The 116,633-nt window shown below is 38.8% G+C and overlaps 9 protein-coding genes across 9 annotated transcripts; 4 read left to right on the top strand and 5 right to left on the bottom strand.

Moving 5' to 3' along the window:
- Positions 1 to 4,487: 4,487 nt before the first annotated feature.
- GCK72_003199 (uncharacterized protein) lies at positions 4,488 to 18,319 on the bottom strand (the record flags this gene model as incomplete). Its single annotated transcript, XM_003092834.2, has 9 exons — positions 4,488 to 4,673; positions 5,436 to 5,597; positions 10,534 to 10,858; positions 11,815 to 12,020; positions 12,131 to 12,278; positions 14,028 to 14,113; positions 15,476 to 15,540; positions 15,589 to 15,645; positions 18,166 to 18,319. The coding sequence occupies 9 exons, from the start codon at positions 18,317 to 18,319 to the stop codon at positions 4,488 to 4,490; spliced, it is 1,389 nt and encodes a 462-aa protein (XP_003092882.2).
- Positions 18,320 to 40,091: 21,772 nt separating this feature from the next.
- Positions 40,092 to 41,543, bottom strand: GCK72_003198 (uncharacterized protein; the record flags this gene model as incomplete). The annotated part of the gene is made up of 7 exons (XM_053723878.1): positions 40,092 to 40,346; positions 40,425 to 40,496; positions 40,603 to 40,674; positions 40,782 to 40,853; positions 41,141 to 41,212; positions 41,319 to 41,378; positions 41,427 to 41,543. 7 exons carry the CDS (start codon positions 41,541 to 41,543, stop codon positions 40,092 to 40,094), a joined length of 720 nt encoding a protein of 239 aa, XP_053592523.1.
- A 1,092-nt stretch (positions 41,544 to 42,635) lies between these two features.
- Positions 42,636 to 51,174, bottom strand: GCK72_003197 (uncharacterized protein; the record flags this gene model as incomplete). The annotated part of the gene is made up of 6 exons (XM_053723877.1): positions 42,636 to 42,902; positions 45,540 to 45,834; positions 47,028 to 47,127; positions 47,181 to 47,244; positions 48,323 to 48,454; positions 50,935 to 51,174. The coding sequence occupies 6 exons, from the start codon at positions 51,172 to 51,174 to the stop codon at positions 42,636 to 42,638; spliced, it is 1,098 nt and encodes a 365-aa protein (XP_053592522.1).
- On the top strand, positions 50,918 to 51,202 carry GCK72_003196 (uncharacterized protein; the record flags this gene model as incomplete). Its single annotated transcript, XM_053723876.1, has 1 exon — positions 50,918 to 51,202. One exon carries the CDS (start codon positions 50,918 to 50,920, stop codon positions 51,200 to 51,202), a length of 285 nt encoding a protein of 94 aa, XP_053592521.1.
- A 1,964-nt stretch (positions 51,203 to 53,166) lies between these two features.
- Positions 53,167 to 59,705, top strand: GCK72_003195 (uncharacterized protein; the record flags this gene model as incomplete). The annotated part of the gene is made up of 7 exons (XM_053723875.1): positions 53,167 to 53,214; positions 53,276 to 53,383; positions 55,922 to 56,533; positions 57,234 to 57,495; positions 58,235 to 58,320; positions 58,641 to 59,280; positions 59,608 to 59,705. 7 exons carry the CDS (start codon positions 53,167 to 53,169, stop codon positions 59,703 to 59,705), a joined length of 1,854 nt encoding a protein of 617 aa, XP_053592520.1.
- Positions 59,706 to 70,194: 10,489 nt separating this feature from the next.
- GCK72_003194 (uncharacterized protein) lies at positions 70,195 to 77,413 on the top strand (the record flags this gene model as incomplete). Its single annotated transcript, XM_053723874.1, has 5 exons — positions 70,195 to 70,407; positions 72,198 to 72,564; positions 74,307 to 75,001; positions 76,156 to 76,476; positions 77,258 to 77,413. The coding sequence occupies 5 exons, from the start codon at positions 70,195 to 70,197 to the stop codon at positions 77,411 to 77,413; spliced, it is 1,752 nt and encodes a 583-aa protein (XP_053592519.1).
- A 1,002-nt stretch (positions 77,414 to 78,415) lies between these two features.
- On the top strand, positions 78,416 to 90,284 carry GCK72_003193 (uncharacterized protein; the record flags this gene model as incomplete). The annotated part of the gene is made up of 14 exons (XM_003091538.2): positions 78,416 to 78,517; positions 78,606 to 78,701; positions 79,502 to 79,579; positions 79,623 to 79,684; positions 80,097 to 80,816; positions 82,015 to 82,135; positions 82,321 to 83,758; positions 84,664 to 85,719; positions 86,633 to 86,766; positions 87,334 to 87,577; positions 88,530 to 88,648; positions 88,694 to 89,108; positions 89,782 to 89,852; positions 90,054 to 90,284. 14 exons carry the CDS (start codon positions 78,416 to 78,418, stop codon positions 90,282 to 90,284), a joined length of 4,887 nt encoding a protein of 1,628 aa, XP_003091586.2.
- Positions 90,285 to 94,565: 4,281 nt separating this feature from the next.
- GCK72_003192 (uncharacterized protein) lies at positions 94,566 to 97,287 on the bottom strand (the record flags this gene model as incomplete). The annotated part of the gene is made up of 3 exons (XM_053723873.1): positions 94,566 to 94,753; positions 94,804 to 94,891; positions 97,207 to 97,287. 3 exons carry the CDS (start codon positions 97,285 to 97,287, stop codon positions 94,566 to 94,568), a joined length of 357 nt encoding a protein of 118 aa, XP_053592518.1.
- A 2,654-nt stretch (positions 97,288 to 99,941) lies between these two features.
- Positions 99,942 to 104,244, bottom strand: GCK72_003191 (uncharacterized protein; the record flags this gene model as incomplete). Its single annotated transcript, XM_053723872.1, has 5 exons — positions 99,942 to 100,016; positions 100,068 to 100,137; positions 100,181 to 100,237; positions 101,575 to 101,731; positions 104,178 to 104,244. The coding sequence occupies 5 exons, from the start codon at positions 104,242 to 104,244 to the stop codon at positions 99,942 to 99,944; spliced, it is 426 nt and encodes a 141-aa protein (XP_053592517.1).
- Between the last annotated feature and the right edge of the window lie 12,389 nt (positions 104,245 to 116,633).

Genomic DNA, 116,633 nt, shown 5'->3' with positions numbered 1-116,633 from the left:
TGTTTATTCGCATTTTAAATGATCTCATCAAAACCCACACCCCTACTAAGACCTTACCAAAGCCTAAGCCACCTTCCAACCCTATTCGCCAGTTGCGTCGTGCTCGTTGTCGTCTTTCTAAACTTCTTGCCTCCCCTAGTTCTTCCTTCAATGATTTCCAGTCTCTCAACCTTCGAATCAGGGATTTGACCGAAACTATTCGTCGCAACTACGCCAGAACAGAAAAACGCATTCTCAACTCACCTCACAGTCTTGTAGCCCGTTCCCTCATAACGAAAAGATTAAAAAGTACTTCCGGAATACCATCTCTTTCATATCAAGGACGAATCGTCAATATCGACTCCGAGAAAGCCTCCATCTTCACCACTGCATTCACATCTAATTTTAAAAACCCCTCTGCAGCTCCGAATGTTTCGGATTCTTCCTTCTCACCCATCCTATCAGCATCTCATATTATTGACCTTCATGATTCTGATCTGTTTGCCCCGTGGGTAATTGAGAATTCTTTACGTAAACTTCCGCCTCGATGTGGTTTCTCACCCCATCTTGCTAACTTTCTTCTCATCAAAAATTGCGCCACCTCTCTTTCCCTTCCCCTCTCGATCATCTTCAATGACTCGTTCCGCTCTTCTTCAGTCCCTCACTCTTGGAAGAATGCTGTAGTAACCCCTGTTCTAAAAAAGGGTAATGCTAGTTACCCTATCAACTACCGCCCAATTTCTCTCACTGATCCATTTTCTAGAATTTTCGAGCGCATCATCTGTAACCGCATCAAGCTTGATTTTGCCCATAAACTTTCTGTCCATCAACATGGTTTCCTAGCTAAAAGGTCTTGTGCCTCCTCCTTAGTTCAGGTCATAACCAATTACAAAATCATCTTAAAAACTCATAAATCTCTAGATGTAGTCTTCTTTGATTTCCAGAAAGCTTTTGATCAAGTTCCCCATAGTCTTCTTCTCAAAAAGCTTTCTTCTTTTGGCTTGTCCTCTACCATTGTAGCCTGGTTCTCGGACTTTCTATCCTCTAGATCTTTTTCCGTTAAGGTTAACAGTTTCGTTGATTCCTCTTCCTCTTTTATCTCCTCTGGAGTTCCTCAAGGTTCCGTGTCGGGCCCTTTACTCTTTATCTTGTTCATCAATGATTTGTTACTCAGTCTGAATGATATTCCTTACCTTTTTGTTGCTGCCTATGCTGATGATATTAAAATTTACTCTCATCTTCCTTCCAGTCTTCAAGCCGGCATTGATTTAGTCTCCAACTGGGCCGAATCCAATTTCCTTCCTCTTGCCCATTCCAAAACAGGTTTGCTTCGCTTCGGCTTACTCAACCCTCATCATCAGTTTTTTATTGCTGGTTCTCCCATTCCTGACTCCAACTCCGTTCGTGATCTTGGCCTGCTTGTTGAACCTGATCTCAAGTTCCGGGCTCATATTAATCGTACAGTGGCTCTAGCCCGACTTCGTTCCTCTCAGATCTTAAAATCTTTCAAGTCAAATAATCCAGCTTTCTACTCATTCCTTTTTAAAACTTACGTTCTTCCTATCCTTGAGTATTGTTCTGTTATTTTCTGTTTGTCCCCCACATCTCATCTCTCTAGACTTCTTGAATCCACCCTTAGATTATACTCTAGAATAACGCTCCAGCGCTGTAACATCTCTTTCTCTTCTTACTCGCAACGCTTGGAACTCCTCTCAATGCACTCCATTAGACACCGCAGACTCAAATCCCAATTACTCCTACTTTACAAATTCATTGCTGGCGCATCTCACTTCCCCTTCCTTAATACCATTGTCAGATTGTCTGATTCTCCCAGAAGGCCCATGGCTCTTATCTATCTCTCCCCCCTATCTGATAACTTTTTCTCTTTCACCATTCCGTATTGGAATGCCATAACCTACAATGTAAATACTTTCCTTTCCCCCTCTCAATTTGCTATTCTACTTGATTCCTCTATAACCCGGTTCTAATATTTCTTCCTCCTTTCCTGTTGTTTAAACGAACAGTTTCTTAATTTATTCTCTGTCTCTGCCTCCAATTGCCTACTTCCTTTATTTCCCATTGATCTCATCTCCATAACATTGCTCGCCCCCGTTTTAGTCTTTCAAATTGTCTTTCCCCATGTCATCCTTATTTATTTGTTGATTACATAGATTTTTCCTCTTTTTTACTTGAAACTGTCTCGTGAGGGACATGTTCAAGTCTTCTGTGAATTTTTATAGCCATTTTGTCGTGAAAAAAAATAAATAAATAAAATCTACTACGGACCGGAGCCGCGGGCCGAGCATAAAATATCCATTTTCTGGTAGCAATCCTGAAAAAGTCTCCGTTTTCGACTTCCGCCTTCCGTGTGTCAAATTCAGCTGCTTTTTTCAAGTCCTCTAATACCAAATAAGGCATTTTGTGTGCTCGAAGGTAGTTATACCCTCAACACAACTAATTAACGGTGTCTTATTGCCTTATTACTGTCGAAACAAGTTTCATTACTATTTTTTCTTTTGCACAGCTCTCTTGCCCAATTTTTTGGCTAATTCGAGTCACTGAGAACATCTGAAAATGATTCAAGTTGTCAGTCCCTCATCAATTTTTCCGTCCTTAAAGACCGCCCGTGATGTTCCCCCCAACATTTGTTCCGTTTCACACAAGTTTCGACATTCCTACGTTTTAAAAATAACGATGGGGGACCATGACAGCTGTCCTGGTACTACCCCACACACACCGCTATCACCGACTTATCATTTTTATTGGTTCCCCCTTCTCTTTTCTTCACGACGCCGACTTCTTTTTGACAAAAAAAAAACGATTTATTACGTAAACGAATAGGTGGATAACGAGAAGAGGACAACTGTTGTTCTTAGCAGTGCGGGTCAGAAGATTTCAGAGAAGAGATAACGATGGTTTTTATTGGGAAAAAAGAAAATGTGGAAGACATGAGTGATATATGACTGAATAGCTCAAGACCAGAGCTTAATTTTTGTAGTTGAAACTTTTTCGTTAGCTCCGCCCACTTTTGAGATATGCGCCTTTAAAGATAGCAACCTCACTGGGAGCGAGTCTGGTGGAGTGAAAGGGTGCAGAAAAGCCCGAGAACCCAAATTTTTGAAAAATTTTCAAATTTTAGCATTATTGTAACTCTGAGTGTTATCCAAAACCAAAACAAAACTATTTGGCCACCAGGTGGACTCGAACCCCGGTACCTCTGCTGACGTCGAAAATCCCACTAGGCCATTTCTACGATTTTTGTCAAAAAGTTGGGAAATTGGTTTTTATGGATTTTTATAGGTGTTTGAGTAGATTTTTATAATTTTTACGTTATTAAAGGACATTTTTCACGTCTGGAGCCTCTACAATCAAAAAAAAACAGAGTCAATGCACCATGTCGCAATACGGTGCATCGACCAAATAATTTTGTATAAAAACAGGGGAAATTTAAGTCAAAATACGTATTAGAGTTTTAGACGTCAAATTCTTTAAGAATCTAAATTAAAAATTCTATTTTCCGCAATTTTCGGAGAAAAATTTAAGAATGGTGCATCGACCGGGAAGAATTGGCTCCCATAGACTCGTAGAGCCGAAATTGAAGTTTTTTGGCTGAAATCCAGTACAAATTTATATTGATTGTGTAGATCAAATCTCAATCTTTATTTTTGCAGTTGACAACTTCTTTCTAGCTCCGCCTACTTTTGAGAAATGCGCCTTTAAATAATGAAATACACACATTTATTGACGTCTCCGGGACAGAAAAAGTTCAGAATACTCAGAAAATCGAAATTCGAAATTTAATGAATATAGGGGGTCAATGGTTGGTGATTAAAGATAATTAATAAGTGGTAGGGAACAGTAAGTGAGCAGAGTAATTGGTTTGGACAAGTATCATTATGAGGGCGGGGGAGGGGGTATGCGGCACGGCCGGATTTTTTTAAATTGAAAAAAAACTGATATTCTACGACAAAATGCTAATTGGGGAACCGTTATAATACAAACAGAAGATTGAGCAAGATGGATGGATTTTTTTTAAAGAAAAATGTGAATTTCAGTTGAAAATTGGCCAACTTTGACAGATGATTCTGAAACCGGATAGTGTCACAGCACAAATATTTTTATATGAGTAAATAGAGAATGTCTCTGGCTACATTTTTGTAGTCAAAAGATTTTTGATAGCTGCTCTCGTTTTTGAGATATACGCCTTTAAAGATAGCCGGTATAGAGACGAGGGGGTGGTGAGAGGGCGCGCGGAAACGAGAGCGCGCGCTCCCGCTTCTCTGCGTCTCTCCCCCTCTCTCCCTCTCGCTTCTAAGATACCCAACTTCAATGGCGCGTTCTCAAAAGCCTAAATAGCTATCAAAAATCTGAAAACAACAAAAATATAGTACGAGAAATTTTCTATCCAACCATATAAAAATAAATGTGATCCAACCACAACAGCCTCCAATACAACCTGTCAAAGTTGACCAATTTTCAACTGAAAATTCATTTTTTTCCTTTTTTCCTTATTCCGAACACGAAGTCGGTGACGAAATTGGATGTGACGAAGCCGTTAGTGTAGAATGTTGTTGTTGTGGGGAGTAGTGTGGGAAGACGGATGCTCCAACTGGTCCGTCAGAAGACGTCATTGGGACGGGAGGGAGGATGGGGGTGACTCCGTATGGTGGCATTTCGACGGGCGAGTTGAACATCTGGAAGGAAATGTTTATTAGTGGAGAATTGGGAACAAAAAAGTTGAAAAATATACAAAATTTTCTATTTTAGTCTTAAAAATCGGGTAAAAAAGAAAAATTTTCAAATTTTCCAAAATTACCCAACTATTCGGTTTTTCTGCTGGGGACGTCATACCTTGAAAATCCCACTAGGCCATTTCTACAACTTTTGTCAAAAAGTTGGGAAATTGGTTTTTATGGGTTTTTATGGTTTTTTAAGTGGTTTTCAATAATTTCTACGTTATTAAGAGAGTTTTTCACGTTTAGGAACCTCTAAAATCAACAAAAAAAGACTCGATGCACCATGTTGCTATATGGTGCATTTACTAGAACTTTATTAGCTCATATTTTCCGGGGATAAGGTTTTACATAAAAATTATTAATTATAGAAATGTTGAGCTTAAAACTTTGTACATTTTTGTAGTTGACCACTTTTTGATAGCTCCGCCCACTTTTGAGATATCCGTCTTTGAAGATCGGCGCCTATTGCTCCCAAGAATACGATCTTTAAAGGCACACGCATATCTCAAAAATGGGCGGAGCTATCAAAAAGATGAAAACTGCAAAAATGGAGCCCAAGACTTGCTCTATAAGATGGTATAAGATAGAAAACACGATTTTAGTCTAAAAAAGTTATGACGAGCTCTCAAAACTGCACTTTTTTTGAAACCCCCAAAATCATAAATTTCATAAATTTTAGTCAAATTTTTTCGATTTTTTTTTGCTTTTTCTAATGCTTACCATCGGATTTCCGTACTGACTAGACGATGGCGGTGTACTCGTCCACTGAGCGAAATGTTGTATATCAATCGGTCCCCCCATCAAAGTGTCGATATGCGGTGTCGCCGGCTGCACCATCAAAGGACCGATCCCATTGACTCGTACCCTATTGAGCACTTCTTCCTGAAAATAGATACATTATTTCCTTTTGATCTACTGTGTTAGTTCCAGTTGAATGAGTTCGTAACAAAAACAAACACGAAAGAAACGAGGGGGGACTGGCTGGTAGTAATTAACGAATTACCGCACTACTCGTCCCGCCGCCGTCGCGCAAAAAGGGGGAAAAGGGACGACACTAATTAGATCAAGACGACACTGTAATAATAATGGAAGTGGCGGTGGCGGGTGTCGATTTGTTCATTGACCATGCAAAAACGTGTGTTACGGTAGGGAGGATACGGTAGGGATAATGGGATTAGAAAGTGAGAAGAAGCGTGAGAACGGGTTATTGTAGATAATTGAAAAAATAGATAGGAATACGGTAGTATCCAATTTACCGTAAGGACGACGGATTTCGAGAATAAAAAACTGAAAATTCTGCATTTTTGTGGGCTTTACGATATTTAAAGACGCATATCTCAAAAGTGGGCGGAGTTAGCAAAAAGTGGTCAACAACAAAAATGTACAAAATTTTAAGCGTAACATTTTTGTCCTTAGCAACTTTTATGTAAAATTTTATCCTAGGGAGATATAAGCCAACAAAGTTCGAGTATATGCACCATATGGCAACATGGTGCATCGACTCTTTTTTGTTGATTTTAGAGGCTCCAGCCGTGAGAAATGCCCTAAATAACGTAGAAATCATGAAAATCCACTCAAAAATCCACTCAAAAACCCATAAAACCCAATTTCCCAACATTTTGACAAAAATGGTAGAAATGGCCTAGTGGTGTTTTCGAGGTATAACGTTCCAAGCAGAGCTACCAGGGTTCGAGTCCACCTGATGGTAAATTTTTTTTTGTTTTGTTTTTGGGACATTGCCAGGGATCCAGTAATGCTAAAATTTGTAAATTTTAACAAAAATTTGGATTCTCTAGCTTCTCTGCGAGCTCTCTCTCTCCCTCGTATTGAGGAACCTATCTTTAAAGGCACATAACTCAAAAGTGGGCGGAGTTATCAAAAAGTTGTCAACTACAAAAATGTAGCCCTAAGTTTAATTAGTATTTTCACAAATTTTCAGGATGTCTGATTTTTAAATACCTCAGAAAATAGGATTTGAGTGACGGGCGGTGCCTAGAGAGCGCAATTGGAGGGTATGTCTGTTCAAAGCTCGATATCTCAAAAACTAAAATTGAAACTTTTGAATATTTTTATATTTTTTCAACATGTTTTAATAACTTTTTTCACTAAATTAAAAAATACTTGACTCACAAATACCTGAGAAAATAAGATTTGAGTGACGGGCGGTGCTTAAATTGGGGTTATGGAGGGTATGAATGTCTGAGGGCCGATATCTCAAAAACTAATAAAGAAACTTTTAAATATTTTTATAATTTTGAAATAAGCACGTTTTAATTAGTATAAAAGCCAATTTTCAGCAAATTCAGACATAAAAATCTGAAGAAAATGAGATTTCAAAGACGGGCGGTCCCTAGAGAACGCAATTGGAGGGTACGCCTGTTCAAGGCTCGATATCTCAAAATTAAATTGAGAAAATTTTGAATATTTTTGTATTTTTGGATTAAGCGTATTTTAATTAGTATTAAGACCAATTTTCAGGATATCAGACCTACAAATAGCGGAGAAAATGAGATTTGAAAGACGGGTGGTCCCTTTTTATTGTCATCTGTCAATAACTACCGGCGTCTTAGTAATTTACGGTCCCCGAATTCGAAAAAAAAAACCTAAATCTTTATATATTCTTATCCCCTGACATGAAAATTGACTCCTCAGGTACCGTAGGTACCTATGGTACCAAAAGATGCCACCGGTTGCATAATAATCATAATCCCCTAGTAGGTATTACACGAACAAACATCTCAATTTACTAAAAGATCCCCCTTTCTCAGCAGGGTGTCCTCTCCCCCCTTTTCAAAAACGGGTAAACATTTGGATATAGTTGTTGATGTTATGAGAAAGGGGGAGGAAAATCAAAACAGTTGGTGAAATAGTGGGCAATTTTCGAGTGGATAAGAGCGCGGACCATATGGAGATGCGCGCGTCGTCGTCGTCACCTCTTCAGAATTTGAGAACAGGAAAAGCACTTGAAAACGGATTGTCTTTCAGATATATCGGTGACTGGCACCCGGAAACTGTGAAAAAATGTAGTTTGTAGTTGAAAAAAAAAAGATCTTGTGTAATTTGGTCAGTGTAATTTGTCACTGTAGCATAATTGTCACTGTAAAAAGACGGTCAGTGTAAAATCCACCAACTTTGAGAGCTCGTCATGACATCCTCTTTTATCCGATTTTGTCAAATGTACATTTTTCTTGTAGATCAAAACCAGGGCTACACTTTTGTAATAACAAGTTTTTCGATAGCTCCGCCCACTTTTGAGATATGCGCTTTGAAAGATAGCAATCTCAAATCGAGAGAAAGAGATGCTAGAGAATCCAAATTTTCGTAACATTTTCAACTTTTTAGGATTACTGGAACCCTGTCGGTTTTCCAAAAATAAAACAAAAAAATTAGACCACCTGGCGGACTCGAACCCTGATACCTCTGCTGACGTCGAAAATCCCACTAGGCCATTTATACGATTTTTGTCAAAAAGTTGGAAAATTGGTTTTTATGGGTTTTTGAGAGGATTTCTTGGATTTAAATATTTTTTTTGTTATTTAAGAGCATTTTTCGAGTCTAAAACCTCTACAATCGAAAAAAAGAAGAGTCGATGCACCATGTTGTCATATTGTGCTTTTACTACTTTAAGATCTTTAAAGGCGCATATCTCAAAAGTGGGCGGAGCTATCAAGAAGGTGTCAACTACAAAAATGGAGCCGAAGACTTTTTCTATAAAGTTGTATAAAACACCAAAATTAATCTTTGTTTAAAAAAATTCTGACGTGCTCTCAGAAATGCACTTTCAAAAAAAAACCCTTAAAAGCCCATCAATTTAGGTCAATTTTAGTCGAATTTCTCCAATTTTTTTGGAATTTTTGTTTTAAAATCCCTCGTTCCCTTTCTCCCAGATTCATGATTCTCAGAACTCTTTTTCTACATTTTAATCGCCCCTGTTCCTCTCCAGACGTCAAAGGGGGGCAACCTAATTAGGCTCAATCGAAAAAGAGGCGAGGTAGTAAATCTGTTCTGTTGGTTTATGTCATCATGACATCGGTCAGTGTGTCTTCAGATGACCCCCCGAAAATTGGATAGACCCCCTCCCCCCTCCCTAAGGAACATCTGTTCCCCCCCCCCCTTTCAGGGAGAGGCGCCCCGGGGGTCTTCACCTCAATAAAATCCGGAAGAAGACTCTTCTTCTCTTTTATTTCTAAATTAACACTGATGGATTGTCGGAGACGTGGCCGGTGGCGGGAATTGAGTTAGGAGCTCTCCGAGCCCCAAATCAAAACTAATTACGTCACACATCTCTCGGGGAAGAGAGAGAGAGGCTAATTGGGTTACGGTAGATTTTATTTCATGCCACCACACACAACACAACACAACAATACATTCGAAAATAGGTGAGATAGAGAGGATAGGAGGGAAAGATGGCAGTGAGATAGGTGGCTGAAAATTGGTGGACAAGGTAATTAAGACATGGGAAATTTGATGGTGTAATTAGAATTTTGGTAGAAACATTGTGTGATGAGATATGGCGCCGCGAAGTTGAGGAAGCGGCGCACCCTCCTTTGTCTACAGTCGCACGCCGACAAGGCCTGCGTCGCCGCGCTTAGTCCTAATTTTTTAATTTTTGATATATAGGTAATTGAAGACATTTGAAATCTGGAAATCTAGTTGGTTTTTTGTAAAAATGTGATCCCAAAGAGTTACAGTCATTCAAAGTTGGCGGCGAGTGTAGCCTTAGCATGCCGCACGCTGAGAGGGCCTGCGTCGCCGCGTTTAGTCCAATTTTTCTGATTTTTGGTATATAGGTAATGTAAGGCATGAAAAATTTGAAAATTTATTTTGTTTTACGTAGAAAAGGAATTCCAAGGAGTTATAGTCATTTAAAGTTGAAAGAAACGATGTGTCTTTTTACGGGTGGTCTCAAACTCAAAAAATTTATTCATAAATTTCAGAACTTTTTGCTTAAAAACAGAAATATAGGTATTATAGACTACAAAAAAATCAATTCTAGTATCAGAATTTGAAAAAACTTTCTTTCCGCAGAGTTGCGACTAGGCAAAGTTGGTAGATGGACTGAAATCGGTTTTCATTCACATTTTCTCAATTTCCTGAATCTTACAGTGTTTTTTAATGATTCTTATGACTTTTCCCAAATTTTGGTCCAAACAAATTTTTTGGTCCCTTAAAAACTTGCTGGGCGCTTTCTATTCTACTAGAGCGCGCGGCTGGAGAGGGGGGGGAGGCCCCGCCCCTTGAGGTTTTTGATCTAGGTTAACTTTGAATGGCTATAACTTCGCGGGGTCGCATTTTTACGTAAAACAAATTAAATTTTCCATTTTCTCATGTCTTAAACTATTTATATACCAAAAATCTAAAAATTTGAACTAAACGCGGAGACGCAGGCCTTGTCGGCCTAAAGCGTGCGGCAGTCTATGAGGTAGCTTCCTCTTTCAACTTTGAATGGCTGTAACTTTGCGGGATTGCATTTTTACGTAAAACAAATTAAATTTTGAAATTTCTCACCTCTTAAACTATTTATATACCAAAAATCACGGAATTTTGACAAAACATGGGGACGCATGCCTTGAAAGAGTGCGGCGACCTATGAAGAGGAAAAGAAACCGCTCCTTCAACTTCGCGACGCCATATCTCGGCACCCAACGCCTCTATTAAAATTCTGATTACACCACCAGATTCCTCATGTCTTAAACTGTCTTTCCACCAATTTTCAGAAAAATTTTCAGAGATTCAAATCACAAGGGGGGATGGATTAATAGAGGCCCACAATGGGAGGCTGATCACAATACAACATGGGAAGCGGACTGAAACATACTCGTTCGGAATGGAGTCTCGCATCGGAAATTTGAATTTGCCGCTTCTTATCTTTGCATCGTTTATTCTGAAACCAGACACGAATCACACGGGCGTTGAGTCCGGTCATCTCGACGAGTTTCTCCTTGAGCGACGCGTCGGGTCTCGAGTTGCACGAATAGCAATCTTTCAGTATTTTCAGTTGTTGCTCATTGAGCACTGTCCGTACGCGTGTCGCCTGTTTATCCTTTTTCTTTTTTCCACAACTGCTCGACGAGCCGCCCGAGCCACTGTGGTGGTGGTGGTTGCCGAAGAGTGGCGTTTGGACACCGTCTGATTTGGGCGATCTGTAAGAATACGGTTGGCGGTGTAGATCAAAAAGTGGGAGACCAGATGGAGCTAGCTGCCAACCAGGTGCATTTGCCTACTAGATTAAGATGTTGGTAAATATGGGCGGCACAACTACAGTAGTAGCGTCAAGTGGGTACCAAAACCATACAAAAACACCTGTCCTCACCTCCCCATATTCAAAAAACATTAAAAAAGGAAAATTAAAAAAGTAAAAAAGTTTTGCCACCGAGAGGGCTCGAACCCCGATAGTTTGCGGTGGACAAGAAAAATGGCGAAAATCCCACTAGGCCAAAAGTGCATTTTTTGCATTTATTAAAAAATAATGGAAAAGTTGCATTTTAGATGTTTTGAAAAAGTTTTAAGGGGGTTTTTACATTTTTTGAATGTAAAATCGTGAAAAACCCATTATTTTAGGGAAAATTGATGCACTTTCTAAAGTTTAAATGTGAATTTCTCTTCAGCGTGGCTTTTTCAAAAAAGTCAACTACAAAAAATGATCTACACAAAATTCTGCACATTTTGCCATTTTCAAATCTTTTCGTGCTCTTTTCTATCTTGAGATACGCGCCTTCAAACAAATCTGGGCGAGAGAGCATGCGAATCGAGGAGGGTGTCTCGCTTCTCTCCGTCTCTAACCCCTCAGCTCTACGGTGCCTATCTTTGAAGGCGCGTATCTCAGAGGGGTGGTGAGATAGAAAAAAATTTTCAACTGCAAAAATGTAGCTCTGGGATTGATCTATAAGAATATGTAAAAAATTATATATAAAAATAAAAAGTAAGGGCGTGGCGAGCGGTCAAAAACAAACATTTTTTCACTAAATTTTTGAAATTTTTTTTGAAAAAAAAGATTTTTCTCCAGTTTTTTTTGGTTAAAAGTGTGCATAGCTAGTTACCAACCAGGTGAATACTCTCCAAAAGTGTCAAGCACCCAGCTGTACCCCTCTTGACTCACCCTAAAGGACTCGAAGTGTTATTGTCCAACGACGTCAATGTGGACCTCTCCTCATCCCATTCATCTTCATCGAAATTCGAACTAGAGTTATTGTTATCATTGTTATTATTCGATAGTTTCGAAAAGTCGAGAAGCGCCGAGTCGGGTCGCGAGTCTTCAGGCAGTCCACGGCAGTCCCCACGACAATACAAACTGTTGTTTTTGATCTACAAGAAAAATTGTGTTTGCTGAGGATTACTGTAGTGAAGTGGATTAGGATTAGTGAATGGTTAGCATAATTGTAGATCAAATATTATATAACACCCTAGTACTGTACCTGAAACTCCTCTCCAGTTTGTAGTCGTTTTTCACAGGCGGTACAGGAGAAGCATCTCAAGTGGAATACGTTGTGCGGACCGGCTTTCATGACGAGATCCGTTTTGTCGAATTCACCCTGACATCCGGAGCATCGGGTTGTGAAGAGGCTGGAAAAACATCTTTTAAGCAAAAATTGAAAATTTTAGATTTTGTGATTAAAAATCGATTTCTCTCAACATTGAGTCTGAAAGTACCCTAGTAGCAATATTGGGAATTTTTTTCATCGACGCTGGCGTGCCTTTGGCGTGCCACAGGCTGCCGCCGCACACCACATTTATCACCCCCCTCAGCCACATAGTTTTTTAATACCCGGGTGGCGCAGGTGGGTGCGCGGTGGGCTGCCGCGCCGACGCCCGCCGGTTCGGGTTTTGGTGCGGGCGCGAATTTTTTGCAAAACTTAAAATCGATTTTTTCTCGAAACTGGGTGACTTTTAGCGAATAAAAAGTAGATTTTTGGCATCGGGAGGTCTAAAAGTACCCAGGGGAGTCAATTTTGGAGCGATATTGGAAAGTTTTGAAAAAATACTTTTTAGAACTTTTTTTTTCAAAACAACTATCTCACTTCAATTTTGCGGCATATATGTTTTGAGATGGTCCCAAACTTCCGGAATACACGTATATGTACATATAAGGGGTGCAATTTCCGCTTTCACACCTTTTGCCGCCAGATGGGGCGGCGCGGGGAAAAGAGAGAGAGAAGCGGAAAGATGCGTCAGCAGGACGGGCGGTGCGGTGCTTCTTTTAGTGATTACGTGAGCATCGAGTCGGTTGGCTGCGTGATTTCCGGATGGGGCTACCCTGTTATTAGCCAGAAAGAGCCGGTTCTCATCCTATTAGGTTTAGGAGAGATGGATACTGTACTTATCGGATAGGATGTGTGTTCAGAAGGCCCAAAAGGTGTCTATTTTTATGAAATTCTGAAAATTTGGTCAAAACGTACCCGGATTCCATAAAAGTCGACTTTTTGATTGATACTGGCGTGCCTTCGGCGCGCCACAGGCTGCCGGCGATCATCCCAAGTTATCAACACCCTTCACCGCCACTTATTTTAATACCCGGGTGGCGCAGGCGGGTGCGCGGCCGGCCGCCGCCCACACGCCCGCCGGTTCGGGTTTTGGTGCGGGCGCAAATATTTTTTGGTTTTTTAAGACGATTTTTTTTCGAAACTGTGTGGTTTTAGAGCTTTAAAAGTGGTTATTCGTGTTCAGGATGTCGCGTGAGAGCCAATTTTGCATAAGTTTCAGATATTTTTAATTTTTTTTTCCAAAAACCTCTTATTTTTATGTCAATTTTCAGTTTTTTAGTGAATTTTTTTTGAAAAAAATCTATTTTTCCCCATTTTTCCTATAATCCGGGTCATTTTTAGCGTCTGACTGCAAAAACAAAGACTCAACAAATTTTTTTTTTAATTTTTCAAAAAAAATTTAGGGCACACACAAATACATACTGAAACTCATTTTTCTGCCTAAACAAATATATATATATATATATATATATATATATATATATATATATAGCTTACCCGCCCCCTTGACACCCTCTTTACTAAAGCAACAGTAATCCCCATTCCACGTAATTCACACATATGTACAGTATCCCTCCACCTTCACGCTTCTGCGTCAGCGTCAGAGTAAAAGTTATTGTAATTTATCCCCCCCCCCTTTATGCAAATGCATCCCCCTTTTATAATAATAATGTCCCTTTAAAACTCTCCGTGTGTCTATCTGTGTCAATTGTTCGTGTGTAAGTGAGTCAACACGCCCTATTGTACTCCCCCTCCTTTTTACCAGGTGGCTAGGGAGCCCTGAGTGAGGTAATTGCTCGAAGCTCCACCTGCCCCCCTTTGACCCACATACCTTCTGTAATCATCCCGGCAATAGGTCAGTCCATTTCTGACGAACGTCGTCTGATTCTCGTCAAGTGGGCGGGAGCATTGAACGCACTGGAAATAGGAAATGTTGTGATTTTTAAGGTATTCATGACAGATGGTGTGTCCAGTCCCCCTTTCTTAGTCACGCAATGGTTCCCCCCCCTTGAAAAATCAACACAAAATGCGCGAAACGATGGTAATTTGATACAACGCTTCCGGGTCAACACGTTTGCGTTTCATTTTTTGTTTCGTTTTGACCCCTTACTGGTTGTAGATCAAAAAGTGAGGAGCAAAAAGAAGTACAATGCTCCTAAAGGTATCAAAACCGTGAATTATTCACCAGGAGGCATAAAAGAATATAAAAGCGTAAGGACTTTTATGGAAATCCGGAATATTATAAAAGAGAAGGGCGAAACAATGATGGATGCATCATAGTGTGAAGTCATGCGTAAAATATGTTGCATTTCATTTAGGCGGATGTACTAAGGTTAAGCTTAGAGGACTATGGTACCAAATATGGAAAAAAAATTTTGCGAAAAAATTTTTTTGCGAAAAATTTTTTTTAACCAAAAAATAAAAAAAATGGTTCCTAGACATCAGAACGAAACCGAGACATTTCAAAACTGAAACATTTCGAAATTATGACAAATTAGTTAAAAAATGACTACGGTACCAAATATGGAAAAAATTTTGCAAAAAAAAAATTTTTTTGCGGAAAATTTTTTTAACTTAAAAAATTGGCTCCGAGACGTCATTTCGAAACCGGACTTTTCATAACTACTATGTTTTCAAAAATTCCCGGTTGCCAAGTGTCTCTCGGTTTCAAAACGACTGGTATTTCGAAACTGCGCCAGAATGCGCCAAAACGACACCTTAGACTTCACCATAGGGGGGATGTGCCCGTAGAGTCACGCGGAACCTCATATCTTTTTTCAGTGTGAACCGATAATTCTGATAAATATACCAAATGAAAGGTCTTGAAATTTGCTACAAAACGGTCTAAATGAGATGTTTGTCATAAAATGGATTTCTTGAAAATTTTTGGTCTAAACTTGAAAACCAAAAATTCAAGGAAGCCTAACTACCTAATTGCCAGCCGGGGAGTACCCATAATGTGGTTACAAGCTAAAAAAATATACCAAAATGTAGATCTCGACGAGTTCTACATTTCAGTATATTTTTTAGCTCATAGTTTTGCGTTTCAAGCGAGATATGAAATCTGTGAAAAAATTTGGTCAGTGTAACTTTTGTCAGTGTAACTTTTGTCAGTGTAGCTCCGAAAAAATACACTGACAAAGTTACACTGACAAAGCGGGGCCTAAAAATCCTAATTTTTGGTAAAAAAGTGTCTAAAAAATGGTTAAGTTCATGGTATTTGGGATTTTTAGGCAAAAAAATTTTCGCGCCAAAAAATGTTTTTCCTCAAAAACTCACTTTCAAACAATGCGTGTGGAACTCCAAGTTCGGATTGACTCTCATAAAATATCGATCTGCTATTTCTGAAATTTCCTCATATAAATTTGGACCCCCTTTTCTTGACACCCTACCTAATCGACACCCCGCACAAACTGCCATTGGTTGTTGGTTTTGCTGCTGTTGGCGTTCTGAAAAAAAGAGAGCACCGATTAACTTTTTTCTCTTTTTTGGAAGGGTTTCGTACTCAAATTACCCAAAAGGAATAGGTTGATTTGAAGATTACAGGGTTAAGTTGAGGAGGGGAGGTATATGGGGACGCGGGAGGAGGGAGGGGGTATAATGACCCCCTAAAAAGTGCGGACCCTCATAAAATAGCTCATTTGTGGAGGGTGTCAGGAGCCAACTCCACTTTTTTTGCGGCTCTTTCTTACTCACTTCCTTTTTTCACGCCGTAAATTTTTTTCCGTAAAAAAAATTTTGCGCCCTAATTTTCGCACCCCACCAAAACCCGAATCAGGAACTTTTTGGGAAACGATATATATATTTAATTGGGAAAAAAAGAAGAATTTTTCTGGAAATCTCTGAAACAGGATACAAAATTTTTTTGAAAGGGGATTTTGGAAAAAAAAAATTTTTTTTGAAATTTTTCCAAAATTTTGAAAATCCCGCCAAAATCTCTCCCTGGGTACTCTGAGTCCTCCTTATGCTGAAAATCTAGTTTTCAAGCTCAAAAAATCTCCCAGTTTGATGAAAAATCGAATCCAAAATATCCCAAAAACCTGTGCCCCCCCCCCAAGGTTTTTTTTTGAAAAAATTCAAAATTTTCAAAATCCCGCCATAATTGGCTTCCCGGGTACTCTGAAACCTCCTGATGCCAAAAATCCACTTTTTATCCGCCAAAAACCACCCATTTTCGAGAAAAATCGATTAAAAGTCATCCAAAAATTCAAAAAAAAATTCTTGCCCCGCACTAAAACCCGAACCGGCGGGCGTCGGCGCGGCAGCCTGCCGCGCACCCACCTGCGCCACCCGGGTATTAAAAAACTAGGTGGCAAGGAGTGGTGATAAATTTGGTGTGCGGCGGCTACCTGTGGCACGCCAAAGGCACCCCAGCGTCTATTAAGAAACATGATTTTTCGACTTTATAGTCAACAAATAATACCTAAAAAGGGGGGAAAAGAAAAGTTTACTTAGGAAAAGGGAAACACGGCGATAATTATAGAATAGACACGCGGCGGTGAACTACAGTAAGTCTAATCGGCGACCCAAATAAAGTTGCGAATACGAAAATTTCGAAAAAAAACAGGAATCTTGTTGAAAAATATAAAGAAGCGATAAAATCATGTGATATTTTGCACATTAAATACGGATAAGGCGATTACACAAGCTTCTATCCGGAGCGATGGGGAGAAGAGAGCCGCTGAGAATGAAAATGTTGAAAAAAATTTCTAGAATTTTTTATATTTTTTGAGAAAATCAGAAGAAGAAAAAGAAAACTAAACGATTTTTGTTGTGATTTCGTATCTATCCAATCCATTATAGAAAATTGATTGATTTTTTCAATTTTTTAAAAAATTTCATTTCGGCAGTTTTCATCCAATTCCACCCACCTCTTTCCTCTTTTCTTACAAAAATTTCTCTATTTTCTCCCAGTTTTTTGTTTGTCTAAGAAAATGAATCAGGGGGCCAAATGGTATGATTCAGAAGATAGTGAGAAATAGAGTTTTTGGGGGGGGGAGAGGAGGTTGGCACCGTGCCAAGAGATCGAGAGGGACTTTGGTGGACAAGCGAGTGGTGTAACAGAGTGGTAAACTTGAAACATTTTATACCATCATGTAGATCAAAACTAGGGCTACATTTTTGTAGTTGAAAGTTTCTTGATACCTATTTAGGGTTTTGAGATACAAGCCGTTGAAAAAAGTGAAAAATAGCAAAAACTGAAAAACACTTTTTTTTTTCATTTTTTCCAAAGCTCGTCACACCCTCAAAAATTAATAAAATGTTAAAATTTTTATACGAAAATGTAGCTTAAGACTGTATCTATAACATACAATTTATTATGTCTTGCTAGCTAACTTAGTTTCCGAGATATGCGCCTTTAAAGTCAGCCAATCGCCAATCGCTTTGGGGGCCTACCTACTGGAGAGCCAAACTTTGAGCGGGACTCTACACCGTCCAAAATTGTGCCAACGTAAAAAATGTTATACTACCGTATAGCCCATAACACGCTCTTTATTTTGGTATAAACCACTTGTTCTTACAACAAATTTCTGAAAAGTTACAGCTCTTCAAAAAACTCAACAACAAAAAAATTTTCAATTTTTGTTTTGTTTTTTAAAACCCTCATATCTCCACCGGTTCGACTCATTCCAAAAAGTTGTCAACTACAAAAATTTAGCCCTAGTTTTGATCTACACAGTGGTATAACAATCTTCTAGATTCGACATTTCACAGGTGTTGTGGTGAGCTTTGCAGCGGGGAGGGGTACTGTAGCGCTCCCGGTGATCCTGGATCCACGATCCCCAGACCGGAGTTAATTAATAATTAACTAAGTTCCCTGCCCCATTTCAAACTTCCCTAATTGTAAGCTCCGCCCCTAAAATTTGGGAAAAAAATTCATGCCGCTCCTCTAAGGGTCTAAGGGACTCTAAGGAAATCATCCCTAAAGAAAAATTTCAAAAAAAAATTCCCGCCAAAAAAAGACTTACGTTGTTCAGGTGACGAGTCCAAGCACAGATATTTGGCGTCGACGGGTTCGTCTTTCCAGAATGATCCGTTGGCGGCGGGTAGATCAAGATTATCCGATGGTCCTGGAGACGTAATAGAGAATAGTTCGTAGGCACTTCGCATACATGTCGCCATAGTATAGGTCAAAAAACAAACTATTATTTTTTGATCTACACCAATACGACTGAGCTTTCGGGAGATGGGGATGTGAAGAAAGAATAGAGAAGAAAGTGGGCGGAGTCGCTTGGGGGAAGGGTGGTGAGCGGGAGAGGTAGGCTCCGCCCACTTGCTGGAAGGAAGACGCGCGTAAGAGACGCAGAGAAAGGGGGGGGGGGGACACCGGATGTGAACACTGAAGTGATACTGAGAGTGTGAATTTGGGGGGTTTTCTGGAAAAGTATGGAGGGAGAATTTTTTCTAGTAAAAAAGTTTTTTTTTGAAAAAAAATCTATTATAGGAACAGAGATATGCTCCTTTCAACATGCCTGCGGCGCTAGAACAGTTCGGGGTGCCTGCGGCGCTAGAATCGTCTGGGGCGCCTTCGGTGCAAAAATGCTGGAAAAAATATCAACGTTTGAGATACTGTAACATGATCATAATCTGGCCGAATTTTTTAAAATCTTATCTTTTCTTGTAGATCAAAACTAGAACTCCATTTTTATAGTTGACAACTTTTTGATAGCTCCGCCCACTTTTAAGATGTGCGCCTTTGAAGTTTCTCATGTCATTTTTAACGTCAAAATGTGATTTTTACATCAAAATAACCGCAAAATTCTATTTCTGAAATCAAAAACTATTTAAAACCCAGTTTTCCATGTCGGAAACCACATTTTTAGCAAAAATTGGGACAAGAATGCCAAGGTAGATCACCATGAGAATGGGTACCAGGGTTCGATCCCGCTTGGGGTTAGTTTTTGTGAATTTGATATTTTTCTGTTTTTGGTTTATTTTATCTTGTAGATCAAATCAAGGGCTACATTTTCATAGTTGACAATTTTTTGATGACTTCACCCGTTTTTGAGATACGTGCCTTAAAGTTAACTCCTCTGTGCGTGCGCCCTACCTGTACTTATTTTTAAAAGCGTATATCTCAAAAGTGGGCGGAGCTATCAAACAATTTTAAACTGGAAAAATGTAGCACTGGGTTTGATCCACAAAATAAACATAAATTTGTGTCACATTTCAATCAGCCATTTTTTCAAAACTCATGTCTTTTTTTCTGTTCTTTAAATCATCCATAGATCTTTCTTGCAAAAACGAATTGTCATTTGTCAGACGATTTATTCTCCCCCTGATTACACTTGTCTAATCACATATTTGTCACAAAATTCTTCTCTGAAATTTCAGAATCAGTAGAGAGAATCAGTATGATCACTGAGGGATAAGCTTTATCCAGTCGAAAAGGCAAAAAAATCAGGAAAAATCGCCTTAAACTGCCTTAAATCGGATTCGTTTTGACCCAAATGATGTTTGAATCAAAATAATAACATGTTGAAAATTTGAATATGAAATTTGTGAATTAGTGCTCAACTTTGAGAGACACCAAGAAGCTTGGGAGCGATCAAAATTTTTAAAAATTTTAATATGACTGTATAGATCAAGTCTCGGGCTACATTTTTGCAATTGACTATTTTTTGATAGCTCCGCCCACTTTTGAGATATAAGCGGTCAAAGATAGGCCCCGAGGAGGGCGAGAGAGCGTGCAAAAAGAGGAGGGCGTCTCGTTTCTCTGCGTCTCTCTCTCTCACTTCCCCCCAAAGGCGCTGTCTTTAACTGCTTGTATCTCAAAAACATGAAAAGCTATCAAAAACCGTTCAACTACAAAAATATAGCCCGAATTTCGATCTACAAGAAAAATATAAAATTGAAAAGTTTGGGCTAAAAATGGCTTCAGGGCAGTGGGTCAAAGTTGGGCAATTTTTTTATTTTTTTTTACTGAAATCGCTTGGAAGAGTGGGCGGAAGGTACTGTAGGTATGGGTTTTTTGTTTTTATTAAATTTTTATCAAACTTTTTGCGGGTTTTTGCGGGTTTTTGGGGCTTTTATTCTTATCAAAAACCTTAATCTTGCTAAGAGTGTGTCCTCTTTCTTATCAAATACCTCAATCTTCCTTATCAACAACATCTATACAGTACCCCCATTTTTCTTCCGGTTACACTTTTCTCCTCTATTTTCTTCACATATACACGCGTGTCAATTCATGTAACACCTTCTAAACGGATGCTCTTCAAAAAGAGACACCGGAAGTGGTTCACGTGTGAGTTCTGTGGTGTAGATCAGATGGAAGAGGGTGATAATTAGAGGGGATTGGGGTTTATGAATGAATGAATGAAACGGAAAAAAAGGGATAATCCGGGGGATAAGGAAAAATTTTGAGGAAATTTGGGATTTATGGAAAAATCTCGTGAAAAATTCAGAAAGTTGGTAAAGTTTCAAACAGAATCCATATTTTCGTTAAAATTTGTTAGTAATATTGAAACCTTCAGGGTCTCCAAACGCAAAAACAAAATAACTTGAGCACCAGGTGGACTCGAACCCTGGTACTTCTGTAACACGGCTGAATTGAACTCATACAAATTTTTCTCTATCACGTACCCTTGCGGACGTAAATAAATAATAAAAATAATAATTATTATTATTATTATGTGGATTTCTTTATTTTTACACTATTTAAGAGGATTTTTCATATTTAGAGGCTCTAAAATCAGATTTTCGGGTACAAACTTGAAGTCGATTCACCATGTTGTCATATGGTGCATTTACTCAAACTTTGTAAGCTCATATCTCCATAGGATAAAGTTTTTCATAAAAGTTCTTAACTAAACAAATGTTAAGCTTAAAATCATGTACATTTTTACAGTTGTCATTTTTTGGATAGCTGCACCCACTTTTGAGATATGCGCCTTTAAAGATGTAGTAGGGCGAGCGCACAGAGGAGTAAACTTTAAAGGCGCATATCTCCAAAGTGGGCGGAGCTATCGAAAAGTTGTCTACTACAAAAATATAGCGCTGGTTTTGGTCTACAAAATAAAGTATATTAAAAACAAAAAAAAAACAAAATTTACAAATATTGACCCCAAGCGGGATCGAACCCTGGTACCCATTCTCATAGTGGTGCACCTTTACCAACAACTTCTCGGCCAAAGTAGGTTTTCACTAAAATTGTGGTTTTCGACATGAAAAATTAGGTTTTGAATAGTTTTTAACGTCAGAAATAGAATTTTCCAGTTGTTTTGATGTAAAAATCACATTTTTGCGTTGAAAATAAGTGATTTAGGAGGCTTTTACAAATTTCCAACTTTAAAAGCGCATATCTCAAAAATGAGAGGAGCTATCAAATAGTTGGCAACTACAAAAATGTAGCCCTATTTTTGATCTACAAGAAAAATTAAACTTTTTAAAAATTTGACCAGATTATGATCATGTTACTGTCCCTCAAACTTTGATATTTTTCCAGCATTTTTGCGCCGCAGGCACCGCAAACTGTTATAGATGCGCATTTTAAAAATTTCGTTCTTGATCTAGCTAAAAATATTATTAATTTTCAAGAAAAAAATTTGGCGTTCTAACCCAGATACCCACTCTCCTAACAAGACTATGAACTTTCACATGAACCCCAAATATTCTCTATCTCATTCTCATTATTGTCCATTTTTTCTCTCAGTTACCAAACTCAATGTATATCATACAACTTCTGGTAGCACTCATTGAAATGTCATCGTGTGACAGGTCACCGACCTGTCACACGACCGAAATGAGAAGGTGTCACCTTGGGATGTCTTCACGTTAGGTGTAGGCGCCAGACTGTGAAAATAAGGGCATCAAAATAGGGATGGGAACAAGAAATGGACTATTCAAAGGGGAAAACAAGTAAAAAATGCGAAAAATCTCGAGAAAATGTTGAAGAAAATGCGATTTTAGGCGGTACAAAGGATAGAGAGTTGGTGTTATTTCAAACGCATCAAAGGCAAGCCAGACCCGTGAAAACTGCGAAAAAACGCGTCAAATGTGCCCCAGCCTAGTAAAAATAGAGAATTTGGTCATTTTTACGATCGAAACTTGCTGAAAATACCATTTTTTGACCCGAAAATGAGATTTTCAGACGTTTTTGAGCAGAAAAAACCGGTTTTTCCTCTCAAAAATGATATTTTTACATAAAAATCTTGCCCTAAATCATTTTTCCGGCCTAAATATTGCTGAAAATTTTGAAATTGCACTCTGGAAGTGATAAAATTCAGATGGATCCTTCAAACGCACCAAAGGCACGCCAGACTCGTGAAAACAGCAAATTCGGTCATTTCAAACGCGTCAAAGGTGCGCCAAAGAGCATAAAAATGACCGATTAGAGAGTCTGGTGTACCTTTGGCGCGTTTTCAATAGTTTCAATTTACTCAAAATGACCGTATACTTCAAGATACTGTAACAACTACAGTAATCTTAAGACCAGCAGCTGGCGCGCCTTTGACGCGTTTTAAACTCATTCTACACAACTTCAAAAAAACAACTCTAATTTGGGTAGAATGTTCACTTTTTTCATTATCAAACGGAATTTGGTGGATTTTAAATGAATTTTGGTATGAAATTCTTAAAAATAGCAATTTTTGAAAGACTTGCTGTCAAAAATTCCAGATTTTCAGTCAAAATTCCATTTGTTTTGGCTCAAACACCATTTTCACAGTAGAAATGCGTTTAAATTGCAAAAGTTTCAACCATTTTCAGCTAAAAATCACTGAAAATATGGTCAATTTCGCTCTGGAAGTGATAAAGTTCAAATTTTTTACTTGGGTGTTTAAGACGCGTCAAAGACACGCCAGACCGCGTGAAAATAGCGAATTCGGTGATTTCAAACGCGTCAAAGGTGCGCCAGAATTGAAGAATACTGAAAAATTGGATATTTTAGATGCGTCAAAGGAACGCCAGATCAGCGGAAAAGAGGTTTCAAACGCGTCAAAGGCGCGCCAGAGAGCATAACAGCTGCGATTAGAGAATCTGGCGCACCTTTGACGCGTTTTCAATGGTCTCGATTTTCGAGTATATTTCCAGATACTGTAACTACAGTAATCTCAAGATCAGCAGCTGGCGCGCCTTTGACGCGTTTGCAACATCTATATAGCCCTTCTACGGTAGTTTCTGGCGCGCCTTTGACGCGTTGTTGAGTTTTTTATACAAAAAATCAGATTTCAGAAAGGTTTTTGGCACTAAAAACGCGAAAAAGAAGCAATTTAAACTAGAAAAACCGTATTTTTCACAAAAAACGAGACATTTTTAGTAAGAATACCAGTTTTAGTACATTTTGCGGATTTTTCCACTAAAAATGCAAAAAAAATGTCCAAAAAAAAGGTAGCTAGGTGTGTAGCCTCCTGCCTGGATTAGGCTTAAAATCTGAAAAATCTTAAAACACGGAGAGTTGTACTAGAGCACACTAATCTCCAATGTGGTGTTTACTATCCCCTCCATCAATGTGTTTCTTCTAATCTTTCCGGGTATTCTGATGAGTATTCACGTGAAAAAGGGGGGATAATCTCACAATGAAAAATTGGGGGCGTCTGAGCAAGAAAAAAAATGAGCAAAAATGTTGTATGAAGGATCAAACTACTCGGGGACACATGTTTGAGTTGAAAAATATTCAAAATATTCAAATTTGTTTAACTTTTTGGTAAATTTTTTTTTAATTTGGTCACTGTAACGTGAAAAACCCCAAAAAAAAACATCAAAAACGTGAATTTTAAGCCCGAAAATGCTCCAAATTGGTCCTTTAGGGTGTTTCTCCACGGATTCCTTAAAAATCGAAAATTTTCAAAAATTTCCAAAATACATTCATGATTATACATTCAAAGCGTCTTGTCTTGCTGATTCCAGAAATTTAAAAATTTTCAAGTTTAGACCAAAGCTGACCGAGTTACGGTAGTTTTAAGGAGGTTCTAATTTTTTTTTTGAAAAATTTTGAAAATCGATTTTTTGACTCAAACAAAGCAGAATAAGTTGTACTTGCCGAGAAAACTATTCCCGTCTTGATTTCAAGCTTCCATATTTGCGATTTGTGAAATTTTCCAGCCTAGGTTTCAGCAAAAACTGAAAATTTTTATTTTTTCCAGAAAAAGTCGATTTTTCGACTATATTATCAAATTTCGATTAAAGTCGAATGTTTATGGGATTTCTGACTATTTCAGCCCAAAAACGCTCAAAGTCCCAAAATGTACAGTATTTAGCAACAGAGCGCACTTGCTTCTAAATCCTAAAGTTCCCCAAAAGAGGGAGCCCGTCAGAAGGTTCCCATGACCTTCAAAACCCATTCTCCCATTAGTAGTAGTACAAAGGAGTAATCGACTAGACTAATGGGAGAGGTAATTCAAAAAAAAATGAAACAATAAAAGTGGATTATGGGAGTTTGGGACTATGTGCCAAAATCCAAAAAGTTTCCCGGAAAACTTCTCAAAATGCCAATTTTCAATGGTTAGGAACTTCCAGAATGACTAAAATCTCAATATTAGTTAAGAAAAAAGAAAACAAAAAAGATTTGCCACCAGTGGGAATCGAACCCCCGACCCTCTGAACGCGGGGCAAAACCGTAAACCAGTACACTACAGGTGGCACCGAGGAGAGAGGAGCGCAGGGCGGTGAGGTGCGCGGGGTTTTTCTTGCAAAATTTTAAAAGGCGGGGCTTAAAACTCTTTTCTAAACTGAAAATGTTCATAGAAACCTAAACAAAAATAAGGAATAAGAATAAGAATAAGACAAGAGAATAGAAAATAAATTGCAAAACGGAGGGGGGAATTCAGGAATTCAGAAGATGAAATGAAGCGGAAACATACCTGGTATTGAAAAGAAGTCATTCGCATTGTTGCTCATCAGAAGCATTTTCGGAAGGTGGGCGTGTCTTTACGTGAAGACGTTCACATGTGGAAGAAGATTCTGGAAACATATGGATATATAAGGATTTGGGGGGACGATAGGGGAGTAGGTCAGGAGATTTGAAGGGGGAGGTGCTTAGGGCTTAGTGTTAGCGTAACTTAGTGTCAGAAATAACTGGAAGTGTTTATTTTTAGAAACTTTTTTTTTGGAAAAGTGGGAAATTAAAGATTCTGTTTCATATAAAAACTAAATTTGCTAATTTCGGGTCAAAAGTCTGAAAGTTTTCGAAAAAATTAGACCTTTTTTTTTGAAAATTTATAGACTTATGAAAATCAAGGAAACAGTTCTCAAATTTACGGGATGGAAAATTGGCGGCAAATTCAAAAATTCAAATTTTTTCGAAATTTTTTTTTGAATTTTTTGTCAAATTGTTGACTATCACTCAGAATTAGAAGAAATTCTGAAAAAGCATCAAAGATTTCAAAAAATTCCCGGGCCTTGATGACGACTATGAAAAACTCTATAAATTATGATATTATGATATAATATTATGAATTTAATCATTTTTAAGCACTTTTACCACAAAAATAAGCATACTTGTCAAGGGACGGGCCGGGCTTTTTTTTCAAAACTTCCGGCCCGGCCCGGCCCGGCCAGGGCCCCCAGGCCCGTCTTTTGGAGGGAATTTTTTGTTGGAAAAAATTTGAAAATTTTTCTCAAAAATCCCATATGCCTGAAAAGAGGGACCTGAGGGGCCGGGCCCGGGCCGAAGCTTTTCAGGCCCGGCCCCTCATTTGACAAGTATGAAAATACGGATCTTTCCGCCTTCCGCTTTTTCAAAAACCGCACTTTGCTCAACCCGGTTTGTCATTGTAACTTGGTCACTGTATTTTTGTCACTGTATTTCACTAATGACCATTTTCCGGCTTGAAACTTAACATTATGCGCTGAAAAATATACCAAAATGAAGATCTCAACGAGTCGTATTCGTTAATGTTGCACGGGCAGGGAAAAAGTGCCGAAAAAACACGATAATGATCAAAAAGGTGGATTCAGCGAATTTGGGGTTTCAAAATCAAAATGTCTAGGAAACTATGGTCAGTGTAATCTCGTCAGTGCAAAAACCGGACTAAAAATACCCCAAACGCAAATTTTCAATACGAAAAGCCCCGTGCCGGCGGGGTTTGCAAGTATGAAGAAAATTTTCATTATTATTTTCTATAACGCACGCGAAAAAATGCCAAAAAACGAGAAAATGACCAAAAAATTGGTTCTAGGCCGGCTCGCGACACATTAGCAAATAGCCATCCGGTTCGTAGTAAGTCACTAACATAGAACTCGTCGAGATCTACATTTTGGTATATTTTTCAGCTCATATCAATGAGTTTTAAGCGAGTTACGCGTTGGTCAGTGTCGCCCCAAAAAATACAGTGACAAAGTTACACTGACAAAGTTACACTGACAAACCGGCTTGATTTCCGAAATAGTCTCTTGCTCTAACCTAGCACATCGGAAACTACGGAATTTTCTCGAAAAAAAAATCGATACCAGATCAAAACAAAGTAAACCTCACTTGACATTTTTTCGGTTTCAAAACAACATGTATTTCGAAACTTTCCCAGAATGCGCCAAAACTCGGGTGCCCCCCCCCCAAGCGAGGAAGCGCGCGTAGTCTCACGCGGAGGCTTATAACTTTTTTCAGTGTGAACCGATAATTCTGGTAAATATACCAAATGAAAGGTCTTGAAATTTGCTACAAAACGGTATAAATGAGACTTTTGTCATGAAATGAATTTCTACAGAAAATTTACTCAAAACTTGAAAATCAAAAATTCAAGGAAGACTAACTACCATAGTTGTACGGAATGCCATTTTTCGAAAAACCGGAATCCGGAATACGGAATCCGGAACCGGAATCAAATTTTTCATTTTCCGGAATCCGGAACCGGAATCAAATTTTTCATTTTCCGGAATCCGGAATCCGGAATCCGGAACCGGAATGAAGTTTTTCAAATACCGGAATCCGGAATCCGGAACCGGAATCAAAATTTTAATTTTCCGGAATCCGGAATCCGGAACCGGAATGACGAAAAAACCCGGAATTCCGGAATTTCTCGGAATCCGGAATCCGGAATGATTCGATAAATTTGCAAGGCCAAGTCATTTTTTCGAGTGTTTTTAATGATATATAAAGTTTAAAACTACTTTTAAGGTTCAAAACCGAAAAAGAAGTAATGCAGTTGTCTTTAAAACTCAAAAAAAATTTTAAAATTTAAACCTCAGAATTCCGGAAAAAAATTCAAAAAACCGGAATCCGGAATCCGGAATCGGAATGAAAATTTTCATTTTCCGGAATCCGGAACCGGAACCGGAATGTCAAAAAAAAACCCAGAATTCCGGAATCCGGAATTTCCGGAATCCGGATTCCGGACAACTATGCTAACTACCTAATTGCCAGCCCGCTGCCCCGAATGTGGCTTTTTCAAACATATCAGCAACAATATACCAAAGTGTAGATCTCGACGAGTTCTACATTTCGGTATATTTTTTAGCTCATAGTTTTGCGTTTCAAGCGAGATACGGAATTTGTGGGAAAATTTGGTCAGTGTAACTTTTGTCAGTGTAGCTCCGGAAAAATACACTGACAAACCGGGGTTGATTTTCGAAATATTCTCTTGCTCTAACCTAGCCCATCGGAAACTACGGAATTTTCGATACCAGAAAAAATCGATACAGGATCAAAACAAAGTAAACCCCACGTGACATCAAAAAAAAATTGAATCTGAACAGAACAATGATGGGGGGAAGAATAACAAGGGGGGATGAAAAACGGAAGGATGGGGTGAAAATCGAGACGCCCTGCTCTAGAGGCTCCGCCCCTCCCCCAACAACATCTCCCATTTCATTTGGAATAAGGAGACGCCTTCCACCACTACTGGTCCCTCTCTCTTCAGAACGTATCCGCATTACACATGTATGCACACACGACGACATCTCTGTTGCTCCTGATTCCCCCCGACCACCCTCACTTTTCGGAAATATCATTTTTTTGGGGCAAACATTTCGTTCCTTCATTCGTCATACTTGTTTGATTTCTTCTATTCTCGGGGTGTCAGAGTCACTATTAGAAGGAGGGGATGATCATGGATCAAGAAGCTGTGAGGGGATACTATAAGACCCCGGGGCGAAGAGATAACAAGATTTGGATGGAGATATGACGTTGGGGAGTGTGGACAGAAGAACGTGGTAGATACCAGAGTTGCAAGGAAGTGAAATTTTCTTATCCGGAAGTCGGAAGTCGGAAGTCGGAAGTCGGAAGTCGGAAGCGATTTTCCTTATCCGGAAGTCGGAACTCGGAAGTCGGAAGTGAAAAAACGCCCGGAAGTCGGAAGTTGGAAGTCGGAAGTCGGAAGTCGGAATTAGATTTTTTCTCAAACATTCAAAAACTCCAAGAGAAAAATCATGAAAGTCGCGAAAATCAGTGAAAAGTTAGTTTTTGGCTGAAGAACAGCCTATTTTCTGTCCTTTTAGACCATTTTTCCATGCATTTTTGCGAAATGCACTTTTCGAAAATTCCACAGTTATGGAATGACGGAAGTCGGAATTAAAATTCCTTATCCGGAAGTCGGAAGTCGGAAGTGATTTTTGTTATCCGGAAGTCGGAAGTCGGAAGTAGGAATGGAAAAAATGCCCGGAAGTCGGAAGTCGGAAGACGGAAGTCGGAATTCCATGCAACTCTGGTAGATACCAAAATGATTGGTCAGTGTATATATGGTTACGTCAATAGGATGTGTATGAAAACGTATTTTTCATAGTTGTCAAACTTAAAATCAGCAATTTTACACTCAAGACGCTCAAAAGTCCAAAATGGTCAGTGTAACTTTTGGACATTGTAACTTTGTCACTGTATTTTTTCGCAGCTATACTGACAAAAGTTACAATGACAAAAGTTACACTGACCAATATTTTTCACGGATTTCGTATCTCGCCCGGCGCGGGCAAACAAGTCAAATGTTCAAATTTTTTGAATTTTCTTGCGAAAAACTCAAATTTTCGACATTCAGAATTGGAAGAATTTCTGAAAAATAGTCAAAAATGGTCACATTTTCGATGAAAAATTGAAAAAATTTCGAAAAAAAAGTCTACCGGCCCGGGCCTTGACAACTATGGTGTTTTTGTAGTCCTCGTGGACAAGTGGAAAATGCATTTTTGAAAATTTAAGGTATTTTTATGGGTTTTTGGTCATTTTCCAAGAAAAATCCTCATTTTTTGCGATTTTGTCACAAAAAACCGTAAAGTAAAGCTATTTTTCAAAAACTCCTCGTCGTGTAGTCCACGTGGACAAATGGAACTGTGATTTTCGAAATTTCAGCGAATTCAAGTTACAAAATAGTTAAAAATCCCTATTTTTCGAAAACTTCCATCGTGTAGTCCACGTGGACAAGTAAAAAGGAATTTTTGAGAAGTTTTTGTTGTATTTTAGAGTTAAACAATGTGAAAAAACCGCATTTTCATTGTGATTTTACAGAAAAATCAGAAAAAAAAGGTCGAATTACCCCTATTTGATGAAATCGCTTCGTGTAGTCCTCGTGGACAAGTGAACCGGTGATTGTTTAAAATTTTCTCGTTTATTTATTATTTTTTGGGCTCCGCGACACTTCGCAACTGTTCATTCCGCAACTGCGACATTCCGCAACTACGACGTTTCGCAACCATAGAACTAGCAATAGTTTGACCTAGTTTTGTCAGAAAAAGGTACAGACAACTTTTTCTTCTATTTAGTTGTTTCCAAATATGTTCCCAAACATTTTGGTACACTCAACATTTTTAGCTGACCCAAATATGCAAATTCCCAGTAGTTGCGAAACGTCGTGGTTGCGAAATGTCGTAGTTGCGAAGTGTCGCAGTTGCGAAATGGCTAGTTGCGAAATGTCGCAGTTGCGAAGTGTCGCAGTTGCGAAACGTCGTAGTTGCGAAATGTCGTAGTTGCGAAGTGTCGCAGTTGCGAAATGGCTAGTTGCGAAATGTCGCAGTTGCGAAGTGTCGTAGTTGCGAAACGTCGTAGTTGCGAAATGTCGCAGTTGCGAAGTGTCGCAGTTGCGAAACATACGTGAGTTGCGGAATGTCGTAGTTGCGAATTGTCGCGGAGCCATTTTTTGAGGTTTTAAGATGAAATAACGTGAAAAAAATTAGAAAAATGGATTTTGGGAACTCGGGAATATGTTTAAAAATCAAAAAAAAAAAAAGGAGTTACGCTGACCATTTTGAACGTTTGAGCGTTTCGTGAGGGACTTTTGACTATCTTTTCAGATCTAAGATACATTTTGTTTAACACAAAACAAAAAGTATTCCGAAATTCCCGAAATCCCGGCTTTAAAAAAAGACGTCGTCAAAATATAATCATTATCTGAGCTTGAAATATGTATTAAAATTGAAGACGTCGAAAAATGGAATTGACGTCCAATGGGTGTCACAAATGAAGACGTCAAAAAGCTGAGAATTTGGAGGAGGATTTTATAAACTTAAAAAATCAAAAAATAATCAATTTTTTCATTTCGAAACTTTTGAAGAAAAAAAAAGTCCGTCATGGCCCTCCATAGCATCCCGATTTTTTGACATTTATATTTTTTGGTAGATCAAAACCAGGGCTACATTTTTGTAGTTTACAACTTTTTGATAGCTCCGCCCACTTTTGAGATATGCGCCTTTAAAGAACAAGGTGTAGAGAGCGCAGCACCCTCTGCATCGCTTATCTTTAAAGACGCATACCTCAAAAGTGGGCGGAGCTATCAAAAAGTTGTGAATTACAAAAATATAGAGCTAAATTTGATCTACAAGAATATTTAACATTTAAAACATTTTGGCTTTTACAAAGTGTCGAAATTTGTCAATTTTACAGGTTTTAGCAAAACTGCAAAAAGTCATTTGGAAAATCGTTGAAACCACAATTTTATCGCAAAACATGGTTTTTGCGTCGAAACAACCGGGAAATGAGAGTTTCTCATAATAAAATCTTTTAAAACCCAAGTTTTGTGCTGTAACCCAAATTTTTTGGAAAAAATTGAGGAACGTTTTGAAAAAATGTAAGGTTTACTTAGTTATAAATTTATGCTGGAATTTGCGGGTTCCCACTCGAAAATTATTGGAAAACAATGTTAGATTTGAAATCAGCGTAAAATTTAGCGTACATACCTCATTTTTAAGTGAAACAACGTTTTATAGTGTCACTTTGAAAATTTGCTTAGTTTCGAGAGTTTTCTAAAAATTAGACAACTTTGAACGGGTGTCCTGATCACGGATATGGTGCGAAATTGAATATTTTTGTTTACTTTTGTAGATCAAAACCAGGGCTACATTTTTCCAGTTTAAAATTGTTTGATAGCTCCGCCCACTTTAGAGATATGCGCCTTTAAAGGTAAGCACTTTATGGAGTGCGCTTTTCCTCTCTCATCTTTGAAGGCGCATATCTCAAAAGTGGGCGGAGCTATCAAAAAGTTGTCAACTACAAAAATGTAGCTCTAGTTTTGATCTACAAAACTAATTAAATGTTTTTAAAAAAATTCTCAAACAGTTCGAAAACTAGGTAAGGTGCTGAAGTTAGATCTGATTGGGAGATTAGGTAGTAATGACTCAGCAGACTGGGAACGGGACATCACATTGCAAACATAAATATTTATCATTTCATCTGAAAGTTCTGAAGTCAAGGATGCTGAATATGTATTCAGTTTTTCGGACGAATTTTTAGTTTTTGAGATATTCCCTTTTTTTCCTCTATTTTTTCTGACCGACTTTTTTCAGAAGACCCACTGGATTCTGAAAACTAAGGGTAGCATGACCTATACCATTAGAACGCTGAAACTATAAAGATTTCAACTATATCATTTATTTTTCCAGAAATTTCTTAGTTTTCGAGAAATAGGGATTTTCAGTTAGGTAGATCAAAAAGTGTTTATTTACAAAAAATCAGTTAGTGACCTCCTACTATGAAATCGGCTAAGCCGCGCCTCTTTGGATGTCATTAATAAGCTTCTATTTTATTTTCTCGAATTCTGTTGATTTTGAGTAAACTTAGGGGCCGACTACGCACGCATTTTCTTTAGAAGGATTACCGATAAGAAGTCATGTGGCTAGGCAGGCCTAGAAACTTCTAGAATGACTAGAAACTAAATATACATAAGGAAAAAAGAAAACATTTTTGCGGCCAGTGGGAATCGAACCCGGGACCCTCTGAACGCTGGGCAAAAGCGTTAGCCTGTAGACTACACGTGGCACTGAGAAAAAGGGAGCGCAGGGTGGTGAGGTGCGCGAGGTTTTGCGCATTTTGAGTGGCGCGCGTTACAGTATAGTGATTAGGATTACTGTAGGATCGCCATGGTAAAAAAATATATCTCGCCCAAAATAAATTTTGTAGGGGTATAAAATAAAACAAAGACTTCTGATTTTACTAGTGTCCAAAACCGCAAAGCACTCAACCCGATTGGTTTTCTTTCATTAGGGCTCCCTCCCCTCTAAACAAGTCGAATCTGGGATTTTATTATCCCTGGGCCGGACGTTTAATTAGGTACCTCTCTCTTTTTGGAAGGAATAAGAAAGAAACGGAAGAAATTTGGGGGGAAATATCGAAAAAATAGGAAAAAATTGTGAAGACAGGAGAAGACGTAGAAGAGGAGGCGTGTTGGGTAATCTGGAAGTAATCGGATGGATCGGATGGATTGGCGATGGATTTCCAGTCAACAACTACATCATCATAAAGAAAGAGATAAGGAATTTCATTTTTAGATTTATTCCTTCGCCAGAAAGGACATAAGGCAGGATTAGGTGGGTGACCACACGAAGGTTTACTGACTACAAGGACTCAACTTATATGCAAATTTTGAAATATTCTGGAAAAAGATATCTTAAAATGAAGTTTCGTCCCCATGGGGATCCTACAGGGATCCTACAGTAACCCGCGCCGCTCAAAACGCTCAAAACCTCGCGCACATCACCGCCCTGCGCTCCTCTATCATCAATGTGCCGTGTAGTCTACCGGTTTACGCTTTTGCCTCACGTTCAGAGGGTCGGGGGTTCGATTCCCACTGGTCGCAAATCTTTTTTGTTTTCTTTTTTCTTAACTAATATATTTTTATTTTTAAGTTTCTAGTCATTCTGGAAGCTTCTGGAAGTTTCTAGACATTGTGTACGACCCTAACTACGCACGACTACTTCTAATTCTCTGAAATCTTTTGGTATTCCCTAAAAAGAGTTATAAAAACCAAAATTCGAGAACAAAATGCAAAAATAGAATCTTATTAGTGACATCCAAGGCGCAGCGGCTTAGCCGATTTCATAGTAGGAGGTCACTAACTGATTATTTGTAAACACTTTTTGATCTACCCAACTGAAAATCGATTTTTCTCGAAAACTAAGAAACTTCTGAAAAAATAAATTATATATTCGGAATCCTCAAGGTTTCAGCTTTCAAATGGTATAGGTCATGCGATGCCTAGTTTTCAGAATCCAGGCTAAACAGGGTGTCTTTTGAAAAGATAATGTTGGTCGCACGCTTCCAGCTACTTTCTTTAAAGGCGCATATCTCAAAAGTGGGCGGAGCTATCAAAAAGTTGTCAACTACAAAAATGTAGCCCTGGTTTTGATCTACAAAAATAATACAATTTTAAAATATTTATCATTGAAAAAAACCTATACTAATAAGAATGATGATATATGTTTGTATGATTGTTTCAATGAACAGGTTTGCAAACTGAAAAACAAAAAAAAATTTCTTGATTATATATAATTATTTTTTAAAGAATATGATGTTTTTTGTTGTAAACAACAATCTTAGCAACAAATTTCTTATAAAATTTTGGGATTCTGAGAAATATAGGAAAAAAGTCTCAAATCACAGTTAACTCACATTTTTAAAAGCGCATATCTCAAAAGTGGGCGGAGCTTTTAAAAAATTGTCAACTACAAAAATGTAGCCCTTTTCTTGATCTACAAGATCAAACTAATTAAAAACAGAAAAAATAAAAAATTTACAAAAATTGACCCCAAGCGGGATCGAACCCTGGTACCAATTCTCATAGTTGTCTACCTTGAACAAAGCCATCTCGGCCAAATTTGGTATTTGCTAAAGTTGTGGTTTCCCACATGAAAAATTGGGTTTTTAGTAGTTTTTAACGTCAGAAATTGAATTTTCCGGTTATTTTGATGTAAAAATCACATTTTCGCGTTAAAAGGCTTAATTTAGCAAATTAAAGGCGCATATCTCAAAAATGGCGGAGCTATCAAAAAAGTGTTAACTACAAAAATGAAGAACACGACACGCTCTATAACATGATATAAAAATTTTGGGATTCTGACAACTATGAGCTCCAAAACTAGCTCTGATTCCCAAAAATTGTGAATTTCTTGGTATTTACACCCGGAAGGTCTTAGTCATCTTCTTCTTCCTTCCGCATTTATTATTAATCTTAATTAACACACTACAGTAATCCCCTCCCGTTTGTCCATCCGGCTAATGAATATGAACACGTGTGACCTTTGTAATCCTCTTCTTCACCTCCTTGGGAACAAACATTGGGATTTTCTCAAAATGTTAGGGGAAATGGGTTTTTAGGTGGATTTTGAGTGGATTTTTACGTTATTTTAGGGTATTTTTTTACGTCTGGAACCTCTAAAATCAGATTTTTGGGTAGAAACTTGGAGTCGATGTACCAAGTTGACTTAAATTCCGATTTTCGTAAAAATTACAAACTTTTGACATTATTGAGACCGCACGGGTTTCCCAAAAATAAAACAAAAAAAAATTTGCCACCAGGTGGACTCGAACCCTGGAGCCTCTGCTGGGGACGTTAAACCTCAAAAATCCCACTAGGCCATTTCTACGATTTTTGTCAAAAAGTTGGGAATTCGGTTTTTAGGGGTTTTTGAGGCGATTTTCATAATTTTTACGTTATTTAGCAGCATTTTTCACGTCTGGAACCTCTAAAATCAAAAGAAAAGAGTCGATGCACCATATAACCATATGGTGCATTTGCTCGAACTTTGTTAGCTCATATCTCTCCAGGAAAAGATTTTACATAAAAGTTGTAAATTATAAAAATGTTACGCTTTAAATTTTGTACGTTTTTGTAGTTGACAACTTTTTGATAGCTCCACCCACTTTTGAGATATGCTCCTTTAAAGTTCAGTACCTCAAAACGAGAAAGAGGGCGCAGAGAAGCTAGAGAATCCAAATTTTCGCGAAAATTTTCAATTTTTAGCATTATTGGAACCCTGAGGATTTCCCAAAAAAAAAACAAAAAAATTTTGCCACCAGGTGGACTCGAACCCTGGTACCTCTGCTGGGGACGTTATACCTCGAAAATCCCACTAGGCCAATTCTACGATTTTTGTCAAAAAGTTGGGAATCGGGTTTTTATAGGTTTTTGAGTGGATTTGTTTGAATTTTATGGCTTTCAAAGTCATTTTTCACACCTGGAACCTCTAAAATCAAAAAAAAAATAAGCCGATGCACCATGTTGCCATATGGTGCATTTTCTCGAACTTTGTTAGCTCATATCAAAGTTGAAAAAGTGATTTTTACACAAAAATGACCGTTAAAAAATGATTTTTGACATTAAAGTTCCCACAAAAATGTATTTTCCATGTCAGAAAACCAATTTTTCATTTTTTTTTTAATTTGAAATTTATGAGAATAGGTACCAGGGTTCGATCCCGCTTGGGGTCAAAATCTCTGAATTTTTTAATTTTTCAATTTTTGACATATTTTTTCTTGTACAGTATACTCCAGGGGCGAAGGTTCTCATGGTACATAATGTAGATCACAAAAATTTGGGTAGATCAAAAGAAACCGTTTCAAAACACCGCTCACCGTCGATTATCGTGAGTGGTGAGTCACACACTTTTTGTCACTCACTTTCCCAAAAAAAAAGTGTAAAAATAATTTCTGTCTCAGACACTATCCAAACATTTCTATGGGGTTTACCCCAGATGCTCAATGATTAGCACGTCTTGGTGAGGGACCGGATGGAGAGGCTCAGGGGGATGGGGATAAACAGTATGTATATATGTTTATATGCATAGATATATGTATACAAACAGTTTTTTTTCGCGCATAAGTTAGTTATATACAAATATACTGTATATGAATACGGTGGCTAGTGACTTTTTTTCAGTAAAAATTTCTGAGGGACCTTCTGGCGGAAGTACAATGACAAAGTTACAATGACAAAGTTACACTGACCAAGCGTTTTGAGCCGGCTGAAAAAGGGATTATTTGTTTTGGCAAGTACTACTTATTCCGCTTTCTTTGAGTCAAAAATCCGGAGAAAATGTAAAAAAATCGATTTTCAAAATTTTTCGAAAAACATTTTATCCGCTAAGGCTACTGTAACTCGGTCAGCTTTAGTCTAAAACTGAAAATTGTTTAATTTCTGAAATCAGTAAGGTAAGTGGCAGAGTTGCGCGGAAGTGATTTTTTCTAAAACGGAAGTCGGAAGTCGGAAGTAAAATTTTTAATCCGGAAGTCGGAAGTCGGAAGTCGGAAGTAAAATTTCTAATCCGGAAGTCGAAAGTCGGAAGTCGGAAGCCAAATTTTGAAAACGGAAGTCGGAAGCCGGAAGTCGGAAGTGAAAAAACGCCCGGAAGTCGGAAGTCGGAAGCCGGAAGTCGGAAGTAGATTTTTTCGCAAAGATTCAAAAACTCCTAGAAAAAGTTCATAAAATTCGCGAAAATCAGTGAAAAATTAGTTTTTGGCTGAAGAAAAGCTCATTTTCTGTCTTTTTAGACCATTTTTCCTTCTATTTCTGCAAAATATACTTTTCGGAAATTCCACAATTATGGAATGACGGAAGTCGGAAGTAAACATACGAAAACGGAAGTCGGAAGTCGGAAGTAAAATTTTGAAAACGGAAGTCGGAAGTAACATTTTCAAAACGGAAGTCGGAAGTCGGAAGTCGGAAGTCGGAAGTCGGAAGTCCGAATTCCGCGCAACTCTGGTAAGTGGCTTCGAATGACTAAAAATTTTTATTTTTGAGGGGAAATTCGAAAGACAGCATTTTGGACAGCGTTTTGCGCGTCTAGAAAAATGGAATGAACTAAAGGAAAAATATTGCTAAAACAGTAGAAACATCGCCCAGGACTTGAAAATGATACTGAAAAAATTTCAGCCGGATCGGACTGAAATGGGCGGAGTTAGAGGCTTGCCTGGCGGTGATGCTGAAAATGAGGTACGCTCACTGGGGGTACTGTAACTACTGTAGTTTTGAAAATATCGGGTTGAAATTTTTTGAAGATAGTGTCCAAGGTTTGAAAATACTACAGAACAAATTTCAGCCAAATCTGACTGGAATGGGCGGAGCTACAAAAGCTGAAAATGATGCTCTCTGAGAGATGAGAGAAATGAGGTATGCTCACTTTGGGATACTGTAACTACTGTAGTTTTGAAGATTTCGAGATGAAATATTGTGAAAACAGTCCCTGTAGCTTGATAAATATGCTGTAATAATTTTTAAATGTTTGATTCACTTTAAATGGAGTTACAGACCCACAGACAGAGGTTTAGAGCTGCTGACTGTTTGACCAACTGAAAATATCACTCAAATTTGGAATTTCCAAAGGAAAATTATATTTCTTAAAAGCTAAAGTCATGACGATTCTAAATCTGTTTTTCAAATTTGTCTAGCTTGAAAACTATCCAAAATGCACTTAAGTTTGAGCAAATGCACCATATGGGAACATGGTGCATCGGCTCAATTTTTGTTTTTTAAAGGTCCAGGCGTAAAAAACGCCTTTAAATAACATAAAAATTATGAAAATCCATTCAAAAACCCATAAAAACACATAAAAACCCAATTCCTAACTTTTTGACAAAAAGCGTGGAAATGGTCTAGTGGGATTTTCGAGGTATAACGTTCCCAGCAGAGGTACCAGGGTTCGAGTCCACCTGGTGGTCAAACTTTTTTGTTTTGTTTTTCGGATATCCTTCAGGGTTCCAATAATGCAAAAATCTGAAAATTTTTCAAAAACTTGGGTTGTCTAGCTTCTCTGCACCCTCTCTCTCTCGTTTCGAGGTTGGTTTCTTTAAAGGCGCATATCTCAAAAGTGGGCGGACCTATAAAAAAACTGTCAACTACAAAAATGAAGCCCTAAACTTAATCAACTAGCTTATGTAAAAATTTAGATGCTCGGTTTTTCAGAAAAAAAGTTATGAGCTCTAAAACTAACCATTACAGACTCTATATATGTTAAAACTCTATGAGTTAAAAAAAACTAACTAACCGTGTCTTATCACGAATCATCTAATCATCTCGATAATTATCTCATCATCGCTAATTAGATTATGCCAACATATTTCTCCACACCTCTTCTCTTCCGCGTCGTCGCACACGTGTGTGTGTAACCCACAAGTGTCTTGTCCTTGGGGGGCCGAAATCGCCATTGCCGTGAGAAAGTTATTGTGTTGACCAATTAATTAGGATAGAGAATAGAATACAACAAGACAGATGTTATCTGTCTTGACAATTTGGCAATATAAATGAGGGACCAGAGCCTGCCCTCGGACGGGTGGGGGCTGTAAATCAGTCGAGCCGTCGCGAGAAAACACACAAGATGTGTGTCAGGTAGGCTTCCGTTTACTTTACATCTGTGATAGACACGGGCGGGGTGTGAAAAATCACTTTACAATTTGACACATTTGTTTCTGATTTGTGTTAAATTTGGGGAAATGGAAATAAGGGGGGCCGTGAAATAAGAGCGAGAAAATTAAAAATTGCCATTTTTAACGCCAAAATGTGATTTTTACTTCAAAATTACCAAAAAATTTCATTTCTGACGTTAAAAACTATAAGAAAGGAGAAGATCACTAAGACCCTCCGGGGTGTCAATATGAGGAAATTGACAATTTTCGGAAATCGGAGCCCGTCTTCGACCGCATAGTTGTCAGAATCTTAAAATTTTTATACCATGTTATAAAGCGTGTCTTGTGCTCTATTTTTGTGGTTGACTACTTTTTGATAACTCCGCCCACTTTTGAGATATGCGCCTTTAAAGGTGGAAATTCCCTAAATTAGTCATTTTTAACGGCAAAATGTGATTTTTACATTAAAATAACCGGAAAATTCCATTTCTGACGTTAAAAACTATTCCAAACCTAATTTTCCATGTCAGAAACCAAATTTCTAGCATAATCAGAGTTTGGCCGAGTAGTTGTTGGTCAAGGTGCACCACTATGAGAATGGGTAACAGGGTTCGATCCCGCTTGGGGTCAATTTTTTGAACTTTTTATTTTTTCTGTTTTTGATTTATTTTATCTTGTATATCAAAAACAGGGCTACATTTTTGTAGTTGACCACTTTTTGATAGCTCCGCCCTTTTTTGAGATATGCGCCTTTGAAGATAAGCAAAATGTTTCAAGCTTCTGAAATATGGCCAACGTGGGAGGAATTGGTACTGTAACCTTGTATGCTTAAATTTTTTTATTTCGAATGCTATCACCTATGTGAAGGATGCCAAAAATCCTGTTTTTAACATTTCCACGATTTAATGCAAATCAGCCATAAAACAACGATTATAATAGCTGACATTCCAGATGGTTTTACTAAAAAAAGGCTGAAAAATCTTCTCAAAAAGTTATCTTAAAAAATCGCAAAACATTGGCTCAGACCTATCATATGAATCCTCACAGTGTTCAGAAAAGGATTGGCTCATGATAATTCGATCACTGCCGGCACTGCGGAACCGATCCGGCGTCGCTCGGCACACCAACCGCGCCCACAACCACTCGCCCACTCGGACGTCAGTCGACGGAGAGGGAAAGGGGGTAGACAAATCGGTGGTCGGCGGGACGAGGCGAGGAGAGGGAGGGCGCACTGATATCTACGACTTGGAGGAAAACGCTCGCCCCCAGGGCTCATGGCGCAGGTGGGTAGGAGTCGGGGTGGCGCGCGGAGTATCGGGGGTTCGATCCCCGGTGGGGTTAAATCCTTTTTGTTTTCTTTTTGCATTGTTTAAAATCACTTAGAATCACTTGGAGATGTTCAACGGTTCATTAAAAGTGAAACATGGATTAATCCGATTTTTTATTCTTTTTCTTCTTCACAACAACCTCTTCCTCCTCTTCCTCAATGATTTCTCCCTGGTTTTCCATCTTCTTTTTTTCTCCAATCACTTCAAAATCTTGATTCTTTCGTTTCTCTTCAGAATCCTTGACGTCTACTGCTCCAGAATCCACTGAACCTTCAATCAGCTCCATTCCTTCATCTTCCTTGGTCACTGGGGGTACTGTAGCCACTGGGATTACGGTAGAAGTAGTTACATTCATCTGAAAATAGCAACAAAAAAGTGGCTGGCGTGTCTTTGACGCGTTTTTCGCTCGGCGGCGAGAAGTGAGTAAACATACCTCATTTACCACACCTCCCAGAGGGTACCGTTTTTCAGCGTCTGTAGCTCCGCCCACTTTTGTTAGACTTTGCTGAAATTCATTTCATAGATTCATCAATTCTTGGAGACTCTCTCCACAAGATTTCAGGCCAAAATGTTTGAAACTGTTAGAGTTACAGTGCCCCCAATAAGCATACCTCGTTTTCCTCACCTCCCAGAGGGAACCGTTTTTCAGCGTCTGTAGCTCCGCCCATTTCAGTCCGATTTTGCTGAAATTCATTTTATACACTTATCAAACCTTGGAGCCTATCCCCACAAAATTTCAACCCAGAATCTTTAAAACTACAGTAGTTACAGTACCCTCCAGTAAACATACCTCATTTTCCTCATCCCCAAGTGGGAAGCGTTTTTCAGCGTCTGTAGCTCCGCCCATTTCAGTCCGATTTGGCTGAAATTTTTACAGTATACTTATCCACTCTCAGAAACTATATTTCTGTAATTTGAACACAAAAAACTCAAAACTCAGAAAGTTAGAAGGCTCTCAAGTTTGACTACTCAAATTCAGGTTGGTGGCTACAGTAACCTCTGTCTGTGTGTCTATAAGTCCGTCTAAAATGAATCAAACTATCCCAAATTTTTATAGCATACTTATCAAGACTTGGAGACTATTCCTACAAAATTTCAGCCCAAAATCTCTAAAACTACAGTAGTTACAGTACCCCAAAGTGAGCATACCCCATTTTCCTCATCTCCCAACGGGAACCGTTTTTCAGCGTCTGTAGCTCCGCCCACTTTGATCGGATTTTGCTGAAATTTTTTCTGTAGTCTTATTAGGTCTTGGAGATTGCTCCCACAAAGTTTCAGCCCGATATCTTCAAAACTCTGAAAGTTACAGTACCCCCAGTGAATATACCTTATTTTCAGCATCACCAACAGGCAAGCCTCTAACTCCGCCCATTTCAGTCCGATTCGGCTGAAATTTTTTACATTTTGATCTCCAAATCCTTGGCTATCTGTTTACCTGTCTCGCCGTCTGATTCGGATGCACCGGAGGGTGTTTAGAGGCCAAATAAACGAGAAAGGGGACGAGGAGAAGTGTCAAAAGACACGACACAAAAATACAGCAGAGAATTCGCATTTTTGATCTACATGAGGGGACGGGCGGGCCGATTTTTATAGGCGGGGAGGGGATACCGTAATCGAATTATATATGCATAGAGAGAAAATAACAAAACAATAAAATATATATTTTTGGTCGCTTAGAAAATGTCGATTTCTTCAAAAATATGCTAATTTTTTGGCTCCGCCCACTTTTTTCACTTTTGGAACATTCTGGAAACGCGATTTTCTCGAAAAACGCTGAAATACTAAATAAGAATCAAAAGTGCAAAAATGTGAAAAAAATTTCAAAAATCCCTACTCTACTTGTCCACGAGGACTACACGATAGAATTTTTCTTTTTTTTCAAATTTTGTTGTTTTCTTTCATGTAATTTGATTATTAACTTCAATTAGGGAAGAATATATTAATTAACAACAAAAATTGATAAGAATCCAGAATTATAGAGAGAATATACCATAGGAAAAGGGGGCGGGGAATTTCAGAAGAGGAAAAGTACGCTCTAATGATAATAGAAAGTGGTGTAGTCCTCGTGGACAACAGGAAATTCCCGATTTTTCACATGAAAAACCACTTTTCAGGGTGAAAAATGCGATTTTTAGAGTAAAACGTTGGAATTTCTTGAATTTTTGGTTTGAAAATCATCGAAAAACTTTGAAATGTATTTTTTTTGCTCAAAAATGGGGAAATTTTGCTATTTTTCTTAATTTTTAAGCTAAAAAATCTCAAAAAGTGAGTTTTTTAACTGAAAATACGAAGGAAAAATGCGATTTTTGGAGTGAAAAGTTGAAATTTCTTGAATTTTTCTTCTGAAAATCACGAGCTCACGATTTTCATCGAAAAGTCTCAAAAAAATTAATTTTTTTGCTCAAAAACGAGTTTTTACTGAAAATTTCACTAAAACTGCAAATTATCAGCTGAAACTTCTCCACGAGGACTACACAGCTTCACGATTAGAGCGCAAATTCTAACCCTTAAAATTTGAATTTCTGGTCACAAATTAATCGAAAAATCAATTTCCGGGTAGAAAAAAACAGAAAAAATGGAGTAAAAGTTAGAGAAAAACACCAAAAAATACGAGAAAAAGGTCGATAAATCAGGGAAAAAGAAATTAACGAGTAGAGGAGACAGAGCTCAACGTTCTGTCCTTAGATCCTTGGACTTTCTCCTCGGCGACCGCTTCAGCAATGAACAATTTCGTGATGTTCTCACTGGTGACGGTCTTCGAGAAGTCGGCGAGAGCATTCGTGTCGAAACTGGCGAGAAGTTCGTCGAGAAGACCGTTTCGAGTCTGCAGTTGTGGAGCCTTTTGTCTCTTGATATCGTCCATTGGGAGTGGTGGATCACCGCGTGCTGCACGAGCCTCGTTCTCTTGTTGCTGAAAAATGAGTTGAGGTAGAAAATATAGAAAGGGAGTACTGTAGGATCAAAATACTGCTTCTTTTTGATCCTAGGATCACAAATTTCAGGATCCGGCTATGGTAGTTTTGATCCTAGGATCTCAATTTTAGGATCCGACTACGGTAGTTTTGATCCTAGGACCACAAATTTCAGGATCCGACTACTGTAGTTTTGATCCTAGGATCAAAGTTTTATGATCTGACTACTGTAGTTTTGATGCCTGGATCCAAATTTTAGGATCGGACTACGGTAGTTTTGATCAAAAACGGAATTTATCGATAAAAATCCGCATTTTTCGAGCTTTCAGTTTGAAAACTCAATTTATATATCAAAAGCCTCAAAAACCCAGATTTTCAGCTAGAAAAGTTTTAAAAAAAAACCAAGGAAAACTACAGTTTTGCAGATTAAAAATGTCGAGAAGCCCGATTTTAGCATTTTCCAGAGGAAAACCAATATACGGATCCTAGAATTAGGATCCCTGAGTTTCAAAACTACCGTAGCCGGATCCTAAAATTCAGATCCTAGGATCAAAACTACTGTAGTCGGATCCTAAAATTAGGAACTTAGGATCAAAACTACAGTAATCGGATACAAAAATTGTGATCCTAGGATCAAAACTACAGTAATCGGATCCTAAAATTTAGATCCGAGGATCAAAACTACAGTAGCCGGATCCTAAAATTCAGATCCTAGGATCAAAACTACTGTAGTCGGATCCTAAAATTTAGATCCTAGGATCAAAACTACAGTAATCGGATCCTAAAATTCAGATCCTAGGATCAAAACTACTGTAGTCGGATCCTAAAATTAGGAACTTAGGATCAAAACTACAGTAATCGGATACAAAAATTGTAATCCTAGGATCAAAACTACAGTAATCGGATCCTAAAATTTAGATCCGAGGATCAAAACTACAGTAGCCGGATCCTAAAATTTAGATCCTAGGATCAAAACTACAGTAATCGGATCCTAAAATTCAGATCCTATGACCAAAACTACTGTAGTCGGATCCTAAAATTCAGATGCTAGGATCAAAACTACTGTAGTCGGATCCTAAAATTAGGAACTTAGGATCAAAACTACAGTAATCGGATACAAAAATTGTGATCCTAGGATCAAAACTACAGTAATCGGATCCTAAAATTTAGATCCGAGGATCAAAACTACAGTAGCCGGATCCTAAAATTCAGATCCTAGGATCAAAACTACTGTAGTCGGATCCTAAAATTTAGATCCTAGGATCAAAACTACAGTAATCGGATCCAAAATTCAGATCCTAGGATCAAAACTACTGTAGTCGGATCCTAAAATTAGGAACTTAGGATCAAAACTACAGTAATCGGATACAAAAATTGTGATCCTAGGATCAAAACTACAGTAATCGGATCCTAAAATTTAGATCCGAGGATCAAAACTACAGTAGCCGGATCCTAAAATTCAGATCCTAGGATCAAAACTACTGTAGTCGGATCCTAAAATTTAGATCCTAGGATCAAAACTACAGTAATCGGATCCTAAAATTCAGATCCTATGACCAAAACTACTGTAGTCGGATCCTAAAATTCAGATCCTAGGATCAAAACTACTGTAGTCGGATCCTAAAATTAGGAACTTAGGATCAAAACTACAGTAATCGGATACAAAAATTGTGATCCTAGGATCAAAACTACAGTAATCGGATCCTAAAATATAGATCCGAGGATCAAAACTACAGTAGCCGGATCCTAAAATTCAGATCCTAGGATCAAAACTACTGTAGTCGGATCCTAAAATTTAGATCCTAGGATCAAAACTACAGTAATCGGATCCTAAAATTCAGATCCTATGACCAAAACTACTGTAGTCGGATCCTAAAATTCAGATCCTAGGATCAAAACTACTGTAGTCGGATCCTAAAATTAGGAACTTAGGATCAAAACTACAGTAATCGGATACAAAAATTGTAATCCTAGGATCAAAACTACAGTAATCGGATCCTAAAATTTAGATCCGAGGATCAAAACTACAGTAATCGGATACAAAAATTGTGATCCTAGGATCAAAACTACAGTAATCGGATCCTAAAATTCAGATCCTATGACCAAAACTACTGTAGTCGGATCCTAAAATTCAGATCCTAGGATCAAAACTACTGTAGTCGGATCCTAAAATTAGGAACTTAGGATCAAAACTACAGTAATCGGATACAAAAATTGTGATCCTAGGATCAAAACTACAGTAATCGGATCCTAAAATTTAGATCCGAGGATCAAAACTACAGTAGCCGGATCCTAAAATTCAGATCCTAGGATCAAAACTACTGTAGTCGGATCCTAAAATTTAGATCCTAGGATCAAAACTACAGTAATCGGATCCTAAAATTCAGATCCTATGACCAAAACTACTGTAGTCGGATCCTAAAATTCAGATCCTAGGATCAAAACTACTGTAGTCGGATCCTAAAATTAGGAACTTAGGATCAAAACTACAGTAATCGGATACAAAAATTGTGATCCTAGGATCAAAACTACTGTAGTCGGATCCTAAAATTAGGAACTTAGAATCAAAACTACAGTAATCGGATCCTAAAAAACCACAACTTTTCGATCAAAACTCCGTATTCCTCGAAACTTACTCTCTTCTGTGTCATACTGAACACCATATTGTCGTGTCTCTGCTTGTCGATGGTGTATTTCGTCAGCGATTGAATCGATTTATTCAACTCATCGACGTTGGCCATCATGGCGCGGACGGACTTCTCCAAGGACTTCTTTGATCCCAAATCAAAGTGTCTCGTCGAGTATTTCTCAGATGAATACGATTTCGACAGAGCCAATTCAGACATCAGGACGTTGTTAAGATACGAGGATTTGATGATAATTGGAAGCTCCTCGAACATGTTTTGGTAGGTCAAACCGGCTGCTTTGACGCTGAAAATTTAGAAAAAATGAGTTAATTTAGCTGAAATCGGCTGAGAATGTCTAATGAGCCATTTCAGTGCTGAAAATGGCGCCGCGAAGAACAAATTTAATCACTTTCGGCTATAAAAATGACATTTGTTTGAAAGACCGCTGGCCTAGAAACCCAAAACTCGGCCAGCACTAACTACGAGCATTTTCTGGCTGAAAATTTGCGATTTCTGAGCATAATCTTATGAATTTCCAACACTTTTTGAAACATGTTCCCACTATTCAAAAACTTAGGATTTTTGAAATAAATTGATCCAGGAAGCCGGGGAGAAGAGAAAATCCGTTTAAAGCGATTTATGAGGCCTCAAAGTGCCAAAAATCGTTCCCTGTCGTGCAATTTTTCAGTTCTCTGTCAAAAATCGTTTTTGACGTAGAAAATTGCAATTTGAAGCCCAAAAATGTGTCAAAAATGAATGATTTTGAGCTAAATTACTGTTTTTTCCATCCCGAATAGTCATCCTGAATGGAAAAACAGCAATTTAGCTCAGAATCTGTCATTTTTGACATGTTTTGGTGCTTCAAATCGCAATTTCCTACGTCGAAAACGATCTTTGACAGGGAACTGAAAAAGTGAACGACAATGAACGATTTTTGGCACTTTCAGGCTTCATAACTCCCTTCAAACGGATTTTCAGACATTCTTTGGCTACTTGAATCGATTTATTAAAAAATCCGAAATTTGAGAATAGTTTTGTCCACCTTTAAAGGGAATTTCGGAAATTTGGGAATATGTTTCAAAAAATGCTCAGAAATCGCAAATTTTCAGCCAGGAAATGCTCGTAGTTAGTGCTGGCCGAGTTTTGGGTTTCTAGACCAGCGATCTTTCAAACAAATTGCATTTTTATAGCCGAAAGTGATTTAAATTGATCTTCGCGGCGTCATTTTCAGCACTGAAATAGCTTCTCGGTTAGTTTTATTGGATATTTTCAGCTGATTTCAGCAGAAATTTCAGCACTTTCAGCCGATTTTAGCTATCCTTTCAGTCGTTTACAGCCGATTTCACTCAAATTTTCAGCATTTTCAGCCGATTTCAACCGAAATTTTCAACCGTTTACAGCCGATTTCACTCAAATTTTCAGCATTTTCAGCCAATTTCAGCCGACATTTTCAGCATTTTCACATTTGAAACGCCATTTCTCCGCCTCCAAACTCACAGCTCTGGTCTCCAATCATTTTTGGAGGCGAGATCAAGAGCGGCGGTGGAGAGACGCCAAGCGCGGAGAGAAAGTTGTCCCTGACGAGTCTTGATTGGGTCTGAAATTTGGATTTTCAGATTATCAGTCCGAAATTTTCAGAAATCGATTTACCGTAGATCAAAACGACATTCTCCGGTCCCATAGCTTGGTAGTCGAACATTGACTCGACGAGGTCCTAGAAATTGAGTTTTAAAGGGAAAAATTGAGCAAAAATCTCGAAAAAATCAATTTTTCAGTGAAATTTTTTGATTTTCGATAATTTTCAGCACTGAATGATAAATTCGCTGAAAATCGCCAAATTCGGATTTTTACAGCTGAATAATTCAAAAAACTACTGAAAATTTCAGTTTTAGTCAAGGCTGTTGAAAATCGCGGCCGGCCGTGAAGGGCCGCGGCTTTTTCTTAAAAATCTCAAAAAAGCCGCGGCCTCGGCCTCGGCCGGCCGCGGCTTTCTAGCATATCAACTGAAAACATGACTTGATATGCTTTTGACTTTTTGGTACCAATCTGACAACCGGGGTTCGATCCCCACTCGTGCCAAAACTTTTTTGTTTTTTGTTTTTGACTTTTTGGTAACAATCTGATCACCAGGGTTCGACTCCTCCGGTGTCAAACCTTTTTTCATTTCATTTCTTGCTTTTTGGTACCATTCTGAAACCATTTCAAAACAAAAAAACATTTTTAGTTAGATTACAAGTGTTTTTTTTTTCAGAACAGTCCTTCTCCGAAAAGGCAACTTTGGTCTTCAGATTTTTACCAAAAACCAAAAATGAAATGAAAAACAGCTTTGACACCAGTGGGGTTGAACCATGATTGTCAGATTGGTACCAAAATGTCAGAAACAAAAAACAAAAAAGTTTTGACACCAGTGGGGATCGAACCCCGGTTGTCAGATTGGTACCAAAATGTCAAAAACAAAAAACAAACAACTTTTGCCACGAGGGGGGGGGGGGGTCGAACCCTGGTTGTCAGATTTGTACCAGAAAACAAAAAACCAGCAAAACTTTTTTCGAAAACGACAAAGTTTTGCAACTTTGAAAAAAAAAAGCCGCGGCCGGCCGCGGCTTTTTCATTTTTTTCTTCTCGCGGCCGGCCGTGCGACAGCCTTGGTTTTAGTGAAAAATCGGAAATTTTTGAGCAAAAAAGCTCGAAAAAATGTATTTTTTGGGTGAAAAAAACAAACTAGAAAAATTCAATTTTTGAGTTAAAAATTCGTGAAAAATCCAATTTTCCAGCCTAAAACGCCCACTTACATGCGAGAAACCGGCTCCAAACTGATGAGACTGATAGAATCCGACGATTTCGTAGTCGATATTCATCGTGCGGAACTTGCGGAGCATATCGAGCATCTCTTGTTGCTTTTGCTCTTCGTACTGAGCGGCCGCCTGGAAAAATTGAAGGTTTTAGAGGAGAAATCACTGATTTTCAGTTTTTCAGAGGTAAAATGTCATTTATTGGCTCTTTAGGTTGTAAATCGGATGCTCAATCGGAGAACTTTAGTGTTTTTTCAAGGAAAAATGATCTAAAATTGGAGAAATTCAGCGTTTTTCGATGAAAAATGACCAAAAAAATGATTGAAAATGTGGAATTTCCAGTGTTTCTCAAGAAAAAAGACCAAAAATCGGAGAATTTCAGCGTTTTTCGATGAAAAATTATTTAAAAAATCTGAAATTTTCAGTGTTTCTCAAGAAAAATGACCAAAAATTGGAGAATTTCAGCGTTTTTCAATGAAAATCAATTAAAAGTCGGAGAATTTCAGCGTTTTAAAATCGGCTGAAAATTGGCTCAAAACACAGCTCCATGACCAATTTCAGCTCAAAATCGCCAATTTTAAAAGCTGAAATGCAGGGTTTTGTTCTAAAATTCTCATATTTCAGTATTTCCATAGCGAAAACTAAATTTGTATATGAAAAATCACCAAATTACAGAATTAGAACCAATTTTCACGAGAGAAATCTGTAAATTTGCCACCGCAATTCGATTTTCCGAGCTAAAATTCGACTTTTTGGCAGAAAATCATGTTTTCGAGTCGAATTTCACCTCGGGAAATTGAATTTCGGTGGCAAATTACGAGATTTAGAGCTCAGAATGCTGTAATTTGTGACTTTTCATATCCAAAAACAGTTTTCGCTATGGAAATACTGAAAGATGAGAATTTTAGAACAAAACCCTGCATTTCAGCTCTTAAAATTGACAATTTTGAGTTGAAATTGGTCATGGAGCTGTGTTTTGAGTCAATTTTCAGCCGAATTTAAAACGTTGAAATTCTCCGACTTTTAATTGATTTTCAGCAAAAAACGCTGAAATTCTCCAATTTTCGGTCATATTTCTGTGAGAAACACTGAAAATTTCAGATTTTAAATCATTTTTCAGCAAAAAACACTGAAAATTGCAGATTTTTTAAATAATTTTCATCGAAAAACGCTGAAATTCTCCAATTTTCGGTCATTTTTCAGCAAAAAACACTGAAAATTCCAGATTTTTAAATAATTTTTCCTTGAAAAAACGCTGAAAATTCTCCCATTTTTGGCATTTAATTTTTGGGGTACAACAATTTTAGGGTACAACAGGGTACAACTGATTTTAGGGTACAACTTTCGTCATTTTAGGGTACAACTTTCATAATTTTAGGGTACAAAACTGAAAGGGTACAACAATTTTAGGGCACAACTATTTTGGGGTACAAACTTCTGATAATTTTAGGGTACAACTGAATACAATTTTAGGGTACAACCAATATAATTTTAGGGTACAACTAATTTTTGTTGCTAGTTATCAAAATTTTGAGATTTCCTGAAAATTTTGATCCTATGGTATATAGAATCAGAGACTACAGTGAATTATAAGTTAGATGAAGGAGCTTTGATCATGGGGTACAGCCAAAGAGTTATCATAGCGTACATCAAGTCAGAATTTTCATGAAATTTTAGAAGTCACAGAGTTTTCATAAATTTTTGAGAAAAGATTTACAGACGGAGTTCAAGAAGTATATTATTGATGTTTTGGGAAGGATGATATAACATAAAAACTATTCAAACAACCATTTGCTAGATACTCATATTGGAGTTTCTATAATTGACTCTAACATCATCTTTAAAAACCGTATTATTTCATCCCTCTGAAAAAGCAGTTACATGCTCCTTGAACTCTGTAAAACTTTTCTCAAATATTAATGAAAACTCTGAGACTTCTAAAATGTTATGAAAATTCTGAGTCGATGTACCCAATGATAACCCCATGGATGTAGCCCATGATCATAGCTCTTCGAATTACTGTACCGTATGATCAATTTTTTCATAGATGTTCCCTGTTTCAATGTACTCTTGGATTATGGGCAGATTTTTATTTCTCGTGTAGATGTATGGGAGTTTTTGACAAATATTATCTATCTACGAACGAAAGGTTTTCAAATACTGATTCCATACGAAAGAACCGCCGGAAGCACTAAAACGCGAAGTGGAGTCTTTGAAGGAAATTTCCAAATTTTGATAACTAGCAACAAAAATTAGTTGTACCCTAAAATTATATTGGTTGTACCCTAAAATTGTATTCAGTTGTACCCTAAAATTATCAGAAGTTTGTACCCCAAAATAGTTGTGCTCTAAAATTTTTGTACCCTTTCAGTTTTGTACCCTAAAATTGTGAAAGTTGTACCCTAAAATCAGTTGTACCCTGTTGTACCCTAAAATTGTTGTACCCCAAAAATTAAATGCCCCGATTTGTGGTCTTTTTTCTTGAGAAACACTAGAAATTCCACATTTTCAATCATTTTTTTGGTCATTTTTCATCGAAAAACGCTGAATTTCTCCGATTTTTGGTTATTTTTCCTGAAAAACACTGAAAATTCGATGAATTCTCCACGTACATTAGCATCATCATCGATAACCGGCTCATTTCTGACAGTTGGGAAGCAATTGGTGATTTCAAGACGAGAATCATCAAGGAATACGAGTCCAGTGAGTACTCCAGCACACGCATCTCCAGAAACCTCACTAATTCCCGCGTGGAGTTCACTATCGACGTGTTTGACAATTTTCATGACGACAAGAGAGTCGAGAAGAATGTGTTTCACACTTGGAGCCGTGATTGTCACTGACATTGACATTTTGAGAACCCTGGAAATATCGATTTGAGGGGAAAAGATGGAAAAAATAGAGAAAATTCGATCAAAAATGGGAAAAAATGAGGAAAAATAGAGATTTTTGGCGGAAACTTTGAATTTTTATGAAGGAGAACTCGAAATTTTCGATAAAACGGTTTTTTTTTTGGAAATTTTTATTGAAAAATAGAAATTTTCAGACTTTTGAGTAGAATTGCTTAGAGACTCGGAATTTTTGAAGAAACGGATAAAAATTCATCAAAAATCGCGAATTGTTACTGAAAAATAGAGAATTTTCGTCAGAAAACATCATAATTTTGATATTTTCACTTCAAAATGCAAGGAAATATCCGAATTTCCGAAAACCGCAAAAAAATGAGAAAAAATAGAGAATTTTGGCGTAAAATTTGGATTTTTATAAAGAAAATTATGGAAAATCGCAATTTTTAGCTGAAAAATATTGCATTCCAGCCAAAAAGTCGGTTTTTAGCTCATCACATCAAAAATTTGATTTTTTCACTTCAAAATGCAAGAAAATCTCCGGATTTCCGAGTTAGGACTCAAAAACCGGTTAAAAATCACGTTTTTCAGCAGAAAATTCGAATTTCAACTCGGAAAATTGAATTGCGGTGAAAAATTTATGATTTTGCAGTAATTTGTGACTTTTTCTTATCAAAATCAGGTTTTCGCTGTGAAAATACTGAAATATGGGAATTTTACACCAAAAACTTGAACTTCAGCTCTCAAAATTCACGAATTTGAGCTGTATTTTGTGATTTTCAGCCTAAAGAGTCAATTTTATGCAAAAATATGAATTTCATGATTTTCTCAAGCGAATTCAAGGCGATTAGATTCTACAACTGAATATTATGAAATCTGAAATGAAGGTATTGCGAAATATCATTTAAAAACGGGAAAAATCGCATAAAACCTGGAAAAAGCAATTTCTTCGAATGGATCAATGAGACAACCCAACAAACCTTCAAAACACTCGAAAAATACCAAAATGAAGTTTTTAATCGTTTTCCTGGTCAAAAGCCAAAAAATCCACTTTTTTTTGGCTAAAAATTGATCTTTCAAGGTTTCCAGCTGCTCAAAGCTCGTTTTTCATGAATTTTTAAATATAAAACATCAGAAATTAATCAGAAACTCACAGAAAACGTCAAAACCAATTTAAAATACCTTTCGCTAGTTGAAAATCAAAAAATAAGCTTTTTCTGGCTAAAAGTGTATTTTTCAACTTTTCAAGTCGTTTTTCTGAAACTTTTCAAGTCAAAACTCATCAGAAAATTATCAAAAACTCACAGAAAACGCCATAACCAACTTTAAACACCTTTCCCTAGTCAAAAACCAAAAAATCAACATTTTCTGAATAAAAATAGATTTTTTCTATGGTTTTAACAGTTCAAAACCAGATTTTTTCAATATTTTAACTCTAATGACCCCAAAAACCCTCGAAAAACGTCAAAATGGACTTTACCAACTTTTGTGTTACTAAAAATCGAAAATAAACATTTTCAGGGTGAAAAATCGGTTTTTCTAGGTTTCCAGCCTTAAAAAACTCGTTTTTCTTGAATTTTCAACTCAAAAATCATCAGAAAACGATCAAAACCTCACAGAAAAGGTCAAAATGAATTTCACCAACTTTTGAGTAACTAAAATACAAAAAATCAACACTTCCAGGCTAAAAATTGATTTTTTAACGATTCTAGCTACCTAAAACTCGTTTTTCTTAACATTTTAACCTTAAAAACCCCAAAAAACCATAAAAAATCTTCAAAATCGGCCAAAAATAGGATTCCCCGTGTCGACAAAAAATGAAATTTCCCAATGTCCGCAATTGCGCGTAGTATCTGATGCATGCAGACAAATGCACACCGTACTCCTCCGACGGCGGCAATCGGACAATTTGAATTCAGACGGTCATCAGATGAGTGGATTCTGGACAGATTCTCGTTTTTTTTTCCTAGAAATTAGGCTTAAAATTCACATTTTCAGATGTTTCATCCACCGGAAAAACCTCTGGGTCCGCGGGTTCCTGTCAAGGTAAGTAAAAATATTTTTTGAAAAAAAATTTCCAAAAAAAACTTTTTTTTTGAAATTCCAGGCCGATCGATTCACACCGAGTCCACCGAAACCAAAGGGCGGTTTGCAACGTCAGAAAGGATCGAGTCAGCTGGAAATGGCAGTGAAACCTCCTCAAGAAACTCAAAAAGTAATTTTTGAAAAAAAATTTCAAAAAAATATTAAAATCACGTGTCCCCGGAAAAAAAATCGATAATTGATAATTGATGTTGGCTCTATAAGATTCTCCAGAAAATTTCACGCATTTTGAGCTATTTTTTATCAATTTTAGGCCAAAATTGTGTGTTGTGACGTGGAAAATCGATTTTTCAATTGATAAGAGCTGAAAGATAAGGAAATAAGATGAAAAACGTTGGTTTTGGCACTGAAAACTTGATTTTCGGCGAAAAAACCGTATTTTTGACCGGGAAACCCTGAAAAAATAGATTTTTCACCAAAAAACTCAATTTTTAGTCTAAAAATTCGATTTTTTCAATAAAAATCATGTTAAGGATAGAAATTGGAAAGTAAGGATTACAAAATATTGATTTTCACTAAAAATTGGGCTTTTTTCAATCATTTACAGCCAAAAATCGAAAATTTTTGATGAAAATCGATAATTTCGAGACTTTGATCTACTGATTTACAGCAAATTTCGTTCTAGACTAATTAGAGTTCAATCAAGAGTAATTAGGAGTAATTAGCATTTATTTGTCGGCGGATTAGATGAGATTTGACAAGTTGCCTAATATCTATCTGATAGGAGACTAATTAGATGGTAATTAGGGACCAGATTGAGTAATTATAGAAAATTTTCAGTAAGTTTAAATTGTATATATTGAATTTCAGCAGATTCCATAAATATAATGATTCTAGTCAGATTTATAGTTACTTTTAGTTATTTTTAGAGGCGGCGCTTGGGTTTTCGAGCTGAAAATCTTGTTTTTGAGTGATTTTCAGTCTTTTTTCAGCGATTGTAGTTGAATTTAGATTCAAAATTTAGAGTGTTTTGGGTGGAGCGAGTTTAGGTTGAAAACTAAGAAAATTAGAGTTTTTAGGTCAAAAATAGGTTTTTTTTTCCAAAAATGCCGAATTTTTGACTATACTTCAGAATTCAATCAAAAGCTAGTTATGCATCAAAAAATTGAAATTTTTAATGTAAAATTTCAAAAAAATTGGTAAAAAATAGGTACCTTTTTTAAGTCGGGCCGTGTTTTCAACCAAAATTTTATGGTTGAAAACGGATTTTTAACCGATTTAGCCTGTATGGATTCATTTTAATACATATTTCCACATCAATCCGATCCATTTTCGAATCAATCCTGACAAAAAATTTAATAACTTTGGATTTGCGCAAAAATCATACTGAATTTAGCTAGTTTTGTATCAATTGATGTACTTTTCCATCTGGTTAAATTAGTTTCTAATTGGATTCATGGTGGATCAACAACAGTTCCGAGAAAACTAACTAGGGAAGGTCATGGACTCGGTCTGGAGTTATGGTTCGTGACCTATATCATTGGAAAGCTGAGAAAATGCTGATTCCAAATATGTATTCAGTTTTTGCCTTCGAGGCCTGGTATTCAAGAAAAAGAAGGTTAAAGATTGGAAAAATGACAAATTATTGCCTTTCTGACACGCGAAAAATGTTTTGAAACTTTCTAGCGATTTTCGCGTGTCAGAAAGGCAATAATTTGTCATTTTTCCGAGCTTTAACCTTGTTTTTCTCGAATATCAGGCCTCGAGGGCAAAAACTGAATATATATTTGGAATCAGCGTGATTTCAGCTTTCAAACGATATAGGTCACGGCCCATAACTCCAGACCGAGCCCATGACCTTCCCTAGTAAGAGTTTTGGGGGAAAAATGGGTGCAGATAAACTCAATAATAGCTGAAATCGTCAGAAATTGATTGAAATCATTCTTAAATTGTAGAAAATTGAAATTTATTTTTTGTGCGAAATGGAGTCAATTAACTCAAATTTTGATACATATTTCCAGATCAACTCGCTCAGATTAACACAGTAGTATCTGGAAGTATACGGTAATTTTTCAGTAAATTGAGACTATTGAAAACGCGTCAAAGGTGCGCCAGAAACTCGCCCAGAGGGATTATAAAATGATACAAACGCGTCAAAGGCACGCCAGCTGCTGATCTTAAGATTACTGTAGTTACAGGAAATCTGGAAGTATACGGTCATATTTTTAGTAAATTGAGACTATTGAAAACGCGTCAAAGGTGCACCAGACTCTCGAATCGGTCATTTTTTGTGGAACTGGGGAGCCTTTGACGCGTTTTAAATGGCCAAATTCACTGTTTTTGCGCATCTGGCGTTCCTTTGACGCGCTTTAAATTAACGATTAAAATAACGAGTACTGATTTAGACAAGTTAGAATTGATTTTAGCAACTTACACAGAATTCCAGATCAATTTTAATGAAAATGGTTTTGAATACATTTTTGAACTAAAAATTGATTTTTTCATTGAAAAATTAAGTTTTTAGAACAAAATCTAGGCTTTTTCTGGTCAAAGGCTTTTTCTGGTCAGTTTTTTGTTCGAAAATCAACGTTTTCCACCCCATTTCCTTAGCTTTCAGCTCTTTTCACCGTCTTCAATCGATTTTCAGCCAGATTTTCGACCATTTTGACCAATTTTTACCGATTTCAAGCAATTTTTCTGTAATTTTCAGCTAAAACCATCGAATTCCTCCACCAAACTGATTCATTCCGCTTCAATGGTCAATCTGACAACAACAACGACTCGAGCACCATCCGCTGCTCCATTAAGCTCCGCCCCCTCAACAACAACAAATATCTACGCGAAACAATACATTCCAAGAAGTGGGCGGAGCGTCTCGACGCTTCGCCACGCCTCCGCGGAGCCCCGACGAGCAGGAGGAGGCCCCGCCCCTTTTAGAATAGAGCCAAGTGATCAAATGCAACTAGTCGAAGGATTTCCGACGAGTTTTTCGACGAAAAAAGTGGAAAAAATGGAGAATTCTGGAAATACGACACCGCCGCCGTCACTGACGTCTTCTGAATCGGATTCTGGAGCATCTGGAGCTCCAGGACTCATCAGAAGTGCCAGTGGATCTATGTTGCTCCGTCGGACCGCCGAACGGACACGCAGACAATCGGAATCACCCAAAAAAACGACGATGAGACGGTCTGGGTCGGTGGGCGGAGCTTTGAGTGAAGTGGGCGGAGCTTGTGGAGTGGGCGGAGTCTTCCCGAAAGAATCAGAAGATGTCGAGATGAAGGAGACGCCCGTGTTGAAGAGAAAGCGGACGACGTCGATGACGGTGGGTGGAGGCTTGAAAGTGGGCGGAGCCTAGAAAGAACGCTAGAAATGGGCGGAGCTTATAGAGTACCTTAGAAATGGGCGGAGCTTGAAAAGAGCCTTAAAAGTGGGCGGAGACTAAAAGTAGGCGGAACTTATGAAAAGGGTAAAAAATGGGCGGAGTTTCAAAAGTGGGTGGAGCCTAAAAAAGTGGGCGGAGCCTAAAAAGAACGTTAGAAATGGGCGGAGCTTGAAAAGAGCCTTAAAAGTGGGCGTGGTTTAAAAAATGCCTTTAAAAGTAGGCGGAGCCTCAAAAGAACCTAAGCAGTGGGCGGAGCCTAATTTGGGGCAGTGTTAGACTGAGAATGACGGAGTTTTGTGTCATTTTTTAGGTTTTAAATGAGATTTTGACGGGGCGGAGCCTGAAAAGTGGGCGGAGCTTAGAAAGACCTGAAAAGTGGGCGGAGCCTGAAAAAAAGACCGGAAAATTGCTAGAAATTGCCCAATTTTTCTCTTATTTCTGCGTAAAATCCCTAGAAACCCTAAGCTCCGCCTCCAAAAACCACAAAAATCAATGAAAAACCCCCAAAATTAGGCTCCGCCCACTAAACATACAAATTTTAACGAATTTTCTAGCAATTTGTGACTGAAAATCGCTTCAAAAATATCAAATTTTCAGTTTTCCCAATCCATTTTTCCCTGAAAATCCCCGATTTTTTCAGTCTCTCCTCCAATCGATATCCACCAACGACGACGCCCCGCCCATTCTCACTCCTCAACGGACACGCCCACTTCGCGGAGCATCGGTAGGGGGCGGAGCCTCCTCTCCACAGAAGAGTCCAATGAAGAAGATGACGTCATCGTCATCACCGATGAAAAAACGCGGACGTCCAGAAGAAGGGGGCGGAGCCTCCGTGGCTCCGCCCAGTCCACGGAAAAGAATTCATTTCGCATCGATGGCGATGGGAATGGACAGAGTTAATGGTAGGTGTCAAAGTGGGCGGAGCCTATCTCAGGCTCCGCCCCTATTTTCCAACTTTTCAGAGACCACGCCCACCTTTTAGCTGGTGTTTGGGCTCCGGAAAAGGCTAATTTTCCGATTTGTGGAAAACGAGGGGCGGAGTTTAATACAGGCTCCGCCCACTTTTTGTAACAAGCCAAGCTCACTGTTTCCACCGGTTTATAAAGGAAAAGAGGGCGGAGCTTAAGCTTAAACAGTTTTAAAAATTGCTGAAGCTCCGCCCACTTTTCGGTTCAGATTAGGAAAGTAGGCTCCGCCCATCATTAGGAGTTCTGGAAAGTAGGCGGAGTCAGTGTAAGCCACGCCCCCATTTTCGACGATTTTTTTGAGAATTTAAATCTCAAAAATGCAGAAAAGGGGCGGAGTCTATGTTGCCTACTCTCATTTCCAATTTTTGTGCAAAAAGAAATGCATTTCGCGCTCCAAAACGGGTAAAGTGGGCGGAGCCTAGATCAAACTCCGCCCCTTTTCAATCATCATTTCTTCTTTAAACCTGCTGGAACAGTGGGCGTGACCTTGTCCAAACATTGCTGCAAAAAGTGGGCGGGGTCTGTTTGGCAAGCTCCGCCCCTCTTTTTCACCAAAAAATTGCAAAATTAACCGTTTCTGCACCTCACACACAAGCTAAAAAGTGGGCGTGGCCTATCTTTTTGCAATTTGACCACCTAAAAGTGGGCGTGGCCTATCTTTTTCTTCTTCCAGATGGTCCACCAATAGCCATAATTCTGCCATCACAACCACTCGCCTCCACACCAATTCGTAATTTGAGACAATCAGTATTCAAACCGGTCAGTGAACACATTGAACGGACTCATGGAACACCACTCCGGAAGAGTGGAACGACTGCGGTAAGTGGGCGGAGTTTCAGACAAAAAAAGTGAAAATTTTGGCTCAAATTAGCCCAAAAATTGCAAAATTATCATAAAAACGGGCCTGACAAGGCCTAAAAACGGGCCTAATTCCCAATATTTTCAGGACGTCCGCCCACCTACCGTACCCCCGAAACTTGTGACACGCTCAACGTCCGGAGAGATTTATTACAGTGCGAATGAAGACGGTAGGTACCTAAAAGTGGGCGGAGCTTAAGTCTAAATGGGCGGAGCTTCAGAAATACTTCAAGCCTAAGGGGGCGGAGCTTCGGAAATACTATAAGCCTAAATGGGCGGAGCTTCAGAAATACTATAAGCCTAAGTGGGCGGAGCTTCTCAAGCCGAAGTGGGCGGAGCTTCAGAAACACGCTTACCCTAAGTGGGTGGAGCCTCTGGAATACTCAAAGCCAAAGTGGGCGGAGCTTCAGAAATACTATAAGCCTAAGTGGGCGGAGCTTCTCAAGCCGAAGTGGGCGGAGCTTCAGAAACACGCTTACCCTAAGTGGGTGGAGCCTCTGGAATACTCAAAGCCAAAGTGGGCGGAGCTTCAGAAATACTTCAAGCCTAAGTGGGCGGAGCTTCAGAAATACTATAAGCCTAAGTGGGCGGAGCTTCTTAAGCCAAAGTGGGCGGAGCTTCATCAAAACTTTTACCCAAAGTGGGCGGAGCTTCAGAAATACTTCAAGCCTAAGTGGGCGGAGCTTCAGAAATACTATAAGCCTGAGTGGGCGGGTCTTCAAAGACACTTTTACCCTAAGTGGGCGGAGCTTCAGAAGTACTTCAAGCCTAAGTGGGCGGAGCTTCATCAAAACTTTTACCCGAAGTGGGCGGAGCTTCAGAAATACTTCAAGCCTAAGGAGGCGGAGCTTCGGAAATACTGTAAGCCTAAGTGGGCGGGGCTTCAAAGACACTGTTACCCTAAGTGGGCGGAGCTTCTTAAGCCGAAGTGGGCGGAGCTTTTCACTGCTTTAAGCCTAAATGGGCGGAGTCTCTTTAATAACTTAAGCCTAAATGGGCGGAGCTTCAGAAATACTATGAGCCTAAGTGGGCGGAGCTTTTCACTGCTTTAAGCCTAAATGGGCGGAGCTTCTGTATTAATATAAGCCTAAATGGGCGGAGCTTCTGTATTAATATAAGCCTAAATGGGCGGAGCTTCTGGAACAGTTTAAGTCTAAGTGGGCGGAGCCTAAATAAACGCATTTTCAGATGTGGCAACACCGAAACGAAAGGCATCCAGAGAGGAAGTTTACTCGACACCGCTGGAATTCGGAAAAGGGGGTGAGAATTTGGCTGAAAATCTATAAAAATCGTCTGAAAATGAGGAAAATCCGCGAAAAATGAGGTGTTTTGTCTGAAAATACTGTGAAAATAGCAAAAAATATGGTCAAAATCGGTTGAAAATGGTCTGAAATTGACTGAGAAAATACGATTTCGAGTTTGTTTTGTTGAAAAATACGGTTTTCCTAGCTTTAATCGCTTCTTTTCAACGTTTTTAGTGCCAAAATCACTTCTGAAATCTGATTTTTCTATCCAAATACTCTAAAAATTTCATAAACCGCGTCAAAGGTGCGCCTGACCAGAAACCAGGTTAGAGGCGTCAAAGGCACGCCAGCTGCTGATTTTAAGATTACTGTAGTTGTTACAGTATCTGGAAGTCTACGGTCATTTTTGAGTAAATTGAGGCTATTGAAAACGCGTCAAAGGTGCACCAGACTCTCGAATCGGTAATTTTCATGCTCTCTGGCGCACCTTTGGCGCGTTTTAAATGTCCGAAATCGCCGTTTTCACAGGCCTGGCGTGTCTTTAGCGCGCTTTGATTCGCCTAACTCTATTTATGCTAAGCTGGCGCACCTTTGACGTGTTTTAATAACCTAATTCTCTGTTTAGGCAAATCTGGGGCACCTTTGACGCGTTTGACACCTCTTTTTACGCGTCAAAGGTGCACCAGACTCTCGGAATAACAGCAGCTGGCGCGCCTGTGGCGCGAAATTAGGTTTTTGGGTTAAAAACGGCCAAAATTCGTCATTTTCACTCAAAAACCCCGATTCGCCGTTTTCTCTCGTTTGGCGCGCCTTTGACGCGTTTTCAAATAACCCAACGAACAAAAATTGTTGTACTCTTCTGACCGTTCGACGTATCTTAATCATGATTTATGACAATAATATGTATGTGTTGCGTCTTCTCATCTGCGTCTCGTCATCTGGTGACGATGCCAAAATCGAACAGAAGACTAAAAGAAGTCGTCTCGATGGTCATCGCATCGTTCATTTTTGTTTCTAAGAGAATTTTGGCATGATTGGAGTCGAAAATCGCCCAAAAATCAGCTATTTTTGAGATATTTTGACTGAAAATCGTTGAAAATCAGTCAGAAATGGCTTAAAATCGCTGAAAAGTTTGATTTTCATTGTCAAAATCATTGAAAATTGATAATTTTCACCTAATTTCGACCCAAGTTTGCTGAAAATCTAGCTGAAATTCCAGGTTTCCAGATTTTTAGACGAATTCCCGATGATTTTGGTATGATTTGACACAACTTTTGCTGAAAATCTGTCTTAAATTTCAGATTTTTTGCTATATCATAGTGAAACACGTGAAAATCATCCCCATTTTCTGTTTTTTGAAGAAGAAAATGATAACGAAAGTCACTTCCCCTTTTTGTCTCTTTCATTTGATCTACTCTACTTTTCTTCTATCTCTCGTTCAAAAAAAGATTTTTGGTTCGAAAATGGAGAAGTTTTTATCAAAAATCTATACTTTTTGGGCGAAAAATGGCCACAAAAATCAGTTTTTCTTCGAATTTTGTTTGAAACGCGTCAAAGGTGCGCCAGAAACTCGCCCAGATGGATTATACGACGATACAAACGCGTCAAAGGCACGCCAGCTGCTGATCTTAAGATTACTGTAGTTACAGTAGTATCTGGAAGTATACGGTCATTTTTGAGTTAATTGTGACTTTTAAAAACGCGCCGAAGGTGCACCAGACTCTCGAATCGGTCATTTTTATACTCTCTGGCGCGCCTTTGACGCGTTAAAAAAATTCCAGAATTCACAGTTTTCAGGGGCTGGCGCGCCTTCGGTGCGTTTCGAATCGTCAAAGTCTCAAATATTACGAATCTGGGGCGCCTTTTCCGCGCTTCGAATCGCATATATCTCAATTTTCACGGGTCTGGCGTGCCTTCACCTCTTTTCCGCGAATCTGATTGCATTGAAAACGCGTCAAAGGTGCACCAGACTCTCGATTCGGTCATTTTTAATGCTTTCTGGCATAAAAGTACTGAAATTTGACAAAAATCTAGATTTTCAGACATTTTTGAGGCAGGAGGCGTTCCTTCACATTTTTAAAGCGGAAATTCAAATTTTCAGACGAAAAATGAGATTTTCAAGCAATTTTTTCACCAGAAAACGTTGAAAATCTTGTGAAAAGTCTGAAAACCCACTTTTTGAGTGAAAATCCGACTTTTTAGAGAGATTTTCCTAGAAAAACTAGATTTTCGGTTTCTTAATCTTATTTCCAGCTGAAATTTGCTCAAAAACCCATTTTCTCTGCTATTTTTTCGTGTAAAAACCCGTATTTTTGACATCAAAAAGAAACTGCTAGTAGATCAATTCCACCACGACTATACTCTAGTTTGATCTACTTGATCTCTCCGTTTTTCTATTATATTTTTCGAAGATCTAATCGATTTTCTACGTTTTTTCTTATTTTTCGCCTTCCCTTCTTCCCAAATAACTAACTAAGAGAATGATAACAGCTGCTTTCTCATTCTCTCCTTCCTTGATCGTTGATCAGGCGTGTTTAGAGTTGAAAAGTGAAGAGAAGAGAGAAAGTTGTTTGTAGTTCGGATCAAGCTCTTCTCTTTTTGATCTCCAGGAGCATCGAAAATTGCTTTTAGGCGACGTTTCAATTGATTTTTTGGTGGAAAAATTAATTGCATTCAGAGCACGATTTTAGGATGAATTTCCTATTTTCAGTCTATCAGAGGCTCAAAAATGCGTTATTTTCTCCGTTTTTCCATGAATTTTGGATCTAAATACCAGAGTTGCATGGAATTCCGACTTCCGGATAACAAAAATCACTTCCGACTTCCGACTTCCGTTTTCGGATGTTTACTTCCGACTTCCGTCATTCCATAATTGTGGGATTTCGGAAAAGTACATCTCGCAGAAATAGAAGGAAAAATGGTCTAAAAAGACAGAAAATGAGCTTTTTTTCAGCCAAAAACTAATTTTTCACTGATTTTCGCGAATTTTATGAACTTTTCTCTTGGAGTTTTTGAATATTTGCGAAAAAATCAATTGATTTCCAACTTCCGACTTCCGGGCGTTTTTTCACTTCCGACTTCCGGATAAGGGAAATCGCTTCCGACTTCCGGATAAGGAAAATCACTTCCGACTTCCGGATAAGGAAAATCACTTCCGACTTCCGACTTCCGGGCGTTTTTTCACTTCCAACGTCCGAGTTCCGGATAAGGGAAATCGCTTTCGACTTCCGGATAAGGGAAATCGCTTCCGACTTCCGGATAAGGGAAATCGCTTCCGACTTCCGACTTCCGGATACGAGAAATCGCTTCCGACTTCCGGATAAGAAAAATCACTTCCGACTTCCGGGCGTTTTTTCACTTCGGACTTCCGACTTCCGGATAAGGAAAATCACTTCCGACTTCCGGAGAAGGGAAATCGCTTCCGACTTCCGGATAAGAAAAATCACTTCCGACTTCCGGAGAAGGGAAATCGCTTCCGACTTCCGGATAAGAAAAATCACTTCCGACTTCCGGGCGTTTTTTCACTTCGGACTTCCGACTTCCGGATAAGGAAAATCACTTCCGACTTCCGGATAAGGAAAATCACTTCCGACTTCCGGAGAAGGGAAATCGCTTCCGACTTCCGGGCGTTTTTTCACTTCCGACTTCCGGATAAGGGATATCGCTTCCGACTTCCGGATAAGGAAAATCACTTCCGACTTCCGGGCGTTTTTTCACTTCCGACTTCCGGATAAGGGATATCGCTTCCGACTTCCGGATAAGAAATTTTCACTTCTATGCAACTCTGCTGACTAGCTACAAACATGTAATATTCACATGTTTGCTCCACTCGCTATCAGTATCAGTGTCATTTCATCGAAAACAGAGAGTTTATCAGTATATTGATTTCCGTGTAGTTTCATTCATTTTTGATCTACTCGTAGATCAAAAATAGTCGAAAATTCATGAAAAACGAAACGAATCACTCATTTTTCATATTTTGTAGTTTTCACCTGTCACGAACTATATCAAGCTGAAAATAATCGAATTTTCAGTAGTTTCTATGAAACTATGACCCTGGAAACTGAAACACCTCACTTACGAGTAATCCCCGTCCAAATATTGACGTCGGTTGATCGAACTCATTGGTTTTAAGACAAATGGTCAATAATATCGGAACACACTGTCGTCAGTAGATCAAAAATTGACGAAGCGCGGTCTTTTTTTTTTAACTCAGAATCTTTGGTTTAGAAATTTCTCGGTTTTTTTGGCGGAAAATACGGTTTTCCTAGCTTAAATCGCTTCTTTTTTGCGTTTTTAGAGCCAAAAACACTTCTGAAATCTGATTTTTCTATCCAAAAACTCTTTTTTTTGCTTCTAATGACATAAAACGCGTCAAAGGTGCGCCAGAAACTATACTAGAGGCGCCAAAGGCACGCCAGCTGCTGATCTTAAGATTACTTAAGATGACTTACAGTATCTGCAAATATACTGTCATTTTTGAGTAAATTGAGATTATCGAAAACGCGTCAAAGGTGCACCAGACTCTCGAATCGGTCATTTTTTATTCCCTGGCGCATCTTTGACGCGTTTTGAATGACCAAATCTCAATTTTCGCGAATCTGGCGCACCTTTAGACGCGTTTTTGTCGCTTTCTTCTCCTGAGAATGACTCCTTCTTTTCGTTTCGAATTTTCGGTTTGTCCACGTAAAAACAAACAGAAAATCAGAGAATTCTCCTCTCTTGGCGGCGCCACGACTGCGTTTATTTATTTCGGAATAAGAGACACAGAGACACAGAGAGAATGAGCAATGCTCAATTGTGTGTTCCCCCATTTCTCTTATTCTCTCTGAAATACGAGCTCTCCCCCACCACTTATATGTCGTCTTTTTAGACCTCACATAGAGATGGATATATTCGTCTAAAAATGCTCGAAATTTGGCTCTTGGAGCAGAATTTTGGAGCATTTTGAAGCTGAAATTTGGCTCAAAACGCTCAAAACTGGCCCTGGTTTCTTTGAGCTCAGTTTTGGAGCATTTTGAAGTTGAAAATCATGCTGAAAATGCTCAAAATTGGCTCCTGGAGTCCTGGAGCTCAGTTTTCGAGATTTTTAGTCTGAAATCTGACTGAAAATACTCAAAATTGGCTCCATATGGTCACTGGCTCCTGGAGCCCAGCTTCGAACTTTTTTGTAGCTCAAAACGCTCAAAATTGGCTCTGAACTAGAATTTGACTAGAAACACCCAAAATCGGCTCCCTAAGCTCTTGAAGCACAATTTTCAAGGTGTTTTGTAGCTAGAACTTGGCTCAAAACGCTCAAAATTGGCTCTACATCGCTAATTTCGAGATTTTGCGTCTAAAATGTGACTGAAAAGTCTCAAAATTGGCTCCACATGGTCAGAGCTCTATCTGAGCTCTTAGAGCACAATTTTTGAGGTGTTTTGTGGCTGAAATCACTCAAAATTGGCTCTGAATTCTTGGAGCTCAGTTTTGGAGCATTTCGTAGCTGAAAATCAGGCTGAAAATGCTCAAAACTTACTCCATATGGTCAGAGCTATCCGTGAGTTATTGGAGCACAATTTTCGAGGTTTTTTGTTGCTGAAATTCCTCAAAATTGGCTCTGGATTCTCGGAGTTCAATTTTTGGAGCATTTTGAAGTTGAAAATCAGGCAGAAATTGTTCGAAATTAGCTCCACCTGGTCATAGACCCTTTTGGACTCTTGGAGCTCAGTTTGACCTTTTTTGGAGCTGAAATTTGGCGCAAAAAGCTTAAAATCGAGATTTTTGTCTACAATCTGACTGAAAGCACTCAAAATCGACTACATATGGCCAGAGCTCTCCCTGAACTCTTGGAGCCCAATTTTTGAGGTGTTTTGTGGCTGGAATCCATCAGAACTCAATTTTAGAGCATTTTGAAGCTGAAAATCAGGCTGAAACTGTTCCAAACTGACTCCTGGACTCTTGGAACTCAAATTTCGAGTTTTTTAAATCAGAAATCTGACTGAAAACACTCAAAATCGGCTCTCTGAGCAGCGTTTTGGAGCTGAAAACGACGTTTTCAGACGATTTCAGGCTGAAAATGCTCAAAAAACTGTCTAGAATCGTTCTAACTCATTTCCAAGCACCTTCCAGCTCCTGAAACTCCAAATTTGCTGAAAACAGCGTCTTTACCGATTTCTCCATGAGGAAGTGCGGTAGAGCGCACTTGCTATACGACATCTGATAATTGGCTGAAAATAGGCTGAAAATCAAGATGATACATCTTAACATCACCCGGTTCAGTGTTTTGCTGTCGCAAATGTGCTCCATTGAGACACTCCGCCACCTAGATTTCAGTAGAGCGCACTTGCTATACATGATTCCGGTAGAGCGCACTTGCTATACACATTCACAAATGTTTGCTCTCTCTAATTTCGAGGTGTTATCATCTCGAAAGAGAGAGAAATTCGACCGCTTATCAGTGTCTATATATATACTTCATATATATATATTGATTACCTGTAGTTTCCGCTAATTTTTGATCTACACGAAAAATTGAGGTGTTGGTAGATCAAAAACAGTTGGAAAACATCGAAAATCCAGTAGAAATCACTGAAAATGACGCAATTTCAGCCTGAAATAGCCTTGAAAACTCTAAAAATGACGAAATTCTATGGTTTTTGTACCGTTTTACCTCATTTTCAGTCAGTTTTTACCAGATTTCGAATGATTTTTCAGTTTTTCTTGTCGAAAATGACATTTCAACGTAGAGTCCTCCCCCAAAGTCACTTGCAAGTGTGATTTATGAGCTTTTGAGCTTCCTCATCCTTTAAGAGTCGCTGAAAATCTGAAAATTTCGCTCTAAAAGTGATACAATTCAGGTTTTTTACTAGGATGTTTTAAACGCGTCAAAGGTGCGCCAGATCCGAGAAAAGGGGCATTTCGGGACTTATACATAGTATGATGATGCAATCCCGTTCACTGTTTAGTGGACAATGGATTCTATCTCTCTGCTTCTCTGCGTCTCTCCTCCTCTCACACTCTCTCTGCAAAGTTGCAAACCATCCCTCGTCTCCCGGTGTCCAAATATAGGGAAACGTGGATCGTTTTTAGATCGCTTTGGAGCTCAAAGACCTCGAAAACTGACTGAAGATCACTTTTTTTTTAAACCCGAATATGGGATTTTGACACCTTTTTGAGCAGAAAACCCGGTTTTCCATCTCAAAAATCGCTGAAAATCTGAAAATTTCGCTCTGAAAGTGATAAAATTCATATTTTCACTTTGATCTTTTAAACGCGCCAAAGGTGCGCCACAACCGCAAAACAGGAAGTTAGGTCATTTGAGACGCGTCAAAGGCACGCCAGGGAGCATAAAAATGACCGATTCGAGAGACTGGTGCACCTTCGACGCGTTTGTATCATCTATATAGCTCCTATAGGCTAGTTTCTGGCGTACTTTTGACGCGTTTTACTTCTCCATGGTCTTAAATCGTTAATCTCCCCTCCTTGACGTCATCTATTCCCGTTCCAACCGGTTTTTAATCTTTGTCTTTCAAAAATTGATATCTTATCACTCTTCTTTTCCTTTTTAACCTCTCATTGACACTTTGATCGTTCTCTGAAAAAGGGTTTCCCCCCCCCCCCCCCCCCCCCGAATAATGATCGAATATCGTGGAAAAGTGTCGGAAAGTCCGCTGATAACACATTAGTTGTGTAGTCCACGTGGACAAGTGGTTTTCGCGTAAAAACTCCAGAATTCTCACTTGTCCACGGGGACTACACGAACCAAGACTAAGTTTTCGCGATTTCCACCTCAAAAACCGCTCATTTTTTATCGAAAAATTCAAACTTCACTATCCCAACTTGTCCACGAGGAGTACACGAGCCAGAACTTGATTTCTCGGATTTTACATCAAAAATCACTACTTTTAACCGAGAAATACCAATTTCCTCACCCCAATCTTGTCCACGAGAACTACACGAGTCATGATTTGTGATTTTCGCTTTTTTCACCGAAAAATTCAAACTTCACTATCCCAACTTGTCCACGAGGAGTACACGAGCCAGAACTTGATTTCTCGGATTTTACATCAAAAATCACTACTTTTAACCGAGAAATACCAATTTCCTCACCCCAATCTTGTCCACGAGAACTACACGAGTCATGATTTGTGATTTTCGCTTTTTTCACCGAAAAATTCAAACTTCACTATCCCAACTTGTCCACGAGGAGTACACGAGCCAGAACTTGATTTTTGCGATTTTTCTCTCAGAAATTCAAATTTCTCTCCCCAATCTTGTCCACGAGGAGTACACGAATCAAGTTGTGAAACACAAAACTAATCGACACTCGACAATTGATCTTTTGAGTTTTGTTTATTTTTCGGCTCTTGCTCACTTGCTCTCTGCGTCTCTCACTCTCTCGGTTCTCTGATTTTTGTGCGACATGTTTCATTGGAGTTTTCTGTGTGTTTTATCTCTAGCTGGCGTGCCCTTGGGCGCGTTTTCAGCTGGATAAATACAATTTTCAAGTTACTGGACTACAGTACCCTCAAGACCTTAAAATTTGGGTCTGGCGCGCCTTTGACGCGTTCACGAAACTAAAATTACCCGATTGTACCATAAATTTGGGGGAATTTTACACAATTTCGAAAACTGGAAGAAATCCGCGCCAAAAGCGCGCCAGACACAATTTAATGGTTCTATCGGGGGAATGTTTGTTCTGTAAACGCGTCAAAGGCGCGGCAGGTTCAGTTTTTTTTCGTTGTCTCTGCTGGTAAACGGGTTACTGTAACACTTCAAACCAGTTTTCGCTGATTAAAACGCGTCAAAGGTGCGCCAGAAACTTGCACTAAAGTCCTTAAGATGATACAAACGCGTCCAAGGGGCGCCTTTGACGCGTTTAAAGGTGATTCACCGTCTCCGACCAGACAAAATGGCACCATTTCTCTCTCTCTCTGTATGTATTATTAGTGTATTTAGTGCAAAGAAACGACGCCCCCGGTTTTCTCAGAACGCTTCGATCTCAGTATTTACTCTCTCTCACTGAGAGAGAAAAAGTGTCCAATGAGACAGTCCGAGAGAGCTTTTGATTTTCGAAAATTGAAGCATTTTGATATGATTTTTGTGCTTTTGATGTCATAAAACGCGTCAAACGTGCGCCAGACTCTCGAATCGGTCATTTTTGCGAATCTGGCGCTCCTTTGACGCGTTTGAAATGGACGAATTCGTAGAGTTTTCACGAGTCTGGCGTGCCTTTGACGCCTTCAAAAAAGAGGTTTAGATTGCTCAAAACGCGTCAAACGTGCCCCAGACCAATCGAGATTTTCCCTCAATTATTGAGTGAAAAATCGTGAAAAATCGCGATTTTCACTCTAAAACCGTCAAAAATGGTGATTTCTCAGAAATCTGTTCATTATATAGTGCCAAAAATGTTCAAATAACATAACTTTTTTGCGAAACGTACTCAAAAACGGGTATTCTTACTGAAAATTACTCGTTTTTTTGGTGGAAAATATGGTTTTCCTCGCTTAAATTGCTTGTTTTTTGAGTTTTTACCAAAAACACATAAAACGCGTCGAAGGTACGCCAGAAACTTGCCTAGAGGATCTATATAGACGAAACAAACGCGTCAAAGGCACGCCAGCCGCTGATCTTAAGATTACTGTAGTTACAGGAAATCTGGAAGTATACGGTCATATTTTTAGTAAATTGAGACTATTGAAAACGCGTCAAAGGTGCGCCAAAAACAACAAAAAATCGTTTTTAGGCTCTCTGGCGCGCCTTTGACGCGTTTCAAATGACTGAATTCACTGTTTTCAGGGGCTGGCGCGCTTTTGACGCGTTTGAAATTTCCGTTCCGAGAATCTGGCGCGCTTTTGACGCGTGAGGGTCAGTTTTTCTGGATTTTCAACTCAAATTTGCTCTAAATTCCATCCGAATCTCATGATTTGGGTGCGTAGATCAAATCATCTGTTCCATATTACACTGATCTCAATATATCTCTCCCCATCTTCTCTAAACTACTCATAGCTTTCGCGTCATTATCAGTATCACGTCACTTTTGACCCCTCTAGTCATCTAGTTCCGTGTCTTTTAGTGGAAAATACCGAAAAATGCTCAATTTTTAAATTAAAAGGCTGAAAGTTGTAATTTTTAGCCTAAAAATCTTCATTTTTTGACTGAAAATCGTCAACTTTTGCTTGAAAATTGTTAATTTTTGACTAAAAATCTTCATTTTCTGACTGAAAATCTTTGTTTTTCGACAAAAATCTTTATTTGTTCATTAAAAATTGTCAATTTTAGTGTAAAAATTGTCATTTTTGACCGAAAATGCTCAATTTCAGGCAGAAAATCGTCATTTTCAGACTGAAAATCGTTATTTTAAGCTGAAAAGCGTTATTTTCAGGGTAAAAATCCCTATTTTTAAACGAAAAATCGTCTTTTTTGACTGAAAAGCTTCATTTTTAAGCTGAAAATTCTCAATTTTTGACTTGAAATTGTCATTTTTGCTCTAAAAATCTCAATTTTAAACCATTTTTCATCCCAAAACCCACCAATTTTTGCAGAACAAATGGTTCCACTCGTCGAAAAACAAATATCGATTGATTCTTCCTCGACGTCATCATCAACATTCATGACTTCAGATGGACTCATCGACGACAACGGATCCTATCAAGAATCGATGAAAACGATAAAAAAAGGACAGGCGAGTTCATTGTCGAGATGCTCATCGTTGAAGATTACACCTGTCATCACGACTACTCAGAATACGGGAGAATTGGAGGTATGGGAAAAAAACCGAGAAAATCCAAGAAAAAACGAAAAATTTGAAGTTTTTCGAGTGAAAATGACGAATTTTGGCCGTTTTTAACCTAAAAACCTAATTTCGCGCCTCAGGCGCGCCAGCCGCTGTTATTCGAGAGTGGCGCACCTTTGACGCGTAAAAAGAGGTGTCAAACGCGTCAAATGTGCGCCAGATCCGTGAAAACACCGAATTCAGCGATTTCAAACGCGCTGAAGGCGCACCAGGAAGCTTTAAAAATGGCCGATTCGATGAGTCTGGCGCACCTTTGACGCGTTTTCAATGCAATCAGATTCGCGGAAAAGAGGCCAAGGCACGCCAGACCACTCGTGAAAATTGAGATTTAGGCGATTCGAAGCGCGGAAAAAGCACGCCAGATTCGTAATATTTGAGACTTTGCGATTCGAAACGCGCCGAAGGCGCGCCAGCCCCTGAAAACTGTGAATTCTGCGATTTTTTGAAACGCGTCAAAGGTGCGCCAGAGCGCATAAAAATGACCGATTCGAGACAGTCTGGTGCACCTTCGACGCGTTTTCAATAGTCTCAATTTACTCAAAAAGGACCGTATACTTCCAGATACTACTGTAACTACAGTAATCTTGATATCAGCAGCTGGCGTGCCTTCGAAGCGTTTTATGACGTCTGAAGCACAAAAAAGAGTTTTTGGATAGAAAAATCAGATTTTAGAAGGGTTTTTGGCACTAAAAACCTGAAAAATAAGCGATTTAAGCTAGGAAAACCGTATTTTCCATCAAAAAACGAGTCATTTTCTGTAAGAATACCCGTTTTTGAGTACTTTTCGCAAAAAAGTTATGTTATTTGAACATTTTTGGCACTATATAATGAACAGATTTCTGAGAAATCACCATTTTTGACGGTTTTAGAGTGAAAATCGCGATTTTTCACGATTTTTCACTCAATAATTGAGGGAAAATCTCGATTGGTCTGGGGCACGTTTGACGCGTTTTGAGCAATCTAAACCTCTTTTGTTGAAGGCGTCAAAGGCACGCCAGACTCGTGAAAACTCTACGAATTCGTCCATTTCAAACGCGTCAAAGGTGCGCCAGATTCGCAAAAATGACCGATTCGAGAGTCTGGCGCACTTTTGACGCGTTTTATGACATCAAAAGCACAAAAATCATATCAAAATGCTTCAATTTTCGAAAATCAAACGTTTATTACACGTGAAACCAACCGTTGCTCTACGTTCCCTAATAATATTCTTTGGAAAATCAGAAAATGTATTTTTCCATAATAATTTCCTAATCAATTTTCGATGGATTCCTAATCGCAGTGATTGTCAATCGAATAATGGTTTCTATAAGTTTTTTTCTTTTAAAACTGTTCTGAAAATTGCTGAAAAATTCGAATTTTCAGTCATTTTCAGCTCGTTTTCGATCGAAATTCATATTTTTCAAGATGTTTTTCTGAAAATGTTTTTCTGAAAATAGTGAATTCGGACAACGCGTCGAAGGCGCTCCAGATCATCATTTTTGACGTTTTTGTAATGAAAATCGCGGTTTTTCACGATTTTTCAGGCAATAATTGAGGGAAAACGCGTAAAAGGTGCGCCAGACAGAAAGAGCGGTGACCAAAAATACGCGCCGAAGGCACGCCTGATAATCAGGAATCCAGCGAAATTTCGAAATAAAAAACGCGCTGAACGCGCGCTCGACTACATTATGATAATTTTCAGACTTTTCTGCAAATTTTTCGACTAAAAAACACATTTTTGACTGAAAAATTCAAATTTTCATTCATTTTTATTCCAGAAATCGATCTCAACACAATCGCTTCACACCACTGCTCCATCCACGTCTACAGGCTCCGCCCCCTCTCTTGTCCGCCACAATTCGACACCGATTTTCCGATTCAAAGTGTCGCCGTCGAGCTATAAGCCACCGGCTCCGGCGCCAGTGGCTCCTCTAGAAGCTACAGTAATCCCTACAGTAATCCCTATGGAGACTACAGTAACCCCCGAGAGTACTGTAGATGTTACCCCAATCGATCAGATGCCGTCGACGTCGTCAGCATCAGAAGACGTCGTCAAGAAAGAAGAATCTGACGATGTGGTGAAGAAACCGAAGAAGTCGTCGTTGAGAGAGCCTCTGGTAGAATTCCCGCAGAGAGATGATTATGGTGAGGGTTTTGACGCTGAAAATGGGGAAATTTGACTGAAAATTGAACGATTTGAGCGAAAAAATGAGAAAAATCGCACTTTTTTTGCTAAAAATTGAGTTTTTTGAAGAAAAACGGATGATTTCTGTGAAAAAATGACACATTTTCAGACGAAATTGACCATTTTCCAACTGAAAATCAAAAAATTTCCGACCCGCTGGCGCGTCTTCAGCGCGTTTTTGAAGATTTTGAGCTGAAAATGGGAAAAAAAAAGATATTTTTAAGCCGCAAAACCGGAAATTTGACTAAAATGGAACAGTTTGACCATAAAAATCGGGAAAATCGCACTTTTTTCGTGAATTTTTTGAAAAAATGACTCATTTTCAGTCAAAATTGAGCATTTTCCAATTAAAAATTAAAAATTTTTGTCCCTCCTGGTGCGCCTTCCGCGCGTTTTCGAGGGTTTTTAGCTGAAAATTATAGTAGTTTTAAGCCATAAAATCGAAAATTTGACTGAAAATTGAACGATTTGAGCATAAAAAAGAGACAAATCGCTTTTTTTTTTTAATTTCTGTGAAACATTTTCAGTCAAAATGGTGAATTTTGGTTAAAAATTCAAGATTTTCAGCGGAAAAATCGAATTTTCAGCGAAAATCCAAAAAACCGGATAATTTATATGAAAAATGACTCAATTTCAGCCAAATTTGAGAATTTTTCATTGGGAAATTGTCAATTTTTGCTTAAGATTCGATTTTTAAGCTGAAAATCTTGAAATTTCCTTTAAAAAATCGTTAATTTTGGCTGAAAATGAATCATTTTTCACATTACTTTCAGCCAAAATTGATCATTTCTTTATCTGGCGTGTCTTCAGCGCGTTTTTTGGTCTCCCGTTTCTGCCTGGCGCACCTTTGACGCGTTTCGAATCTCATAGGTCTCAATTTGTTGCGAATCTGGCGCGCCTTAAGCTCGTTTTTTTCTGTTGGAGTTTTGCTATTTGGCGCACCTTTGACGCGTTTCGAATGGCCGCATTCACTGTTTTCAGAATCTGGCGTGTCTTTGACGCCTTCGAAACCTTCTTTCCGCGAATCTGATTGCATTGGAAACGCGTCAAAGGTGCACCAGACTCTCGAATCACAGCATCTGGCGCGCCTGAGACGCGATATGGAGGTCAAAATTGGGTTTTTTAGGTTGAAAAAAAGCAGTTTTCCATCCAAAATTTGTGATTTTCACTTGAAAAACTTCAAATTTGCGGCTCTGGGGCGCCTTTGACGCGTTTTAAATGGCCGAATTTACTGTTTTCAGGGGCTGGCGTGTCTTTGACGCGTTTGGAAACACTTTTCCGCAAATCTGACGCGCCTTTGACGCGTTTTTAAGCCACTCAGAGAAGGTTTTAGGCAATTTTAAAGCGTTTTTAAGCAAAAAAAGTGATTTTCGACTCAAAAAATGCTCAAAAATTGCCATTTTCAACTAAATTTTTCCTAATTTTTGCAGAAGAAATTTAATAAAATCACGAATTTTGTCCCCTGGCGCACCTTGGGCGCGTTTTCTGATTTCTTATTTCTTCCTGGCGCGCCTTTGACGCGCTCTGAAATAGCCGAATTTTACTATTTTCACGAGTCTGGCGTGCCATTGACGCGATTTAAACCTTCTTTTCGCGCCTTTAGCGCATTTTTAAGCAGTTTAGAGCAGTTTTTAAGCGTTTTCAAGCAAAAAAAAAGTGATTTTCGACTCAAAAATTTTCCAAAATTTAAAAATTTTTGCAGGAGCCCCCCGCCCCCGGAAAATCCGTTTCTCGGGTCTCGACGTGCACTATTTCGACCGTCTCCAAGGCAGTCTTACTGTACCAAAAGAGGGCTGCGTGACACTCGCAATGCACCCACGTCATCACACTCATCGACACTTCTCCCTTGCGTCGGGACGTCGTCCGCCACTGAATTTGGAGTTATATGAGGATGGAGAGTTGTCAGAAGACGAAGTGATTCATCCAGATGACGTCGAGGAGATCGAAGAAATCCAAACGACAAAACATATGGATCCAATCGAGCCGAAACAACGCATTCAAATTCTCAAAAAATCCGGTGTAAAATTGGAAAAAAATGGGGGCGCCGAGGCGATGAAAACCCTCAGAACGACCCGTTCGATATGCGGATGCGACTGTCCGAACGGTGCGTGTGACCCTCTCACTTGCCAATGCTCTCTCGACGGTATCAATTGTCAAGTCGACGGATCCGCCCAACATCCGTGCACGTGTCAGGCGCACCTTTGCCGCAATCCGGAGGGGCGGAGCTTCTACGATGAGGAGGCGGTTCGAGGATATCGACGGAATGCGATTGCAATGTACTATGTGTCGCAGAAGACGGGAATTCAGGGGTCGCCAAGGATCACCAAGTTTGTTGATAGTGATGAGGAGGCGGAGCAAAAAGGGGCGGAGCCTCCTACGATGAGCCGCAACAAGATGGTGAGTTTTGTTTTGAGAAAGGGGGCGGAGCCTAAATGAGAAATTGGAAAAGGGGCGGAGTCTAGGTGAGAAAGGAAGAAAAGGGGCGGAGCCTAAATGTGATTCTGAGGAGAAGTGGGAAAGGGGGCGGAGCCTAAATGAGACTGAGATGAGAAGTGGGAAAGGGGGCGGAGCCTAAATGGCGTTTAGATGAGAAGGGGAAAAGGGGCGGAGCCTATGAGAAAGGGGAAAAGGGGCGGATCCTATGAGAAAGAGGAAAAGGGGGCGGAGCCTAGTTCTTGTTTTTGACGAGAAGCGGGGAAAGGGGGCGGAGCCTAAATTAGATATAGGTGAAAAGGAGGAAAAGGGGCGGAGCCTATGAGAAAGGGGGAAAGGGGCGGAGCCTAAATGAGATTTTGAGAAGAAGTGGGAAAAGGGGGCGGAGCATAAATGAGACTGAGATGAGAAGAGGAAAGGGGCGGAGCCTATGAGAAAGGGAAAAAGAGGTGGAGCCTACGAGAAAGGGGGAAAGTGGGCGGAGCCTAAATGGGATTCAGATAAGAAGCGGGGAAAGTGGGCGGAGCCTATGAGAAGAAGGAAGGGGCGGAGTCTAGTTCTTGTTTTTGAGAAGAAGGGGGAAAGTGGGCGGAGCCTAAATGAGATTTAGATGGGAAAGGAAAAGGGGGCGGAGCCTAAATGAAATTTGGTTGAAAATGAGGTATCCCTGGGAGCGGAGCCTCTGAGAAGGGGCGGGGCCATTTTTTATCAAAACGAAAACTGTTAAAATAAAAAGTAGGCGGAGCCTGATTTTTAAAAAAAATCCTGAAAAACTATATTTTGGAACCAAAAAAGTGTGGGGGGAGCTTAGCAGCAAATTGAAATGAATAAAAGTGGGCGAGGCTAGAAAAAAGGGGCGGAGTCTAGAATCAGGGTTAAGGAAAGAGGACGGAGCCTACAAGCGAAAACTGTTTAAAAATTTTTAAGTGGGCGGTGCCTAATCTCCAAGCTCCGCCCATTTTCAATTCTGGAAGAAGTTTCAATTCAGAAGAAGACTTTCTGTGCTAGAAAAATCATGAAAAAAAAAATGTTGCACAAAAAAGTGTGGGCGGAGCTTAGCAGCAATCTGCAATGAATAAAAGTGGGCGGAGCCTATTTATTAAACAATTTTTTTGCAGAAAAAACTGGAAAAATCGCCTCAAAAATATCCGGTGACACCGGTCTACGCCCGCCGCCCCCGTTCGAATCTATCGGATATTCGAGAGAGTTTGAGTGAGCAAGCCACGCCCACTTCTTCCACATCGACGTCTTCTTCTATTCTGACGACGCCGTCGACGTCTTCAACTACTTCAACACTATCCGATCGAATGCGTGCAATGCATCAATTGGATAATGACACGTGTGTTGAAGAGGAGAGAGACGAAGACGCAGACGTTGAAGAGGGACCGATTGGAAATGGAATGGATGGAGAACAGGAGGAGGAGTACGACGGGGATAAGGTAAGTGGTCTAATGAGAATTACCGAGAAAAAACTGAAAATTTGGCTGAAAATTGAACGATTTGAGCAGAAAAATTGGAAAAATCGCTCATTTTTAGCCAAAAAAAGGGCAATTTATGTGAAAAAATGACTCATTTTCTGGCAAAATTGACCATTTTTTATCAAAAACGAAAATTGGTCAGGGGACTAGTTTTCCGGAAATTTGGATTTCTAGGCCACCAACATATTTTTCGATTTTATACTCATTTTGAAGCTCTTTTCATGCTGAATTTGAATTTTTCAGTTTCCTGACCTGATTTTGGGATTTTAGGACAGTTTTGACCGGGGGACTAGTTTTCCGGAAATTTGGATTTCTAGGCCACCAACCTATTTTTTTGATATTATACTCATTTTAAAGCTCTTTTCACGCGGAATTCAATTTTTTCAGTTTCCTGACCTGATTGTGGGATTTTAGGGCAGTTTTGACGCCGGGGGACTAACTTTTTTCAAAAATTGAATTTCTAGGCCACCAACTTATTTTTCGATATTATACTCATTTTAAAGCGGTTTTCATGCTGAATCCGAATTTTTCAGTTTCCTGGCTAAATTTTGTAATTTCAGGCCAATTTTGACCGGGGGACTAACTTTTTCGAAATTTGGATTTCTAGGCCACCAACCTATTTTTGATATTATACTCATTTTGAAGCTCTTTTGACGGTGAATTCGAATTTTTCAGTTTCCTGACCTAATTTTGCGATTTTAAGCCAATTTTTCCCATCAAAAAAAAGTGTGTTTTTTTGCAGGAAGAAACGCTTCTAGAAGAGGACGAAGACGGAGACATACCGAATCTAACACTCCGCGAAGAATACGTTGCCAATGAGGAGCCAGAAGTCGTCGTCGACGCCGAAATGATCGAAACGACGGCGATGAGTCCGGCGAAACCGACGCTCGTCGTCTAAAAAATATTTAATTTAATTTTTTTGAAAAAATATATAAATTTTCAAAAAATTTATTTTTCCCACCATTTTTTTCTGTAAATTTCGATAATAATTGCATATATCCTCTCACATAACTCTTTTTTTCCTATTTTCCCGCCAAAATCCAATTTTCTGGTCTATTTCTCCCACTTTTTTTTTGCAATTTTTTTTCCGCTTTTTTCTATGTAATCTCTTTCCCCTCTATTTCCATGGCCACCCTCCCTCCCCCAGGTTCTTTTTTTTCCATTTATTATTTCATTTTCGCTTTTCCATCCATTTTTACAAATTTCGACACAATTTCTGTATGTTTTCTAAATATCCGTTTTCTATTCCCCCCCCCCCAACCCATACGTGTTTTTAAAAAATGTATTCTGTAATAAAGAAAAAGTCGAATTTTTGAGATTTTTTGGCCTAAAATCGATCTGAAATCTAGAGTCTGGTGTGTCTTTAGCGCGCCTGTTGGCGGCGAGAACTGCTGGTTTTATCACCACCCTCGACACCTTGGGCTAAGTGTGACACGTGTGGCGCAGTTGGGTGAGCGTTAGCGTGGTGGACGGTGGGGTTGGGGTTCGACTCCCGCCGGTGGTAAAAGCTTTTTAACTTTTTTGATTTTCGCTATTTGCACTATTTGCAACTTAAAAAGGCAAAAAAGAAGGTAAACAAATTAAAAGGAGGTGAGGGGAAGGCGACGTCGCATAAGGGGAAGGTGGCGGAGACACGATTGCGAAATTTCTGTTCAGGCGCTTCTATGCGTTTGGGGGCACACCTATTTCATTCCTCTTATCGCTTATTTGCTATTTTTCCTTTCTCTTTGCTCAGAATAAAAAATTGTTTCGAAATCTGAAATGCGTTATTTGTTATATTTTTTCTCACTCTTAAAAAAATTTCGAAATTTTTTGTCAAATTTTTTTTTTCGATTCATTTCAATCTGAAAATTGATTTCAGGTAATGTGATACGAGTATCAAATACGACCCTATTTATTTATGTCATCTATAACAACATCTTATGTGAAATTGGCCGTTGCCGGTAACAACGAAAACGGCCAAAATTCGCATATCGACGGGCAAGAGAAACTGCTTGTCCAGGTAAGAGAAACGCGCCGAAGGCGCGCCAGCGCCGAATTTTTTTTGTTGAAAATGCTTAGTGCTTGAATTACAGTATACCTGATTTCAGTGCTTCAAAGAACACCGAATAGAAGCGACGATCGACGGGGAACGGCTGAAAGTTAGCGGGGAGTGTGAGGACCCGTTCTTTGAGACGACGTTTCAGGTGCGTTGGATGAAATTTTGGGGTTGAAATTAATATAATTGGATAGAGCGAAAAAAGGAGTTTATTTTTGTAGTTGAAAACGTTTTGATAGCTCCACCCACTCTTGAGATACGGAAGTTTGAAAATTTGTTGAAATTTAAAAATCTATCAACTTTGACATCGTTTCACAGACACAAAAATTGATTTAATTTATGCTTTCTTAGTCTTATCTGGTAGATCACAGCATGTGCTACATTTTTGTAATTGACAACTTTTTTGTAGCTCCGCCCATTTTTGAGATATGCGCCTTTAAAGGTAGCTGACGGGAGAGTGCGCCCTAATTTTAAAGCCGCATATCTCACAAGTGGGCGGAGCTATCAAAAAGTTGTCAACTACAAAAATGTAGCCCTGGTTTTGATCTATAAGCCCAAATTGATAAAAAATCGGAAAAATGAAAATTCACAAAAATTGACCACCAGCGGGGTCGAACCTTGGTACCTATTCTCATAGTTCTCACCTTAGCCAATCACTACTCGGCCAATCTCAGATTTTGCCAAAAATTGATTTTTTGACACGGAAAATACAATTTTGAAGCAATATTAATGTCAAAAATCGCATTTTTATCGTCATTTTGATGTAAAAATCACGTTTTAGCGTTAAAAAAGGTATTTTTAGGTATTTTCAACTTTATTGGCGCATATCTCAAAAGTGGGCGGAGCTATCAAAAAGTTGTCAACTACAAAAATGTAGCCCAGGTTTTGATCTACACACTGATATAATTCTCAAAACCGTACCACCATATAACCTTCCAAAATTTACAGATCAAGTCCGGCAGCTATGGATTCACTGCCGAATTCCTTAACGTTATCTCACAATTGACGTTTCAAATGAAACAAAAGGTGAGAATTTGTATAAAAACGTTAAAAAACCCAAAAATTTTAGTTTGGCGGTCAATCTGGAACTGTCATACTACACCATCCGGCACTTTTCGATGAGCGTTTACAGTAAGTTATCTAGAAATTTAGGTCAAGTTTGACATCCCGCCACGAGTTCCCGTTTTATCTCAGTTTTTAAAAATAACATTTATGTTGTAGATCACAAACAGGGCTACATTTTTGTAGTTGACCATTTTTTTATAGCTCCGCCCACTTTTGAGATATGCGCCTTTAAAGATTGTAGCTTGTAGGCGGCGAGACAAGAGGGAGGAGGGGAGACGCAGAGAAACGAGACGCCCTACGCCCTTTTAGGCGCCTAACTTTGAGCGCGTGTATCTCAAAAATGGGCGGAGCTATCAAAAAGTTGTCAACTACAAAAATGTAGCCCGATTTTCAAGCTATCATATCATATAAATTTCAAAATTCTCAGATTTTTTCTGACTCATCTACACGTCTTCAAACTTCCAATCTCATTTTTCAGCCAATCCCACCGAAATGTGCCTACAGAGAGCGTTCTTTTTGGAAACTTCTGGAACAATGAGTTCTACGATCATTGGAATATTTGTTTCAACAATCCGGCACCTAGAAGACCCCGAAACCATCTCACAATCCATACCCATTTCCATTTCGACAGCCAGTCACCGGTGACCGTGGAGATTACAGTAAAAGAGGCGGGGCAACAAGTGAAATATCGGATATCGATTGAAGGGGATTCGATTCGACAACTTATTGTAGATCAAAATGTAGATCAAAACTATGATAGATCAAAAAAACGCATCTATTTTGTGTTGAAGACACCGGTGACCATCAAGAGGCTAGCGATGGATAAGAAAACCTACCCCGAGAGAGTGCTAGAATTGCCATCCGTCTCCTCTGAAAAAGTGTTGACTGAAAATCGAGTGTTCTGCTTGCAATTCGCCAACAACACTTTTGCTCTACACCAATTGCATACGATACTCTCCAGGCTTCGCTGTAGATGGGCGGTTCCTATCGAGTTCGGACGGTTTTTCGAAAACAATTTTGGATTTCAAGCAGGTGGCCCCTATATTTTGGACAATCCCTGGCAGGATTCAATGGGATTTCAAAATTTTATGAAGGCGTTGTTCCCCACGCCACCAGAGGGTGCTGAGAGCAAGTTGACGGATCGGGTTGAAGAGCGACGGTTTACGTACACTTATTTGATAGAGGCGTTGTTATCAAGGTAAGTAATTTATATCACTGTCTAGATCAAAACCGGGGCTACATTTTTGTAGTTGACAACATTTTGATAGCTCCACCCACTTTTGAGATATGTGCCTTTAAAGATGTAAAATTCAGAAAAATTGAATAAATTGTCAATTTTTATGGCAAAATGTGATTTTTACACTAAAATGACCGGAAAAAGACGATTTTGACATCAATATTCTCTCAAAACTGTATTTTCCATGTCATAATACCATTTTTTGGCAAAATCTGAATTTGGCCGAGTAATTGTTGGTTATGAGAACGATGAGAATAGATACCGGGGTTCGACTCCGCTTGGGGTCGAATTCTCTGAAATTTTCATTTTTCCACTTTTTGATTTATTTAGTCTTGTAGATTAAGAAAAGGGCTACATTTTTGTAGTTGACAACTTTTCAATAGCTCCGCCCACTTTTGAGATATGCTATTTTAAAGATGGCAGGTAGAGAGAGAGAGGAAAGAAGTCTTAGAGACCGGCAAAATGTAATTTATTTCTATTATTTTCTAGTTTTGACCTCCTGAAGACAATTAATACAGAAATTCGAAAAATAAAAAAGATTTGCCACCAAGCGGACTCGAACCCCGGTACTCCGCTGGGGACATGATCGGCCTGAAATCCCACTCGGCCAACTGGACGCTTTTTCGAAAATTGCAGGAAAATGGGGGTTTTTTACGGCTTTTCATGATTTCTCACCTTATTTTTTTGCATTTTTCACGTCAAAAGCATACATTTTGGTCATTAAGTGTGAAAATGCATGATCCACCATAATATGGTGCATCGGAGGACTATTTTTTACGCTGTAACTGCATATGGAGGGAATGTAAAAAAAAGTTGTCAATTATAAAAATCATCTACAGAAAATTTCCTACATTTTTGTAGTTGACAACTTTTTGATAGCTCCACCCACTTTTGAGATACGTCCCCGCTTCTCTGCGTCTCCCCCTCTCTTCTTCACTCTAGCTGATAGCTTTCATCTTTAAAGGTGCATAACTCAAAAGTGGGCGGAGCTATCAAAAAATTGTCAACAACAAAAATGTAGCTCTATTTTCGATCTACAATAAAAATGTAAATTCGTAAGAGTAGTACATAAAACGAGAAAGTTGCAAAGCTTCAAATTTGGCCAATTTTTTCTATCAAAATCTGGAATTTTTAAAGATAATCAGAAATACCTTTTCAGAGGCTCCGCGGTCAAAGATCAACTACTATTAGACCGTCAAAGATGGCACGACTTCCTGAGTATCATCAAGGAACATGTGAATGATGATGATGCGAATGAATCTTTTTATCAGAGGCATACTGTAAGTTTTTAGCGAAAATTTTTATATGAGGGTGTAGATCAAAACCAGGGCTACATTTTTGTAGTTAACAGTGTTTCTCTAGCTCCACCCACTTTTGAGATACAAGATTATATAAAAATAAAAACCGGATGACACTTGGGGAAAAAGCTATGAGCTCTGAAAGTTAAGCATTTTTTCTTTTCCAGCTCTGCGAATCAGCCCTCGAAGATCTTCTAAACCACGTCGACAACCGTCCACGTCTCGGAGACCTTCTAAAAGTCTTCAAACGTCTATGCCTCTCAAGAAGAGAAAGCAAACTGAGTAACCAAGTATCTGAAGAAGAATGGAGTCAAGGATATCGGAAAGTTCGTAAAGTTATTCTAACACCCACCCGGAAGATTTATTTGGCACCGGAGCAAATCATGGCAAATCGAGCGATCCGCGGCGCGTGTCACGACGGAACCCGTATCATTCGAGCGACGCTTCGAGACGATAACCTTCAGAAAATGAGATTCAATCAGTTGGGAAATTTGCAAGGGGAGATTACACTTGGTCACCTGAGAGATGGATTCGGTATCATGGAACGCGCCTTCGGCTATCTCGCTTCGTCAAACTCCCAGATGCGAGAGGGCGGGGCGTATTTCATGGAGAGATATGATGCGGAGCAGTTGGCGGAGTACAAAGAGGAACATCCCGGAGAACCAGTACCCCACTCGTTTAAACCAATGATCAAAGAATACTGGAACGTCCTCGGAAAATTCGTAGACACTGGGAGTATCCCCAAGGCCTTGGCGAGACTTGGGCAGTGCTTCACTCAAGCGAGACCTATTGATAACGTGTCGATATCCCCCACGGACTATAAAATGATACCAGATGTCATTGGAGGGAAGAACACGGAAGGCAAACCGTATATGTACACAGATGGTGTCGGATGTATTTCTGCAGGGCTCGCCGAGCAGATCTTTGGGAGTCTAGGGATCAAACACATCCCCTGCGCCTTCCAGTTTCGATTCCGCGGCTTCAAAGGGATGTTGGCTATCGATCCTAATATCGATCACACAGCGAACTACTGGGAGTCGCTAGGCTTACGGTATCACAGAGTCAAATGTCTCTTTCGAAATAGTCAACTGAAATTTGAGTCTTGTCAAGAAGATGAGCAAATCGAGATGGTCAAATGGTCCTGTCCGACACCAGTGACACTCAACAAGCCATTCATCAACATTCTCGATCAAGTATCCGGTCTGCAATCCCTGGAATGTCATAAACGAGTGAGTGGACGAGTTGAAGAGTTGCTATCGATGGAAATGGATAACTACTCGGCGGCCGTGGTGAATGAGGAGAAATGCCGGGAGGTGTTGGAGGGTATGCCGAGGAGAATTCATTTCACGTCGATGGAGAGGAAAAATGGGTTCGTGCTCTCCACGGAGCCATTCTTCCGAAGTCTTGTCAAGGCGTCTATCGACTCGGCGATGAGTCGACTTTTACGGAAACTTCAGATTCCGATACCTGGAAATCTTGGAAGATCGATGTTCGGTATTACGGATGAGACTGGACAACTGCAGTATGGACAAGTGTTTGTGAGGTACACGGAGAATGTGAATGACAAACACCCTTCGAGGCATAAGAAGACGATTACGTTGACAGGTAATTACAAAACGTTTTATATGAACGTGTAGATCGAATCCAGGGCTATATTTTTGTAGTCGACAACTTTTTGATAGCTCCGCCCACTTTTGAGATACACGTGGTCAAAGGCGGCGTGGAGAGAGCGCGTCTCTCCCTCTCCTCCTCCTTGTAGCTCTGCGGCGCCCATCTTTAAAGGCGCATATCTCTAAAGTGGGCGGAGCTATCAAAAAGTTGTGAACTACAAAAGTCTAGAGCTAGAATTGCTTTATATAATGCATGTAAATGCTATCCGTTTACACCAAAAATGACAAAGTTTAACGGCTCCAAAGTTGAGCAACTTTTTGAAGGGTACCTGACTTTAAAGGAGCAAATCTCAAGAGTTAGAGGAGTTTTCACAAAGTAAACTACCCCAGATATGAAACTAAATTTTATCTACACAGCTAGTAAAAAAAGTTCACTATGTGCACAAAAAATAGCTAAATTACAAAGTTTCAAAGTTGAGCAACTCTTGAACATACTGTCTAAAAACCACTCACTTTCAGAAGCGCATATCTCGAAAATAAATAAAAAGTTACTTGACAATTTTTATATAACCTTGTAGACCAAGAATTGGCCTACATTTTTGTAGTTGATAGCGTTTTGATAGCTCCGCTCACTTTCGAGATATGCACCTTTAAAGATTGGAAGGGCGAGAAGGAGAGAAGGGGAGAGACGCAGAGAAACAAGACGCACTCCTTGTTTTGCATGCACTCTCGCCCGTTTGTCTTTAAAGGCGCATATCTCAAAAGTGGGCGGAGATATCAAAAAGTTATCAACTACTAAAATGGAGCCCAGGTTTTGATCTACAAGTCCATATAACTTTTAGAGAGCTCCGATTATTTTTAAGAGCGTAGCAAACGCCCCAAAAACCAAAATTTTTTCAGGAAAAGTGCTAGTAACCAAGTTCCCGTCCCTCTGCGAAGGTGACGTCCGGATGTACGAAGCCGTGGACATCCCTGAACTCCACCATCTTCAAGACGTCATCGTGTTCCCCCAGACGGGTCCCCGTTCTCAACCCGACGAGATGGCCGGTTCCGATCTAGACGGCGATGAGTACGCATTGATATGGGACCCTCAACTGTTCTTCGAGAGGAATCAGAAGGCATTTGAATACAGTTCGGAGAAACCCGACCAACATTTCGCCGCCGAAGAAATGGACGACGGTTTCCACTGGTTCTATACGGAATACGCGAAGCAAGAGGATGTCGGCGTGACATCAATCAACCATTTACACCAATCCGATCAGTTTGGTATTAATTCCGACGTGTGTCGATCAATAGCAATCAAAAATGGAATGGCACTAGACTACGCGAAGTCAGGTGTCGCTCCGCCTCCTTTGACCAGTGTTTGGAGCTCTGAGGGACCGCCCGAAAGATCGGAGAGACGACCGGATTACGCGAACAATCGATATAATGGAAGTCCTTCTTATCAATCGTCACGTCTTCTAGGACAACTTTATAGGGAGTTGAGATGTGTGAATGATGTGTGTTCCGAGGACAGCAAACAAGTTCCAGTGGCTATCGACCCACTGCTGACGTGGCAGGGGTGGGAGGAGTTTGTCGATGGAGCGCACTTGCACATGACGAGATACAACGCAGAAGTTCGATCGATAATGGACACGTACGGGGTGGCGACGGAGGCGGAGATATTTTCAGGGTGCTACCGAGAGATACGGAATAGACACTCGGAAAAAGAGCAAGATGATATGAGCATTTACAATACGGAGAGTGTGATAGAGACGCAGATGACAAGGGTTTTTAGAAAGTATCGAGAGCAGTTTTTCGAGGAATTCGCTCCTGGAGACAATGGTTATATGAGACTGACGGAAGTTGAGAATCCAAGAAATGATGAAGAGGAGAAGGATGTGTTGAGAAGGGTTTGCAGACAACCGACGGGTAGAATGATGGCCAAAGCGGTCGCCTATTATAGAGACTGTTATAGTAAGTTTTTTTTTACATAAACTTGTAGATCAAAACCAGGGCTACATTTTTGCAGTTGACGGTTTTTCGATAGCTCCGCCCACTTTTGAGATATACGCTTTTGAAGTTGGGAATTCGCTAAATTAGTCAATTTTAACGCTGAAATGTGATTTTTACACCAAAATAACCGGAAAATTAAATTTCTGGCGTTAGAAACTATCCAACCCCAATTTTCCATCTCGGGAACCTCATTTTTAGCAAAAACTTGGCCATGAAGGTCTTGGTCAAGGGACACCACTATGAGAATGGGTGCCAGGGTTCGATACCGCTTGCGGCCAATTTTGGTGAATTATGCATTTTTCCTGTTTTTGAAAAATTTCATCTTGCAAATCCAGAAAAGGGCTACATTTTTGCAGTTTACGGTTTTTCGATAACTCCGCCCACTTTCGAGATATACTCCTTTAAAGAGCAATTACAGATTTTCCAAGTTTTTTAAAAATTGCCTAAATTCAAAAGTCTATAACTTTTTTCCCAAGTGTCATTCCGGATTTATTTTTACATGCGCTTGTAGATCAGATGTAGAGCTATATTTTTGTAGTTGACGGTTTTTCTCTATCTCTCTTCCCCTTTGAGATATGCGCCTTCAAACATAGACACCTGGAGAAGCCGAAAAGGAGAGGAGGGGGGAGACGCAGAGAAGCGAGACACCCTCCTCTTTTCGTACGCTCTATCGCCCTCTTCTCTCGCCGCCTGGGCGCCAAACTTTGAGCGCGTGTATCTCAAAAGTGGGCGGAGCTATCAAAAAGTTGTAAACTACAAAAGTGTAGCCGTTTTCTTAATCTACCCAGTCATTTATTTTGTTCTTGTGATATCCAATTTTTGCAAGCTGTAAAATGTCTTCAAAATAAACCAATTTTTAAAGAATTTTTTCCAGCCGCCGCCCAAAACTCCGTAGACCGCCGACTCTCATTTGCCTGGATTGCATACGACATTCTAAACACCGTCAGAGGAAAGAATCTATTGAATTCTTACGACATGATGCCAGTAACACGCCTCCCACAGTTTCAGGTAAGCCATCTGAAACTGACTCGAATTTGACTATTATAATCAGAAAATTATCTCGATCGATAGATCAAAACAAAAGCTTCATTTTTGTAGTTAACAATTTTGTGGTAGCTCCGCCCACTTTTGAGATATGCGCCTTTAAAGATGACTTTAAAGATGACAAGAAAAATTGCTAAATTTCGTAGCTTTATAACTTTCTTGTTTTTTGTGCGACCGGTACAAAATTATATGCACATTGTAGATCAAATCTAGGGCTACATTTTTGCAGTTGACAACTTTTTTCTATCTCTTTTCCCCTTTGAGATATGCGCCTTTAAAGATGGTAGCTTTGAGGCATCGAGAAGGAGAGTAGGAGAGAGACGCAGAGAAACGAGACGCGCTCCTCTTTTCGCACGCTCTCTCGCCCGCTTATCTTTGAAGGCGCATATCTCAAAAGTGGGCGGAGCTATCAAAACATTTTCAACTACAAAAATGTAGCCCTATTTTTGATCTACACAGTGATATCATATTCACTCGATTTTGATAAACATTTGAGATCGTGACACCTCTGGGAAATTTCTGAAATTTCAGGCAATCTGCGATCACAGAAAAACCTACATAGACGATGACAAGAATACTCCCAATAGCAAAACTAAACTTGGTGAATTCATCTCTCGACTCATATCCTCTGAAAATCCAATTGGCGAGCCTCTGGGAGAGCAAGAGAAACAAGCGAAAGAGATAATTATGATCTACGTTCGAAAATATTCAAAACTACACGAATGTCTGTTTATTATTGAGCAATGGGCAAGAGCAAAGGGATTGTTGTCCGATGGTAGGTCAAAATATGCGAAAATTTGAAAAAAAAAATTGAAAATTTGGTCAATTTTAAAGATATGTAGCATTGTCATTTTTTGTGCAACTTTCAAAATTTTTATGTCATTGTGTAGTTCAAAACTAGCTCTACATTTTTGCAGTTGACAACTTTTTGATAGCGCCGCCCATTTTCGAGATACACGTTGTCAAAGTCAAGCAGCCAGGCAGCGAAGAGTGAGGGCGAGAGAGTGTGCAAAACGAGGAGGTTGTGTCTCGCTTCTCTGTGTCTCTCCTCCTCCGCGCTCTCGCCCTCTTAGGTACCTATCTTTGAGCGCGCGTATCTCAAAAGTGGGCCGAGCAATCAAAAAGTTGTCAACTACAAAAATATAGTCCTATTTTTGATCTACAAGACTGTTAGAAAATTTTTGGAATTGCCTACTTTGGAATTCCAGCAGAAGCTTTCAAAGTTGGTCGTTTTTTGAACACTTTGCATTTCAAAAACTGTCAAAATTTGTGGGTTTCCCGTGTTTAAATTGGTTATTTTTCAAAATTTTAAGTATTAACTGTCAATGATCCAAAACTTCAATGAAAAATCGGTCAACTGAAAAGCTCTGTAATTTTTTCATTTTCAGTTCTCGCTTTTAAATTTCCTGTTCCCCATGTAGATCAAAATAAGGGCAACATTTTTGCAGTTGACAACTTTTTGATAGCTCCGCCCACTTTTGAGTTATGCGCCTTTAAAGATAGGCATCACAGCGGCATGCGAGAGACCGTGCGAAAAGAGGAGGGTGTCTCGCTTCTCTGCGTCTCTCCCCCTCGCTCCTCTTTAAAGACGCATATCTCAAAAGTGGGTTGAGCAATCAAAAAGTTGTCAACTACAAAAATGTAGTCCTATTTTTGATCTACAAGACTGTGTTAAAATTTTCAAACTTGATTTTTTTGGGACTCCGGTATAAGTCTTCAAATTTCAGCACCCCTCAAATGGTATCACCTCTCACTTCTTGTTATTATGGTGGCCACTAATAAATTGGGGTCATTAATTGATGATGAGAATCCGACAGATACCGATACCGCGACGATTATCGATTTTGTAAGTAATAGGCTCCGCCCACTTTTCCGAATTGTTGTCTTGTAGATCAAACCTACCGAGTATATGAATACAGTAACCCGAAAGCTGTCAGAAGGGGATCTCGACCGTCTAACCCTCTCATTCTTCCATTATCTGTCGACACGTGAATTCCGACGTCTTCGGATTCTGAATTTCAGCACGATCGGGCTGAAAAGTGTATTCATGAGAGGAGAATGGATGGGCTATCATACGGCGGCCACTCAGACATATTTCAATATTCTTCTGAATCTGAGAATCGATGAACTTCCGATTTCAACGGAGAGTTGTGTGGAGAGACGCAGTGATATCAGAGAGGGCGATCCGTTTATTCTCGAATTACCATATGGATTCGATAGAGACATTTTGCTGCAAAAATTGAGAGAAAACTCGAAATGTGTGGAGATTCAGGGAAGAGTGGACGGGAAGCGCACTGAAGACATTGGTGAGTTCTTGTCACTAACTTTTAGAGCCCGTCACTGAAAATGGTTTCACATTTATATAGACCAAAATCAGGGCTACATTTTTGCAGTTGACAACTTTTTGATAGCTCCGCCCACTTTTGAGATATGCGCCTTTAAAGTTGGAAATCTCCAATGAAAAACTCGAAAATGTGATTTTTACATCAAAATAACCGGAAAATTCCGTTTCTGACGTTAAAAACTATAGAAAACTTAATTTTCCCTGTCGAAAACCACATTTTTAGCAAAAATTTGGCCGAGAAGGTCTCTTGGTCAAGGTATACCACTATGGGAATGGGTACCAGGGTTCAATCCCGCTTGGGGTCAATTTTTGTCAGTTTTTATTTTTTGTTTTTGATTTATTTTATCTGTTAGATCAAAACTAGGGCTACATTTTTGTAGTTGACAACTTTTTGATAGCTCCGCCCACTTTTGAGATATGCGAATTTAAAGACTAGAGGGTGAGAGAGGGCGCATCAACTTTAAAGGCGCATATCACAAAAGTGGCCGGAGCTATCAAAAAGTTATCAACTACAAAAATATAGCCCTCGTTTTGATCTATAAGATGAATATAATTTTTAATTGGTAGATCAAAATCGCTATCTGTGACGGGCTCTCAAAATTTGCAAATTTTCACCTATTTTTCATTACTTCCAGAACGCATCGTCATCTCCTGCCGTGGAACAATCGAGGCAATCAATGAACTTCGGGATTTTGCTATTATTAAGGTAAGTAGAAAAGGTAGATCACAAAAACCGCGACGCGACCCTGACGCGACCGCAGCGCATGGTCAAGCTTGTCAAAATCATGTGTAGATCAAATCTGACTTTTTTCTGTAACAGCAAGCTGTAGATCACAAGAGCCGTCACGCGACCGCATCGCCTCTAAAAGGTTTCTGAGAAAGTGCGCTCTATCGATAATTCTTTCAGCTCCCCCGCCACCAATGGCAGCAGAACGAATCGATGTCAAAGGCACTCGCCCATATCGTGTATCACAAGATAATGGGAAAGAAATTTGTGGACAAAAAACCAAAAAATAATCAACATCCTCAATGGAGCGCAAATTCTCGAGGTCCTCAACGTCAATACTCGGCGCCCACTCAAATCGGTCGTCGTCCACGTGGAGTACACCGCGGTCAGAGATTTTATTCAAATCTGTAGATCAAAACATTCCGTCCGCCGAACATTAAGATGCTATTAGCAGTCCACCCGTCTTACAAGTGCGCTCCACCGCAAACGAGAGATTATCGACGAGAGAGACGCAGAGCTTTTTCTTTTTTTCTGGCGCCAACACAAAATTTCACTATTTTTATCCTATTTTTGCTATTTTTCGTAAATTTTTTGGTAAATTATTATGAAAAACTGTGAAATTTTGTGTTGGCGCGAAAAAAAAGTGAAAACTCTGCGTCTCTCTCGTCGATACTCTCTCGTTTGCGGTAGAGCGCGGTTGTAAGAAAAGTGTGCCGTGCAAATACAAAGTCGTCTTCTTCAATTTTCAAGCCGCACACGCGCTGCACACGCGACGCGTGTTCAATTTCATTTGTGATCTACCGTTTTATTTTGCTGTATCAATTTTTCTTGATTTGATCTACATGAATGAATTTTGTTGGTTTAGTCCTCGTGGACAAGTGGTTTTTTTTAAATTTACAGAAGAATGTGGGGCAATTAATATATACTGTTTATTGTAAAAAAAAAAATTAATAAAAATGAAATTATTTTCGTATTCCGCCAAGAACAGATTCATTTTATGGTCCATTTCTGCTGACGGGAATGGGACTTCCGGTTTTTTTCTGAAAAAAAGTTGTTCTTTGACTGTTTTCCATGGAGTTAAGAATGTTTGGAACGCTATAAAAGTTATATAACCTTATAGATCATAAATAGAGCTCCATTTTTGTAGTTGACCATTTTTTGATAGCTCCTCCTACTTTTGAGATATACGTCTTTGAAAATAGCAATTTGGCGGCGGCGAGAGGGAGAGTAGGGAGAGACGCAGAGAAGCGAGACGCCCTCCTCTTTTTGCACACTCTCTCGCCTCAAAATATTTAAAGGCGCATATCTCAAAAGTGGAGGAGCTATCAAAAAGTTGTCAATTACAAAAATGTAGCCCTGGTTTTGATCTACAAGCTCATATAAAAATAAAAACAGAACAAGGCTGGAGAAAAAAGTTGTGAGCTTTCAAAATTAGGCAAATTTTGAAAATTTTCTTACCTCGTTGATTCTGGAAGGATGACCATTGAAGATTTATAATAAAAACGATAATTTGCGGACCCCCTATATTCCGTCTCAAATTATAATTCGCACTGTTTACACCAGAGCTGTGCGGAATTCCTTCCTTCGACTTCCTTCTTCCTTCTTCCGGGCTTTTTTCACTTTTTTATTCCTTCTTCCTTCTTCCCTTTTGAAAAATTTACTTCCTTCTTCCTTCTTCCTTCTTCCTTTTCAAAAAATTTTACTTCCGCACAGCTCTGGTTTACACGATAACTTGTGCACACAGAGCACCAAGTCTTGGCCTTGTAATATGAAATAACAGAACAGAGTTGCAAATAAATACATTTATTTCAAATTTTAAATCAAAGAAATCAAAGACAAAAGAAATATATTTAAAAAAAAAATAAATAAAAAAGTATATATTTTTTTTTAAACAGAATTCTAAAAACCTTTTGGAAACAAAAAAAAAAGAAAATTCGGTTTTGGAAGTATTTTTCTTCAAATTAATGATTTATTATCAATACCTCCAAGGGAAATAGATTTTCGGATTTAACCTCGCAATCGGCTTCCTCGTACTCAGCGGGGATAGGACGGCAAACATAGCCTTTTGGGTAACGAAGGTCGTGACCATATCGGATAAAAAAAAATCTTCGATGGTCATGTATCGTTTGAACTCCGCAAACCAAAAACGCGCACCGGTGGGTCTGAAAGAAAAAAAACATTTTGATAAGAAAACCTTTCATAAAAGAATTACTTACGTGTAATCCTCGAGATGTTGTTCCTAATATCCCAACGAGGGCATTCGCGATTGAGGAAATGGCGAAAGGACTCCGAATCATTCATGATGATGGACAACAGAGATTTGGGAAAGACTGAAAGAAAAAGATGAGAATAAAACTAGCTGAACAAAATCCAAAAATGAACAGTTTCGTAGAAGACCACGTCCTTTAATACCCGAGCAGGCGACATAACTGCCGTTCGCAACATTTTATGACTATGAAAATTCCATTCACGGAATATGCCTGCGGCGCTAGAATCCATGATCTGGCGCGCCTTTGGCGCAGACACATTTGCAATTTCTTTGTCACTGTATTTATGTTTGCGTCGAGGGCGCCCCAGCCGATTCTAGCGCCGCAGGCACCCCAGAAAGTTGTAGATAATCATTCTAGCGTCGCAGACATGTCTAGAATTTTGAGTAAGGTAAACAATTTTTTTTAGAAACAAAAAATTCGGACATAATTTTGAAACTCTTTTTCTTTTACTTTTTTGATACGAAATTCTACACTTTTTGGATACAAAACTTTGAAAAAGATGAAGAACAAAGTGCTAGAAATTAATGATTTATAATCAGCACCTCAAGGGGGAAGAGATTTTCTGCGGATACCTCCTCTTCTTCGAGAAAATTGCGTGGAAGAATGCGGCAGACCGGCCTTTCCGGATGCCTCAGGCGATATCCATGGTGGATGTAGAAGTACTCATCCACGGTGATCCAGACACCAGCGTACCAAAACCGCGCACTCAAAAGGGAAGAGAGATAGAAGAAAGTTGTCAACTGCAAAATTGTAGCCCTAGATTTGATCTACAATATACATGTAATTTCGTGTCAGTAGCACAAAAATTAATAAAGTTATAAAGCTATGAAATTGAGCAACTTTCCTTATTTTCCAGCCGAATACCCACATTTTTAACGCGACTTACCTCATTTCAGACCCATAGCATCAAAAAATATAATAAAATCATTCTAGAATTCAATAAAAATAGAGAAGATGGGGGACCGCAACACAAGCAGTCGGAGAGGGAGAAGACTGACGGGTGTCCTCTCATTTATCGGTACCTTGCCAGTCGGAAGAGAGAGAAAGAGACACAGACACATAAGGAGATGATATTTGAATAGTTCCACATAGGGTCCAATAGAGGGTCCATTAGTCATTGTTGGTCCATTCCTGCGTGGAGAGAGAGAGACGCAGATACACAATGACAATGCGCCAAATGCGCGCCACTGGCATCTTTAAAGGCGCATATCTCAAAAGTGGGCGGAGCTATTAAAAAGTTGACAACTACAAAAATGTAGCCCTATTTATTTTCTATCAGCACATATAACTTTCTACTCAATAATTCTGCTTTACCTACCAGAAAAGTGGCTCCAAAAAAGATACACAATCTGAATTGTTCTACGAGCGGAGGAGGTCGTCTAATGACTGGTTTGCCCTTGACCCACGATGTCTGTACATAGGGTATAATTAAGAATATGGTTATCCATTTACACAGTCCCCATTCTCTTAGCACCCCCGTTCCGTAAATAAATATATGTATATACAGTACTAGCCATAAAGAATGTGACACCTGCAGTTTTTAATTGAAAATGGTCAACTTTGTGACTGTGACATGGCCTCCCTGAGAGTCTGACAATATTGATTGTTTATGGAGTGTAAAGATCACAAGTAGAGCTCCATTTTTGTAGTTGACAACTTTTTTGTACAAACACTCCCTAGAGAGTTACAGGCCGTCTATGTAATTTCTCCCTCAAATCGACCAATTAGAGCGATTTTTCTGGGGTGCCTGCGGGGCTAAAATCGTTATTTAGAATCTGCTGGGGCCGCTTCGGCGCAAATAAAATACAGTGACAAAGAAATTGCTAATCTTTAAAGGCGCTTGATTAGCAATTTCTACATTTTTAATTGCGCCGAAGGCGCCCCAGTCGATTCTAGCGCCGCAGGCACCCCAGACAGTTGTAGATAATCATTCTAGCGTCGACATGTCTGCGCCAAAGGCGCGCCAGATCATGGATTCTAGCGCCACAGGCAAATTTAAAGACGAATCTGTGTAACTGAGAACAACATTGATCATTAAACTGAAGATAACATGCCATGCTTAGTACGATATTTCACTTTTATGCAAGAACATTCAACAAAAAAATTGACAAACATAGGTTTCCAATAAAACCGTAGTGTGGAACAATTATGTGATTCATTGTGTTTGCTAGAGATATGATGATTTTTTTTGCATAACTTTTGGCAGGCGAAAAACAGACTTTCAAAAAATAGATTTTTGTAGAAAACTAAATGCCTCTGCTCACTTCACGCACATTGAATGAAAAATGAATAACATCACACTTTTCACGAGTACAACTCTTTATTATTCGATGTAATTCATTTAAATGAAATAAAAAAACGTTCTCAAATCAATAGTTCACGTTTTCTTCTTTTCCTCCATACAATAAACGAGAGCTTCTCTCTACATATGAGAGTCTAATTCAACTTCCAAATATTTGTCGATGTCGGAATTGCATTGGTGCTTGATAACAAGTACAGGATGAAGCCCTGCAACACTGAATCGTTCTCCATGTAGCATGGCTTTGTACCCTCTTTTATTTCCAAACTCATATCCAGCTCTCGCAATTTGATCTTCTTCTCCGAACAACGCTGAATTAAAAAATTACAGGTTACCCAAAAATTCTTCGAATGAAACTCACATTGTATAGTGCCTTTGTCAATCAATTGTACTATAGCGAATCGGTATTCATAACTTCGACAACGTTGCACGGAAAACGCTTTGACGATCTTAAAACTGAATTGTTTTGTTTATTCTGTATCTTATGACGCAGCAAAGGATGAACAATCCAATCTGAGGCCATCCAAAACATCAACATAAGAACGTTATAGAAAACACACACACGCTGAACTAAAATTGTTTTGCATTGTATGTTGATTAAGAGAAAACTATCTGTCCGAGATCTTGGATTTTCGATTGAAGAAAATTTGATCATTCTTCTCGGACATTCTAATATTGGGACGACTAAAAACATTTTTATCCATTACGAAGAATATACCAAAACGTAGAAATCATAGACTTCTTCATTTTGGTATATTTTTCATTTTAATGTTATTTCTAGGTATTTTTAGTGGACTCCATGAGCTCCCTAATTTAAAAAACTATTGAAAACCTAATTTTCCATGTTGGAAATCACATTTTTAGCAAAAATTGGGATATATCAATTTGGAGGCGGCGAGAGGGAGATTAGGGAGACTTGCAACGGGCCGGGCCGGAATTGAAATTTCTAGGGCCCGGCCCGGTCGGCCCGGAAGTTCAGTACTGAAAAATTCAACTTTTTTTTTCGAAAATTTCTTGTTTTTTTTTGAAAAATATTTCTTAAAAACTATTTTTTGTAGGTTTCGAAGGTTGTTGAAAAATATACTTGAGGAAAAATATGAAACATTTTCAGAAAATAAAGAGGCGCAGAGAAGCGAGACCCCCGCCGCTTAGGTGCCTAACTTTGAGCGCTCATATCTCAAAAGTGGGCGGAGATATCAAAAAGTTGTCAACTGCAAAAATGTAGCCCTAGATTTGGTCTACAAGATGATAATAATTTCGTACCGGTCGCAAAAAGAAATAAAAAAGATATAATGCTCCGGAACTAATACAGATTATCCACATTTTGAACGTACCTTCAGACCTGTTGTCGAACAGAAACAACGAATTATAATAAAAGAATTTTAGAATTCAATAAAAATAAGGAAAAGGGGGACCGCAACACAAGCGATCGAAAGGGGGGAAGACTGTCTCGCTTCCAAGGGCCTGTGGGAAGAGAGAGAGAGTGAGAGACGCAGAGAAAGGAGGAAAAACATTGTACAAACAATTCGTAAGACATTTTACACATCAAAATTTGAATTATTTTTGTCGATTGCGTTTTCTGACCTCTTGACAAAAACGTTTGGTAAGTTTGAATCTGTTGAACGCTTAGATTGACGATATATGAGAAAATTTTATTGTGTAGTCCTCGTGGACAAGTGGGAGAGCTCATTTTTGAAGTTTCAAAAGTTTTATTTGACTTTTTGTCATTTTCCAGAGTGAAATGAGCAGTAATTGTATTCTCATCATGTTTACTGAAAAAAATGCAAAAAATCAGTCGGTTGGCGCTATTTTCAAAAACTCCCGTCGTGTACTCCACGTGAACAAGTGAACCGATGATTTTGAAAATTCAAAGAGTTTTTGTTGACTTTTTTGTCATTTTCCAGTGTGAAATGAGAAAAAATCGTATTTTCTTTATGTTTTCGTGAAAAAAATGCAAAAAACTCAAATTTAGGCTATTTTCGAAAACTCCGGTCGTGTAGTCCTCGTGGACAAATGGAAAATGTAATATTTGAATATTTCGCGAGATTTTATGGATTTTTTGTCATTTTTCAGTGCAAAACAAATGAAAAACTTCATTTTCATTATGTTTTCACTGAAAAATCAAAGAAAACTGGATGAATTTTGTCTAATTGATGAAATCGCGTCGTGTAGTCCTCGTGGACAAGTGAAAAATGCACTCCTTGGAATTTTCACAAATTTTAATGATTTTCCGTCATTTTTTGTTTTCGAATTGGTAAAAAATCGATATTTCTTAAGTTTTTCAACAAATAATCGCGAAAAATCAGTCAATTTGCGCTGTACTCGGTCGTGTAGTCCTCGTGGACAAGTGGAGAAAACTCTTTTTTTTTAAATTTAAAGAAGAATGTGGAGCAATTAATATATACTGTTTATTGTAACAAAAAAAAATAACAAAAATGCAATTATTTTCGTATTCCGCCAAGAACAGATTCATTTTATGGTCCATTTCTGCTGACGTCAATGGAAAAGAAAGAAAAAGAGGTATATTTTTTTTTCTTTTGAAACAAAAGACTAATTTTTTTTGGATACAAAATTTTGAGTAAAGTAAACAGAAATTTTTTTTTGAAACAGAATTCTAAAACTTTTTGGAAACAAAAAATTCGAACATAATTTTGAAAATCTTTTACTTTTACTTTTTTGATACGAAATTCTACACTTTTTGGATACAAAACTTTGAAAAAGATGAAGAACAAAGTGTTAGAAATTATTGATTTATAATCAGCACCTCAAGGGGAACTAAATTTTCTGGTTTCACGTCACAATCGGCTTCCTCATACTCCGCAGGTAGAAGACGGCATACATACATTCCCTTGGGGAATAGTAATCCTCAGTTGTCACGCAGCGTTTGAACTTTGGAAACCAAAAACGTGCACCGGTTGGCCTGCAAAAACGTATTGAGATGAAAAGCCTTTCATAAAACAATTACTTACGTGAAATCCTCGATGATGAGTTTTCCCGGTTGAGAAAGTAACGAAAAGATTCAGCATCAGGCATGATAGACAACACAAATTTGGATAACACTGAAAGAAAAAGATGAGAATAAAACTAGCCGAACAAAATCCAAAAATGAACAGTTTCGTAGAAGACCACGTCCTTTTTTACCATAGCAGGCACATATAACTGCCCGCCCCCTTTTTTGACCTAAAAATCCGACACAGTACAATTATTATTACAAAATTGTAGAACAAAACCAGGGCTATTTTTTTGTAATTGACAACTTTTTCATAGCTCCGCCCACTTTTGAGATATGCGACTTTAAAGATGGTAGCTTAGAGAATAGAGCGAGTGAGGGGAGGGAGACGCAGGGAAGTCAAGCTTTAAGGCGCGTATCTCAAAAGTGGGCGGAGCTATCAAAAAGTTGTCAACTGCAAAATTGTAGCCCTTGATTTGATCTTTAATATGGATGTAATTTTGTGTCAGTTGCACAAAAAATAATAAAGTTATAAAGCTACGAAATTGAGCAACTTTCCTTTTTTCTGCCAAATACCCAAATTTTTAACGCGACTTACCTCATTTCAGACTCATAGCATCAAAAAATATAATAAAAGGATTCTAGAATTCAATAAAAATAGAGAAGATGGGGGACCACTAAACGAAGTAGTCGAAAAGTTGGAAGACTGACGGGTGTCGTCTCATTTATCGGCACTTTCCCAGTCGGAAGAGAGAGAGAGAGCGAGAGACGCAGACAGGCGGAGATGTTATTTGAATAGTTTCACATAGGGTCTAATTGAGGGTCCATTAGTCATTGTTGGTCAATAGAAAGAATGGATGTTGGGCAGAGAGAGAGAGAGCCGGGGAGAGTGAGAGACGCAGATACACAAGAAGATCACTGTGGAATTGTTCATACAGGGTGGCTAATAAGTATACAACGCCACTAATTCTTGGATATTCGGCGGGAAAACGCGTGAATCAACAAAAAAACTTTATGAATAGTTGGAATGTTCAAAATAGATTTAGTATACAAAAAGAATTCGAAGTTGGATACTTTGCCTTTGATACAGGCCATCAGACGTAAGATGCCAAAATCGCCTGTGCGCCGCGTATCGGGCGTGATCTGGACTTATGATAAACATTTTATTATTGAACCTTTTTCCAACCGTCAAAAGCATAAACTTTTGTTATCAAAAGATGATAGTAGGTCCCCTTAACGTCACCAGGCCTATGACCACCTTTTTTCTCAAACTGTGTTGGCATGGGCCGCGGTGAAATCTTACGGTAGAACTTCGTTAGTTTTCATTGTAAAAAATGCGAAAATCAACTCGGGGTCTTCCAAAACTTGGTTTTGAAGGATGTTTTGTTCCTCTGTACAGCTCAAAAATCTACTGGACGCTTTTTCATTTTTCAACAAGATTGGGCTACCTCCCACAGTTCCAAATCAACAAAATTCATCATCTCTCTCATTTTCCTGGCTACTGGAACAACGACTTTAGGCCTTCCTCGTCGGCGGATCTGAGTCCGATGGATTTCATCGTATGGGAATATTTGAAGAGCAAGTTCTCAGGAATCTCCTACAACATGGCCGTTGTTCTCAAGACCGTCCTTCAGAAGATATGGGACGAAGTCGACGTTGACTACCTGCGGCGCACAGGCGATTTTGGCATCTTACGTCTGATGGCCTGTATCAAAGCCAAAGTATCCAACTTCGAATTCTTTTTGTATACTAAATCTATTTTGAACATTCCAACTATTCATAACGTTTTTTTGTTGATTCACGCGTTTTCCCGCCGAATATCCAAGAATTAGTGGCGTTGTATACTTATTAGCCACCCTGTAGTTTCACATAGGGTCTAATAGAGGGAAGGGGGTCTCATGACTGGTTCGCCCTTGACCCGATACCTTGACGGGGGTATAATTAAGAATATGGTTATCCATTTGCACGGTCCCCATCCTTTTAGCACCTCCTTCCGTAAATAAATATATGTATATACAGAACTGGTCATAAAGAATGCGACACTTGCAATTTTTTAGTTGATTTTGCACAACTTTGAGAGCCTGACACGGTCTCCCTGATAGTCTGACAATATTGATTGTTTATGGAGTGTATAGATCACAGATAGAACTTCATTTTTGTAGTTGACAACTTTTTTGTAGAAGCAATTCCTAGCAAGTTACATATCGTCGAAGTAATGTCTCTCTCAAATCGACCAAATCGACCAAATCGACCAGAGCGATTTTTGAGCTGTTGTCTTATAATGACCATAGGGAGCGTACATACAAAAAAGTTGTAAACTACAAAAGTTATGTGCTATTTTTGCTCTGTCCAACCTATATAAACTTGAGTTTGTCCGACAATCAAGTGACGCCGAAATACACTCTCAAATTTGGACTTTTTCAACGGAAAAAACCAGAAGTTAGTATACACTTTTAAGCGGTACTGGATGTATATATTAATGAAAGTTCAAAAAAATAATTTATTTTGAGAATTTTCAAGAATAAAACTAAACAATATTTAGAACACAATTAAAAAATCCCATCGTATTCCAAATCAGAGCCGTAATTCTCATGAAATTCCACATCTTTTATACGTTTTTCGTTCTGAAACTAATTGTAAAATACATACTCTTTTACCTGAAAAAGAATGCTCACCTGTGGAAAAACAACACTTTCTTTTTTGAATTTCGTGATATTGGTAACATCGGCTATCGTCGTTATCGTCCTAAAACAATTGAATATTTTGTTTCTTGCTAACTCAAATTTACCAAGTGTCACACAACTTGGTTGTTTGCTCCAGTGAGATTCCAGCTCCATTGAGAAATCTGTAAAATCACAGTATGGAGTGATAGAGAATGAATAGGGCTATATTTTTATAGTTGACCATTTTTTGATAGCTCCGCCCACTTTTGAGATATAAGCCTTTAAAGATGCCTGCGGCGCAAAACTATCGTAACATATCTGCGACGCTAGACTGATTATTTAGAATTGGCTGGGGCGCCTTCGGCGCAAAATAAACAAGAAATTGAAAATCTTTAAATGCGGTTGACTAGCAATTTCTTTGACACTGCGTTTTTATTTGCGCCCAAGACGCCCCAGCGGATTCTGAATAACGATTCTAGCGCCGCAGGCACCCCAGACAGTTGTAAATAATCATTCTAGCGCCGCAGACATGTCTGCGCCAAAGGCGCGCCAGATCATAAATTCTAGCGCCGCATGCATATTTAAAGGCGCATATCTCAAAAGTGGGCGGAGCTATCAGAAAGTTGTCAACTACAAAAATACCTATTCGTTCTCTACCTCCCCATATAATTTTCAACTCTATAATTTTGTATTTGTCAACTACAAAAATGGAGCTCTACCTTCAATCTATATGATTCATTAAAAATGTTCATGGTGTGACATTCAGAATTACTACGGCACACTGTCAAAGTTGGTCATTTTTCACTGAAAACAGCCACAGTTGATACCTTTTTGTCCGGTACAGTAATTAAACTGAAAAAAATCTTTACCAAAGATCTAAATTTTCCGAATGAATCTCAAATAAATACTCCTTCTCTGCTCATCTAGAAGTCGGAAGTATTTATACAACGGCGTTCAAGTTCTGAAATACTTCTTTTCTTGTAACCAACTCCATTTCATTCATTAGCAGCGTTTTCTTCACGTCTTGCAAAAAACGTTTCATCTGTCTGATCGTGGATTTGAGTGATCCATTTAGCACTGGAAATACAGTTTTTAAGATTTATATAAATTATGAAAAGTTTCTCACTTTCGTAGCTTTATAACTTAATAAGTTTTTGTGCAACCAATACAAAATTATATGCACCTTGTAGATCAAATCTAGGGCTACATTTTTTCAGTTGACCACTTTTCTCTATCTCTCTTCCCTTTTGAGATACGCGTCTTTGAAGATAAGCTATTTACCCACATGTGGTGGAGAGACGCAGAGAAGCGAGACACCCTCCTCTTTTCCCATGCTCTCTCGCACTCTCTCCTCGCCGCCTAACTTTGACCACGCATATCTCAAAAGTGGGCGGAGCTATTAAAAAGTTGTCATCTACAAAAATGTAGCACTATTCATTCTCTATCACCCCATATAATTTTCAACCCTATAATTCTGTATTACCTACAAGAAAAGTGACCTCAAAAAAAAAATACTTACCCATCCAGCATCTTTGTGTTGAATGCAGCGTGGCGCATCCTCTCACAGACATCTCCGCTAATTTGGAGTTCAACAGTCAGAACATTTTTTGCATAAACTCCGTCAGCAATAACGGGAATGTTTTGGGCTTTGTCTTTGCACCCATTGCAAACAGTAACTGAAACCAGCTGGTTAAAAAATTAGCTCATTTTGAAGACATGCCACAGCTTGAAAATACGTTAAATCACTAAAAACTTTATATGACAGTATAGATCAAGAAAAGGGCTTTATTTTTGTAGTTGACAATTTTTTGATAGCTCCACCCACTTTTGAGATATGCGCCTTTGAAGTTGAAAAAACCCATTTTTATTGGTGAAACGTGATTTTTACATCAAAATGACCGTAAAAATGTGATTTTTTTCCATGCCAGAAAAACGGTTTTTGGCAAAATCTGAGACCGGAAGCGAGAGAGCGTGCGAAAAGAGGAGAGCGTCTCGCTTCTCTGCGTCTCTCCTCTCCTCTCGCCGCCTCCAACTAGCTATCTTTGAAGACACGTATCTCAAAAGTGAAGAGAGATAGAAAAAAGTTGTCAACTGCAAAAATGTAGTCCTAGATTTGATCTACAATATGCATATAATTTTGTGCCAGTCGCTCAAAAGATAAAACAGTTATAAAGCTACGAAATTAAGGAATTTTTCTTAATTTTTTCTCCCGAATACCCACATTTTGAACGCGATTTACCTTATTTCAGACCCATAGCATCAAAAATATAATAAAAGAGTTCTAGAATTTAATAAAAACAGAAAAGAGGGGGACCGCAACACAAGCGATCGAAAAAGGGAGAGGACTGACGGGTCGTCGTCCTTTTTATCGAGACTCATTGAGAGAGAGTGAGAGACGCAGACAGATGGAGACAGGGGCCCCGCCCCTTCTCCACGGAGTAGGGAGGGGACGGCGCCCTTCTTTCTTTAGTCTTGAAGGGTCCCCCTTCTCAAGAGAAAGAGTGAGAGTGAGAGAGAGACGCAGACACAAAAAGGAACATACATTTTGGAGAAATGGAAAAGCGTCTGTTGACTCCAAGCGGGGAGAGAGAGAGAGACGCAGAGAAGCGAGGTGCCAGGCATTTCGCCCCAGTCTGGCGCTCCTTTGAGCTTTTTCAAATCGCAAAAAAAAGATGAAATTCCGAGGATTTTTAAAGATCAAAAGTGACTGTTAATTTGGAAATTTTTGGCTTAAAATGCAATTTTTAATAAATTTTTGAACCCAAAACCCTAATTTTTCAAACAAAAACCAGGATTTTTTATTTGAAACTGTTATTTTTGGCAGGTTTAGGACAATTTTCAGCTTTAAAACGCGCTTTCTGGATGTTTTTGATCCCAAAAATTAGATTTTTCAGCTGAAAAACCCCAATTTTCAGCTCAGAAGCTTTAGACGTCAAAATTACTCCAAAAATGGTAGGCTGGCGCGCCTTGGACGTTTTTTTTCAGTTTTCCCCAGTTTCAATCCTGAAAAATTCTTAAATCGCATATCGTCGGGCGCACTTTTGACGCTTTCCACGAGTTTTCAAAAATCCCTAAAAACTGAGTTGTCTGGCGCACCTTTGACGCGTTTACAGATTGCGAAAAATGATGAAATTCCGAGTCAGGGGTGCCTTTGACGCGTTTTACTACTTTCAGAAGGTCCAGAAATCGCAAAAAAGTTATATTTTGAGGCAGTCTGGTGCACCTCTGACGCTTTTTCAGATTCCGAAGAAGTTCTGGGGAATTTGACTGTCTGGCGTGCCTTTTTCCGCTTTCAATAGTACAAAAACGCCCAAAACTGTATCTGGGGCGTCGTGGACGCTTTTTTCATTGAAAAATCCGTCTGATTGATGATTTTCTACATGAAAAAGACATCTTGGAAACGTTTTAGCTTCGAAAACTGATTTTTTGTTCTAAGTCAAAAAACAGGTGGAAAATCGTTTCGTGTATGCGAAAAGTCCCTAAAAAACCTCAAAAATGTCAAATGTTTCAAATCTGGCGCGCCTTGGACGCACTATTTTGGCCATCGGGGCTCTTAGAGTCAGTCAAAAACAGGTGGATATCGTGATATAGTTACAATTATTTATTTATCAAAAAAAACTTAGAGCAAAATTAAAAATTAAAGAATTAACATTTAAAATTTAAAATTGGAGTTTCATACAATCTCATCTTTCTGTCGTACTCCGCCATGTCTTGATTGAAGTAAATTTTTTTTAAATTATTCACCAAAAAACTGTTGCAACTGTCTTCAAGGCTACGGCTCGACCAGTCTGGAAAAAAAACGGGTTTTGGACTGAAATTTTCAGATTTTTTGCTCAAAAAATGGGTATTTGGGGTTAAAAAACTCTGAAAATTCAAACTTACTGCAATGGCGTTGATATCCTTGTGTGATCGGTATTGCTCTTCAAGCTTTATCCAACTATTATTCTCAATTACCGAACGCTCCACGTGACGCGCTTTTTCTCTGCAAAAATGTGGGAAATTTGGACTGAAAATGATTGAAAATCGCATAAAAATACCAAAAAATCCCGATTTTTAGATCACAATTTGTCAGAAATGGGCCATATTCTTGATTGAAGTAAATTTTTTTTGCAAATCACTCACCAAAAAAGTTCAGAAACTCCTCCACACATTGTCCATTGATGTTCTCATCTTTTATTTTTCCTTTCATCCGTCGCGTCCACTTTGAGCACCAGTTGGACCCGTATTGTCATGTCTTCTTTTCTAGAAATGTATATAAATAAGATTTTTTTAAAAGAATTTTTAGTTCGGTTCAAAAAAGCCTTATTTTCCGAAGCACATATCGCAAAAGTAAATAAAGCCACTAAACAATTTTTGTATGATCTTGTAGATCAAGAATAGGGCTACATTTTTGTAGTTTACAACTTTTTGATTGCTCCGCCCATTTTTGAGATAATCGTAGTCAAAGTTAGGCATCCAGGCGGCGAGGAGAGAGGGCTTTTTTTTACTATTTTCCTGCCGAATGCCCAGATTTTGACCGCGATTTCGTGACTTACATTTTTTCAGACCCGTTGTTTCAGAACAACAACAACAACAAAATATAATAAAAGCATTCTAGAATTCAATAAAAATAGAGGAGAGGGGGACCGCAACACAAGCGATCGAAAAGGGGTAAGACTGACACGGGTCGTCTCATTTATCGAGACTCATTGAGAGAGAGTGAGAGACGCAGACAGATGGAGAGAAGATTTGAATTCTGTCTATCGATTCCGAGGGCCTATGGGAAAGAGAGAGAGAGGGAGACGCAGAGAATGTGTATCTATGCAAACGCACTGTGTTGAGACTCATATTGTTATGTACAGTACCGAACAAAAAGGTAACAATTTTGGCTGTTTTCAGTGAAAAATGACCAACTTTGACAGTGTATTTCGGTGTCATCTGATTGTCCGATAAACCCAATTTTGTATGGGTTGAACATAACAAAAATAGCACATCATTTTCGTAGTTGAGCACTTTTGTAGGGACAGTACCATGGAAGTTAAAGGTCATCAAAGTGAAAATCTCCAAAATATTGCTATTTGCATCGAAATTAGTCGATTTCAAGGAGTAATGGATTTCTTTACCTGTAACTTTTATGGTAGTGTCCCTTCAAAAAAATGGTAAACCACAAAAATAATGAGCTATTTTTGCACTATCTAACCAATATAAACTTGAGTTTATCCGAACATCAGGAGACACTGAAATACACTGTCAAAGTTGGTCATTTTTCACTGAAAACAGCCAAAATTGATACCTTTTTGTCCGGTACTGTACCTCAGGGTTTAGCATATGCGTTCCAGTCTTTCTTTTCTGCGGTCTAGACCTCTGGTTGGGTCTACACAGGGGTGCGAGGCGTAAGGTCCGCAAGTTTTGAATTTACCGGCCGAGTCGCGATGCGTGTGCGTCGCGTTTTTCATTGAAAGATTCGATAAACACACGCTAAACTTGAACTTGGCACTTAGCCAAGTCCTTTTTTGGCACCGTGCCAACCGCTGTGAGACGGAGCGCGTTTACGTGACCTTGCGTTTTGCATCCCTGTGTCTACAGGGTGGCTAATAAGTATACAACGCCACTAATTCTTGGATATTCGGCGGGAAAACGCGTGAATCAACAAAAAAACGTTATGAATAGTTGGAATGTTCAAAATAGATTTAGTATACAAAAAGAATTCGAAGTTGGATACTTTGGCTTTGATACAGGCCATCAGACGTGAGACGCCAAAATCGCCTGTGCGCCGCAGGTAGTCGACGTCGACTTCGTCCCATATCTTCTGAAGGACGGTCTTGAGAACAACGGCCATGTTGTAGGAGATTCCTGAGAACTTGCTCTTCAAATATTCCCATACGATGAAATCCATCGGACTCAGATCCGCCGACGAGGAAGGCCTAAAGTCGTTGTTCCAGTAGCCAGGAAAATGAGAGAGATGATGAATTTTGTTGATTTGGAACTGTGGGAGGTAGCCCAATCTTGTTGAAAAATGAAAAAAGCGTCCAGTAGATTTTTGAGCTGTACAGAGGAACAAAACATCCTTCAAAACCAAGTTTTGGAAGACCCCGAGTTGATTTTCGCATTTTTTACAATGAAAACTAACGAAGTTCTACCGTAAGATTTCACCGCGGCCCATGCCAACACAGTTTGAGAAAAAAGGTGGTCATAGGCCTGGTGACGTCAAGGGGACCTACTGTCACCTTTTGATAACAAAAGTTTTTGCATTTGACGGTTGGAAAAAGGTTCAATAATAAAATGTTTATCATAAGTCCAGATCACGCCCGACACGCGGCGCACAGGCGATTTTGGCGTCTTACGTCAGACGGCCGGTATCAAAGGCAAAGTATCCAACTTCGAATTCCTTTTGTATACTAAATCTATTTTGAACATTCCAACTATTCATAAAGTTTTTTTGTTGATTCACGCGTTTTCCCGCCGAATATCCAAGAATTAGTGGCGTTGTATACTTATTAGCCACCCTGTATATACCTACAGTCTTTTCATAAACATAGCATAACAGAACACATTTTACACTATAAAGACCTTTATTACATAAAAATAATAGTGGATTCCTCGTACTTTCCGTTTTTGTTCCCGAAATGAGCCATCAACCTGAAATTGAACAATTAGAGTGCTTTATGCTGGAATTTTGGTATTTGCCAGTAAACATCGGTCATTTTCAGCTAGAAAATCGAAATTTTAACCTATATTTTGAATTTTTGCACAGGAGTCGATGAATTTATCAATTTTTGAGTCTAAAACTCGTGATTTTTATCAAAAATTTCGGTTTTTCAACTAAAATTCTTTAATTACCAGTAGAAATAGAGATCTTTCGTCTAAAAAAGCAAAACTTTGTCACAAAACGCTCTAGAATCGATATCTGACCAAAAAAAATAACTTTGAGAGGAACACAGAATTTTCAGCATATAAGACGCTTGATATTTCAAAAGTTTCGATTTTACTACTGGAAAGTGTGAAATTAAGAAAAATCTGTTTTTTTAAGCAGTGATACTTTTAAATTTTCAAAATAGGTTTAAATTATGGTTCTGGAATTGGAAAATTCAGAAAATCTACTTCATTCGTAAAAAATCATTAGTTACTACTACAATTTCCAAATTAGAGCATATTTATGCCAACTTTTCAAGAATCATGATAATAAATGGAGTCAGACTAACAAAAGATGGAGCAGATTTATTAAAATATAAAAATTGGACAGAAAACATAAATATGGACGGGGCAGATTTTCCAAGTTACAAATTCTGGACCAACATTGAAGATCTGAAAAAAAAGAAAAATTTTCACGTGAAGTTTATTTTTGAGCAGATTTTTCAATTTGAAAAATTTGGACAGAAAAATTAAATTTTGTTATTTTTGCCGTGAGTTCCAACTCATTCGTTCGTGGTTTTAGGGCAGAAATTGAAATGTGAAAATTCTGGATCGGGCGGTATGTTAAGAAGGTGAAAAAATGAGAATTCTGAGATTTAAAACGTCTCATTCAACACCGAGCTGCAAATATTATTAATTTTTCGTAAAACGAGGACTAGCGTCCCCCGCCTCCCGGCGGGCTCCGCAGTACTCGGCTGCGCCTCGTGCGCGGTGCTTAGCAAGTTTTATATTCAACAATTAGCTTGCTCGATTTGAAAGAAAATGGAAGAACGTCCAGCTTTTAAATTCAAAACAGCCACACCGACTGATCCTATTTTCCCCGTATTCGATCAGAATATTCGAAATTTTTACAATATTTCCTTTCATATTCATTTAGAAAGTTCATACAAAAAACAAAAAAAACAAAAACGAATAAGAAGGTTTCGAACCCCTCACCTCACCGATTATCACCCCCGCCCTCTTCCACTGCGCCACTTGTGCACAGAGAAACGCCGTCATGGAGATAATAGAAAAGAGGGGAGCTCCTCGCAGATGTACAATGACACATACAATGACAAAATGGTCAGTGTATTCGAAAAAAATGTCAGTGGAGATTCAGGTTTCTCCACAGAATCGTCCGATATCAATATTTTTTGATCGGACTTTTTGGTTCCATTAGATCTCGAAATGTTTAGATCGGTGTCAAAAATTCAGAGCGATTCAGTGAATCCAGTGCTCAGGACAGCGAATGGAAAAAATCCGCCCATGACCGAAAAACCACGAAAATCACAAAATCCGGTTTTCTGAAAGCTTTATCAGCTAAAAGTGTATTGAATTTTACATGGATCGATAGAGATTTTTTTTCTACACATTTCCTTTTTTTCGGATCTTGAAATTTCTCAAAACTGAGCGAGTTACAGCCGGTCAAAGTTTTGGGCAGAAAAAGGGGGATCGATCGATAATTGCTCATTTTTAGACTGTTTTTTGAGTATAACTTGAATGCATCATTTCCAATTTGAAATCTGTTTTTTTAGCCATCTTTCCCATGTCAAGTTACATATCTGTACCAAATTTCAAAGCTCTCGGTTCAATACAACGCAAGATATCGAGAGGAAAGTAAAAAATTCGAGAAAAAAAGTTGTCTCTCTTTTTTTATGGCCATAAATCATAGTTTCACAGATTTCCAGATAATTTTTACATGTCTCGATAGCCTGATGTTCAGAGATTTTAAGTCCAGAATATCCCCCCGAAATGTTCAAAACTGGCGCCGTACGAAGCAGGAAAAGGCAAAAATCGTGAATTTCTCAAGCCATTTTTTTGAGTGAAAAAAGTTGCTCTTACTTTTGTGCTCATAACTCTTCCCCGAATGCTCCAAACCCACCTCCTGGCGGTCGCCACCGGCGCCCCAAGTTTTTGTATCACCTCAAAAAATAATTTTTTGAAAAAGTTGAGAACAAAGAGAGTTATTAAGAAAAATGAGTGCGGACGTTTTGAAAAATTTGATTTTTCAATTTGAAAAATTTGGACAGAAAAATTAAATTTTGTTATTTTTGCCGTGAGTTCCAACTCATTCGTTCGTGGTTTTAGGGCAGAAATTGAAATGTGAAAATTCTGGATCGGGCGGTATGTTAAGAAGGTGAAAAAATGAGAATTCTGAGATTTAAAACGTCTCATTCAACACCGAGCTGCAAATATTATTAATTTTTCGTAAAACGAGGAAAAATAAAATTCTGAATACGCTGAAATCAACCTAAACAATTGAAACCGAATAAATATAACAGAATTTTTCTACATTTGTTACGTTTGAGTATTGTTCGGTTTCAAATCATCAACACAGCCGATGCGAAGTGAGCAAATTTGGAACCAAAAAGAAAAACTAACGAAATTTCGAAGTTCCACGTGTGCTAAAATGTTGTTTTTGACACGCTAACTTCTGATTGTCGACGTAGATTTCTTTTAAATTAAACATCAAAACAACCAGAATTTTTTCACTTTGCACCGGCTATACAAGTTCGAAATTAGAAATTGAAGCGCTCTAATTGTAATTTTCGGAAAATATTGTTGGTAGAGTTTAGGTTGGTTTCAGCGTATTCAGAATTGTATTTTTCCTCGTTTTACGAAAAATTAATAATATTTGCAGCTCGGTGTTGAATGAGATATTTTAAATTTCAGAATTCTCATTTTTTCACCTTCTTAACATACTGCCCGATCCAGAATTTTCACTTTTCAATTTCTGCCCTAAAACCACGAAAAACGAATGAGTTGGAACTCACGGCAAAAATAACAAATTTTAATTTTTCTGTCCAAATTTTTCAAATTGAAAAATCTGCTCAAAAATAAACTTCACGTGAAAATTTTTCTTTTTTTTCAGATCTTCAATGTTGGTCCAGAATTTGTAACTTGGAAAATCTGCCCCGTCCATATTTATGTTTTCTGTCCAATTTTTATATTTTAATAAATCTGCTCAATCTTTTTCACTTATAGATGTGGTTTGTTAAGATAAAAAGGAAGTTGTTGGATTTGGAATAAATCTGCTTTATATTCTGTTTTCTAGCGGCATAAACACGAGAAAGAAAAGAAAACAGTATTAATGGAGTGGTCCAAAAATGCTTGAATTTTCGAAAATTTTCTTCAATTATCTGAACTTTTGAAATTTCAACCGTCTTATATTTATAACAAGTTTTCTTATAATTTTGACTCAAAGTCGCCCTGAAAAGCATTAATTAGTGGGAATTTCGGCTCTATTCCAATTTAGATGTCCTTTAAAAACATACCAAGCGTCCCTTAAAACACTTAGACGTACCTTAGAATTCCAGTGTTGGTAGTATTCAAATTGTTTCCTTGAGGCGAATTCATAGATGCTAAAACGACACGTTGATTTGCATTGACTGGCGGTGAGTTCGGATTTCGTTTAGAAGATTTCTTCACATATCCTACACTTTGATTGAAAGTAAGTGGAGCGCGTCCCTTAAAACACTTAGACGTTCCTTAGAATTCCAAAATATAGTTGTAAATATTTAGACGTCCCAAGAAACATTTTGACGTCCCAAAAAAAACTATGTAGACGTCCCTTGTACACTAAAAGTCATTGAAAGAGTTCGAACGACATTTAAATGTTTTTTGGGACGTCGAAATATTTTATGGGACGTTTAAACGTTTTTTGGGACATCGAAACTGGAAAGAGCCAAATTTTCTAAAAATTTGGACCCAGAAAAAGATCAGTTAGTGGAAATTTCTTACTTCTCAAATTATCCAGACCAATTAGCCGACGCCTGCTCTCCAACTTCGTCGCAGATTTTTGACATTTCATTCAGATTCGTCTCTCCGTAGATCTAGAAATATATGTTGAGGTTTTTGCCTTAAATGAAGGAAAATTCTTATTTTTATAAGGAAAATCTGGTTGGCAAGCGAATTTTGGAAGGAAAAACACTAAAAATACCAATTTTTTGCTAAAAATCATACTTGCCAGCCCGTAACTCGCTTCAAAATCAATATTATGAGCTGAAAAATATACCAAAATGTAGATATCGACGAGTTCTATGTCCGTGACCCACTACGGGCCGGATCGCAATGCGTTATTGTGCCGCGGTAAGGGAAAAAGTGCCAAAAAACGCCAATATGACCAAAAAAGCCATTCTAGCCCGGCCCGTGGCACATCAAGAAATAGCCATCCGGCCCGTAGTAAGCCACGGATATAGAACTCGTCAAGATCTACATTTTGGTATATTTTTCAGCTCATAATATTGAATTTGAATCGAGTTACGCGCCGGCCCGAGTCGGCCCATTTCGGCCCGGTTTGCAAGTATGCTATTAGCGGAGCAATTTCGTTACAACTGCGCCCCGCCGCAAACGAGAGAGTATCGGCGAGATACGCAGAGTTTTTTTTCTGGCGCGAAACAGATTTTCACCATTTTTGATCTATTTTCACAAGTTTTAATTGAAAATTTGCCAATTTCCGAGAGAAATTTATGCACAAATAGAATAGATCAAAAATGGTGAAAATCCGTTTCGCGCCAGAAAAAAACTCTGCGTCTCTCGCAGATACTCTCTCGTTTGCGGCGGAGCGCAGTTGTAAGAAGGCGTGGGCCGCTAATAAAAATCATCTGAAAATCGATTGCATCATACCCTACCTCATGACTATTGAAATCGATTTGCCGGTTGATCATTCCACACCACCACTTGACGATGTCTTAAGCCACGTCGTTTTTACAAAGGGCATAACCCCAGTCTCCGAGATTTTCCGTATTGTAGCATCCGCTTCACTAAAAATAAGAGGATTGGGAGGATTTGATAGATTTTAAGAGTTTTGGGCATAGTTGTTAAGGCCCAGGCTGGGCCGGGCCGGGCCGGTAGAAAATTTTCAAGGCTCGGTCCGACCCGAAAGCCCGGCTTCAAAAAATGACCTTTTTTTTCCAATTTTTTTCGAAATTTTTTCATTTTTTCATCGAAAATGTGACCATTATTGACTATTTTTCAGAATTTCTTCTAATTCTGAATGATAGTCGAAAATTTGACTTTTTCGCGAAAAAATTCAAAAAATTCGAAAATTTTTTTTAAAATTTGAAAATTTGACTTTCGCGTCAATTTGCCCGGGCCTTGACAACTATGGTTTTGGGTGGATTTTAAGAAAATAGACAGAAATCAGTCTGAAAAGCTGAAACATGGATTCTAAAACATTTCCAATACAATTCCTGCAAAGTTTTGACAAAATCGGCACAAAATCTCAAAAAACTGTTCCGTGCTGTGGAAAATCAAGCTATATTACTCTACTTCTTCCTCCATTTGAACGCCATCTTCTTCTTCTGGATCCATTTGGATTATTACTTCTCTTTCTGGGTCTCTTTTGATCATCTCGTCAGAGAGGGCTGGGGGGCCCTACGACGAGCACGGCTTGGTCTTGTTGGTTGGACATCTCTCTTGCCATGAACGCCACGTCCTGATCTGTGGATTTGAGATATGCTTCCATTACATCCAGCCGTTCATTCAATTTTTTGAATTCCTCGCCAATTTTTCTCTCCAAGGACATCATTGTGTTGTCCGTATGGATGATCATGTTCTGGATGTGGGAGACCATTGTTTGGACTTGCTTGAGCGTTTCTTCCATTTCTGTTAGAAAAATTGAGTCTCATATTGGTTTTTTGCGAAAAACGGAAAAAATTCAGTCAAGACTCCGTAAATCGGTAAAACGCAAGCAAGCCGATCTGTCAGCCCAATTTCTGCTGAGATTTGCTGGAATCAAACTATGAAACTAGGTTATATCGATAGAGAAAAATGTGAGCTTTCTAATGGTATAAAAATCTGGGAGATCCGTCCAAAACTGACCAAGTTATGATCCAAACCATTATGATCCAAACTTCCCTTGGACCAACTTTGTCTCAAATGGGTATTAAAACTTTATTTTCGACCGGAATTTTTCGAACTTAGGTCAAATTGATAGAGAAAAATGCGAGCTTTCTAATGGTATAAAAATCTCAAAGATCCGTCCAAAATTGAGGAAGTTATGATCTATAATAAACCGTTTTGGTCCAAACTCCCTTCGGACCAACTTTGTCTCAAATGGTCATTTATTTTTGACTGGAATTTTTTTGAAACTAAATCATATCGATAGAAAAAAATGCAAGCTTTCTAATGGTATAAAAATCTCGGAGACCCGACCAAAACTGACAAAGTTATGATCCAAACCGTTTTGATCCAAACTCCCTTTGGGCCAACTTTCAAAAATGTCTCAACCGCAAAATCAAACTGAAAACATTGAAACTTACAGTAAGGGCATACGGCTTTGCCACCTTATTGACTTCATTCATCGTGAGCCCTTTCTTTTCGAAGAACTTCGCTGGGAAGTTCTGGAACAAATGACCAATCATCGATTGCATTCTGAAATTGCAACATTTTTATTTTATTATGTTTTTAGAATTTAAATTTCTCACTTGTGCAAGATGATAAGTATTTGAGATGATATCTGTGGGTGCCAGGACCATCTTCAGCCATTTGTGCTGAAATTGATAATTTTGGAATGAAAATTGTAATTTTTTGCGAAAATTTAGCAAAAATAGCGGTACTCATCTTTTGGATCCACTTTTCTGGTAAGAAAAACAGAATTGTGGAATAGAAAATTATATGGGGTGATAGAAAATAAAAATAGCTAAATTTTTGTAGTTGACAACTTTTTGATTGCTCCGTCCACTTTTAAGATACGCGCCTTTAAATTCGGGAACCATAGCGGCGCGCGAGAGAGCGTGCGAAAAGAGGAGGGCGCCTCGCTTCTCTGCGTCTCTCTCCTAATCTCCCTCTCGCCGGATTCAAAGGGCTATTTTTGAAGATGCGTATCTCAAAGGGGAAGAAAGATAGAGGAAAGTTTTCAACTGCAAAAATGTAGCCCTAGATTTGATCTACAATGTGAATGTAATTTTTTGCCGGTCGCACTGAAAATAAAAAAGTTATAAGGCTACGAAGTTGAGTAATTTTTCTTACTATTTTCCTGCCGAATGCCCAGATTTTGAACGCAATTTCGTGACTTACCTTATTTCAGACCAGTTTTCACAAGAAACCAAAAATTATAATAAAATCATTTTAGAATTTAATAAAAATAGAGGAGAGGAGGACCGCAACACAAGCGATCGAAAAGGGGGAAGACTGACGTGTCGTCTCATTTATCGACGACTCATTGAGAGAGAGTGAGAGACGCAGACAGATGGAGATATTGTTTGAATTCTGTCTATCGATTCCGAGGGCCTGTGGAAAGAGAGAGGGAGGGAGAGACGCAGAGAAGGTGTACCTATGTGGAAACGCGTTTTGTTGCGACTACATTGTGGCATAGACCTCTGATGGGGTCTAGGCCAGAGTTGCATAGAATTCCGACTTCCGATTTCCGACTTCCGGGCATTTTTTCCATTCCGACTTCCGACTTCCGACTTCCAGATAACAAAAATTACTTCCGACTTCCGACTTCCGACTTCCGGATAAGGAAGTTTACTTCCGACTTCCGTCATTCCATAACTGTGAAATTTTCGAAAAGTGCATTTCGTAAAAATGCATGGAAAAATGGTCTAAAAGGACAGAAAATAGGCTTTTCTTCAGCCAAAAACTAGTTTTCCACTGATTTTCGCGAATTTCATTATTTTTCTCTTGGAGTTTTTGAAAGTTTGAGAAAAAATCGAATTCCGACTTCCGACTTCCGACTTCCAACTTCCGACTTCCGGGCGTTTTTTCACATCCGACTTCCGAGTTCCGACTTCCGGATAAGGAAAATCGCTTCCGACTTCCGACTTCCGACTTCCGGATAAGGAAATTCACTTCCGACTTCCGACTTCCGGATAAGAAAATTTCACTTCCATGCAACTCTGGTCTAGGCCTCCAGTCTCCTCATAAACATAGCATAACAGAACACAGTATTTACTAAAAACACATTTATTACATTTAAATTTAAACGGATTTTTCAACTTGTAGGACTTCTTTCATTCCGTCTCCTTTGCTGATGTGTCCAAATGATCCTCTTCCATCATCACTATCAATCCTGGTATGCATACACACTGACTGATTGGATAGACTGAATCGAGCAGTCAAGGCTTTCGTTAATTCCGGATTTGGAAGGATTTGGCAGCGGTGGCGGTGGTAGAAGAGGATTCCAGGCATTGTAGATTTTCGTTATTAGGTTTGAGTAAACATAGCTTTTTATGAGACTCTAGTAAAAAATACTACTGTTGCCGAATATTGTTGAGTTAAAATTTCGGCAAGTTGCCCAGTCTCTCAAATTTTCGTGATTTTGACCCTAAAAGCCCGTCAAAGGAACCCCAGCCTTCGGATTTTCAATTTTTGGTTGAAAAATGCGCCAAAGGCACCCCAGCTTCTCAGATTTTCCGAGTTTTGACTCTAAAAACGCGCCAAAGGAGCGCCAGATTCCAGACTTTCATTTTCTTGTTCAAAAACGCGCCGAAAGTACGCAAAGTTCGCATTTTTTGAATTTCAGGTTTGAAGACGCGCCAAAGACACCCCAGCCACTCAAATCCCCGCAATTTCTGGTTCAAAATCGCGTCAAAGGAATGCCAGCCACTCAAATTTTCACGATCTCGATGATAACACGCGCCAATGACGCGCCAGCTTTCAAATTTTCAGAGTTTTGACCCTAAAAACGCGCCAAAGGCAAAAAGTTTCCGCACAGCCCTTGTCTCCACGCCACGAAGTGAACAACGGAGAAGAAGAACTGGGCACTCCGCAAATCTTCCTCAAAGCAAGCAGCTGAATAACTCTAGTAAATTAACCCCAACAAGGCCTATAATTAACCCCATTCTTATTATGGGGTTATTCAGGTCATGGAAAAATGTATTTTAATACATGTTTTACCTTATTCACGAACGGAAAAAAATGTATTTTTCACATGTTTTTCTCCCATTTTTCTACATTTCTCGCCCATTTTTTGACAGTTTTTCTACATGCGCATGCCGAAAAATGCAAAAAAGGGAAAACCGCTGTTCGACCAACGGTAAACTAAGATTTGTAAAAAAGTTTCTCGACGCTCGTGAATAAGGAAAAAATGTGTTAAAATACACTTTTACATGACCTGAATAACACCATTAGTCACACAAAACTATCCCCTTATATTCCACTACTCGCATTGTTTTCTCCTTACCTTGTGCACACAGAGCACCAAGTCTTGGCCTTGTAATATAAAATAACAGAACAGAGTTGCAAATGAATACATTTATCTCAAATTTTAAATCAAAGACAAAAGAAATATATTTACAAAAATAAATAAATAAATAAAAAAGTATATTTTTTTGAAACAAAAGACTAATTTTTTTGGATACAAAATTATGAGTAAAGTAAACAGAAAATTTTTTTTTGAAACAGAGACTTTTTGGAAACAAAAAAAAATTCGGTTTTGGAAGTATTTTTCTTCAAATTAATGATATATTATTAATACCTCCAAGGGAAATAGATTTTCGGATTTGACCTCGCAATCAGCTTCCTCGTACTCAGCGGGGATAAGACGGCAAACATAGCCTTTTGGGTAACGAAGGTCGTGACCATATCGGATAAAAAAATCTTCGATTGTCATGTATCGTTTGAACTCCGGTTGTTGTGAAAGACTGAAAGAAAAAGATGAGAGTAAAACTAGCCGAACAAAAAAAATGAACAGTTTCGTAGAAGACCACGTCTTTTTGTACCCTAGCAGGCACATATAACTGCCCGCCCCCTTTTTTGACCTAA

Source organism: Caenorhabditis remanei, chromosome I, assembly GCF_010183535.1.
Source record: "Caenorhabditis remanei strain PX506 chromosome I, whole genome shotgun sequence".
NCBI classification, from domain to species: Eukaryota; Metazoa; Nematoda; class Chromadorea; order Rhabditida; family Rhabditidae; genus Caenorhabditis; species Caenorhabditis remanei.
Note: the sequence above shows the minus strand (reverse complement) of the source record. Positions and strands in the feature narration are given on the sequence as shown.